Genomic DNA, 120,695 nt, shown 5'->3' with positions numbered 1-120,695 from the left:
GGGGTGTTGTGTCTCTGAGATGGCGGCTGCTGTGCCCCCAAAAGAACAAGAACACTTTGTTCAAACATTGACGAGATAATCGTGAATTAACATTGGAAGTGATGTCACTCGTACTGCTCCGATCGGTGATACAACAATCGGAATAATGCTGCTTATCATTGTCTACACTGACTGCTAATGACTATTCACTGGCTCTAATCTAAGTAATGTAGCTGTACATTGAGTCCAGGTTTGTCCCCTCCCAAGCTGCAGGATGACAGAGACTTCTCTGTTTAAGTTCACAACATTCCTAAATGGAAGGGTGAATAGCCAGTGATTATGATCCACATCAGAACCAATGCCATTGGCAGGAAAAGTGACGTGAACCCGGCACCCAAGAGGACATAGGGTGCTTTCTAGTTTGTTTTTCGCTCAGGTAAGTCAGCTGATGACACCACGGCCTCTGCCCTTCACTTCGTCTTGCACCGCCTGGAAAATGGTATCTCATATGACAGGATGTTATTTATCGACTTTCTCTCAGCATTCTCTCACAATAATCTCTGAGGCTGATATCCTCGTTGGTTCCTAACACTTCTCCCTGTAACTGCATTTTGGAGTTTTAAAAACAAAGACCACAGTCATCACTTGTGACAAAAAACATCCCTAACTCCATCAGGGTGAGCGTTGGCTTTCCCAGGGTTGTGTGCTCAGCCCGCGGCTGGTGCATGACTCTACTGCTGGATCCAGTTCAAACCAAATCACCAGGCTCCCCGATGACACAACAGTGGTTTGACTCATCAGCAATGATAACGCGATGATGTACAGAGAGGAGAGAGAGCGGATGGTAGAATAGTGCGATCACAACTCCTTGAGCCACAATGTGAACCAGACTAAAAATACTGTGAACTTCAGCAAGGTTCAAACTGACTGTTCCTTGCAGCACATGAGCAGCTCATCAGCCAAGACAGGAGACTACGTTTCTGAGTGTGAAGGTAACAGACAATTTCTCCTGGTCTCTCAATCCCACCTCTTTTATCAAGATATCATAACTTCTCCTAACTCTCCTAATTCTCATAACTTATAAAACGTATAATCTTCCGTAACTTCCGCCACCTCCTACGTGATCCCACCACCAACCACATCTTCCCCTCCCCCCCACTCTCGGCTTTCCGCAGAGATCGCTCCCTACGCGACTCCGTTGTCCATCCCCCCCATCCCTCCCCACCGACCTCCCTTCGGGCACTCATCCCTGCAAACCGAAGAAGTGCTACACCGGCACCCACACTTCTTCCCTCGCCACCATCCTAGGCTCCAGACAGTCCTTTCAGGTGAGGCACCACTTCAACTGCGTCAACTGGGGTGATATACTGTATCCGGTGCTCCCGATGTGGCCATTTATACATTGGGGAGGCCCGCCGCTGACTGGGAGACCGTTTTGCTGAACACCGGCACTCAGTCCTCCAGCAGTGGCGGAATCTCCCTGTGGCCACACACTTCAATTCCACAGACCACTCCCACTCCGACATGTCTGTCCATGGCCTCCTCTACCGTCAAGATGAGGCCACACGCAGATCGATGGACCTTATCTCCCGCCTAGGTAGCCTCCTACCTGCCGGCATGAACATTCAACTCACAGACCTCCGTTGATACCCCTGCCCCCCCCTTACCCCATCCCTATCCCTTTTAGTCTGGTTCTCTTTCTCTCTCTTCCCCCCCCCCATAATCTTCCCCAGCCCTACATTTCTTAATCCTTTATTTCCCATAATTTTCCACCTTCCCCCTAGCCCATTTCCCTCCAGCCTATCACTTCCTAGCTCTCTACTTTATCCCTCCCCCCATTTCTTATCCCCCCTCGACCATCCCATGTCCCTGATGAAGGGTTTCGGCCCAAAACGTCGTCACTACCTCCTCCCATAGATGCTGTCTGGCCTGCTGAGTTCTGCCAGCATTTTGTGTTTTTAATCATAACTTCTCCATTTGCAGAGTAGAGACAAGCAGGTAGGGCTCTCTTCCCCACCCCTCTCCACCCCACACCACCATTCTAAATATTTTTACTTGAGTACCATCAAGAGTGGCCTGACAAGGTGCATCACCAGGAATTGCAAGGTGTCCGACTACAAGACCTAATGAAGGATTGACGTGATCAGCTAGCTCTCCCTTCCACTTGTCTGAGATCTTTATTAGGTGTGGAGGGAATGCAGGCCCTTTGCATCGTCAATGATCCTTCCTGTCTGTCCAACAATCACTATGACCCCATAACATTAGAGAGGATGTACCGTAGCATTGAGAAAAACCGTGAGGATGGGAAACAGCTTCTTCCCCAGACAATGAGAATATTGCACCCCATGCCACCAGTCGCTTACCCTTTAACTTGTGTTGTAAGTTAGAAAGATTATACCGAAAGACCATAAAATATCGAATCAGAATAGATCATTTTGTCCATTGATTCTGTGCTGCAATTCATCATGTTTGATCCATCCTTCCTCTCAACCTGCCTTCTCCCCGTATCTCTTCATGTTCTGACCACTCAAGAATTAATCAACCGCTGCTTTAGATATACAGAAAGACTTGGCCTCCAAAGCTGCTTGTGACAAGAATTGCACGGAATTATTCCTCTCTGGATAGAGAAATTCCTCCTCATTTCTGTCCAAAAATGGTGCCGCTGTATTCTGAAGCTATGACCTCTGGTCCGAGACTCTGCCCAACAGCGAATATCCCCTCTGTGTCCGCTCTATCAAGACCTTTCATCATTTGATAGGTATAAATGAGGTCAACCCTCATTCTTCTGAATTCTAGTGAATACAGTCCTAGTGCCAGCAGGCGCTCTTCATGTAACAAGCCATTCAATAATGTTTTCGTGAACCTACTTTGAACCTTCTCCAGTTTCAGCACATCCTCTCAAGATTAACGGCCCAAACCTACTCGCAATACTCCACGTGAGTCCACTTCAGTGCCTTATAGAGTCTCAGCTTTACATCATTGCTTTTATATCCCAGTTGTCTTGAAATGAATGCTAGCGTTGTATTTGCGTCCCGCGGCATAGATTAAAGCAGCAAATTAACCTTTAGAGAATCCTGCACAAGAACTTCCATCCAGTTTTACCACAGTTTTTTTTGTATTTTCTTTCCATTTTGAGAAGAGTCGACTCTTTCATTTGTTACGTATTCAGGCAACAATAATTACAGATGAGTTAGACGAAGGGTTTTTTATAACAAACAACACGTCTATCAAACACTGACAACAAACCCCCTTCAAATGTAAACAAACCCAAACAATGGTCCGAGCTCAGCTGCTGGCAGCTGCTCAAACAGTCCTTAATAGCGTTGCAGTCCCAAACAGTCTTTAAAGCGGTATTGAAAAGAATTTAGGTCTTTAAAGCGATATGCCGAAAGAAAGCAGTATTTTAAAACGATATGCCGACAGTTCAAAAGCTCACGGTACTTTTAAAAGGAGAGACTTTCCAAAGCGATGTAAATTCTCTTCCACGTCGATGTCCTTCGATTCCCAGCGTCGAACTCCCACGTCGAATTTTATTAAATATAACAGCTTAAAGTGACTGACCTTCCTTCCACAATATTCTCAATCTCCCGCTTTTTCCAGCGGAGACTATCGTGAGAATAGTAAACGAAATCCTTCCGAATGAGGATCACACAAGGTCGAAGTCAATCCATCGAAAATCGATTTTTCTTGATCTCCATTTTCCAAACTTCTCTTCACTCTCCATCAGCAAAGAAACCGTTGGCTCTGACCTTTTAAACTTTAGGCATTAACAAAACCTCATTTTTAACTAAACTGCGTCATCACATTAAATCACACAGTAACATGAAGTCATTTTGGCAAATCCAGCCACGAACTGCCCCACCTGACAGGGTGGGTCTCCCTTTTATACCCTGTAGAAAAAACCTGTCACATGACCTCTACTGGCGGGAAAATGACATCACTCCACCATTACCTCATGTCCAGTATAACTTCAACCCCAGTCACGTGACAAGGGTACCACTGTCACGTCACGGGTACGTAACACCTCCCTCCAAAAAAAAACATTTTTGGTCTGACAAGAACAAAAATTTTAACAATTACTTACAAAAAAAACCCCCCCAAAAAAAGGTATAAATTATATAACATACACAATATACAATACAGTAGGAGTGTTACAATAAAAAAAAACCACTCCAAAAAAAAATTACATTGTACATTCAACATCGAGATAGACAATCAGCAACCACATTATCTTTACCTTTAATATGAGTTATCACAATATTGTACTCTTGTAACATCAAACTCCAATTTAACAATCTTCTGTTTTTGTTTTTCATCTTACTCAGAAAAACTAACGGATTATGATCAGTGTAAACAATAAGTGGTTTTTGAGTTGTACCAACATATACCTCAAAATATTCCAAAGCTAAAACAAGAGATAACAATTCTTTCTCTATTGTTGAATAGTTTCTTTGATGCTTATTAAATTTCTTAGAAAAGTATGCTACCGGATGATCAACCTCATCACCCTCATTCCTTTGCATCAATACTGCTCCCGCAGCTTCATCACTAGCATCCACAGCTAATGAAAAAGGTTTTTCAAAGTCAGGTGCCTTAAGCACAGGTTGTTCACATATCATTGTTTTCAATTTTTCAAATGCTTCCTGACAAAACACTGTCCACACAAACTTCACATTCTTCTGCAGAAGATTAGTTAATGGAAGGGCAACATTAGCAAAATTCTTACAAAATTTTCGATAATATCCTACCATTCCCAAAAACCTTCTGAGAGTTTTTTTCCCCGTCGGAGTGGGAATTTCTAAAATTGCCTGAACTTTTGCCTGAACAGGAGCTACCTTACCTTGACCTACAACATAACCAAGGTAAGTCACAGTAGCATGTCCAAATTCACTCTTGGCTAAATTAATAGTCAAGTTAGCTTTTGAAAGCTTTTCAAACAATTTCTCCACCGCAATAATGTGTGCTTCCCAAGTATCATTTCCTGTCACTAAATCATCAATATAAGCATCAGTATCTTTCAAACCCTGAATCACAGAATTAATCATCCTCTGAAAAGTACCTGGGGCATTCTTCATCCCAAATGGAAGAACATTATACTCATATAACCCAGATGGAGTTACAAATGCAGAAATCTCTCTACCTCTGTCCGTTAATGGAACACACCAATACCCTTTTAATAAATCAATCTTTGTAAGGAACTTTGCTTTTCCAACTTTATCTACACAATCATCTACTCTAGGAATTGGATATGCATCTGTTTTCGTTACAGCATTCACCTTTCTATAGTCCGTACAAAACCTAATACTACCATCAGGTTTTGGCACCATTACACATGGCGAACTCCAATTCGAGTTAGAATGTCTAATAATATCATTCTCTAACATGTATTCAATTTCTTTCTCAGCAAGTTCACATTTTTCCATGTTCATTCTATATGGATGTTGTTTAATAGGTTTGGCATCTCCAACATCTACATCATGTGAAGCTATAGTAGTCCTTCTCGGAACATCTGGAAACAAATCCTTATACTTAAAAATCAATTCCTTCATCTGTTGTTTCTGCTCTAGCTGTAAATGTGCTAATTTCTCATCCATATTTTCCAAAATAGTCGAATTAGGTAACCTAACAGAAACAATGTTAGATTTAGAATGAAAGTCAGATGAATCATCTATCATGTTCCCAGTTAAATCCAACTCATTCTCACTAACCACAACAGTCACAGTATCAGATTGTTTCTCAAAATATGGTTTAATCATATTTATGTGGCAAAGTTGTGTTGACCTTCTACGATCTGGAGTTTTTATTACATAATCCACATCATTAACTCTAGACACAATTTCATAAGGTCCATGAAATCTAGCTTGTAAAGGATTTGTCTGCACTGGGAAAAGAACCAACACCTTATCTCCAGGCTTAAACATCCTCATCCTAGCTTCCTTATCATACCAAGTCTTCATTTTCTCCTGAGCCAACTTCAAATTTTCCTTGGCTAAGCTACAAGCTTTATGTAACCTGTCCTTAAATTTCAAAACATAGTCCAACAAATTAGTATGCACTTCTTTACTAATCCATTGTTCCTTCAATAAAGCTAAAGGTCCTCTAACTCTATGCCCAAACACAAGTTCAAATGGACTAAAACCTAAAGATTCCTGTACCGATTCCCTTACTGCAAATAAAAGTAAGTTTATACTCTCATCCCAGTCACCTTCATTCTCCACACAATATGTCCTAATCATATTCTTGAGAGTAGAATGAAACCTCTCCAAGGCACCTTGCGATTCTGGATGGTATGCAGACGAAGTAATTTGCTTAGCTCCCAATTTATAAACTATCCGTTGAAACAATCCAGACATAAAATTACTACCTTGATCAGTTTGTATTTCCTTAGGCAATCCAAAATAAGTAAAGAATTTTATAAGAGCCTTCGTCACAGTTTTAGCTTTTATATTCCTAAGTGGTACTGCCTCTGGAAACCTAGACGAAGTACACATGATAGTCAACAAATACTGATAACCAGTTTTTGTCTTTGGTAATGGACCAACACAATCTACAATAACTTTAGAAAACGGTTCACCGAATGCTGGAATAGGTTGTAATGGAGCTACTGGTGTAACCTGATTTGGTTTACCCACAATTTGACAAGTATGGCACGTCTTACAAAACATCGCCACATCTTTTCTTAAACCAGGCCAGTAAAAATGTTTTAAAATCTTGTCCACAGTTTTCCTTACCCCTTGATGTCCACCTAAAGGCACACTATGAGCTAAAGTCAAAATCTCATTCCGATAAACTTTAGGAACAACCACCTGGTAAACAACATTCCATTCCTCACTTGCAGGAATTGTAGGCGACCTCCACTTCCTCATCAACACTCCTTTTTCCAAGTAATATCCTACTGACACCTTCTCAATTTCACTACCTAGTAAAGCTTGTTCCCTTAATTTTACAATCTCAGGATCTCTATTCTGCTCTGCTATCATCTCCTTCCGAGACAGAGATAAATCTTCATAGTCAGACTTACTCCCAGAATCTTGTTCAAACAACGAAGGTAAGAAAGTTTCTGACACATCCTCAAAACTCAAATCCTGAGTTGAACAGTCATGAGTAACAACCTCATTCTGCACATCAATTTTTTTAGCCATTGCTCTAGTCACAACACAAGAAAAATCTGTGTTAGAATTCACCTCTGGTTCCTCTGACTCCATTGTCAAATGCACTTCAGGAAAAACTTGTCCACCTGCCAAGTCATTACCTAACAATAAAGAAATACCCTTCACAGGTAAGCTATGCTGTAATCCTACCTTAACAAATCCTGTAACTAACCCTGACTTTAAATTTACTTCATGTAAATGTACAGGCATAAAATCACTTCCAACACCTCTTATGTAATTTACCTCACCAGTATCACTCTTTTCATTAAACTTCAACACACTATCTAACATCAGTGATTGAGAAGCTCCAGTATCCCTAAGAATCTTTATTGGCACCAGAGTAGATCCTTCTTTCAAGGATACAAACCCTTCAGTTATAAAGTGATCATATCCCTTCCTAACTTTGTCAGACTCTAACAAATCCTCATTTGTGTTTACCAAACCCTGTAACTTTACAGGTGCTTCAGTATGTTGCACACAAGCATCTGGAACTGCTTCCTTCTCTTTCTTTTTCAATTTGAAACAGTTAGCTATTACATGGCCAGGCTTCTTACAATAGTTACAAATAAGACCAAACTGTCTTTCCTTCACAGGTTTTCCTTCCTCCTTACCTCTCTCATTAACCTCTAATTTAATTTCTGATTTACCTTGAGTCTCCATATTATTTTTCCTCTTGAAAATTCTACCCTGAGGAAATTTACTCTTATGGATTAAAACATACTCATCAGCTAATCTAGCACAGTCCTGCAATTTATCAGTATCCCTCTCATTTAAGTAGGTCCTTACTTCAACAGGAATGCTTCTTTTAAATTCCTCCATCAAAATCAGCTCTTTCAATGTCTCATAGTCCTCATTTACATTTTTAGAAGAAACCCATCTCTCAAAACACATAGCTTTATCATAGGCAAATTCCACATAAGTCTTTTCCACAGACTTTTTCAAACTCCTGAATCTTTCCCTATAGGCTTCTGGGACCAATTCATACGATTTGAGAATATTTTCTTTCACAATATCATAATCTAATGCTTGCGCAGCAGTTAAAGCTGTGTAAACGTGTCGTGCCTTGCCTTTGATTACACTCTGTAATAACACAGACCATTTATCTTTCGGCCACTCTGACATCCGAGCAATAGTTTCAAAATGTTGAAAATATCTCTCCACTTCTGTTTCACTAAATGGAGGGACCAATTTAATTTCTTGGCTAGCAACAAACGGTTTTTTAGAATCAGCAGACTGTTCTACAGACCTTAATTTCTCCATTGCATATTCAAAATCTCTCTGCTTTTGCTCAGCTTCCAATTTACACCTTTCTAACATCATTTGTTCAATTTGCAACTGCATCTCCAGATTACTTATTGGAAACGATTCTAAAATCGATTCTTCAAAATGACCCGAAGCCACAAAATGTGATGCGATCTTTCTCTGTATTACAGCTTTTGATGTAGTTGGCAAGATCCCTTTAAGATGCAACCGAATAGCAAGTTCAGAGACTTCAGTTTTTTTCGCCTTCGCTAACAAATCCGCGACTGGCGAATCCAGAAACTCATCAATATTCATCGTTGCCGAATACCACTCACAAGCCAATCAAACAAAAAAAAATCGAGCAATCCCCGTTACCAAAACACCGATTCAAAATTCAAAAAACTTTTTAAACTCAAATAATTCAATTCCGAACGTAGCCCCCATAATTATGTTACGTATTCAGGCAACAATAATTACAGATGAGTTAGACGAAGGGTTTTTATAACAAACAACACGTCTATCAAACACTGACAACAAACCCCCTTCAAATGTAAACAAACCCAAACAATGGTCCGAGCTCAGCTGCTGGCAGCTGCTCAAACAGTCCTTAATAGCGTTGCAGTCCCAAACAGTCTTTAAAGCGGTATTGAAAAGAATTTAGGTCTTTAAAGCGATATGCCGAAAGAAAGCAGTATTTTAAAACGATATGCCGACAGTTCAAAAGCTCACGGTACTTTTAAAAGGAGAGACTTTCCAAAGCGATGTAAATTCTCTTCCACGTCGATGTCCTTCGATTCCCAGCGTCGAACTCCCACGTCGAATTTTATTAAATATAACAGCTTAAAGTGACTGACCTTCCTTCCACAATATTCTCAATCTCCCGCTTTTTCCAGCGGAGACTATCGTGAGAATAGTAAACGAAATCCTTCCGAATGAGGATCACACAAGGTCGAAGTCAATCCATCGAAAATCGATTTTTCTTGATCTCCATTTTCCAAACTTCTCTTCACTCTCCATCAGCAAAGAAACCGTTGGCTCTGACCTTTTAAACTTTAGGCATTAACAAAACCTCATTTTTAACTAAACTGCGTCATCACATTAAATCACACAGTAACATGAAGTCATCTTGGCAAATCCAGCCACGAACTGCCCCACCTGACAGGGTGGGTCTCCCTTTTATACCCTGTAGAAAAAACCTGTCACATGACCTCTACTGGCGGGAAAATGACATCACTCCACCATTACCTCATGTCCAGTATAACTTCAACCCCAGTCACGTGACAAGGAGTCACGTGCCTCCTGGCACTGTATTCCCTCTGCCATTTAGTTTTACCATTCTCCTAATCTGTACGACCTTCTGTAGCCACTCTACTTCCTCAAAACAACCTGCTCCTCCTTCAAGTTTTATACCGCCTGCAAACTTTGCAACAAAGCCATCAATTCTGTCATCAAACTCATCGACATAGATCTTTAAAAGAATCGGTCTCAACACAGACTCTGTGGGGTACCACTTGTCACCGGCGGCCAAAAAGAAAATGCTCTCTTTTCGGCACTCTTCAACTCTTGTCAATCAGCCATTGCGTTATCCATGCTGTAATCTTTCCTATAGTACCATGGACTCATAGCTTGTTAAACAGTCTTATTTGGCACCACTTGCCAAATGCCTTCTGAAAAACCAAGTACGCTCATCACTAGATTCTCCTTTGTCTATCCTACTTGTTATTTCTTGAATGATTTCTTCAGTGATTGTCAGGCAAGATTTTCCTTTGCAGAAACCATGCGGAGTATGGCCTGTTTTTTTTTCATGTTCCTCCAAGTGCCATGAGACTTCATCCTTATTAATCGACTCTAACATTTGTTCAATCACTGATACCAAACTATCTGGCCCGTAGTTTCTGGCTCTCTCCCTTCCTGAAGAGTGGAGAGACTTTTGCAATTTTACAATCTTCCAGAACCAGTCCGGAACCTAGTGATAATTAAAATATCATTACTAATGCCTCCACGATCTCCTCAGCCACCTCTTCCAGAACACTGAATGTTCATGATCTAGTCCAGGTCACTTACCTACCTTAGGACATTTCAGTTTCCGAAGAACATTCTCTCACTATGGTACCTTTACACACTTCATGACCCCTGATACCTTTAACTGCCGCTATACAGTTCCTGTCTTCCACAGTGAAGACTGAGGAAAAATATTATTTAGCTTGTCTCCAGTTACTACCTCTTCAGCTTCATTTTCCAGCAGACTGACAGTCACTCTCGCCCTTTTTCACATTTTATGCACCTGAGAGATGTTTGGAATCCTCCTTAATCGCATTGGCTGGCTTAGTTTTGTATTATATCATTACTTTCTTAATGACTTAGTTGCTGTCTGTTGATTTTTTAAAAGCTTCCCAATCCTCTAACCTTCCACTAATATTTGCTCCATTGGATGCCCCCTCTTTGGCTTTTATGGTTGCTTTGACTTCTCTTGTTAGCCACCGTTGTGTCATCTTTCCTTCAGAATTCTTCTTTGCGATGTATATAGTCTGTGCCTTCCAAATTGCTTCCAGAAATTACAGCCATTGATACCCTGCCAGTGATCTTTTCCAATTAATTGTGGCCAACTCCACTCACATGACTCTGTAGTTCCCTTTACTCCACTGAAATTCTGAAACATCCGACTCTAGCTTCTCCGTTTTAAAGTTCTGTGCGAATTCCTTGGTACTGTGATCACTTGCCTCTAAGGGATCTTTTACCTGAAGCTGTCTAATCAATTATGGTCCATTGCTCAACACCCAATCTGGAATATCTGAATCCATAGCGGCTCTAAAAAGCCAGTTCATAGGCACTCTGGAAATTCCCCTTCGTGGAATTCAGCACCAAACTGATTTTTCCAATCTACCTGCATATTGCGATGAGCACTGTAATCTTACCCCTTTGACAAGCATTTTCCATCTCCCATTGAAATTTGGAGGCCAAACCCGTACTGTTTTGGAGTCTGTAAACAACTCCCATCAGTGTCATTTTACCCTTGAAGTTCCTCACCTTTATCCGCAAAGAATCAGCATTTTCCAGCCGCATGTCTCCACTTTCGAATAATTTGATTTAATTTGATTCTACCTTTCTGCCTGGCTTTTCGATACACTGTGTATCCTTGGATACTAAGCTCCAGGCTGTTTATTTTTTCTTTCAGCCTCTATTCAGTTCTGCCCTGAACCCCCCCCCCATCTATATTTTTCAGAACTGCCTATAACATCATTCCGATTTGCAATTGTGCTGCAGGTTCATCTGTCTTAGTCTGAATACTGCCCCATTCAAATATAACTTCTTCAGTTCTGTATGCACCCTTTTCGATATTGTCCACCATTTATATTGCATCTTGTTGACTTTAATTTTGCCCCATCGACAGTCTCTCCTCACTACATTTTGCCTCTGTCTGCCAACCAGCTCCCTCATCTTCAGCTTGTTTATCCAACTTTCCTACCATGTTTCCTGTATTGAAATATATGCAGCTCGGGTCAGTAGTCGCATCATGCTCAACCTAAGATTCCTTGCTACGTCTGTAGTCTTTCCAGCATCTCCTTCCACAACTCAACATTAACTGTTCTGGCATTCTGGTTTCCATGTCCCTGCAAAATAATGCAGTGTATTGTGGCTAAGGATATCTTGGACAACTCGCTCATCTGGGTCTTCCACTGGATACAATTCTGTTGCACCGGCGCTGCATCTAGAAAGGGGGCCCTGTCACAACCATGGATTCGGCAGTGCAGCAGAGACGGCAATCACGCTCATGAAGATGTACGTTGTTATTATTTCCTTGTTATAATATTTAACTCTGTTCTTTCTGTCGTAGACTTGAACCCAGTACAACAATGCCTCGCTGCCTGCTTGGTTTCGGCCTTGCCTGAGAAATTGGACTGTTCGAGAAAACTGACTCTCGGTATACATTTTATATTTAGTTACTCCTTTCAGCCGCAGTGTAGGCTTCATTTTCCATTTGAGAGTTTTATTTAATGGCCCTGTTTGGCCTAGTGTTTATTCTTTTCTTTTCTCTCTATCTCTGTTCGCATTAATGTCTGTGAACTATCGACCCGCTTCAGTGTCTCTCGCTCTGCACTCGGGCCACATCCGAACCTTGTGACAAGTCTCGACCACACAAAGATGGACCCATCAGAGCGAGAGAGAGAGAGAGAGAGAGAGACAGCAGCTGAGCACAGCCTGAGATTCATTGGTCAGGTAAGATACAAACTACAGGCAATGGAATCTGTTCTGAATGAAGTTACTGAGGCGATGGGGCAGATAATCTCCTGCCGACAAGCCCAGTCTCATCTGGAAGAACAGGTATCGACCCCAGCCGCAATGGTTGAACAGCTCACGGCAGTCAGTCGGACTCAGATGTCAACGATTAGGCTCCCACAGCCGCCATCGACGAATTTACTGTGGACAGCCAGCATCAGCTGACAGCCATTAACGTTATCACCAATGCGATTCAGAAACTTCTGGCCGCCTCAGTCCCACTCCTAGCATCTAATAAGCCCTTCTTTTCGGCTGCTCCGACAATCTCTGCTAATAGTACTTCTGCTCCCACGCCCGGACCTGAACTGACTCTGGCCTTCGGACAGAACGTCCGTTCAGGAACCGAGTATTTCACAACCAGGCGGATATTATGCTGATCCCGATTGTCGCAGGATGTTTATTACCAAATGCGAGCTGACATTCCATGCCAAGCCTGGTCGTTTTGGTAACGATGGGCGAAAACTGGCGTACATGGTCTATCTTCTAGATGGACTTCCACTCAGCTTGCTCGACGTTTTACGGGAGCAGTTAAATTCCGCACGTTTGCAATAGAGAGGGGTTGGTATCAGATATCTCTCATCACTGCCTCCCAGTGTGGACGGAATGTAGGGGTTCCACGTGAGATCGCTGTCCAGGACGAGCAGTATAGTCTGGATGAAATGATTAATCTGGCTATTCCAGTTGACGACCGGGTAAACGACTGGCTCCTCCCTCGTCACACAGCATCATGTCCACGGAGGCGCTGATGCAGTTAGGGCGCATGCGCCTGTCTCAAGAGGAACGAGAGCGGTGCAGGTAGACAGGTTCCCGACTCTATTGTGGTGATCCAGGACAATTCCGGGTGGCAAGTTCCAAGCGTTCTGTAAAAGAGAATACCCGTCAGCAGGGAGGGGAATCCTGATGGACTGGTTCTCTCTTCAGTCAGCTTTCTGGTCGTGGAGGTGTCAGACCCACCGACTGTGGTGCAGCTGGGAATCTCATGGACATCTCTCCAGCTCAAAGATGGGAAGTTCCGATTCAGGAATTAAGACAAAAAGATCAACGTCAAGGCGCTGTACGGTTGATCTCTGTACACCGGCCATATCCACCTTTCCCCCAATCCCTCCAACTGAGAGGTAAATCACAAACACGACAAAAAGTCTGCAGATGCTGGAAATCCAGAGCAACACACGTAAAATGCTGGAGGAACTCAGCAGGTCAGGCAGCATCTATTGAAAAGAGTCGACAGTCGACGTTTCCAGTTGAACCCTCCTTCAGGACTGAGATGGAATGGGGGAAATATCTGAATAAAATTGGGGCGGGCGAGGAAATGGCTGGCTGGAAGGTGATAGGTGAAGCCAGGTAGGCGGGAAAGCTCAAGAGCAGAAGAAAATCGAATCTAATAGGAGAGGAGAGTGGCGAATAGGAGCAGTGGACCCAGAGAGAAGTAATAAGCATGTGACAGGGCATGAAAAGTCAGAGAGGAAGAGAGGGAGTGGGAGGGAGGGAGATTTGTTCACCGGAAGGAGAAATCGATATTCATGCCATCAGGTTGGGGGGGGGGGGGGTGCTACCCAGACGGAATATGAGGTGCTGATCCTAGACCCTGAGGGTGGCCTCATCTTGGCACGAGTGAGGGTTAACTCGTCGGAACGAGAATGGGAATTGAAATGAAAATGTTTGGACACCGGGAAGTCCCGCTCGGAGCGGATAGTTGAAAGGTTAATTTATTATCAAAGCAGGTATCCATAAACAACTCTGAGATTTTTTTCTTCTTCAGGGAGCCACGAAACAAAGAAAGAGCATGAAAGTCATTCAGGGAGAAAAACTCAAACTCCCACCCCACCCCCTGCATAAAAATGAACAGCATCCCGATGGTCAACCCCCAAAACCCACCCCTCCCGCACAAAAGGGAACAATAACATCGATCCGCCCCCCCAAAAAAAACAACCCTACCCCGCACAACTGCGGAAGAGCTGGTGTCACCAGTGTAGAGGCGGCCGCATCGGGAGCAGCGGACACAATAGGCGACCCGGGAAGATTCACAGGTGAAGTGTCGCCTCACCTGGAAGGATGTTTGGACAACGGAGAGAGTTTGACCGTCCTGCCCTTTCACTGTGACACCCCGAACTCCACATCAAATCCGTCCAAATGAATCTGGGCGAACTTTAATGACCAATAAATATAATTCCTCTCAGCGATCAGCTGTCTGAATGAATAACTGACTCTTGAGGGGATGGGGTGTCTATGGTCCACATTGTCAGGGTGTTGAGTTTACCAGGAGACAAAGACTGCAGGGACGAGAGGTTTTCTGTTGACTAATACACTGTTCTGGTGTTGTGACCCGAATCGAGACAAACACCACGCTGCCCACTCCAACAACAACACGGCATACCCGGACACATAACAGGGGACTTTACATCTCACAACACTGGATTCAGTGATGAAACCCGTGATTAATGTTGTTGTCCCACTGAAATCATAAGAAACATCCATTAAGGTGTTTTTAAATACGAGCGCTCTCCCACAGGTGATGTCACGCAGACACCCCGCCCCCCCCCCCAAGCTATTAAATCTGATTCTGATATTGATATGGGAGACCCACCACTGGTCACCTGATCCCAGTTAAGGCAGATCCTAATGCGAGATTGAAGCCTTTTCTGTTTATTTGCATTCCTCAGAAATGACAATAGTTCAGTTAAGTTTCCTTATGAGGTTCGAAAACAGAAGCTCAGTCTGTCTAATATTTCCACACAATTAAAATGGGGAATTTGTTTATTCCTATCACATACTGAGCTACAGTGAAAATCTTGCCTGACGTACCATCGACACATGTCAGTACATTACAACAGTACATTGAGCTGTCAAAACAATAACTGTAACAAAGCATTATGGCTGCAGAGAAAGTGCAGTGTAGATAGACATATGGTGCAGGGTCACGTCGAGTTACATTGTGAGGTCGAGTCCGTTTTATCATTCATTTAGCTTATAACCACAGACAGGAAGCCATCCTTGAGCCAGGTGGTACACACTTTAAGGCATTGATTTGCAGCAATAATACCCCAGGTTGTGGCGATCTTTAAGTACATGGCCTGCTTTTCAGATGCAGGGGGAGGGTAGGAAGAGTCCGTGGAGGGCAGGCTTGTTTCTATGAAACCGCCTTTGGTTTCTGGCCCTGTTTCATTGAACATCCGAATGATGGTTTCCCATTCTGCTTTCAGTCTTTAGAGGACAGTGGTGTTTCAACAACCCTTTAGAAGCAGGGAAAATGACCCATAATGTGGAAATGAGTCGTGAATAAGGAGGTTAACTACCAATGTCATTCTTCTTCAGCCCAGAGACTACTGGGGTGAAGAACATAACAGACAGAACTGCAGTCAGCTCGACTTCTTCTCTAGGCACTAGAGAAGCACAGTACAGGCCCTTCGGCCCTCGATGTAGTGCCGACGCATATATTCCTTTAAAAAGGTACTAAACCCACACTACCCCGTAACCCTCTATTTTTCTTTCATCCATGTGTCTGCCCGAGAGGCTCTTAATTGTTTAGCTTCCACCACCATCCCTGGCAAGTCCTTCCAGGCACCCACAACCTTCTGTGTAAAAACTTACCCCTGATGTCTCCCCTAAGCTTCTCTCCCTTAAATTTACACATATGCCCTCTGGTGTTTGCTATTTGTGCTCTGGGAAACAGGTACTGGTTATCCACCCTATCTATGCCTCTCATAATCTTGTAGACCTCTATCAAGTCCCCTCTCATCCTTTTACTCTCCAAAGAGAAAAGTCCCAGTTCTGCTAACCTTGCCTCATTTGACTTGTTTTCCAATACAGACAACGCCCTGGTAAATCTCCTCTGCACCCTCTCTATAGCTTCCAGATCTTTCCTATAATGAGGTGACCAGAATTGAACACAATACTCTGTGTGGTCTCAACAGAGATTTGTAGAGTTGTAACATGACCTCTCTACTCTTGAACTCAATCCCCCTATTAATCCCATAGGCATTCTTAACTATCCTATCAACCTGTGCAGCAACCTTGAAGGATGAATAGATTTGAACCCCAAGGTCCAAGTAACGAACATTAACCCTATACTCAGCCACGAGGAAATCTGCAGTTGCTGGAAATTCAAACAACAACACACACAAAATGCTGGTGGAACACAGCAGGCCGGGCAGCATCTATAGGGAGAAGCTCTGTCGATGTTTCGGGCCGAGACCGTTCGTTAGGACTAACCGAAAGGAAAGATAGTGAGAGATTTGAAAGTAGTGGGGGAAGGGGGAAATGCGAGATGGTAGGAGAAGACCGGAGGGGGTGGGATGGAGATGGAGATGGAGATGGGCTAAGAGATGGAAAGGTGATTGGTGAAAGTGATACAGAGCTGGAGAAGGGAAAGGATCATGGGACGGGAGGCCTCGGGAGAAAGAAAGGAGAGGGGGGACACCAGAGGGAGATGGAGAACAGGCATTCAACTAAATATGTCAGGGATGGGGTAAGAAGGGGAGGAGGGGCATTAACGGAAGTTAGAGAAGTCAATGTTCATGCCATCAGGTTGGAGGCTGCCCAGCCGGTATATAAGGTGTTGTTCCTCCAACCTGAGTTTGGATTCATTTTGACAATAGGGGAGGCCATGGATAGACATATCAGAATGGGAATGGGACATGGAATTAAAATGTGTGGCCACTGAGAGATCCTGCTTTTTCTGACGGTGTTCAGCGAAATGGTCTCCCGGTCTGCATCGGGTCTCACCAATATATAAAAGGCCACATCTGGAGCACCAGACGCAGTATATCACACCAGCCGACTCACAGGTGAAGTGTCGCTTCACCTGGAAGGACTGTCTGGGGCCTTGAATGGTGGTGAGGGAGGAAGTGTAAGTGCAGGTGTAGCATTTGTTCTGTTTACAAGGATAAGTGCCAGGAGGGAGATCGGTGGGAAGGGATGACGAATGGACAAGGGAGTCGCGTAGGGAGCGATCCCTGCGAAAAGCAGAAAGGAGGGGGAGGGAAAAATGTGCTTGGTAGTGGGATCCCGTTGGAGGTGGCAGAAGTTACAGAGAATTATACGTTGGACCTGGAGGCTGGTGGGGTGGTAGGTAAGGACAATGGGAACCCTATCCCGAGTGGGGTGGTGGGTGGATGGGGTGAGGGCAGATGTGTGGGAAATGGGAGAGATGTGTTTGAGAGCAGAGTTGATGGTGGACGAAGGGAAGACCCTTTGTTTAAAAAAGGAAGACATCTCCTTCCACCTGGAGTGAAAAGCCTCATCCTGAGAGCAGATACAGCAGAGAAGGAGGAATTGTGAGAAGGGGATAGTATTTTTGCAAGAGACAGGGTGGGAAGAGGAATAGTCCAGGTAGCTGCATCTGTATCTTTTATGACCCACCCCACTATCAATCTGTTATCTCTGCTTCCAAGCCCCCTTCTGATAAAGATTAACATGGCGGACATTTGTTGACGTTGAAGCTAAAATTGTAGTGGCTGTCTTTACCCTTGCTCCTGCTATATACAACAAACCCTCCGGTAGTTCCAGGTAACAAACACCGATTTCAGAAGTAACTCAATGAGGCAAAATACATCACAATGAAGACAACAGTCGAAGAGAGATTGTTGATATATAATCATTGATGGGATATAGGTTGTACAGAGGTTGTACAAGATGGTTGATATATATTCATTTATGTGGTGAAATACAGACTAGGCAGAGGTTGAACAAGGTGGTTGATATATATCATTGAGGTGGTGGGATACAGACTGGACAGAGGTTGAACAAGGTGGTTGATATATATCATTGAGGTGGTGGGATACAGACTGGACAGAGGTTGAACAAGGTGGTTGATATATATCATTGAGGTGGTGGGATACAGACTGGACAGAGGTTGAACAAGGTGGTTGATATATATCATTGAGGTGGTGGGATACAGACTGGACAGAGGTTGAACAAGGTGGTTGATATATATCATTGAGGTGGTGGGATACAGACTGGACAGAGGTTGAACAAGGTGGTTGATATATATCATTGAGGTGGTGGGATACAGACTGGACAGAGGTTGAACAAGGTGGTTGATATATATCATTGAGGTGGTGGGATACAGACTGGACAGAGGTTGAACAAGGTGGTTGATATATATCATTGAGGTGGTGGGATACAGACTGGACAGAGGTTGAACAAGGTGGTTGATATATATCATTGAGGTGGTGGGATACAGACTGGACAGAGGTTGAACAAGGTGGTTGATATATATCATTGAGGTGGTGGGATACAGACTGGACAGAGGTTGAACAAGGTGGTTGATATATATCATTGAGGTGGTGGGATACAGACTGGACAGAGGTTGAACAAGGTGGTTGATATATATCATTGAGGTGGTGGGATACAGACTGGACAGAGGTTGAACAAGGTGGTTGATATATATCATTGAGCTGGTGGGATACAGACTGGACAGAGGTTGAACAAGGTGGTTGATATATATCATTGAGGTGGTGGGATACAGACTGGACAGAGGTTGAACAAGGTGGTTGATATATATCATTGAGCTGGTGGGATACAGACTGGACAGAGGTTGAACAAGGTGGTTGATATATATCATTGAGGTGGTGGGATACAGACTGGACAGAGGTTGAACAAGGTGGTTGATATATATCATTGAGGTGGTGGGATACAGACTGGACAGAGGTTGAACAAGGTGGTTGATATATATCATTGAGGTGGTGGGATACAGACTGGACAGAGGTTGAACAAGGTGGTTGATATATATCATTGAGGTGGTGGGATACAGACTGGACAGAGGTTGAACAAGGTGGTTGATATATATCATTGAGGTGGTGGGATACAGACTGGACAGAGGTTGAACAAGGTGGTTGATATATATCATTGAGGTGGTGGGATACAGACTGGACAGAGGTTGAACAAGGTGGTTGATATATATCATTGAGGTGGTGGGATACAGACTGGACAGAGGTTGAACAAGGTGGTTGATATATATCATTGAGGTGGTGGGATACAGACTGGACAGAGGTTGAACAAGGTGGTTGATATATATCATTGAGGTGGTGGGATACAGACTGGACAGAGGTTGAACAAGGTGGTTGATATATATCATTGAGGTGGTGGGATACAGACTGGACAGAGGTTGAACAAGGTGGTTGATATATATCATTGAGCTGGTGGGATACAGACTGGACAGAGGTTGAACAAGGTGGTTGATATATATCATTGAGGTGGTGGGATACAGACTGGACAGAGGTTGAACAAGGTGGTTGATGTATATCATTGAGGTGGTGGGATACAGGTTGGACAGTGATTATCCCAGATGGCAGGGAATTGAATTGGCTTTACTACTTACATCCTTCATATACATGAGGAGTACAAATCTTTACGTTTTCGTCTAAATATGCAACGTGCAATTTATAGCAATTTATAATTAATAGAATGTACAAAATATAACATAGAAATGCTATTTTGTCACCATGAATTAATCAGTCTGATGGTCTGGTGGAAGAGGCTGAACCGGAGCCTGTTGGTCCTGGCTTTTATGCTGCAGTACCGTTGGAACAGTTTATGGTTGGGGTGACTCTGGTCCCCAACGGTCTGAGGTGAAAGAGGCTCTGCAGTGCTCTTTTCACCACACACCTGGTACTTGCATACCACGTGTGATCCTCGGTGATGTGCATGATGGGAACTTAAAGCTGTTCACCCTCTCAACCCCAGATCCATTGATATCAATAGTGGCTACCCTGTCTCTATTTCTCCTTAAGTCCACAACCTTTAGTCTTTGCAACATTGAGGGAGAGGTTGTTTTCTTGACGCCACTGTCTCAGGGTGCTGACTTCTCTGGAGGCTGTCTCATTATTATTTGAGATTAGGCTAATCAATGTCGTGTCGTCAGCAAATTTAATTAGCTGCTTGGAGTTGTGGGTGATCATTCGGCAGGCAGAGGCAGTAATAGATCGGAGTTTCAGGGAGACAGTCGCCCCTAAAAATCTGGAGACAGGTAGCTGGGTGACTGTCAGGAGATGGAAGGGGATTAGACAGAATGAGCAGAGCACCCATGTGGCCGTTCCCATCAACAATAAGTATACCGTTTTAGGTACCGTTGGTGGGGATGACCTATCGTGGACAAGTTGTATTGGTCGCGTCTCTGGCACCGAGACTAGTCCCTCAGCTCAGAAAGTAAGGAGTGAAAAGAGGAGAGCAGTAGTGATAGAGGATTTGATAGTTAGGGGGACAGATAAGAGATTCTGTGGGAAAGATCAAGAATCCCGGATGGGCTGTTGCCTCCCTGGAGCCAGGGTCCACGATATTTCAGATCGAGTTCTTGGTATTCTCAAGAGGGAGGGTGAGCAGCTGGATGTCGTGGTCCACCTGGGGACCAATGACATAGATAGGAGTAGGGATGAGGTCCTGAAGAAGGAATATAGGGAGTTATGAAAGAAGTTAAAAAGCAGGACCTCAATGATGGTAATCTCAGGATTGCTGCCTGTGCCACGAGGCAGAGAGGGGAGGAAAAGGAAGTCATGGCAGTTGAATGGGTCAAGATTAGCTGATGTACGTACCAGGGTTTAAATGTTTTAAAAGGAATAGGATGGGAGGTAGAAGGGGGGGGAGAGTAGCATTACTAGTCAGGGATAGTCTCACGGCAATAGAAAGGAAGGACGCTGCAGAGGGAGTGCCCACTGAGTCGGTGTGGGTGGAATTCAGAAATAGGAAGGAATCAATTACTGAACTGGGAGTAGTCTACAGGCCCCCAAATAGCCCCTGGGTCACCGAGGAGCAGATAAGCAGGCAGATTTTAGAATAGTGCAGGAAAGATATGGGTGATTTCAGCTTCCCTCATATTGACTGGCACCTCCTGTCTGCAAGCGGAACAGATGAGGCTGAATTTGTCAGGTGTTTTCAGGAAGGAAAGGACGAGAGGAGAGGCTATACTGGATCTAGATCTATATCAATAGTTTGCAGGTGGTCTGCAAACTATTGGAAAGGATTCTTAAGAATAGGATGTACGAGTATTTGGAGAAGTACAGTTTATTCAAGTATAGTCAACATGGCTTTGTGAAGGGAAGATCATGCCTCACGAGCCTAATTGAGTTTGTGAAAAGTAACAGAAGAAATTGATGAGGGTAGAGCAGTTGATGTGGTCTACATGGATTTTAGCAAGGCATTTGAGGATCTAGTTCTGGGTAATGAACCTGGTCATGTGACAGACCTCTTGGTGGGAAAGCATTTTGGTGAGAGTGACCACAACTCCCTTAGCTGCAGCATAGCTATGGAAGAGGATAAAAACAGACAAAATGGGAACGTGCTTAACTGGGAAGTGTTAATTATGAAAGTATGAGGCAGGAACTAGCGAGAGTAAATTGGAAACAGATGTTCAAGGGTAAAAGCAAAGAGGTAATGTGGAGGAAGTTTAGGTACCACTTATGCTGGGTTCAGGATAGGTTTGTCCCACTGACACAAGGGAAAAAAAATGGCAGGAAAAGTGAACCATGGATGACGAAACACGTGAGGCAACTGGTCAAGAGGAAGAAGGAAACATATGTTAGATATAAGAAGCAGGAAGCAGGAGGGGCTCATGAGAAATATAGGGTAGCCAGAAAGGAGTTTAAGAAAGGATTTTGGAGAACTCGGGGGCTTGAGAAGACCTTGGCATGTAGGATTAAGGAGAACCCCAAGGCGTTCTATGCGTATGTGAAGAACAAGAGGATGATAAGAATGAAGGTGGGACCACTAAAGGATAAAGAAGGCAACATGTGCCTGGAGGCGAAGGAGGTTGGGGATGTCCTAAATGAATACTTTGCTTCAGTATTCACAAGTGAAAAGCACCTTGATCAGGGTTAGGTCGAAATAGAACAGGCCTGTGTGCTGGACAATGTGGAGATTAAGGAAGAAAAAGTGTTGGATATTCTTAAAAACATCAAGGTTGTTAAGTCCCCAGGGCCAGACATTATATACCCCAGGCTGCTGTGGGAACTGAGAGAAAAAAATCGCTGGAGCAGTAGCTATGATCTTTGAATCCTCTTTGGCTACAGGGGATGTGCTGGACTATTGGAGAATGGCAAATGTAGTTCCCTTGTTTAAAAAGGATAATGGGAAGAATCCTGGGAACAATAGACTGGTGAGTCTTAAGTCGGTGGTCTGCAAACTATTGGAAAGGATTCTTAAGAATAGGATGTACGAGTATTTGGAGAAGTACAGTTTATTCAAGTATAGTCAACATGGCTTTGTGAAGGGAAGATCATGCCTCACGAGCCTAATTGAGTTTGTGAAAAGTAACAGAAGAAATTGATGAGGGTAGAGCAGTTGATGTGGTCTACATGGATTTTAGCAAGGCATTTGACAAGGTCCCCCACGAGAGACTCATCCAGAAAGTTATGAGTCATGGGATCAGTGGAACCTTGGCTGATTGGATTTTTAAAAAATGGCTTACAGGAAGAAAGCAGAGGGTAGTAGTGGAAGGCAAGTATTCTGCCTGGAGGTCGGTGACTAGTGGAGTGCCAGAAGGATCTGTCCTGGGACCCCTGCTCTTTGTGATTTTTATAAATGACCTGGATGAAGGAGCGGAAGGATAGGTGAGTTCGTTTGCCGATGACATGAAGATTGGAGGTGTTGTTCATGTTGTCGACGTTTACAAAAGGTTATAGACAGGATGCAGAGTTGGGCAGAAAAGTGGCAGATGGAGTTCAATCCGGATAAGTGTGAGGTGATGCATTTTGGAAGGATAAACCAGAAGGCTGAATACAGGCAACAACCACACAAAATGCTGGTGAAACAGATGGTGGTTGAGGCTGTCATTTAGCGTATTTATGGCAGAGGTTAATATATTATTGGTCGCTAGTGTAGGAATCATTTTTTTTAGCCAGAACTACTGGACGATTAATTAAATACATGGCTAAAAGCAACCTTTACAATTTTAGATACATCAGTTCAAAATGGCTGCAGTGCTAACCTTTGTCACAATGTATGATGTTGAGTTTGTTATTTCCTTTTTCGGTTACCGTTGTTGAGCCACTTCCTCCGTTTCCATGGTAACAAACCACCAGATCTGCGATACGTATTGCACAATTTTATCGTTTTGTGATCACTTCCTCTCAGCGTAGAGACAGTAACCTCGGGGCAAGTGCAACAGAATGATAGTGGGAGGAAAGGATGCTGTGAGTATTGACTGTATGGAATGAACTGAGAACATAGAAATATAGAAAACCCACAACATATATTTATTTATTTTCGAAATTTCCTATAGCCCTCTATATTTTTAAGCTCTATGTATGTATCCGAGTTTCTTAAAATACCCTACTCTATCTGCCATCACCAGCAGCGATCCCACTGACATCGCCTCTTTACCTACTTAAAACTGTGCCCTCTTGTATTAGCCATTTCAAACCTGAGAAAAAACCTCTGCCTCTCCACACTGCCTCTCATCATCTTATACACCTCTATCAGGTCACCTCTCATCCTCCAAATCTCCAAGGAGAAAAGGCCAAGTTCACTCAACCTGTTCTGAGACGGCATGCTCCCTAGTCCATGAACCATCCTTGTAAATCTCTTCTGCACACTTTCTATAGTTTTTACATCCTTCGGGTAGTGAGGTGATGAGAACTGGGCACAGTACTCCAAGATGGGTCTGACCAGGGTACTATACAGCTGCAACATTTGCTCTTGTCTCTTGAACTCATCCCACGGTTGATGAAGGCCAGTGCACCGTACGTCTTCTTAATCACTGAGTCAATCTGCGCAGTTGCTTTGAGCGTCATATGGACTCGGAACCCAAGATCCCTCTGCTCATCCACACTGCCAAGAGTCTTACCTTTAATACTATATTCTGTCATCATATTTGATCTACCAAAATTAACCTCTTCACATCTATCTGTGTTGAACTCCATCTGCCACTTCTCAGCCCAGTTTTGCATTCTATCAATGTCCTGCTATAACCTCTGACATCCCTCCACACTATCCACAACACCTCCAACCTTTATGTCATCAGCCATCCCTCCACTTCCTCTTCCAGGTCATTTATAAAGATCACAAAGAGTAGGGGTCCCAGAACAGATCCCTGAGGCACTCCACTGATGACTGACTTCCATGCAGAATATGACCCGTCTGCAACCACAAGCCAGTTCTGGATCCACAAAGCAATTTGGATCCCATTCCTCCTTACTTTCTCAATAAGCTTTGCATGGGGTACCTTATCAAATGCTTTGCTGGAATCCATATACACTACATCTAATGCTCTACCATCATCAATGTGTTTCGTCACATCCTTAAAAATTCAATCAGGCTCGTAAGGCACGACCTGCCCTTGACGAAACCATGCCGACTATTCCTAATCATATCATGCCTTTCCAAATGCTCATAAATCCTGCTCCTGTCGTGGTTTCTCGTGCCCCACAAACGACCAGGAGACACAGAAGATTCTTCAAGAAGTATTAAACTTTAATTTGCAAATCAAAGCTGAGACAGTCATTGAGCTAGTTGCTGATTGCCCACCGATCCTTGTACATAGCATTTTTTATAGCAATCTCCTGGTTCAGTTGCATTAGCATATGCAATCGGTCTATAGTTGCGTATCACACATACATCCTGCCACTATTGTTTCTACCCATTGACTTAATCATGTTCTAATCTACATCTCTTAGCTACCTCTCATTAACACACCATTGTCTTCTACATTCAATTGGATACATGCATAGCAAATAGCAAGTTCAAAGCTGACTGCATAGTTTTGGTTACAGCAAACTAAATTGGATACATGCATAGCAAATAGCAAACTCAGACTACATAATCTACATCTCTTAGCTTCCTCTTATTAACACACCATTGTCTTCTACATTCTTAGGATTTCGTGACTTAATCATGTTCTAATCTACATCTCTTAGCTACCTCTCATTAACACACCATTGTCTTCTACATTCTTAAGATTTCATTCTCTAGCAAATAGTAAATTCAAAGCTGACTATATAGTTTTGGTTACAGAGCAAACAATGCAACTTTTATAGGAAACTGATACAGGACTTTGTGATATGGTGCAACTCAAACTACCTGCGTCTCAATATCACCAAGACCAAGGAGATGGTGGTTGACTTTAGGAGATCTAGGCCTCATATGGAGCCAGAGATCATTAATGGAGAATGTGTGGAGCAGGTTAAGACCTACAAGTATCTGGGAGTACAGTTAGACGAGAAGCTAGACTGGACTGCCAACACAGATGCCTTGTGCAGGAAGGCACAGAGTCGACTGTACTTCCTTAGAAGGTTGGCATCATTCAATGTCTGTAGTGAGATGCTGAAGATGTTCTATAGGTCAGTTGTGGAGAGCGCCCTCTTCTTTGTGGTGGCGTGTTGGGGAGGAAGCATTAAGAAGAGGGACGCCTCACGTCTTAATAAGCTGGTAAGGAAGGCGGGCTCCGTCTGGCGGGCAAAGTACTGGAGAGTTTAACATCGGTAGCTGAGCGAAGGGCGCTGAGTAGGCTACGGTCAATTGTGGAAAACTCTGAACATCCTCTACATAGCACCATCCAGAGACAGAGAAGCAGTTTCAGCGACAGGTTACTGTCGATGCAATGCTCCTCAGACAGGATGAAGAGGTCAATACTCCCCAATGCCATTAGGCTTTACAATTCAACCACCAGGACTTAAGAACTTTTTAAAAGCTATTATTAATACTTTTTGAGATAGTGATTTAGATGCATATCATATTTTTTACTGAGTTAAGTATTGTATGTAATTAGTTTTGCTACAACAAGTGTATGGGACATTGGAAAAAAGTTGAATTTCCCCATGGGGATGAAAAAAGTATCTATCTATCTATCTATCTATCAATACTCCTCAGCATCTTCTCCATTAATTTACTAATCACTGAATTAAGTCTCTCTGGTGTATAATTTCCTGGGCTATCTCTACTCCCTTTCCTGAATAAGGGAACAACATCCACAACCCTCCAATTAGTTTATATATGTGCATTAAAAATAAACAAAAACAGCTGTTGCAGGAAAATTTACGTAGAAAAGAGAGAATGCTGGAAACATTCAGCAGATCGACTGCATCTTGGACAGTCCCAGTTCTGATACTGGGTCTTTCACTGAGGTAGCCTGATTTGCTGAGTTCAAGCATTTTCTATTTTATAATTTTACACTCCGTTTCTGCTACCCTGACGGAACCATCGCAGCTAACTGTGCTGGGCAAGTTCACGCACAGCAAGAAGACAGTGACGATAGATAGTTTAGCTGCTGGAGACAATTTGAGGTGCATCCTCATCCTCTAACAATCTACAGCACGCAAACCAGCCTGAGCATCAGTGCAGACAGAAGATAGGTTCTCGTCCCACCTTAGTTTGTGACTCGAAAATGGTAGGAACACAACGGCAAATCGACAGCAGCAAATCGTCTGTGTGTGGCTTATAATATAGATGGAATCTCTCAGAATATAGAACTGACAGTACAGGGCTTCAATCTAGGTTGGTAGTTCTACAGTTGGGATTGGAATTTCTTCTGACTGCAGTGAGGCTGTAGTTAAATATTTGTTATAGCGAAATCGCCATCTGCACCACCCAGTGGGACATCATACCTCTCAAGTATTCCGGAGATTTTTGAAGAGGTAACTATGGAGATAGATGAAGTTGGGCAGTGATTTGTCTAAATGGACTTTGGTAAAGCCTCTAACAAGATCCTGCATTATAGCTGATCTGGAAGGTTAGGTCACGTGGAATTCACGAGGAGTTTGTGAGGTGGATTCACTGCGGGTTCAATGACAGGAAGTAAAGGGTGATGACTGAAGATGGAGTTACGAATTGAGGCCTGTGATGAGTGGGATGTGCGTGTCATTTTCGATACCTCTGTAAATCATTATTCATGCAATTTTTTATATGACACGGTTAGCGAGTTTGATACTAAATTCGGGAGTCTGGTTGATATTGCAACATGTTACAATGAATTTCAAAGGGATCTTGGCCAGTTGACGAATGGCAAATGGTCTTATCTTGGACAAGTGAGAGATTGTGCATTTTGGATAGTCAAAACAGGCTGGGACTGGTGTAGTGAATGGGAGGGCACGGAATATTGAGGAACAAAGAGACCTTGGAGTACCAGCGTACAGTTCACTGAAGGTTAACGGGCAACTATAGAGGGTCGAAAAGTAGGTTTTAATCATTCTGGCCTTCATCAGTTAGGGCATTGAGTTCTGGAGAATGGACATACCGTTAATATTGTAGTTATATAAATTGCTGGTGAGGCTACACCGAGTATTATATACAGTTTTGTTCATGCTACTGTAGGAAAGACATTATCAAGCTCACAGTGTACAAGAAGAGTTTGATGACGATGTTGCCTGGTCTATAGGGCCGAATTTTAGGGACAGGTTGGTGGAGCTGGATCTTTATTCCAAGGAGCACAGGGGAATGAGAGTGACATTGTAAGAGTTTATAAAATGAAGATGATCGGGAGTGAGGAGTGGTTGTACATTTTGACTTTTTGAAGTCTGTTGGTTAGGAGCTCCAACACCCACTTGCACAGGGGTGTATTTAGGTGGAAGAGTTGGAATTTGTCATACAGCGGTCCTGTAGGTAAATATATTCGTGTGCCCAGTGTGGAAGGATTGGAGTTTTTGATATGTACCATTATCAGCCGTTTAATATTCTTTGTGCTGATTGGTGGCAGTTCCACCGGGCAGTAGAAATTTGGTTCTGAAGGTGTAGAGTTCTTTGGTCCAGGGATGATGCTGGCCGATTTGAAGCCTTCATGACTGAAGTGTTGACGATGGCCGTGAAGTCATCAGTGAGCTGGTGTCCACATTGCCGGAGCACTCGGCCAGGTATGTTGTCTGGCCCGGCAGCTTCACAGGGTTGGATCTCTGCAGAGTCCTCTCATCTGCTGTTGTTACCAAGTGCAGCTGTTCTCCTCGGCGAGGATAGCTTTCATGGCTGACATTTGGATGCTTTGAAACATTATTTAGAATACCAGGGAAAGTGACGTCACAGAAAAAAATACGTAGTCTGCAATGCCTTTGATGCCCAGCCACATTTGACAAGATTTGTTCCCCAGGGTTGGGGAGTCCAAAGCCAAAGGGCAAAGATACAAAAGAGCAGAGAGATCGAATAGACCTGCGAGATAATTTCATTACACAGAGCTAGTGAGTACCTGGAATGAGCTGTTATGTGTTTGCATGGTTGGTTATCTAGTGTTTGGAAATACCCACTCACTGTCACCTGCCTGCGAGCAGCTGGAAATTAAAGAAACACACAAGATGTTTCTTTATTCAACGATTCAAAACGAAATCAAAACAAAAATTGTTTGAAGTCATTCTGATGCAGGGTGTTGGAGCTGAAGGATCAACTTTGTTTCTCTCCACAGATATTCCTTATCTGTTGAGTGTTTCCTGTATTTGCAGATCTTTTGAAAATTACGTTGGAACGATTTGAGTCTCCTGGGAAATGGATTTGTGTAGAATGCACAATGTAATTCATTCTCTTACAGGACAGAAACAGGGCTTTCGGCCCATCTAGTCTGTGTCATTTTTTGCCTGGATCCATTCACATGCACCCAGATCATAACCCTCAATACCTCCTTAATCTATGTACCCATATGAACTTCTCTTAAATGCTGCAATTGATCCTGATGCTGCATTCATGCACCGTCTGAGTGAAGTAGTTCAAAGATACAATTTAATGTCAGAGAAATGTATGCAAAATCCTGACATGATTTTTCTTAGCAACCATCCACGAAAACAGAGGGGTGCCCCAAAGAATGACGACAGTTAAATGTTATTTATATCATCATAGGTTTGTACACAACTTGCAGGGGTTCTCCACCTGAGGTCCTAATTTCTTGAGTTTAAGTATGGTAATTATAATAACAATTATCTGGGCTTTGTTGAGATTACATCTGGAATACGGTGTAAAATCCTGCTCCCTTACTAGCATGGGTTATGTAGATCAAAGAACTAAGCGTCGAAGGAACTCAGTGGGTAAGTCAGAATCTGTGGAGGAAATAGATTGTGAGCATTTCGGGCCGAGACCCTCCCTCTGGACTGAGAGTAGACGGGAAGTAGTCAGAGAAAAGCAGTGAGGGCTGTGGATGGGGCAAGAGCTGGGGAGTGAGAGGTGGATACAGATGATGGGGAATGTGGGGAGTTGGAAATAGTGACTGTCTGTGAGGTGAGTAGTTAGGGCAACAGAGGGCTGCGGAAGATGGAATTTAATTCCAGGGAGTATCATCTAAGAAGTTAGAGAGTATTTGTTTTAGAGATTCACCAGACTGATTTCTGGAGGACGATAACGATCAGTGATTGTTTTGACGTAAAACAGAGATCTGCAGATGTGTGGAGACCGAAGGAATCGAGGAAATGAGCATCAGGCAGAAACGTGGCTGAGATGCGAGAGCAGCCGCCATCTTGTTGATGGTTAGAGCGGCTGAATGACCACCTCCTGCTGTTTCTCATTTGATGTTTCAGTGTTCCTGTCCAGTGAACCTGGGGGAATGTGAGTAGAAATTAGTGTTTATAAACATAGGCTGATTGTAAAGAAACCAGTGCAATACCTATTCGAGTCTGACTTGTTTATCGGATTGGAATAGGAATCGAACCCTAATTCTGAGAACCGAGAGGTGAAGCGATGGGGGCGGGGAAGATACAGAAGGAAAAATTAAAAATGTAGCTGGTGTAAAATGTGGCAGGTAGGTCGGACAGCGTGTGAGGGGCGAGGACTAGAGTCACAGGTTCAGGTGGGAGATCCTCCACCCGTCACGTGATCCAGTTTCTCGCTTCAAACGCAGATCTGCAGCATCTGTGGGTTTTCGCTTCTGAGCCCCGCCCCCGCTCTCACAGTCTCTGGATGGGCGGTGGATTTCTTTCCATTCTCTGTTGAAGCACATTGTCGGTGGGGCGGTGGGGTGCCGGGGGACGGATCGCTGTCTACGGGACAAATAGATCAAGTTCCTATCGGTGAGTCCTGAGGCCGATCGCAAGGGGGAAACCTGATGTTGGGCAGTGTGTTCCGTTAACTTTCCCGAACTGGCGGCTTCGTCCCGCTTCCTAGACACAACCTGCCCAGGTCGGTCCCGGTTGTGGGACCTTCACACCGAACCGGCTGAGATGTGCCGCCGCTCAGCCTCTGGTGTTTTGGTCACAGGAGCGGGATGAGGTGCTGATGCCAGGACTAAACCCATCCGTTAAGTTGTGCCTGGGGAACATTACCTACATCATCTGGCCCGGTAGTGGATCCAAACTTCACCTGGACCGATAATTGTTCTACATATTTCCAGCCAACTGGAAGCGGCCATACGGCCTGTTACGTTCTTGCAGACACAAGGTTAAAACAGAGAAATCTCACCCTCGGGACACTGCTCAACATGTATGAGAAGTTTCATCTTTCCCCGCATCAGACAGGACAGTGTAATTCAGATCTCTCATGTCTTCTCGGAGGACTGGGAAGTTTATTTCCATCTTATTGCCATTGCTACGACTTGCCGAAATGCAACCAATGTTTCCCGATATATGTGCATATTAATGCGAGAATTAAGTCTTTTTCATTTATCTGGGTTTCTCGGAAGCATGTACACTCCCTCCAGAATTTCCAAAAGAGCAACCCAGTCTGTTCCTGGGAACCACCATCTCTCAGGATCTGAAGTGGGAGCAGAACATCAGCTCCATCCTGAAGAAGGCCCAGCAGCGAATGTATTTCCTGCGGCTCTTGAGGAAATACGGTCTGCCTCAGGAATGTCTGCTGCAGTTCTACACTGCAGTCATTGAGTCTGTCCTGTGCACCTCCATCATTGTGTGGTTTGGAGCCGCCACCAAGCAGGATAGAACCAGACTACAGTGCACAGTGAGGACTGCCGAGCGCATCATTGGAGCCTCCCTGCCCTCTATTGTGGACCTGTACTCTTCCAGGTTGAAGAAGAGGGCGGGGAACATCATAAAGGACTCCTCCCATCCTACGCACAGACTGTTTGATCTGCTTCCGTCTGGTAGGCACTTCAGATCCCTCCAGACTAAGACTAATAGGCACTGGAAAGTTTTTTCCCTACTGCGGTCACTTTGCTGAACAGTTAACTGCCGGTTAACTGTCGGCTAACTATTACTTGGATTGCACTACCTGTATGTATAATTTATATTTTCATTTATATTTATCATTATTATTGTTATGAGCAGAGAGACAACATCTGCCGGAAGTAAATTCCTTGTATGTGCACAGGTACTTGGCGATTAAAGTCTGATTCTGATTCTGATAATAATTCCACAGGATTAAAATGGGGCATCTTTATATTATTTTTACATGTACCGAGGTAGAGTGTAAATCTTGTCTTCGGTATCATCCGCACAGATTAATACAATGCAACAGTATATTGAGGTAAAACAATAACAGAATGTAACAAATCATTATGGTTACAGAGAGAGTGTGGTGCAGGTACAGTTGAAGTCAGAAGCTTACATGCACATAGGTTGAAGTCATTGAAACTCATTGTTTAACAACTCCACATATCTCATATTAGCAAACTATAGTTTTGGCATACGTTGAGGACATCTACTTTGTGCATGACACGAGTAATTTTTCCAACAATTGTTTACAGACAGAATCTCACTTTTATTGGACTATATCACAATTCCAGTGGGTTTGAAGTTTAAGAACAAAATCAAAAGAGATCAGCCAAGACCTCAGAAAAAATTTGTGGACCTCCACAAGTCTGGTTCATCCTTGGAAGCAATTTCCAAACGTCTGTAGTTACCACGTTCATCTGCACGAGCAATATTACACAAGTATAAACACCATGGGACCACGCAGCCGTCATACCGCTCAGGAAGGAGACGCATTCGGTCTCCCAGAGATGAACGTACTTTGGTGCGAGAAGTGTAAATCAATCTCAGAACAACAGCAAAGGACCCTGTGAAGATGCTGGAGGAAATAGGTAGACAAGTATCTACATCCACAGTAAAACGAGTCCTATATCGACATAACCTGAAAGGCTGCTCAGCAAAGAAAAACACCACTGCTCCAGAACCGACATAAAAAAAATTACAGACTACAGTTTGCAAGTGCACATGGGGACAAAGGTCTTACTTTTTGGAGAAATGTCCTCTGGTCTAATGAAACATAAAATTGAACTGTTTGGCCATAATAACCATCGTTATGTTTAGAGGAAAAAGGGTGAGGCTTGCAAGCCGAAAAACACCATACCACCCGTGAAATATGGGGGTGGCAGCATCATGTTCTGGGGGTGCTTTGCTGCAGGAGGGACTGGTGCACTTCACAAAATAGATGGCATCATGAGGAAGGACAATTATGTGGATATATTGAAGCAACATCTCAAGATATCAGCCAGGAAGTTAAAGCTCAGTCGCAAATGTGTCTTCCAAATGAACAATGACCCCAAGCGTACCTCAAAAGTTGTATAGTTGGATCAATCTGGATATGGTGTTTCCCTGGTAAACATCCTTATCCAGAAAACAAGTCAGCAAAGTCTTTGAGAATGTCATTTTCTTTTTCAACACCATAGATTCACTTCACCGGGTCTAGCTTTGCGCATGTTGCTTTGCCCAGTATTGCTAGAACATGTTGTTGTACTATCTCAATCTCTATCTTGTGTTTTTGCCCTTTGTACACACAGGTGAGTGCTTTCTTTCCCAATGGCGCCGTCTTGTGGCCAAAATATGCAACGAGCTTGCAGGTGGATTTTCTCAGTCTTCCTCTGATGTCCAGTGAGTTGAATGTTTCTGCTGGCATTACATTGCACTTTGCCCCAATGTCACGCTTAAATGTCACATTCCTCCTGTTTATCATCAGATCTTGAGTCCAATCATCTTCATCCTCCATCTCTGCATTGTCAATATTCTTGATGCATACCTCCTGTTCCACTTCAACTGTGCCAATGAACATGTTACTGTTGCCCTCACTCTGTTCCACGGCATGCATTTTCCTTGCGTGCTCCTGCGATTTGCACATTGCTGCAAAGTGATATTTTTTTCTGCATAATTTGCATGTCTGACCAAAGGCTGGACATTTTCTGTATCCATGTTTATAACCACATCTGTTGCAGTTAACTTCCTTTTGATCATCCTGTGGAGCTGGCTTTGTCCTACTCTCATCAGTTTTCACAGTTTTTATTTTGTGCACTTCAATCTCTTCATAAGCACTTTAACCTGACCTGACGTGATCTCGCTTGCACGGCAAACATCAATTGCCTTTTCTAATGTAAGCTCCGCCTCTCTCAACAGCCTGCCTCTCACTTGATCATCTAGTATGCCGCATACAATCCTGTCACGTATTAAAGAATCATGCAGTTGTCCGAACTCACAGTCTTTTGCCTTGTTCTTCAAATCTATTACATAGGCGTCTCTGGTCTCTGTTGGTCCTTGAGCCCTCGTAAAAAAACGTGTCGGATGTAGTTTTTTTTTCCCGTTCGCAGTAATCTTGAAACTTTTTCTTCAACACTTCAATTTTATCTTGCTCATCATCTTGGAAGACAAACGTGTTGCAAACCTTTATTGCCTCTTCCCCCGCCACATGCAGAAACGTAGCACATTGCACTTCCTCCGTTTTTTTTTCAGCTACGCCGCTAGTGGTGCAAACCAGCTCAAATTTCTGGATCCATATTCTCCAGTTCTCAGCAAGATTACCTTGTAGGCTTAAACTTGACGGTGGCTGTAACTGTGACATATTTTACGTGTCTTCTCTTCCTTTTTTCCGCGCTTTCTTCTGACACCATGTAGTATTGATGTGACTCGGACACCGCTGTAGATTGAACAACCACGTTTATTCAACAGACTTCCATTTTTCTTAACTCCCGTCCTGATGTCATCTGCACTCTGACCTTCAAATACGCACACAATACTCTACAGTACGGTCATGGAACTGGTGCTTGCAGACTCCTTTAATGGAACCGTCATTACCCATAAATCTTTGCATTTAAAAATGTCACCATCGCCGCAGCACTGATCAAATGCGCAGGCGTCAGGGTCTAATATCACGCATGCGCGCAGTCCACAAAAGGCCTCGGGAAAAAGGATTGCAGGTAGGAGAACGGCTTTCAGGCGAGAGATTTTGGCACCGACTGAGGGACAATACAGCCATCGTGACCCGAAATCCCGGGCAGTTTAACTCTTGTCCCTCTCTGTCAGCCCCACGATCCGTACACGGGCCCCGGGAGCTTCCGGCTGATGAGGGAATGGGAACCGATAGATCTCTCAGACAGGGCTGAGCTCCAGCTATCTGAATGCAAGGATTGGGAACTCGGAGAAAGGGAACAAAATCGTTTCCATCACCAGCTGAGAAAATCACTGGGGATTTTCACAAACGAGAAAATCTACAGATGCTGGAAATCCAGGCAATACACACAAATTGCTGGAGGATCTCAATATTAGTTTTTTTTTTAACATAAATGCTGCCTGGCCTGCTGAGTTCTTCCAGCATTTTGTGTGTGTTGCTTGTTCTACCTACTCTTATTCTGGACTTTGCTACCCGTGCGAACATGTTTTGACCCATTCTCTCTGGGTACATAATGATATCAAACACCTTGGTCCTGGGCAACAAGTAGCTTTCACATCACAAATGTGCCAGACTCCAGTGAGACAGACTACTGCCCTTCCCTTCACATTCATTGGCATTGAGTTCACCACTGTCAGTCACCTGGGGGAGGGTTCAGGGGAAATATTTATGTACAGTGCAAAAGCTGGTGTTACCTGTGTGTATTGTGTGTAAAGTTGCTGGAGAATTTGCAAGTGGGAAGAACTGGAGGGATATTTGGAAATCTGACCTTTTTTAAGTGTCATTTAGCAAGCAAACCACATATGGACAATGGGCAAGTTACCTATGGATGGTGTGCAAAAGCTCTGGTGAGAAAATCCTTCCTTACCCGTTAAAGGCCTGTTACATAGGTTGTGTCAAAGTGCAGATGAACTCGATCGAACTGAGAGGAGATAAAAGTTCCTATCGACAGTGATTTGCTAGCTGTTAAAATGAATACCTCTCTATATAAAATTCACTGTACACATGTTGTCACTGGGTAAAAAATGCACAGTACAAGATTTATTTGCACACTGGTTATTACAAATTAGAGGGGACATTGGTGGGAAGGTGGGGAGACCTCCAGTGTCCCTGATGCCCTCACCTACAAGATGTGCATCCAACTGCAGCTTGTAACCCTGCACTTCAAAGAGTTGGAACTTGAAATGGATGAATTCTGGATCATCCGGGAGTTGGAAGGGGTGATAGATATAACATGAAGAAAGGTGAGTTATACCCAAGGTGCAGGACACAGGAAACTGTGAGAGTCAGGAAGATGATAGAGGTCAAATAGCCATCGCAGAGTACTCCAGTGGCCACCTTACACAACAGCAGTTGGACCACGATATAAACTGTTGGGGGGAATTACCTGGCTGAGGAAAGTCAAAGGGGTGATAGGGGATTTGTTAGTTACGAGAACAGAACAAGAGGGGACTAATATCCTAGTGTTAAGGCTTGCTCGAGCTAGTGCGGGGGGAGGGTGATGTGGTTAAAATAAGTTGTATGGGGAATGGGAGCCAGAATGACAGAACAGACAGTGGAGAGGGTGATTTGAATTGAATTGACTTTATTACATACATCCTTCATATACATGAGGAGTAGAAATCTTTGTGTTATGTCCCCATCTAAATATGCAATATATAATTTATAGTCATTTATAATAGATAGTTTGTACATAGGACAGTCAATATAACATTGAAATGCAATTATATCAGCATGAATTAATCAGTCTGATGGCCTGGTAGAAGATGATGTCCCGGAGTCTGTTGCTCCTTTTGCTGTGGTACCGTTTCCTGGATGGTAGCAGCAGGAACAGTTTGTGGTTGTGGTGAATTCGGTCCCCAAAATCCTTTGGGCCCCTTTTACACACCTGTCTCTGTAAATGTGCTGAATAGTGGCAAGTTCACATCTACAGATGCGCTGGGCTATCCGCACCACTCTCTGCAGGTTCCTGTGATTAAGGGAAGTACAGTTCCCATGCCAGGCAGTGGGGTGCTCTCAACTTCTTCAACCATCTGAGGTGAAAATGGTGCTGTTGTGCTTTTTTCACAACACAGCCCGTATGTACAGACCATGTGAGATGCTTGGTGATGTTTATGCCGAGGAACTTAAAGCTGCTCACCCTCTCAACCCCAGATATATTGATGCCAATAGGGGTTAGCCTGTCTGCATTCCTCCTGTAGTCCACAATCCTTTGCTTTTGTGACAGTGAGGGAGAATTTGCTTTTTTGACACCAGTCAGATGTTGTTCAGACCTCAGACAAAGTCAACAATCAAATGGTTGAGCATGGTGCGATGAATGTGCTGAGCTGTGTATATCATAATGCAAGAAGCATCGTAGGAAAGCCAGATGAGCTCAGGACAGGGAATTATGATATTCTATTCATCATTGGGACTTTGTTGCACTTTGTTGAGTCTGAGGGATTTAGAGGAACAAATTTGTAGACAGATCGCAGACCATGCCAAGAAACAAAGGTTGATTCAGTAAGCGATTTTTAACTTTCCATATATTGACTGGGAATCCCATACTGTAAAATAGTGGTCACCAACCTTTTTAAGCACAAGATCCCCTAACTCGGCCTTAGCGCAAGGCGAGATCGACTCCAGATTGATTAGTTACATGCATGTGCACTGGGGCAGAAAAGACCGGAATTAAAACCCCAAACCCAGAAATATAAATAATGCATAAACACCAGGGGTACCCACCCTTTTTTGCACAGTGGAACAGTTTAATATTGACAATATTCTTACGGACCGGCCGACGGGTGAAGGGGGGGAGATGTTAAACACGACGGGAATACAGCGATACTTGAAGGAATTTAGTTTAAGCGGCTCTCGGCACTTAGCTGATGTCCCGCGCTGCTCACGTTTTTTCCGCTGAGAAAACTCAGTGAGTTTGTCTTTAAGTGCGGGGTGCTTGGACTCAGGGTACCGAAGCAGTTTTGAGGGCTTCATTGCCTCATTAGACAGCCTCCGGGTCCGAACTCCAGCCTCTGCTCGCCAGACGCCTTGGCCAGGTGCGGCTGGTCGTGGGTGGGGTGAGAGGTTGTCGTGGTTACTTGAAATGACTTGGAGACACAGACAATTCTTCAAGAAAATTAAACTTTTATTTGCAAACAAAGGCTGAGCAATCAATGAACTTGTCACCGAAAGCCCACCGAGCTCCGGTGTACAGCATTCTTTATAGTAATTTCTTATCTCAGTTACATTTCGGTTTCATCAACATACCCAATCAAGTTTTAATTGCATATCATCTATATATTAATTAATTAATCGCTCTTGCCTAGCCCTCGGTGCGCCACCATTATATTTCACCTGTTCGCATTGGGGCCTTATTCCTGGCCAAGGTTATTTTTTCCAGACAACCTCCCTCACATTACATTCCTGCTCACAGCATCCTGTCCGCCACTGTTATCTCGTACTAAACAAAGGCTGAGTGTAATACATGGGATACATTGCAGCTAATAGTGCTGCTAATCAAACAGGTGACCTGTAAGTATGCAGCTAAGAGAGTACAAAGTATCTAGTGAAAACAACACATAGCAAAATGTGTCTAGTAAAATAATACATATTATTATTCAGTACCTAGAAGTGATTACATAGTATAGTAAATAGCTAATACATAGTGATTATATTTCAGGTATATATAATGATTATGTCAGGTATATTTCTCAATAAGGTCAAGGTCAGGGCCGGAGGTCTCCATACCAGGGCCACGGTGGTGGCAGTCTGGAGAAAGCGACCGAGCGAGGAGAGCGACAGGCTCGCGCCCGCCCCCTTATAGGATCTATCGGCTGAGAAAAGTTTGTTTCAGTAGATCGCAGCGAGGTAGCTGCTCTGATACTTACGAAACCTTGAGCCCGAATTAGGTCGTCTGCAAATAGTTTAGCACCGGGCTCCCCACGAACATTCGGTGTTGTAAACAGGTCCATCTCTCTGTGCTCCAGGCCAGTAGCAACGGCGGTTCTCGCCGGCCGCACGAGGGTATCACTGCGTTTAGGCGACTGATGACCTTGCGTGCGTACAAGTTCAACGGTGGCCGTGACGGAACGAGGAAAGGTGCAGCTGACTCGTATTGTTTCCTCGCAGCCCGGTGACCACTGAAGTACACGGTTTAGTGCGGGGGAGCTATGCGCATGCACACTGGGCAGAAAGAATGGAACGAAAACCCCGCAACCCAGAAACAATGTCTCAACAGTATTTGTGTATTTATATTACATTTTTTTTCGGGATCTACTGGGAAAGTCTCAAAGATCAACCAGTCAATCGTGATCGACGGGTTGGCAACCCCTACTGTAAAAGGACTAGATGGGGTAGAGTTTGTCAAATCAGTACATAGATTTCCCGATGTAGAAGTGTGCAATAAGCTGTTAGGAAATGATCCAGGGTTAGTGACAGAAATTAGTGATCATAATGCCGTGAGATTCAAAGTAAATATGGGAAAAGAGAGGTCTGGACTATGGGTTGAAATTCCAAATTGGAGAAAGGTCAATTTTAATGGTATCAGAAAGGATCTGACAAGCGTGGTTTGGGACAGGCTGTTTTCTGGCAAAGGAGTACTTTTAAGTGGGAGGCCTTCAGAAGTGAAATTTTGAGGGTGTTGAGTTTGTATGTGCCTGTCAAAATAAAAGTTGAAAGCTAACTGGTGCAGGGAAGCTTGGTTTTCAAGAGATATTGAGGCCCCAGATGTTTTGTTCCTCTGAATGCCTCAGACTGTTGGGTGCTAGCAAGACTGATTAATGACTACAATACCATAATTCCACACCCTGAGCTCATCAGACTTTTTTTTAGTCATCTTCTGTTGGTTTCAAAAAGTTTCCCAATAGCTTTTGCTCTTTTGTTTGCCCTCTCTTTGGCTTTTATGTTGGCTTTGGCTTCTCTTTTCATCCACGGTTGTGTCCTCCTGCCTTTCCAATGCTTCCACTTCTTTGGGATGTATCGATCACTCAGCTCCCGAATTGCTCCCAGAAATTCCAGCCATTGCTGCTCCGTTGTCCCTCCTACCTTTTCCCTTCCAAAGAGGGTGCTTGTCCACCTTCTCTGTCACAGAAACATGGAGAAGTTCAGTACAGAAACAGGCTATTTGGCCCATCTAGTCAATGCCAGAAAACCATTTAAGCTGTCGAATGCAACTACCTGCACTGGGACTATCGCTCTCCATACCCCTACCATCCAGGCTCCCATCCAAACTTCTTTTAAATCGTGAAACCGAGCTCATATTCACCACTTGCGCTGGCATCTCATTCCACACTCACACGACCATTTCCACAAGTTCCCAATAAATTTTCACTTTCACCACTTACCCATGACCTCTGGTTATCATCCCACACAACCTCAGTGAAATAAGCTGCTTGCATTTACCCCATCTATACCCTCATAATTTTGTATACTTCTAACAAATCTTCAAAGCAATTTCCATGTTTATGCTTAGAGCCTTTTTTAGGTGTATAAGATGATGAGGGGCATTGATCGTGTGGGATCCAGGGTTGAAATAGCTAACACGAGGGGCCATAGTTTTAAGGTGCTTGGAAATAGATTCAGAGATAAGTTTTTTACACAGAGTGGTGGGTGCGTGGAATGCACTGCCAGCTATTTGTGTGAGAGTGTTTCAGTTACTGTGGGGCCAGAAACCCAGGGCAGCTCAGTGGGAACAGGGAATAATACCAATGGAGAGAGTCAAACTGAGCCAGGTCACAGATTGGAGATGGCAGAAATGCCCCATTCTTATAGAGAGCATCAGAGAATTTGATGGTCATTCCAGATTCTAGTACTGTGCCCAGTTAGAAGACGATTTATCTCTCCAACTTGGGTTGAATTTCACTGAAACAGTGTGAAGCCATATCACACCTTGACAACTCAAGTGATCTCATCTGAAATGTTGTCCTACACCCATTGATGGATTTTGTAAATCTTTTTACAGGTTAAAAATGACAAGGAATTTGTCTCCGGGAATCTCGCACACAACACGCCAGTTTTGCTGTCTCTGTCCAGATACTTAAGAAGAGAAGCAAGGGATTCACTCGGTCATCTGACCAACTGGCATGCCTGTCATCTGCTCGGACAGTGGGAATGGATTTAGTCAGTCATTTCAACTGAACGTACATTAGAAAGTTCACACTGGGACGTGGCTATTCACCTGTTCTGTGGGTGAGAAGAGATTCAGTTGGTCTTCCCACCTGTGGACACACCAGTCAGTTCACACTGGGCAGGGGCTGGTCATCTGCTGAATTTGTTGGGAAGGATTCACTCGGTCATCTGACCTAATGGCTCACCAGCGAGTTCACACTGGGGAGCGGCCGTTCACCTGCTCAGATTGCGGGAAGGGATTCACTTGCTCATCTAACCTGAAGGTACATCAGCGAGTTCATACAGGAGAGAGGCCGTTCACCTGCTCAGACTGTGGGAAGGGATTCACTAAATCATCTCACCTAGTGAGACACCAGTCAGTTCACACTGGGGATCGGCCGTTCACCTGCTCAGACTGTGGGAAGGCATTCACTCGGTCATCTCACCTAGTGAGACACCAGTCAGTTCACACTGGGAATCGGCTGTTCACCTGCTCAGACTGTGGGAAGGCATTCACTCGGTCATCTCACCTAGTGAGACACCAGTCAGTTCACTCTGGGGATCGGCTGTTCATCTGTTCAGACTGTGGGAAGGGATTCACTCGGTCATCCCAACTGCTGAGACACCAGTCAATTCACACCGGGGAGTGGCCATACAACTGCTCAGTCTGTGGGAAGGGATTCAGTTGCTCATCCCAACTGGAGGTACATCAGCGAGTTCACACTGGGGAGAGGCCGTTCATCTGCTCAGACTGTGGGAAGGGATTCAGTTGCTCATCCCAACTGGAGATACATCAGCGAGTTCACACTGGGGAGAGGCCGTTCATCTGCTCAGACTGTGGGAAGGGATTCATTTTGTCATCTCACCTGCTGAGACACCAGTCAACCCACACAGGGAAATGGCCATTCACCTGCTCAGTCTGTGGGAAGGGATTCAGTTACTCATCCCAACTGGAGGTACATCAGCGAGGTCACACTGGGGAGAGGCCGTTCACCTGCTCAGACTGTGGGAAGGGATACACTTCATTATCTCATCTACAGAGACACCAGCAAGTTCACACTGGGGTGAAGCCGATCACCTGCTCAGACTTTGGGAATTGATTCTCTCAGCAAAATCAACCAAATGTACATCATTGAGTTCACACTGGGGAGAGGCCGTTCACCTGCTGTGAATGGGGGAAGCAATTCACTTAGTCATCTAGGCTTATGTAACTCTCGCTTCAGCTAGCAGCTTAATATATGGGGTGATAGACCCCCCCCCCCCCAGCCCGGCCAAACTTAAGAGATCTCGTTTGGGTGGATGCTGTGTGATGTGTTCCCTGTTACAAATCAGTACCCCGAAATAACAAACAGTGCACAATATGCGATTAAACGATTGAGCTTTAGAATTCTTACTTTGACTATAAGGTTAGTAAAGTAAACAAAAAAAAGAAATGGGCCCACTGTCTCCATTCGTGTCTTCTCATCTCTCCCTGGCAAAAGATCGTGGAAATCTGTCTTCCAGACTGACAAGAATGAACACCATTTATCTCATTGGATAGCCACGCACTCCAAAACCCTGTTATCTCTAGTCATAACCTAACCATTGATGTTACAGGGAAACCATTACCTCAGCAGTGAAACATAGCAGAGAGGCCATTACATGAGCAGTGAAATCTCACAGCTTGTTACACTTGTGACACACTACCGGGTTGACACTGGGGAGAAAGTTTCAATAAGCTGCATACTGGATATTTGTCCATCACTGTTGCTGAATGCAATTTCGAGAGTGACTGTCGGTGCTGAACTCTGCAGTTATTGCTGCTGCTCACCACACCCAGTTCTGCACCCTGGTCACTGGGCATGGGAGGAGTTTCTTCTGCTGCATATTCACCTTTAATGGGACTCGAGTTTAATATGGACTGAAATGGAGAGTGGCCAGTGAAGGAGTGGAGCTATGAGGCTTTGGCTCGACAGGTTTCGGCGAGCAGAGGGGGAGGATGAGTTTGCTCCCAGTAAGGTAAGGCCGAGTAAGTTTCTTTAATTAATTTAACTTAGGAGTTGGTAATGGAGGCAGTAGATCGGGCAGTTCAATGCTCCGATTGTAGGATGTGGGAAGTCAGGGACAGCACAATTGTCTCTGATGACTACACCTGCAAGAGGTGCATCCAGCTGCGGCTCATGTCAAACCAAGTTAGGGAACTGGAGCTGGATGAACTTCAGACCATTCGGGAGACAGAGGCATTAGTAGATCAGAATTTCAAGGAGGCAATCATCCCTAAAAGCCAGGAGGCAGGTAACTGGTTAACGGTCAGGAGAGGAGAGGGAAATAGACAGAAAGAGCAGAGCACCCCTGTGGCCGTTCCCATCAATAATAAGTATACCATTTTGGATACTGTGGGTGGGGATGACCTACCAGGGACAAGTTGCAGTGGTTACATCTCTGGCACCACAAATGGACTATCAGCTCAGAAGGGAAGGAGTGAAAAGAGGAGAGCAGTAGTGATAGGGAATTCGATAGTTTGCAGGACAGATAAGAGGTTCTGTGGGAGAGATGGAGAATCCCAGATGGCTGTTACCTCCCTGGTGACAGGGTCCACGATATCTCGAATCGAGTTCTCGGTATTCTCAGGAAAGAGGGTGAACAGCCAGATGTCATGGTCCACGTGGGGACCAATGACATAGATAGGAGTTGGGATGAGGTCCTGAAGAATGAATATAAGAGTTAAGAAAAAAGTTGAAAAGCAGGACCTCAAGGGTGGTAATCTCAGGGTTGCTGCCTGCGCCATGAGGCAGAGAGGGTAGGAACAGGAAGTCATGGCAGATGAATGCGTGACTGAAGAGTTGGTGCAGGGGGCAGGAGTTCAGATTTCTGGAACATTGAGATCTCTTCTGGGGAAGGTCTGACCTGTACAAAAAGGACGGGCTGCACCTGAACTGGGAAGGAACCAATATCCTGGTGGGCCGGTTTCTTAGAGCTGTTGGGGAGGGTTTAAACTAGTTTGGCGGGGGGGGGGGGGGGGAATCAGAATGTGTGTAGAGTTTAGGGTAGGACAAGGGCATGATGCTATGTATTCTGAGTTGTTGAGGAAGGACAGGCAGGGGATAAAACATAAATGTAGCCAGTTGGAGGGGTTGAAATGTGTCTATTTCAACGCTAAGAGTATTAGGAATAAACGGTATGAACTTACAGCATGGATCAGAACGTGGAACTATGATGTTGTGGCTATTGCTGAAACTTGGCTGATGCAGGTACTGGGGTTTAGGTGTTTTAAAAGGAATAAGATGGGAGGTAGAAAAGGGGTGGGGGGTGAGTAGCATTGCTGGTATCATGGCTACTATCAGAGGTCAAGGATAGTATCATGGCTATAGAAAGAGAGGATGCTGCAGAGGGATTATCCACTGTGTCAAACTGGGTGGAAGTCAGAAATAGGAAGGGATCAATCACTGTGCTGGGAGTAGTCTATAGGCCCCCAAATAGCCCTTGGGACAGCAAGGAGCAGATAAGGAGGCAGATTTTACAATGGCGCAGGAACTACAGGGTGGTAGTTATGGGTGATTTCAACTTCCCTCATATTGACTGGCACATCCTGAATGCAAGGGGGATTGATGGGGCTGAATTTGTCAGGTGTGTTCAAGAACGATTCCTAATGCAATATGTGGACTGGTCGACGAGAGGAGAGGCTATAGGTGGATCTTGTTCTAGGTAATGAACCTGGTCCGGTGGCAGACCTCTTAGTGGGGGAGTATTTTGGTGAGAGTGACTACAACTCCCTTAGCTTCAGCATAGCTATGGAAAAGGATAAAAATGGACAAAATGGGAAAGTGCTCAACTGGGGAAGGGCTAACTTTGAAGGGATGAGGCAGGAACAAGTGAGAGTAAATTGGAAACAGATGTTCAAAGTGCAAAAAATGCACAGAAGTAATGTGGAGGAAGTTTGGGGACTACGTGCTGGGTCAGGATAGGTATGTCCCACTGAGGCAAGGAAAATGGTAGGAAAAGGGAACCGTGGCTGCTGAAACACGTGAGGCAACTCGTCAAGAGGAAGAAGGAAGCATATGTTAGATATACGGAGCAGGAAGCAGGAGGGTGTCATGAGAAATATAGGGTAGCCAGGAAGGAGCTTAAGAAAGGACTTAGGAGAGCTCAAAGGGGGCATGAGTAGGCCTTGGCAAGTAGGATTAAGGAGAACCCCAAGGTGTTCTATGCATATGTCAAGAACAGAAGGATGACAAGACTGAAGGTGGGGCCAATAAAGGATAAAAATTCAACATGTGCCTGGAGGTTGGGGAGGTCCTTAATGATTACTTTGCTTCAGTATTCACAAGTGAAAAGGATGTTGATCAGGGTGAGGTTGAAATAGAACAGGCCTGTGTGCTGGACAATGTGGAGATTAAGGAATAAGTGTTGGATCTTCTTAAAAACATCAAGGCTGATAAATCCCCAGGGCCGTACATGATATACCCCAGGTTGTTGTGGGAAGTGAGAGAAGAGATCGCTGGAGCAGTAGCTATGATCTTTGAATCCACTTTGGCTGCAGGAGAGGTGCTGGAGGATTGGAGAATGGCAAATGTAGTTCCCTTGTTTGAAAAAGGTAATAGGGAAAAACCTGGAACTATAGACTATAGTCTTATGTTGGTGATCTGCAAACTATTGGAAAGGATCCTTAAGGATAGGATCTACAAGTATTTGGGGAAGTACAGTCTACTCAAGGATAGTCAACGTGGCTTTGTGAAGGACAGATCATGCCTCATAAGTCTAATTGAGTTTTTTGAAGAGGTAACAAAAGAAATGGATGAGGGTAGGGTGGTAGATGTGCTCTACATGGATTTTAGCAAGGCATTTGACAAGACCCCTCGTGAGTTACTCATCCAGAAACTCAAGAGGCATGGGATCAATGGAACCTTGGTTGTTTGGATAAAAAAATGGCTTAAAGGAAGAAAGCAGAGGGTAGTTGTGGAAGGAAAGTATTCTGCCTGGAGGTCGGTGACTAGTGGAGGGCCACAGGTATCTGTCCTGGGACCCTTTCTTTTGTGATTTTTATAAATGACCTGGATGAAGAGGTGGAAGGATGGGTGAGCAAGTTTGCGGATGACATGAAGATTGGAGGAGTTGTGGATGGAGCTGTAGGTTGTTGAAGGTTACATGAGGATATAGACAGGATGCAGAGGTGGGCAGAAAAATGGCAGATAGAGTTCCATCCGGATCAGTGTGAGGTGATGCATTTTGGAAGGACAAACCAAAAGGCTGAATACAGGGTTAATGGTTGGTTACTTTAGAGTGTGGATGAAAAAAGGGGCCTTGAGTTTCAAATCCATACATCCCTCAAGGTCACTGCCCAGGTTGATATGGTAGTTAAGAAGGCCTATGGGATGCTAGGCTTCATTAATAAGAGGATTGAGTTCAAAAGTAGAGAGGTCATGTTGCAACTCTACAAATCTCTGATGACACCACACTTTGAGTGTTGGGTAAGCACAAAATATGCTGCAGATGCTGTGGTCAAATCAATCAGCCGATGCTGCCCGACCTGCTGAGTTTATCCAGCTTGTTTGTATGTGTACAGCATATATGTCAAACTCAAAGCCCACGGGCCAAATCCGGCCCACGGTGGAATTATCTTTGGCCCGCGAGATAATATCTAATTACTATTAAAGCTGGCCCCAGTAATCGAAGCGCCTATGGCGTATGATATGGCTAATGCTGAGTTTATTCAGGTACCAGGTTTTCAGGGTTTTTAGTGTTTATTCGGCAGTCTTGCTCGGCAGTCTTCTTCATAAGAAACGGAATTTGTAAAGTGAAACACTTTGTAGTTATAGCAGAGACTGAGACACATGAGAGCAGGCTGAAAAAACGGAGGCAACGAAAGCTGCGTTCGCACGCGTCCGACTGATCCGGCCCGCATGAAGCTGCATTTTGCTCAATCCGGCCCGTGACCTAAAATGAGTTTGACAGCCCTGGTGTAGAGTGTTGTGTTCAGTTCTGGTCACCTTATTATAGGAAGGATGTGGAAGCTATGGAGAGGGTGCAGAGGAGGTTTACCAGGATGTTGCCTGGATTGGAAAACAAGTCCTATGAGGCGAGATTATAAGAGGTTTACAAGATTATGAGAGGCATATATAGAGTGGATAGCCAATACCTGTTTCCCAGGGCATGAATAGCAAACACCAGAGGGCATATGTACAAAGTTAAGGGAGGGAAGCTTAGGGGAGACATCAGGGGTAAGTTTTTTTACACAGAGGGTTGTGGGTGCCTGGAATGACTCGCCAGGGATGGTGGTAGAGGCTAAAACATTAGGGGTATTTAAGAGCCTCTTGGACAGGCACATGGATGAAAGAAAAATAGAGGGTTTAGTACTTTTTTTGGGATTATATGGGTGGGCACAACATCCAGGGCTGAAGGGCCTGTACTGTGTTGTAGTGTTCTATGGTTCTGTATCTATGACAAATAAATCAGTTCTATTTTAAACTCTGTCTCTGGTACTTAGTGAATTTATAACACAACTAGTGCACTCAGGCCTGCTGGACCCGGCCAGTGATTCTGTTCCACGACAGTCCTTTTAAATCCTCCCCTGTTGTTCCCCTCTCGCTCTCCCTGCGGTGATGGGTTCCAAACAGTCACCACTCTGTGGGTGAAGAGGTTCCCCTTGAATTTTCTGCAGACTGAAGAAGTCCAGCTGACTGCAGTTCTGTCTGAGATGTCCTTCGGCCCTCTAATCTCTGGGCTGAGGAGGAATGACATTAGGAGTTAAACTCCTTAATCATGACTCATTTCCCCATTATGGGTTATTTTCCCTGGTTCTAAAGGGTTGTTAGAAAGCACCACTGTCCTCTAAACACTGAAAGCAGAATGGGAAACCATTAGTTGGATGTTCAGCGGAGCAGGGTCGGACACCAGAGGGGGGTCTGCACAGGGCAGAGTTTGGGGCTCTGGACGATGGTCAAGGTAAGAACGTATGATGAGGAGGAGGGAATCAGCAGCAGGGTGTGGCAACAAATGATAGAGTAGCAACATTTGGAAGCTGATTGACAGGGAAAATAATTCGGTTGTCAGACTGATGACACGGACAATGTCTGTGGTGAGATGCCCCATTGGTCGAGGCAGATGTATGTGTTCAGAATGGTTATATCCATTGAGGGAGTTCCTGTTTGTTTATCCTGCAATATTATATCAGGGTGGTTATTTTAGATGATCCTACCTGTAATAATTTATTGATGATCATATAAATTGTGAGATTCTGTCCCTAACTGGATCAGGCTTGAATTTGTGGTGCCTTAATGAAGTTATGGCTGTCATTCATGAGTTTGTATTTTAAAGCAAGATTTTGGGAAATGATATTTGCCTCTTGATTGTACCTGCATAAGAAATCAGATTGAGTTAAACTGCTGCAGGATCCTGGAATGTGTTGGATTGTGTCTGGTTTCTCTTGGCATTTTCTGCATTGATTCCCTTGTTTGTTTGTATTGTATGTATTTCTGATTTTTTATTCTTTTTGTTAACCACCTTGTCCTGTATTTCTGCAAGGAACCCCTCTTTTTCTGGGAAGTGGTCTCCAACACTCAGTCAGGTGCTCAATGCTTCCTCATCACCATCTCATCTGCTCAGATCGTTGTATGTCTCCCATGGAGGGTCATACTCATTCCACTGGTTAATGTTTTCTTACATATTGATAATTTATTTTTTTTGAGTTAGCCTCTCATTTAAGTTTTCTGGTCTGTATTTCTTATTGCAATTGCATATACACACATGGAGCGTTGAATCCTGTTCATTTCTGATGAAAATATATACTTAGAAGTGTAATGGCTTTCTTTTTCATGTTTACTGCTATGGCTAATAAAATGGCTTCTTTGTAATATTAAGTGCTGATGTAAGGGGTTCTCTATAGCAACATATTTGGGTTAAAATCATAGATAACTTGACTTTGGAATGCTGTTGCTAAGCAACTGAATAGATGTTATTCTTTTTTGTGTGTGAAAGCTATTGTTCTTCGCGGGCTTTGGTCAGAAGGCGCGATGGGGACAGAGAGAGGAGACGCAATCTGAGAGATGCTGTAAGCTGGGTGACTGAACCCACCCCAAGCGGCAGTCCGAGGCCCAGGGTTTTCAGCAAGGAGAGGACACAAGGACAGACTTGTGTGGAGCATTTTGGTCGACAACCGAGGGTGGTCCCATTCGAGGGTCGGTGGAGTTTGGAGGACATCGTCTGGAGGAAAAGATACCTGATTCGTGAGCTCCAACGAATTATTTGTGCACAGAACTGATAGAGTTACTGTCTTGGTGCCTTTATTGCATTTATTTTTACTAACCTATCACCAAGAAGTACTTATAAAGTGTAATCATTTAATTGCATATGGTGTACTGTCTGTTATTTTGCGGTGTGGGGTACATCACACAGCATCCACACAAACTTGATTACGCAGGGCAAGTTAGGTACGGGACAGGTAGTTTAGAGCAAAGCGGGAGTCTGCAAAAGGACTTTGATATTATTTGGAGAACAGGCAACGAAGTAGCAGATGAAATACAGTGTATGTTAGTGTACGGTCATGTACTTCTAGTAGAAGGAATAAGGGCGTAGAAAAAAAATGGAGAAAATTCAAAAATCAGAGGTGCGTAGGGACTTGGGAGTCCTTGAGCAGGAGTCCCTGAAGATTTGCTTGAAGATTGAGTCAATTAAGAATGACAACTGTAATATTAGCATGTAAGAGCAAGGGTGTGATACTGTAGCTTTATAACGCATTGGTCAGATCGCTGTTGGTGTAGTGTGAGCAGTTTCTGAACTCCTATCTGAGAAAAAGATGTGCTCATATTGGAGCGGGTCTGGAGAAGGTTCACGAGAATGATTCCAGAAATGAAAGGGCTAACGTATGAGGAGCATTAGACAGCTTTGATCCTGTACTCGCTGGTCTGGAAGAAAGAGGGGGGATCTAATTGAAACCTATTAAATATTCAAAGGCCTCAACAGAGTGGCTATGAAGAAGATGTTTCCCATACTGTGAGTCTGGGACCAGAGGCCACGGCCTCCATATACAGCTCTTCCACTGAGAGCAGAGATGAGGAGGAATTTCTGTAGTCAGGGAGTGGTAAATCTTTGGAATTCATTGCCACGGATGGAGTACAGGCCAAGTCATTGAGTGTATTTTAAATGGATGTGCAAAGATTATGGGGCGAAGAAGAGAGATTGGGATTGAGAGAGATGATCAATTGGACACAAAGGAATGGCTGAGCAGCCTCTGTCTCATATCTCATGGTCTGAAGAAGAGGCTAGTGAGGTTGCATTAGGGTTAGTGTATTGTTAGGATATCCATATTATTGCATTACGTTTTGGTCGTGCTGCTTTCAGAGAGAGGACATCAGGCAGTGAGTACAGTGGTGATTTACGAGAATGGTTCTGGTACTTGAGGGACTGAGTTCTGGAGAGAGGTTGGGCAGGTTGGGATTTCACACCTTGAAGTGCAGGAGATTGAGGCTGACATTATTCAGGTGTTCCAAACTATGAGTGTACAGAAATGGGGAATGTGCACAGTCCTTCTCCCCACTTTTGTGGAATCAGCAACCAGACGGCACCGATTTAAGGTGAGAGAGTGTTGATTTAATAGGGATCCCAGGGGAAAATTATTAATCCCCTCTCTCTTACAGTTAGTCGTTTAACTAACTCGATGTGTGCACCCTCAGTTTGGAGGAGCAACACCTCATATTACATCCAGGTAGTACACAACCTGTTGGCATGAACATCTATAACTTTAACTTCTACCTCCACCTTTTCTTTTCATCAACCCACACGCCCGTCTCCTCAGTTCTGTCTCCCCACTTCTCTCTTCTCCACTGCGGATCGTCACCCTCTGGTTCCTCTTTTACTTCCATTTTTTCCCATGGTCCGCTCTCCTATCCCATCAGATTCCTTCTTTTCAGTCCATTGCATTTTCTACCTACCACCTCACAGCGTCTCACTTCATCTCCCACCCACTCAGCTTCAGTCATATCTGTCTTCACCTACCATCTACCAGCTTGGACTCTTTCCACAACCCGCACCATCTTATTCCGGCTTCTCCCCACTTCCAGTCCCGATGAAGAGTCTCGGCAGGAAATCTCTGTTTTGCTTTATCCCCCTCTATAGAAGCTACCTGACCTCCTGACTTCCTCCAACATTTTGTGTATGTTACTCTGCATCTCCAACACCTGCAGAATCTCATCGGGACAGAGTGCAGAATTGAGAGATTACATCGGCTCTCAGTAATGTCGAGGAGGCCACACCTGGAAAACTGGAAACAGTGGATGACCCCAACAGGCGCGATGTTGAAGAGTTGCCTCATATGGAAGGACCGTTCGGGACGGTGACTAATGATGAGGGGAATTGTTTGGGGCAGATCTACCACTTCATCCACTTGCAGAGTTGGCTTCCAGCCCCTACACCCCTCCTTATCGCTGTTAACCTCTCCCTTTTGAGGACAGCACTTCCACCTGGTGGTGATTTGCCGCTGTAACAGGACCCCCGATTTGTGGACTTCATTGTCACCAGGTGGCGCTCTGCCGCAATAACGCTGAGAGACGGAAATGTGACTCTGCAGCCTGCTGAAATGATTATTCAAGATGCTAGGTTGTTTAATTCCATTTCCAGCAGACAAGCCTAAATGAGATCAAAATTATTCTTACTCTGTCTCCAATGCAGTACAAAAACATGATAGTGAAAACATATATCGACAGCTTATATAATGTGCATGGATTGATTATATGGCCATAAAGTGCCGCTCGGCATAGGATGCCTGCAAATAAGATGACAGACAGAAAATTATAAAATAGAGGTGTTTGGTGATGTGGAAGGATGGGTTAGTGGTTAGGGGTATTTAACAGCCATAACTGCTTGGGAAAAGTAGCTGTCCCAGAGTCTGGGTGTTCTGGTGAGGAAGCTGCGTAGTCTACCCACATCCCCCCCCCCCACCCGATGGGAGTGGGACAAACAGTCCATGAGCGAGATGGGCGGAGGTTGATTATGAAAATCAGGATGATCTCAAGAGAGGGAGTTTGGAAATACCTGTGAGATGCTTTTAGAATAGCTTGCAATTGTGCACATTAGAGTAAAAATAATTCTGGATTGGGTTTTGTGCAAAGAAGTAAATTTGATTAGGGAGCTTCTGGTAAAGGAAACATGTGGACGCAGTGATCACAACAGGTTAGAATTCACCCTGCACTTCGAGAGGGGAAAGGTACAAAATACATCATTATTAGTGGAGTGAGGGGAACTATGGAGACACGGGAGAAGAGCTCACCAATGTTGATTGGAAGGGGACACTAGCAGGGATGATGGCAGAATAGAAATGGCTGGAGTTGATGAACTTGACAGTCTCCCGGTTGAAAAGAAATATTCCACTGCGTAGCTCCAACCTGAAGGCATGAATAGCGATTTATTCTTCCAGTAAAAAAATCACTGCTCACGTGCATTAAGATGTTTTTAAATACGACCGGTCCCGCAGGTGACGTCATACAGCTCCCCCCCACGCGCCTGACGTCACACATGTGTTCCCCACACCTGCCCTCACGTGCGCGGTGTCTTACGTCACCAACGCGCTGCTGTTCTCGAGCCTGGTCGGTTCAACGACTGGTCTGCTCATGGCATGAACACACCCTTCCCCACTGCTGACAACAAACGCTTCAGGAGCTGCGCAGGACTGTCAATCACTGGTTACACCCAATAGAGGAGGCGGACCAGCGCAATGGGCGTTACCCCCGCTGACCTCGTCTCCCACTCCGGTTCGATCTCCCCGTTTTCTGATTTATTTGATGTACCGCTGAGAGGTAGGAAGGGACCACTCGGTCCGTCGGTTTGATGCCGGTTCCCCGAGGAGGGAGAAGGGGTATTTTATTGAAAGGATGAAGATGGTGTGAGAGGGGGCGGACAGGATGTTTGTCCCAGTGGGACAGGAGGGGCTCCTCTGTGGAAATGTCTGAGCCCATGGTGGTGGCAAGCACAGGGCGGTGGGGGCAAACACCGGCAGACTGTTGACCTGCATGAATGGTCCGGGAAAAGTGACAATTTGTGTTTTGTTGAGACTGTCCCTGGAATATGGTGTAAAATCCCGCTCCCCATACTAACACGGGTTATACAGACCAAAGAACAAACTGCCGGAGGAACTCAGTCGGACAGCATCACTGGAGGGAAATGGACCGTCAACATTTCAGGACGAGACCCTCCCTCTGGACTGAGAGTGGACGGGAAATAGTCAGAGAAAAGAGGTGAGGGGTGGGGATGGGGCAAGAGTTGGGGAGTGAGAGGTGGATCCAGGTGAGGGGGAGGTGAGAAGGTGGAAATAGTGACGGGGGGGGGAGGTGAGTCATTGGGGCAACACAGGGCTGCAGAAGATTGAAAATAATCCCATAGAGGATTAACAAAGAGGTTAGAGAGTATTTGTTATAGACAGTGCAATGAAGATTCACCAGACTGATCCCTGGAGAGGTGGGGTCATCATATGAAGAAAGATCAAATGTGATAACCCTTTCATTTAGAGAATCGAGGACTGAGAGGTGAACACATTGAAATGCACAACATCATTACCGGTTGAACCAGGGATCCCAGTCTCTGAAAACGGGGGTGGAATGTCCAGGACTGAGATGAGGGGAAATGTCTCCACTCCGAGGGTGGAGAATGTTTGTAAATCCCCACCTCAGAGGGCGTTGAAGACCCAGTGATCGTCCTCACATAAAACCAAGGCCAGCAAATGTGTGGAGACTGAAGGGATCGAGGAAATGAAGATTGGGCAGAAACATGTGTCTGTGATGGGTGAACAGCCGCCATCCTGTTGATGGTTAAAGGGGCTGAATGGTCACCTCCTGCTGTCTCTCACTTGATGTTTCAGTGTTCCTGTCCAGTAGGGCCAAAGGAACGTGAATAGAAATTAGTCTTTGTAAACATAGACTGATTTAAATGAAACCAGCACATTTCCTGTGTGGTGTGAATTGTGTGTCTGGCCGAGATGGGAATCGAAACTCTAACTATTAAGAACTCTGTGACCTGGGGGTGGAGGGAAAGGGACCGGAGAAGATATGGATGGAAAAACTAAATACGTATCTGGTGTAAATATGGAAATTATATAGGGAAATAATGAAATAATGTGGGAAATGCGGCGGTGGGTCCGGCAGCGTGTGAGGGGAGAGGAGCGAAGTCTCCGGGTCACGTGGGAGACCCTCCACCGTCACCTGATCCCGTTTACCGCAGATCCGCGGCATCTGCAGGTTTGGTTGAGAGGCCCGCCCACCGCCTGATGACGCATATTTCACATCGCGCATGATCAGTCCGGGTTGGGCCCTGTTGTTTTTTGTCCTTTGCGGAAGCGGGTTGGCGGTGAGATTGGGATCGGGATCGGGATCGGGAGGGATCCTCCCCCCCTGAGGCGAGGAGCCAGGAACGGATTATTCTCTGCGGGGCAACACCAACAATTTCCCTTCGGTGAGTATTGAAGCCGGTCCTGAGCGGAGAGGTCTGACGGTGGGTAGTGAGTTAACTTTCCCGAACTCAAACAAGAGAAAATCTGCAGATTCTGGAAATGCGAGCAACGCGCACAAAATGCTGGGGGAACTCAGCAGGCCGGGCAGCAGCTAGGAAAAGAGTACAGTCGACATAACGGGCCAAAACCCTTCGGCAGGACTGGAGAATAAAAGGTGGGGGTGGGGAAGGGAGAGAGAAACACAAGGTGATCGGTGAACCCTGAAGGAGGAGGGGATGGACTGGCGGCCTCGCCTCGCTTCCTTTACTGAATCTGCCGGGGTCGGTCCGGGTTGTGAGTCCTTCACACTGAGTCGCCACTCAGCCCCTGTTGTTCTGGTCCTATTAGCAGGATGACGTAAAACATATTTCTATATTGACACTGACAGAGAATTGTATAACTTGTGTTCCGTGTGTTATCTGAATGTACTTGCCTGTGATGCTGCTACAAGTCAGTGTTTGTCTGTACCTGTAGCTTCCCGTACTTGTGCACTTCACAACAAATTCAGCAGGATCTGAGAGAACTCTGAGATTTGATTAGTGATTATCATCTTGGCAGCTCGGTAGATCGAATGTATGAGACAGTACACAGTTAAATGCAAAACCCTGAACAGTGTTGATGCCAGAGGGATCTCAGACTCCAAGTTCATCGCTCCCTGAGAGAGACTGCACAGATAGTTTGGGTGGTTAAGAAGGCAAATGGCATGGTTCCCTTTATCCGTTGATACATTGTGTTCAAAAGTCGGGAAGTTGTGTTGTAGCTTTATAAAACTAGTTAGACCACATCTGGAGTGTTTCTGACAGTTCTGGTCGCCCTCATTCTCGGAAGGATGTCGGGCCTTTGGAGAGGGTGTGGAAGAGGTTTACCAGGATATTGCCTGGATTAGAGGGCATGAGCTATAACGAGAGGTTGGACAAACTTGTGTTGTTTTCTCTGGAGCCGTGCCGACTGGGGTGAGACTGGATAAATGTTTATAAGATTACCAGAGGATTAGAGGCAGTGTCTCAGAAAGGCAGCGTCCATTATTAAGAACCTCCAGCACCCAGGGAATGCCCTTTTCTCAATGTTACCATCTGATAGAGGAGTACAGAAGCCTGAAGGTACACACTCAGTGATTCAGGAACAGTTTCTTCTCCTCTGCCATCCAATTGCTAAATGGACATTGAACCCCTAAACACTAACTCAGTTTTAAAATATATAGTATTTCTGTTTCTTGCAGAATTTTTACTCTATTCATAGGATCATAGAAAACCTACAGCACAATACAAGCCCTTTGGCCCACAAAGTTGTGCCAACATGTCCCGACCGTAGAAATTACTCAGCTTACCCATAGCCCTCTATTTTTCCAAGCTAGTTTGTTTTCTATTTTTCTCTGATGTCTCCAGGTACCTATCCAAAAGTCTCTTAAAAGACCCTATCGTATCTGCCTCCACCACAGTTGCTGGCAGCCCATTCCACACACTCTCCACTCTCTGAGTAAAAAAAATTGCCCCTGTCATCTCCTCTGTACCTACTCCCCAGCACCTTAAACCTGTGTCCTCTTGTGGCAACTATTTCAGCCCTAGGAAAAAACCTCTGACTATTCACATGATCAATACCACTCATTATCTATGCACCTCTGTCAGGTCACCTCTCATCCTCTTGTCGCTCCAAGGAGAAAAGGCTGGGTTCACTAAATCTATTCCCATAAGGCATGCTCCCCAATCCAGGCAACATCCTTGTAAGTCTCCTCTGCACACTTTCTAAGGTTTCCACATCATTCCTGTAGTGAGGCGACCAGAACTGAACACAGTGGGGTGTGAGCAGGGTCCTATATAGCTGCAACTTCACCTCTCAGCTCCTAAATTCAATCCCACGATTGATGAAAGTCAATGCAGTGTACGCCACCTTAACTACAGTGTCAACCTGTGTAGTAGCTTTGAGTGTCCTATGGATTCAGACCCCAAGATCTCTCTGATCCTCCGCACTGCCAAGTCTTACCGTTAATGCTATATTCTGCCATCATGTTTGACTTAACAAAATGAATCACTTTACACTTAACTGGGCTGAATTCCATTTGCCAATTCTCAGCCCAGCTGTAACCTCTGACAACCCTCAACACTATCCACAACACCCCAACCTTTGTGTCATCAGCAGATTTACTAACCATCCCTCACTTCCTTATCCAGGTCATTTATAAACATCACGATGAGCAAGTGTCCCAGATATACGTATACTGTAACTGATTTAGCTATTTATTTTTATTGTTTTATTTTGTGTTTTATTTTCTGCTGCAAAGTTAACAAATTTCATGACACACGCCGGTGATAATAAACCTGATTCTGAGAGGCACATTCAGACAGTTCAGTAAAAAAATTTTTTTACAGTACTGTAAACAGAGTACAACTTCTCTCACTGAATCACCTACTGCAGGTTCTAATCTGTGATTAAGTCGGTGCCAAATTGTCACATCACGGTAATGTTCCTTGAGAATTGTAGCAACACCAGATTTGACACTATGCATTACACTCACTCCGTCACTAGCAAATGCTACAAGGTTCTGTTTCAGGTAAGAGTCATCAAACCCATGGTTATTGAGACAGTTCAATAGATGCTTAGCAATAGTTGCAGCTTTCTGATGAGGCAGTTCAATTAGATCTGAAAACATAAAATGGGGATCACCTGCCTTATCACTTTCACATTTCAGATAATCTATTAATGCTTGTTGATTCATCCATTAAAACAGAAAATTTGCCATTTATCTGCTTGATATACCGGCAAATTTTCTTTTTCATATTAATGACAATTTAATATGTAATATTAATATGCAGCAGCCTCTCCGGACTGGATTGGGGATTGCCAAACGTTATGTGGATTTTCTAGTGTAGTCTGTTTTGTCATGTGTTTTTGTGATAACATTCTGGAGGAATGTTGTCTCATTTTTTTAACTGCATTGCATTTGTGGTTTCTAAATGACAATAAACTGAATCTGAATGTCTACAGTTGAAGTCAGAAGTTTACATACACCATAGCCAAATACAGTTAAACTCAGTTTTTCACAATTCTTGACATTTAATCCTAGAAAACATTCCCTGTTGTAGCTCAGTTGGGATCACTACTTTATTTTAAGAATGTGAAATGTCAGAATAATAGAGGAGGGTGTAAAAGACGTTTACCAGGATATTGTCAAGATTAGAGGGCATGAGGTATAATGAGAGGTTGGACAAATTTGTTCTTTTTTTCTCCAGAGCGGCGCAGGCTGTGGTGAGACTGGATGGACATTTACAAGATTACGAGAGGAATAGATAGAGTAGACAGACGTTATGTTTTTCCTGGGGGTTGAAATGTCTGATACAGTTAGCGTGAGAGGAGATGTGAGGGACAAGTTTGTTTCTTTCCACAGAGTGGTGGGTAGCTGGAGTGCTCTGTCAGGAGTGATGGTAGACTCTACTGGTCACGTAACACCATTTGCCCCTCCCATTCAACCACAGATGTAACAATCTCTTTGCGCATGCTGTAAGTCTCCGGATGGTTGTTTTTTTTCCTATTCGCTCAGTGTTGAAGTGTATTTTCTTCGGCATTGGGAAAGTGTCCACGCCTCTGGGGTGGGGGAGCCGGGGTCGGGATCACTGTCTGTGGGCCGATGATATCACTTTCCCCTCGGTGAGTATTGAGACCGATCCGGAGCAGGGAGATCTGGTGTCAGCCATGAGCCCCAAACTGAGGGCCAATTGCTCATTTAGTACCCAGTTACCTGGCCTCATCAAAAATGTGTAGACTTCTCTTCATCTGTATTGAATGATCCAAGCCAAGAGTCAAGACTGTCTATTTCTGCAGAATTGAAATTGAAGACCCGCCAAAAGGTCACGTGAGGCGGTTTACTGCAGATCTGGCCTGCCCTCCGCTTTGTGACATGGTGTGTGTGCATAGTCACTGGATGGGTGGTGATGCTTCCTCCATGTTGTGTTGGGGAATCTGATGTTGGCCACTGAGTCCCTTTAACTTCCCTCAAACCGCCTCACTTCCTGAGGCTCCTCGCTTTTGTCCTTGAGCTTTATGGCTGTTGTGTCTTCTCCTGGATTGGGGTGGGTGAGAAAGGAAAATGTCCCAGGTTGTGCGATCTTTGATTTCACTGCCTGCTTTACCGAGGGACTGGGAATTCTAGGGGGGGAGAATGGTTTCTGTGATGTGCTGATCTGTATCCAAATGTCTCTGCAGTCCACGGGCAGAGCAATTACCATGCAGAGTGTGAAGTATCCGGATGGGAAACTTTCTATGGTGTGTTGATAAAAATTTGGTGAGGGTCAAAGTGTAAATGCCAAAGTTCTTGTTGTTTGTTCTAACTTTGTCATTTTAGAATATTTTTATACAGTAGTATGTACTATTCATTCACTATCTGTGTATTACTGGAGGATCATCAGCGATTGTCCTTGTTCCCTACTCCCACCTGGTTCCATCTGGTCATTTCCTGCCCATCTTGTTCAGCCTCTGTCCAGTCTCCTAACTCCACCAACCAACCCCCTCCCCCCGGCTTCAGTGATATACATCAACCATCTGGGTCAACCTCGGTCCACCCTGTATCCCACCACCTCAATGTTATATATCAGCAATCTTTCTTCTAAACTTTGTCTTCATTGTAAAGTGTTCTTTTGCACCTTTGGCCTTGCTGAGTTATTTCCAGAATCGGTTTTGTTAGCTGGAATGCCAGAGGGTCATCAGGTACCAGTTCTGTTGTGCATTGGTGTGGGAGTGCTAGTTTATGAACTGTGACTGGCTGACACACTACAGCATTTTACTGGCAGCAAAGAGTACTGAGAGAGTTGGTGCTTGGACTATAATCCTGTGATCTACATTCCAGGCATATAGAACTGTTGGTGTTTTGGCTTTGACTTTGGTTACTGCTTCTACAGATGGGGCTGGATGGTCGTCCTTCTGCAATGATGCAGAAATTTCGAGCTGCTGGACTTCGGTTGTGGTGAAATCCCGGATTGCACTACCCAGTCTGAGATGTGGGGATGATGTGTGAGACTCTTAGGGTGGGTAAGTAGCAGGTTCAGCTGTGTGACTCTGTGAGTTTGGATATCACAGTTTTAGATCCAAGTAAAATGCCTCTGGGGATCAGGCTGTCAGGCAGAGGGAATCAAACAGAAACTCAAGTTGCTGGACATCTGCACTAAAAACTGAAAATGTTTGAAGTCCTTCTGACAAAATGTTATTAACCTGAATCATAAAGACTGTTCCTCTCCCCACAGCTGTTCCTTACCAGCTGAGTGTTTCTGGTAATTCCAGCTTCTTTTTATTACATTCACCCTGGAATGGTTTATATTTCCTGAAATGGACCTGTTTTAACCTGGAAATGGAAATGGCTTGTTCTGTGATAGTAGAACAGTGAAGAAACCAGAACTTTTCCCTGTAAATTATCCTGGTACCAATTTATCTCTTATTCCTGGAAATGTATTCAGTATGCAGTTGTTGCTAACAAGGTTTACATGAATAATCTCAGGAATAATCGGCTTTGTGTATGAGAAGCATTTGATGGTTGTGGACCTGTACTCAATGGAGTTCAGAGGGACGGTGGGGGTGGTGGAGGGATGGATGGTTAAGTAAACCTACAAAATGCTGAAAAGCCTGGATACAGTGTACATGGAGGGGATGTTTCCATCTTAGTTTTGTTCGTAGTAACATTAAGCAGAAATGTGTGGTTCTTTTTACTGTTAATGAGCTTCATTGTCTTTCATGTTAAAGTTAGAACTGCGGTGAGAGATTTATTGGAAGAAAAACCCCAACTGGAAGCAAACCACGACTGAAGACGAAGTAACAGCAGCAAGTGAACCAGCCCGAGGACTGAGAGCATCAACTGGAGAGAACCCATCTGACTCAGAGATTCCAGTGATTCAGTCAGGAGAAAGTTTGGTGAGTCTCATTTACTCAAACACAGTCCTTTAGACGTTACATGCCTGTGCAAAGGAAGGTGAGAAATAGTTGGAGTGAGACTGAATGTGCCCAGAGGAACCAGTTATGCGTCTGTCAGATCCAGTTGCAATCATTCCAGGTCTGGTAATGCGCTTCCAGCAACCCAGCCCTTTAAAACCACTCTCATTGTGTGGAAGTCGAATCCGGATAAAGTCACTCAGAGACCGTATAAGTACAAACTCTGTATTCCAAGCACCCGGGGCTTACTCAGTTAGTCGCTCAAACAGGGACAGTTTTTCACTGTTCCTACCCATCCACAAACTGACTAACAATTCCCCTTACACCACAGATATATCCACCCAGATAACCCCCACACAAGACAGTCTGGAGCCAAAGTTATTTACTACATGACAGCCCCTAAAGACAATTTACAAAATAGCCATAATGGCTTACACACACAGAACAGACTGAAGCTGTCCTATCTCTACATGTTAATGCACAAGTAGATAAGCATCTGGAAACCGTAGACAGCTACCTTCAAGAAGAAATATGGCTCAGCATGGCTTAGCACATCTGTTGATCACTAGCAGTCTCTTTCAGAAAAACAGGCTGCTATTTTTTAACAAAGTGTTAATCCTTTTACATACTTTATCATTCCCTCCTTTTGATCATTACATGATCAACAAAGCTGTAATTTTTTTACTGAGAAAGCAACCAAGTATAGCATTGACTTCTCAGTGTGTAAAAACAGCGTACAACAGTAATTATAACAATGATATGTACAACTATTAGGCCATAATGCAATCTCATGCCCCACATATTACTGAACAGGCCTTCAAATCCCACCATTTCGACCCTTCAGTGAACCCATGTAAATCCTGCCCTACTTTCTTGATGCAGTCAATCTCCTTGGCAGTGTGCTCGGAGAGGGATGTAATGTTAGTAGACTCATCACGGATGTAGGTGCAGCATTCTGTGTCAATAATTACACAGGTTCCCTCTTTCTCAGCAAGTATAAAATCTAAAGACATACGATTCTGTACAACTGTTTGCCGGATTGCAATCATTTCAGTGGATATTTCTGTTACTTGGGCCTGTGTTTCTGTCAGGGCCCCTGCAGTATTGTGGCCAGCTCCTCAAGTGCTGTAGCCAAATTGATTATCTCTCATGAATTCCTGGCTGCTCCATAGCAGAGAAAAGTGATCATCCAAAATCGCTCAGTCTCAGTTATTCCTCTCCGCTGTTGGGCACCTGCAAGTATGGCCAGCATGCATGTTTCGCAGTAAAGGAAGTTCCATTAGTGGGAGCCTGAGATACCATCGCAAAACACTGACAGTCACAGTCATCTCTGACTGGACCACAGTTCCTCACCTCTCTTCCTCGGGTGTTATTTGAGAAAGCCCAGGCTGAGAGTTCCTCACTCTGGTTGAGCGGGATTACTGACATTGGAATCATAGTTTTACCATGCTGCGGAATTTTGACACCAACCCAGCCAGCCCCTAGTTCTACCTGTTTGGCACAGGTGTGACAGAGAGACAGAAAGGTGTTAACATGGGGGCCCCTCTCAAAGAGCCCTCTCAAAGAGATAAACACGAACAACACTGTTACGTACCCATAACGGTTTAAATGAACCAGCAGCAATAGACCACACATGGAGTCTGGTTTTGATGTTAACACCACTATCTTTATTTGTATCTACTTATAATATAACAACTTAAGCAAAATAACCAAAAGTTAATGGTGTTATGAGTATACATATATGTAAATATAACTCCCAAACCATTGAGCTCAGGGAATACCAAGCTTAAAGTCTTGAGATGGTAAAGTATGAAAGTCAGCTCATCCACGGAATCAATGATGAGAGAGAGATATTTGTAATCCAAGGTGAATGTTGAGACAAGGCAATTACATCAAATTCCACAGTAGTAAAACAGGATAAGAGTCGCCATAGGTCATATCTGTCGTCGTTCCAAATCCGCATACGAATTATCACCAAAAGGAGCTTATCACAGGGGTACTGTCTTCAAAGGGAACTACCACCCAGGCAAGGGTTAACATACATGTAGATTCCACAAGGTACTCCCAATCCAGATCCAACACACAAAGTATTACCGACAGTGATTTCCATAGAATATCCCCTCTCACAAGTGGTTACCACATAACACACCCGAATCCAGTTAAGGGTTAACAAAAGTGGTAGCCACGCGATACTCCAACAAAATCCACATATGGATTATAGGAATTATCACCAACAGTGATTTGTCACGGGGTACCCTGTACAAGTGAATTACCACCCCCAGGCAAGGGTTAACACAAGTGGTCTTCACAGGATGCTCCCAAACCAAAAGATCCACTCCAGTGGATCAAACAAAGTGACAATCACACATTCGGTATACGCCAGATCAATAATCAACCCACCCTTGTGAGCATAGGAGAGTCTAAACATGACCTTTGGCCACTAGCTCCTCTATTTCGAACCTTCCATCTTCTTTCTTTCTCTACGTCTGACTGTGTGTCTGTGATTGTCCTTGCGGGAAGAAAAACTGACTGCAAGCTATGTAAACACAAGCTGCAAGCAAGTTTAAACACTCTGCATAATCAAATAGTTCTGCCCCACTCTCCCTCAGTAAGAATCAAACAGGAGCCAAGAAAATCGGCAGCTGACATCACTCAGGCACTCTCTCTTAAAATGACAGTCCATGGCAAGAAACCTAAGGGTTCATCACTCTCCACTATCAACCAATACATTTTATTTTAGTCCGAGATAGTCCAACTACTCAGTTCCTACAGTAACACGTTTGTATTCTGTTTGCTGTATCGACCGAGATTGCCCCTTCAATTTCACAGCTGTGGGAGTGGTCCGTAACACCTGATATGGTCCTCTCCACTGAGAGCTGAGTTTCCCTCAATCCCAGTTCTTGATCAAGTCAAAATACCCAGGTTCTATGGTGGGATAGTCACTCCTCTCTGTAGAATAGTTCTCTTCCTTGTATGCCTATTATAGCTGTGAATGGAATGTTTGGAAAATGTTGGTTAATTGGCATATATCTTTCCTCACCTCTTCCCCTAGGGTATGCCTATCCATTTTTGCTGGTATACTTTCTAGGAGCAATGGTAGACAAGGCCTTGGTCCCCAGGGTCCATTATGGACCGTCCATAAATGGTTTCAGCTGGTGACAACCCTGTTTTCCCCTGAGGGGTAACCCTCATGTGGAATAGGGCTAACGGTAGGACCTCCAACCAAGAGAATCCAGTCTCCATCATTAGTTTGGCCAATTTACTCTTCAGAGTGCCATTGGCTCTTTCCATATATCTTATATCCCATAATAATACTTTCACAACAGTAATAGCAGTATTATTGGTAGTTGGAAAAGCTTCAATCCATCTACTAAACACATCTATAATAACTAAGCAGTATCTATAGCAATGTACTCTAGGCAACTCAATAAAATCAAATTGTAGACAGGAAAAAGGTCCACCTGTCAAGGGAGTCGTACCCGGTGTGCAGGGTACAGGTTACCAACCATTCCCTCCTTTCCCAGGTGTGTACAGTCATGTACTTAATCGACCAATATAGGTAAAAACTATGCAGGAACACAAACCTGTCCTGCTGGGATGATCCAAAGACCTCGGTCGGGGTCTTTCTGGCACCCCATCTGGGACCACAGTTTGTGCTCCTCCTCAGAGGCGTCCCCCTGAAAAGCATGTTTGGCAAACCCATTCTGCATAAGTCATGGAAGTTTGCTTGACGAGAACCTGAGAGGAACAGATTGTGCTTCACTTTTTGCTGTCTTATTCGCTGAAGCATTGCCTTCAGTGACCTGGTCGGACATGCGGGTGTGTGCCGCACATTAATAAAAGCCAAAACTCGAGGTAGCTGTAGAGCGGTGAGAAATCCTCATGTTCCCAGAGAGCCCCGTAGTCATGTACAACTCCAAATGCATAACGGGAGTCCGTGTAAACGTGTGCACTTTTGTTTGTTGCTAGGATACAGGCACGAATCAGAGCAAACAACTCAGCCTTCTGGGCGAAGACAGCTGCTTCAAAAGAGGCCTACTCAATTACTTAACTGTCTGTCACTATCGCATAGCCAGAATATAATTTTCCTGCTGGATCCACAAAAGAGCTTCCATTCTCATAAAACGTTGCCTCGGGCTTGAGGATGTATCGCAGAATGGATGGGAGAGTCTGTCCTTCTTTCACGGTGATCTAGACGGTGGGGGGGGCGCAGTTGGTGTGGCCGACTTCATAGCCTTAAATTGCCCAGAGATGGGATACAACATCTTGGGTTCGGTCAATATTAAAAGAGCATTTTCTTTCCAATATTTCCATTAATCTACATATAAGAATACAGAGTACAGGAAAAAAAAATATCAATACATTATACTAAATAATACTACTTACCCTATATTCATACATATATAACCATATAACAAATACAGCACAGAAACAGGCCATCTCGGCCCTTCTAGTCTGTGCCGAGCGCATTACACTCACCTAGTCCGACCGACCTGCACTCAGCCCATAACCCTCAATTCCTCTACATATACCTAACCAATTTTTCTTTAACTGACAATATCAAACCTGCCTCCACCAGTTCTACAGAAAGCTCGTTCCACACAGCCACCACTCTCTGAGTAAAGAAGTACCCTCTCATGTTACCCCTAAACTTTTGCCCCCTAACTCTCAAATCATGTCCTCTTGTTTGGATCTCCCCTACTCACAATGGAAAAAGCCAATCTATGTCAACTCTATCTATCCCCCTCATAATTTTAAACACCTCTATCAAATTCACCCTCGACCTTCTACGCTCCAAAGAATAAAGACATAACTTGTTCAATCTTTCTCTGTAACTTAGGTGCTGAAACCCAGTTAACATTCTAGTAAATCTTCTCTGTACTCTCTATTTTGTTGACATCTTTCCTATAATTCCGTGAACAGAACTGTACACAATACTCCAAATTTGGCCTTACCAATGCCTTGTACAATTTTAACATTACATCCCAACTCCTATACTCAATGCTCTGATTTATAAAGGCCAGCATACCAAAAGCTTTCTTCACCACCCTATCCACATAAGATTCCACCTTCAGGGAACTATGCACCATTATTCCTAGACCTCTCTATTCTACTGCATTCTTCAGTGTCTTACCATTTACTATGTATGTCTTATTTTGATGAGTCCTACCAAAATGTAGTACCTCACATTTATCAGCATTAAACTCCATCTGCCATATTTCAGCCCACTCTTCTAACTGGCCTAAATCTCTCTGCAAGGTTTGAAAACCTACTTTATTATCTACAATTCCACCTATCTTAGTATCATCTGCGTACTTACTAACCCAATTTACCACCCTCTCATCCAGATCATTAATGTATATGACAAACAACAATGGACCCAATACAGATCCCTGAGGCACACCACTAGTTACCAGCCTCCAACCTGACAAACAGTTATCCACCACTACTCTCTGGCATCTCCCATCTAGCCACTGTTGAATCCATTTTACTACTTCAATATTAATACCTAATGATTGAAACTTCCTAACTAACCTAACGTGTGGAAGCTTGTCAAAGGCCTTACTGAAGTCCATATAGACAACATCCACTCCTTTTCCCTCGTCGACTTTCCTAGTAACCTCTTCAAAAAATTCAATGTTTGTCAAAACATGATCTTCCACGCACAAATCTATGTTGACTGTTCCAAATCAGACCCTGTCTATCCAGATAATCATATATACCATCTCTAAGAATATTTTCCTTTAATTTACCCACCACTGACATCAAACTTACAGGCCGATAATTGCTAGGTTTAATCTTAGAACCCTTTTTAAACAATGAAACAACATGAGGAATATGTCAATCCTCCAGCACCATCCCCGTTTCTAATGACATTTGAAATATTTCTATCAGAGCCCCTGCTATTTCTACACTAACTTCCCTCAAGGTCCTAGGGAATTTCCTGTCAGGATCCAAAGGCTTATCCAGTTTTATATTCCTTAAAAGTGCCAGTACTTCCTCTTCTTTAATCATCATAGTTTCCATAACTACCCTACTTGTTTCCCTTACCTTACACAATTCAATATCCTTCTCCTTAGTGAATACTGAAGAAAAGAAATTGTTCAAAATCTCCCCCATCTCTTTTAGCTCCACACATAGCTGTCCACTCTCTCTAAGGGACCAATTTTATCCCTCACTATCCTTTTGCTATTAATATTAAAATTAAGGTGATTTATTTTCACCTTACTTGCCAAAGCAACCTCGTATCTTTTAGCTTTTCTAATTTCTTTCTTAAGATTCTTTTTACATTATTTATATCCCTTGAGCACCTCATTTACTCCATGCTGCCTGTATTTATTGTAGTTCTCTTTGTTTTTCCAAACCAAGTTTCCAATATCCCTTGAAAACCATGGCTCTCTCAAACTTTTAACCTTTCCTTTCAACCTAACAGGAACATAAAAATCTGTACCCTCAAAATATCACCTTTAAATGACCTCCATTTCTCTATTACATCCTTCACATAAAACAAATTGTCCCAAATCTATTACTCTTCGCATCTCTTCAAAGTTAGCCTTTCTCTGATCAAAAATCTCAACCCTGGGTCCAGACCTATCCTTCTCCATAATCATATTGAAGTTAATGGCATTGTGATCACTGGACCTGAAGTGCTCCCCAACACATACCTCTGTCACCTGACCTAACTCATTCCCTAACAGGATATCCAATACTGCCCCTTCTCTAGTTGGTACCTCTATGTATTGCTGCAAAAAACTATCCTGCACACATTTTACAAACTCCAAACCATCCAGCCCTTTTACAGAATGGGCTTCCCAGTCTATGTGTGGAAAATTAAAATCTCCCACAATCACAACATAGTACTTACTACAAATATCTGCTATCTGCTTATAAATTTGCTCCTCCATTTCTCGCTCACCTTTGGGTGGTCTATAATACACCCCTATAAGTGTTACTACACCTTTCCCATTCCTCAATTCCACCCGAATAGCCTCCCTAGACGAGCCCTCTAATTGATCCTCCCAGGGCACCGCTGTAATATTTTCTCTGATAACAAACACAACACCTCCCCCTCTTGTCCCTCCGATTCTATCACACCTGAAGCAACAAAATCCAGGAATATTTAGCTGCCAATCACACCCCTCCTGCAACCATGTTTCACTAATGGCTACAACATCATATTTCCAGGTATCAATCCATGCTCTAAGCTCATCCACCATTAAAATAAAAGCATTTAAGAAATTCTCCACCTCTTACTCTCTGTTTATCACTAACGGTGCAAATAGCTTTACTACCTTTTTTCTTCTTCCTTCTCCCCTACATCTTCATTCTGAGCGTTCCCCTTCTCTATCACCTGCCTATCCTCCCTCACACACTGTCTACAAACTTTCTCTATTTGTGAGCCAACCTTCTCTCTCCTCGTCACTTCAATTTGATTCCCACCTGCCAACCATTCTAGTTTAATGTTGCCCCAGTAGCCTCAGCAAATCTCCCCGCCAGGATATTGGTCCGCCTAGGATTCAAGTGCAACCTGTCATTTGTGTACAGGTCACACCTGCCCCAAAAGAGGTCACAGTGATCCATAAATTTGAATCCCTGCCCCTTGATCCAATCTCTCAGCCATGTATTTATCAGCCACCACATTCCATTTGTACTCTCACTGTTGCTTGGCACAGGCAGTAATCCTAAGATTACTACCCTTGCGATCCTTCTTCTCAACTCCCTTCCTAACTCTCTATATTCTCCTATCAGGACCACTTCCTTTTCCTACCTATGTCATTGGTACCAATATGTACCACGACCTTTGGCTCTTCGCCCTCCCACTTCCGGATATCTTGGACGTGAACAGAAACATCCCGGACCCTGGCACCAGGGAGGCAAACTACCATCCGGGTCTCCTGACTGCGTCCACAGAATCACCTATCTGACCCCCTAGCTATCGAGTCCCCTATTACTACTGCCTTCTTCTTCCTTTCCCTACCCTTCTGAGCTACAGGGCCGGACTCTGTGCCAGAGGCACGGCCACGTTTGCTTCCCCCAGGTAGGCTGTTCCCCCCCCCCAACAGTACTCAAACAGGAATACTGTTTGTCAAGGGGTACAGCCACAGGGGTACTCTTTAATACCTGACTCTTTCCCTTCCCTCTTGTAACTGTGACCCACCTATCTTCCTCCTGCGGCTCTGGTGTGACCACCTGCCTGTAACTCCTCTCTATCACCTCCTCACTCTCCCTGGCCAGACAAAGGTCATCGAGCTGCCTCTTCAGTTCCCTAACACGGCCCCTTAGGAGTTTCCTCTCGATGCACCGGGTGCAGATGTGGCCGTTCAGGATGCTGGGAGACTCCAGGACCTGCCACATCTGACACCGACCACAGAAAACCGGCCTCACACACATACTACGCAATCAACAACTGCCTCGTCTCGTCACATTACCGCCGAAGCCCGTTGAGCCCAAAGCCCTTTCACTCTGCTGCCCGCTGGATATGGCTGCCTTCTTTTTAAACTGTTCACACTCAACTGGCTGATGTCATGCGCCTGCGCAGTCTGGCCTCACTCTTCCCCGAGAACTCAAAATGTTTCCCGCTGGAAATCCTTAGGTGCTGTGCCGCCTCCTTGTTCCGAATCAAAAACTTATGCAAATTTCTTGCCCTTTTTAAACTGTTCATGCTCAACTGGCTGACGTCACATGCCTGCACAGTCTGGCCTCTATCTTCCCCTGAAAACTCAAAATGTCTTCCCACTGGAAATCCTTAGGTGCTCTGCTGCTGCCTTCTTGTTCCGATCAATCAATTCATAACATTGAAATATAGTAATTTTATTATATAAAAAAATCTAACCCACTACCAAGATGAAAGCTGATTAGTAAAGAAAAAAAGGAAAAAGGAATTATTAGTCATCATCTGTGCTTTAACAGCAAATCAAAGATTTTGAAAATAATTCAGAAAAAGTCCCCATAATATTTGATAGATAATATTTGAAAGTCCCCATAATATAAGATTCAGAGATTGAACAGCGAATCTTCTCTAAATTTAAACATAACATCACATCATGTAACCATTGGGCGTGAATAGGAGGGGCCGCATCTTTCCATTTAAGCAACAGCGTCCTTCTCATAATATCCTCCAAAATAATATCCTTTCCTCCAACAAGGCCAAATAATGTGGTCAAAGGATTAGGCTTAAAGTTTACTTTGAAAAGTAGCGAAAAAGTTTGAAATACTTCTTTCCAATATTTTCCAAGACTCGGACATGTCCAAAACAAGAAGTGAAGCTTCTCCGTTATTACATTTATCACAATACGGAGATATATCTAAATAAAAATGAGACAACTTATCCTTGGTCATATGTGGTTTAAGGACCACTTTAAATTGTTGGAGAGAGTGGTGGGCACTTAACAATGAAGTGTTAACCAATTGAAAAATTTGATTCCAAGCTCCCTCAGAAATTGAAGTCTGTTCCCAAAGATTTTTAATTTTATCTAAACAAACACTTCTCATTCTCAACAGCATATTATAAATATTAGATATTGATCAATTATATCAAGGTTTCAAATTAAAAATTACATCAAGTAGATTCTTATCAGGACTTCTAGGAAATGTATTTATTTGAGTCCATAAAAAAATCTCTTATTTGTAGGTATCAAAAAAGAAAAATGAGTTTTGGGTGAACAATATTGACAGTTGTTCAAATGAAAAGAGACTTCCATCTACAAAGAGATCTGGAAATCATTTAATACCGAATCTACCCCATTCTTTAAAAGCCACATCAATCATAGAGGGTTTAAAAAAATAATTAGAAAAAATGGGACTCGAAAGAGAAAATCTCAATAAAGCAAAGTATTTTCAGAATTGTATCCAAATTCTCATACTGTGTGTGTTGCCTTTATGGCATTTGTTTAGTTTATAATATTTTCACTTTAGTAATTCATTTGTTAGCAGTTTTTAGTTAAAGTTAGGATTGTTTAAAGTAAATTCGTTGTCTGTGATATATTGCGGCATGCGATGATGTCACATCCGGTTTCGCCGCTTCTTGTGGGAAAATACCGGTTTGAAGAAATGGGAAGGAGGGGGCTCACATGTGCAGGATCAGCGCAAGAAAAGTTTCTTTCTACGCATTAGAAACATAGTGAAGCAACGCCATAAGTTCATGAGATAATCGATATGTTGAATTAAAATGTTAACGCTGATTCTGTTAAAAGTAATGACGGTTGATAAGGTTTATGTTTTCGTTAGTTAAAGAGTTGCGGATAGTTTGTGTTGAAGTGTATTTAAAGCAGTCAATAGCGTAGGTAGATTCTGACTGTATGCTGCACTTTAATGTAATGTAGTTGTTGTAGTTTACTTTTGCAAGTATTTACGATGTAAATGTGATATCAAGAAGGAAACAAATACTGTACAAATTTTGTATTGTTTTATCAACAGTTTTCACCATACGTTAATGTGGAAGAGTGAACAGTAAACGGTTAATCTTACTGCGATCCTGTTTTGGTTTACCTCGGTGTTTAGTTCAGCGTTCTCTTACACCTGAGCGAGAACACTACACTGTGTTTAACTACCAGATTATCAGTTAACTTACTCAGAGACAAAGTGAGTGAGGATACAAGAAGATAAATAATAGAAAATTTATTAACAGAGTTAGCTTCTAAAAAAGCACACATCAGGCAATCCCCATGATTTATGCAATATAACCAAAATGTAAGATTTCTTTTTTAACTGCCCAATAATAAAATCTGAAGTTGGTAAGGCTAATCCTCCATTCTTTTTATCTTTCTGAAGATGAATTTTGTTTAATCTAGAGCGCTTATTCTTCCATATATAAGAAGATATAATAGAGTCAAGAGAATCAAAAAAAAAAGATTTAGGGATTAAAAACAGGCAATGCCAGAAAAAGATATATATATTTAGGTAATATATTCATTTTGATAGAGTTAATTCGGCCAATCAGCGATAATGAAAGAGGCAACCAATTTGTTAGTATCCTTTTTACATAATTCAATAGGGTAAGAATTTTTTCTTTAAATAGACACTTATAGTTTTTAGTGATTGTTACACCTAAGTAGGTAAATTGGTTTCCTACAATTTTAAAAGGAAGGGTAGAATTTGTTGGTATCAAATGATTCAAAGGAAAAAGTTCACTTTTATGTAGGTTTAATTTATAACCTGAGAACTGGTTAAAACAGGAGAGTAAAGAAAGTGCATGGGGTAATGGAGTCTCAACATTAGAAATAAGTAACAGCAGATCATCAGCGTATAGCGAGACTTTATGAATAGTGTCTCTTCTAAAAATACCAGTGATATCATTAGATTCTCAAAAGGCAATGGCTGAGGGTTCTAAGGTCAGTCTAGTGCCTTGTTGAAGCTTAAATGGTTTGGAATTAAGAGAATTAGTGATAACCCTAGTGGAAGGAGCTAAATAAAGTAATTTAATCCATTGAATGAAAACAGGTCCAAAATTGAATTTTTCTAAAGTTTTAAATAAATAATTCCATTCAACTCTGTCAAAAGCTTTCTCAGCATCTAGGGAAACCACAAATTCCGATACCATGTTAGAAGGAAAATAAATAACATTTAATAACCAACAAGTATTAAAGTGAGAGTATTGATTTTTGATAAATCCAGTCTGGTTATCAAAAAAGACCGTTGGTAAAATATTTTCAATCCTATGGGCCAAAACTTTAGATAGGATCTTGGTATCAACATTTAGTAAAGAAATTGGCCTATAAGAAGATCAGTCAGTTTGATCCTTATTCTGTTAAGAATAAGCAAACTGGAAGCCTCATAAAAAGATTGAGGGAGTCTGCCCGACTTAACTGAATCCGAAAAAAAACTAAACATAAATGAGGTATAAGCAGTGAGGAAAATATCTTGTAAAATTCTCCAGAAAATCCATCTGGACCCAGAGCTTTCCTCAAACCTAACAAGTGCACAGCCTCAACAATTTCCTCAAAAGAAATAGGTTGTTCCAACAACTTTGTTGGCGGCAGAAATTGTAGGAATATATAGTTGGACTAAAAAATTGTTCATTACAGTGTTCATAGGAGGTTCAGAACTATAGAGTTTAGAATAAAATTCTCTAAAAGTATCATTTATTTCTAAATAATCAGTTGTCCTATCACCATTAACTTTGCATATTTCTTTAATATGCTGTTTAGCTATAATAGTTTTAATTTGGTCAGCCTGTTTGATCTCCATGGATATAAAATTGACTTTTTTCTTTTAGGAGTTGGGTTTCAATTGGGTAAGTTAAAAGAAGTTCATATTTAGTTTTAGTTTCATCACGTCTTTTATATAAGGCAGATATAACTCTTGGTCTAACTGTTTCAGCTGATTAGCTAAATCACATATCTCCTTTTTAGCTTTTTTTCTTAATACTTGCAGTATAAGAAATAATTTGTTCTCTAATATAAGACGAGAAGTCTCCTCTAATGTATTCCCTTCAAAAATTTCTGTCTCCATAAATTTTCAAAAATCTTTATCAGATAACAAAGCTAGATTAAGTTGCCAAAATCTATTTGTTTGAAGAAGACCAGGAAGATTTAAAGATAGGAACACAGGAGCATGATCTGAGAGAGCAATCTCTTTATATTCACAGGATCGAACTGATGGAATCATTTGGCTATCAATAAAAAAATAATCAATCCTGGAATATGTATGCTGGACATGAGGGGAAAAAAAACAAATATTCCTTGTCTGCTGGATGAAAAAATGCCAAGCATCAGCAATACCACATTTCATTAATAAAGATTTAATAAACACAGTTAATTTATTTGGTACCATTGGTTTAGAAGATGAACAATCTAAAACTGGATCTAAGTAACAATTAAAGTCTCCACCCATCACCAATGAGTACCGACTTAGATCTGGCAAAAATAAAAAAAAACACTCAAAGAAACCTGGGTCACCTATATTCGGAACATACACATTGGTAAATACCATTAATTTGTTATTTTGTTTCCCTGATACTATAACAAAATGCCTATCAGTATCAGAAATTAATTTATGTTAAACAAAGGGAACTATATTATCTATAAGGATCGAAACCCCTCTAGTTTTGGCCTGAAACGAGGAATGGAAATTCGATCCTCTCTATTGATTAAAAAGGCATGAATTGTCACACAATTGGTACCTTAAGTTTTTTAATATAGGCAAAAATCTTATTTCTTGTCACGGGGTGATTTAGCCCTTTCACGATTAAACTAAGTAAATTAATACTTTGATCCATTTTAGAACTGTTTATAAGAAAGGTTAAAGTAGCAATCAGAGATAATAAACTTTGAGATATATTAGCTAAGCAACAGAATTGACTAGATTCCAAAATTAGCTTCAAGAAAAAAGAACTCCCCATCCACCCCCCCACTCCCAAAGAGAGAAAATCGGTCAAAGAACAACCGCTATTTACCCCCACTGAAAACATCCCCTTAGAAAGCCTGTTGGAACCGCTCCAAAGAATTCAAGGTTATTTGCTGTTCCAACCAAGACTAAATAATATACAGTGAAAAACAAGCTTACTGGTTTATCAAACAGAAAGAGCAATTATACATACTGAAAAATATTAAACAGTCATTTTTTTAAATATATAGTTCTGTTTTGCAAGATTTTTAATCTATTCAATATATGTATACAGTCATTTTTAGAGTCTAAAAATTCTTGCGCTTGCTCCTTCGTAAAAAACCATTTAAATGATCCATCTTGCATTGTAATTCTCAGTTGAGCTGGAGAACGAAGAGAAGGCTTAAAACTTTGGCTGTATACTCCACCATAACATTTTTAAACTTAGCACATTCTCCCATAACTTCTGATGAAATATTTTCAACAATACAAATTTTTGATCTTTGTAGTCAATCATACCTTTTCCGTGGACAGCATGAATCAGACAATCCTTTATTTGAAATTCATGGAAACATATAATGACCGATCTTGGTTTTGATTTGAAGTCGATCTGTAGGTAGGTGATCTGTGAGCATGATCAATCAATTGATATTTATAGTATCAGGGAATAACTCCCTGATATTGTAAATAATATTATTTATAATTAATAAATATTTATAAATAATATTTATAATATCAGGGAGTAATTCCATCAAGAGGTTTGCAAAGAATTCTTTAAGATTATCTTCTTCCATTTGCTTTTTAAGTCCCAGGATTCGTAAGTTGTTTCTCCTACTTCTGTCTCCCAAATCAATAATCTGTCTCAGTGTTTCATTGGACTTTTGGATTGTTTTTCATATAACTTTTGCAAATCATCCATTCTCTTGTCCAGTAAAGTAATCACGTCTTCATGTTCCTTTATCTTCTTATAATTCTTGGTTAGAATTGCTTGAATATCTTCTAATTTTGTACCTATTTAATTTCAGCACTGATTTCTTCTCTGACAGTTGAAACTCCTCAGTAAGCTTTTGAATTGAGCTTCCAGAACTGCTTTGGTAGTCAGAGTAATATAATAACCCATCTAACAGTAGTACTTTGGAAGGTTGGAGACAAAAGTAAGTAAATTAGGAGCACCAGCAGAGAGCTGTTACTCCATCAGCGGCCACCAGGCAAATCCCAAAAGAGTGTTTTACCAGATGTCCCGTCTTCACCTCAGACTCCTTCCAGTCTGAGATTTGGCCCGCGGGCAAATCTTGCCAGTCTCCCTCGGCGCTGGTTCCTTCAAAGTGTAGGCAAGGAACCCTAGGCTCTTTGCTTGAACCAAGGGCAAACCCTAATGGTGGTATGGGGAACTACCAGTCCTGTCTGTCAAAGGAAATCTGGAAATTCAGCCAGTAATGCACTGCCCTCTCTTCCTTTAACCTCTCCAATCAACATGACTGGGAACTTCTGTCCCTCGAGGGGTGCATAATACTGGCTTTCCTCAGTTGAGCACCCCATAGGGTCATAGCACAGGGTCACATGGGGGTTGACCGCTGGCAGAAGGGGTTCGAACGCAGTGGAGTCCAGATTAAGTGCCCACCACTGGGGCGGGTGTCAGTAACTGGGGAAGATGTCCGTTGTTCACTAGTCCCAGGGTGATACATTTGTCTGTGCATAGAATCTCGATTTCCGATGGACTGAGCGAGTCTCTCCCTGCTAGATTACACCCCCAACTGGTGGTGATTGTAAATGAAACCTCACACTGGTTCCCCTGGAATTCCACCTGCAGTGGCTGGGTATGTGAATGCATACGTTCCATGCCTTCGAACCCAGACAGAGTGATTGTAGCGTCTGATAGCTGGAATCCCTTTTCCGATACTATTTCCTGATCAAGAGTGGTTGTGGTTGCCCCCATATCAATCATAAACGGAACAGGAATTCCAGCAACCTGCAATATTACATTGGGCTCTTCCTGAAGGGTGGTACTCACGGTAGGAAGCATCCTTGCTTGTCAATTTCTAAATGGGTTGTTGTCCCCATCTGTCCCTTCGGAGGTTTTGTTCCCATTTCTGATACCCAGATATATCCTGCTAATGTCCTTCTTCCCGCTGAACATGTTCACCTTAATTATTAGTTCCCTTCGGGTTAATCAGGATTCGAAAGTCGGGTCCCAATAATATGTCAAAGCTTGTTGCATTCGATTTCGGTCATTGTCAGGCCAATCCATATTATTTGTTTTAATCGTGTTGGCTAACTTAGTAGTTAAGCATTGTAACAATAAGGCATTAAACTTGGGGGGGGTGTGTCAGATTCCCATCATTAAAGCCTTGGCCTCCTGCGAAAGTGCCTTAGCAGGCTACAACACTCCCAATAGTCTGGTCCCGATTCCCCAGGCTTAGGTTTGCATTCAAGTACTTTAGTGATGTTTACAGGTTGCTGGAGAGCTCTTTCCAAGGCTTGAATAATCTGGTCTGTCTGTTCATTCTCATTATGGTTTTCCGCCTGTAACTCCAGACAGGTTTGGTATCTCAGTTCTGCCTCCATTTCTGTCCCTCATCAGCTGAGAGAATCATGCAGCAGAGTTCAAATAAATCTTGCGGGGTCACATTAAATACTCCCCATCATGGTCATTGTCCTCAAATACGCTCGGTATGCCAGACATGGGTTCGGGATTCCTTGTTTCCTGATTAGTTCGAACTTCAGACTGATGTTCCTGCCCTTCTCCTTATCTACGCCGGCCTTGGTTTGCTTATGTTGTTATTCCTGCTCTCGTTTTCAGTGCCCACCACCCATTCATGCTCCGCTTTTAGCATTTCCCAACCTTTGGCGTTCCTTCTGCAGTGCATACCTCTATTGCTTTGTCACATACATTATTCCTCCAACTTACAAATAATATACTGTTCCACCTTACGTTTGCCTTTTCCTTCCATTTCAACAATTTCCACTTCTTTCCACAGTTCTTTTTCCATATCAAATTTAATGCTTGCTCTCATGAGGTAATATCCCAGGTTCCCCCCCACCACCAAGTGGCCACATTTTGTTCCCCAATTTCTTAGTCAGCACTGTACTCAACATTCGCAGATCTTTTTCCTTGTCTGGGAAATTCTCACACATATTGTGTCGGGCTGCTCCTGGCCCACCTGTACCAATCGACTGTAATTGACCCATGTTCTCTAAGTAATTTACACGGCTTGCACCTCCTGCCCACTTAATAAATTTACCTGGCTGACACCTCCTGCTCGATTGATAAATTTACCCAATACTGCCTCCTGCCCACTTAGTAAAATTTTGCCTGCCCTATATGAGTCTCCCGATGGATTCTTTCCCGATCCTGTCAAGGTATGTAATCAGCCTTGGGTGAGAGACCATACCTCCAAATGAACAAACAGAGAGCAACAAAAGGTGTAATACCTATTGGGTGTCTGGTCGGTCTCCACAGTCCCTCGAGTGGTCCAGCCGCTTATTCAGCCTGCCTGCTTGGCATTCCCTATATTGGGATCCTGTTTGTGACGCCAAATGTTGAAGTTGAATCTGAATAAAACCCAGGAGAACAGCTTCTTATCATCACCACAGTTTATTGCGCATTCTCCTGTAGGAGTTTGAGACCCAGTTGTCAAAGGGAAGGCACGTAAGCACTGCCACCACCTGACAAGTGGATTGACTTAGTCTGGTTACAGCCGTGTATTTATACATAGTGACCCCATACATTACTCTTGCAAGATGTTGTTTCAACTGGCACGCCCACCAAGTCTGTTAGTGCAAAACTTAATTACTTGGATAAGGGGGTTCGCTAAATGAAATTTTTAATTACAGATTGATGTACTGTCCAGTCCTTATCAGTTTGCAATGCCCTGACTTAATTACAGACAGATGTTCATTCCTGTACTTATCGGTGAGTCCTCCTCCCTTTACTCAAACAAGGGTACAATGTATAATGTTACCAGCTCTCAATGTGTCTCTCTGCAAGCCACACAGAACATGTAATGAACCTGTCTTAGCTAACCACTGAAGACAGAGTTTACTTCAGTTCAAAAATTCCTATTCAATCCCAATTATTCTTTTAGCCAGAGGTTACATAGGTTCAAAGTGATTTTTTATATATATATCCTCAATTTGTCTGGAGGGTTCAGGGGAAATATTTATGTCCAATATAGAAACTGGTGTTACCTGTTTGTACTGTGGTGATGCAAAATTTGCTGGAGAATTTACAAGTGGGAAGAAGTGGAATGATATTTGGAAATCTGACTTTTTATAGCCTAATTTAGCAAGCAAACCGCATATGGAGAACGTGCAAAAGCTCTGTTGAGAAAATCCTTCATTACCCTTTACAGTCCTGCTACATGGTTTATGTGAGAACGCAGATGAACTCTGTCAAACCCAGAGGAGATCAAAGTTCTCATAGACAGTGTTTTGCTAGCTGTTAAAATGAATACCTCTCTATATAAAATTCACTGTGCACATGTTGTCACTGGGTAAACTACATGCACAGTACAAGATTTATGTACACATTGGTCATTACAAATTAGAGGGGACATTGGTGGGAAGGTGGGGAGATCTTGTGTCCTTGATGCCCTCACCTACAGCTGTAGCTTGTAACCGTGCACTTCAAGGAGTTGGAACTTGAAATGGACGATTCCTGATCATCCAGGAGCTGGAGAGGGTGTTATGACATGAAGAGAGGTGAGTTACACGCATGGTGCAGGACACAGGAAACTGGGTGAGAGTCAGGAAGAGGAATGAGGTTAAATAGCGATCACAGAGTACTCTTGTTGCTGTCCCGCACAACAACAGATGGACTACTATAGAAACTGTTGGGGGGGGGGGGGTGGGAATTACCTGGCAGAGCTGGCAGAGGAAAGTCAAATGGGTGATAGGGGCTTTGTTAAAGAAGTAAGAAGTAAGAACAAGAAGTAAGGCTTGCCGGTACTAGTGTGGGGGGAGGAGGTGATGTGGTTAAAATAAGTTGTAGGGGGAATGGGAGCCAGAATGACAGAACAGACAGTGGAGAGGGTGAATTGAATTGAATTGACTTTATTACATACATCCTTCATGTACATGAGGAGTAGAAATCTTTACGTTACGTCTCCATCTAAATGTGCAATCTGTAATTTATAATAAATAGTTTGTACATAGGACAGACAATAAAACACAGAAATGCAATTGTATCAGCATGAATTAATCAGTCTGATTGGCCTAGTAGAAGATGATATCCTGGAGGCTATTGCTCCTTTTGCTGTGGGACCGTTTCCTGGATGGCAGCAGCAGGAACAGAGTGTGGTTGTGGTGAACTGGGTCCCCAATATTGTTTGGGCCCTTTCTACACACCGATCTCTGTAAATGCCCTGAATAGTGGGAAGTTCACATCTGCAGATGTGTTGGGATTTCCACACCACTCTCTGCAGGATCCTATGTTTAAGGGAAGTACAGTTCCCATACCAGGCAGTGATGCAGCCTGTCAGGATGCTCTCAATTGTGTCCCTGTAGAAGGTTCTTAGGATTTCAAACCTCAGATAGAGTCAGCAATGAAATGGCTGAGCATGCTGCGATGAATGTGCTGAGCTGTGTATATCACAATGCAAGAAGCATCGTAGGAAAGCCAGATGAGCTCAGGATGGAAATAGGATATTGTAGCCATTATTGGGACTTCATTGCACCCAACAGTCTGAGGTACTTAGAGGAACAAATTTGTAGAAAGATCGCAGACCATGCCAAGAAACAAAAGGTTGATTCAGTAAGTGATTTTAACTTTCCATATATTGACTGCGACTCCCAAACTGTAAAAGGGCTAGATGGGGTAGAGTTTGTCAAATGTGCCCTTAATCAGTACATAGAATTCCTGATGTAGAAGTGTGCAATAAACTGTTAGCAAATAATCCAGGGCTGGTGATATTGGAGTATAAAAGTATAAATTTTGCTGTGTAACCAAAACTATGTAGTCAGTTTTGAAACTTGCTATTTGCTATGCATGTACCCAATTTAGTAGGAGAATGAAATCTTAAGAATGTAGAAGACAATGGTGTGTTAATGAGAGGTAGCTAAGAGATGTAGATTAGAACATGATTAAGTCAATGGGTAGAAACAATAATGGCAGGATGTACATGTGATACGCAACTATAGACCGATTACATATACTAATACAACTGGACCAGGAGATTGCTATAAAAAATGCTATGTACAAGGATCGGTGGGCAATCAGCAACTAGCTCAATGACTGTCTCAGCTTTGATTTGCAAATTAAAGTTTAACCCTTCTTGAAGAATCTTCTGCATCTCCTGGTCATTTGTGGGGCACGAGAAACCACGACAAAATTGGCGACCGCGGCAGGACCGGAAAGAGACCCGCGGAAAGGAAACGGCAGATTGGGGACGCTTCCCAATCCTCTAGGGACCCCCACAAGGCTAACAGAATTAAGGGTGCACCCAAACAAAAGGTAAGCACTTTTTGCGACAATTTGGACTAAGAATTCTGTTGGTTTTGGGGAGGTCTTGGAGTCTCAGAAGTGTGGAACCACTGCTGAAGTGTCTGTCCAGTCCAAAGAATCTGGCAGAATTGGGGGTTAAGAGGAGGCTCAGAGGATTGATCAAGAACACTGCAGTGAGGGTAAGTACAAATAAGTTAATAAGAAGTTAAGTTAAGAAAAAGTCCACGTGGTGTTGGTAAATCCCTGTGGGTACCACTTCGTATGAAACGAAGGGCTGAACGGGCAGGGAAAGGAAAATAGAGAAAATCCTCGTGGATACCACTTCGTATGAAACGAAGGGCTGAACGGGCAGGGAAAGGAAAATAGAGAAAATCCCTGTGGGTACCACTTCGTATGAAACGAAGGGCTGAACGGGCAGGGAAAGGAAAATAGAGAAAATCCTTGTGGGTACCACTTCGTATGAAACGAAGGGCTGAACGGGCAGGGAAAGGAAAATAGAGAAAATCCTCGTGGATACTGCCTTAAGAGATAAGGGTCTGAATAGCCGAGGTGCAAAGAGCAAGTTCTGTGGGTACCGCTCTGAATAGAGGTCTGTACGGGCAGAACAGAATAGACTAGGCATAGAATTAGAGTAAATAATATTATCCAGTAAACGAACTGTGAATCTCTGAAATACCTTAAAAAGAGAGAATAACATGACAGGTAAAGGAACGGCAGTAGAGATTCTGAGAAAAAAATTCCCGTTAAATAAATATGAGATCAGAAAAATTTCAGAAAAATGGGAAAAAAGAACCAAAAACCTGGTCACAAAGTGGCCAAGAGAAGGAACGTTTGATGTAAGTTTGTGCGAAGAAGTGGAGGGACTCATTAAAAATTACAAACCAAAAGATGAATCTAAGAAAAGAGGGCAAAAAAGAGAACGAGAAATGGAAGTGCTAAAACTCTTCAGAACGGAGGGAGAAAGGCTGAGGAGGACAGGTAGAATATTGATTACAAGCGAGGAAGACACCAAGGTGCTGGGGAAACAGCCTGTTAGAGTGAGAGGAGGGTATGGTGAGAAGCTGGCTTCGGCTCCGTACCCGGATGCGAAAGAAACAGAAAACCCCCCTCCCTATAATGAGGAAGGAACCCCTAAGCAGTGCCCCTGCTGACGGGAACAGTAAACATGCAGGGAGAAGTACAAGTTTGGGATAATGAGGAGGAAAAAAAACAATACGAGAAGGAAAAAGCGGCGATATGGAAGGAGATACAGGCAGAAAGGATAAAGGTGGAACAGGCACAGAGAGAAATGGAAGAAGGGATTGAACGGATGAAATACTTGAGAGAGGAAAAGGAGTATGAGGAGTATCGGTTGTACCATAGAAATGAACAGACTAGAAAAGAAAGTGGCTCATCAGGGCAGGAAGAGATGAGGCATTGAAGAGGAAGTGGAAAAAAGATAGGAGATGAGAGTCTTGGAGAAACACAAGAGAGAAGGGAATCAAGCACAAGTAAGGATCATGAGGAGTCCCTGCCACAGGTGTACAGACACCGACAGGAAGAAAGAGAAGGTGACTCATTGGAGGAGCAAGAGTTAAGTGGAGAGAGAGAGAGAGGATGTGAGAATTTGTGGATAAGAGGTAGGAGGCAGAAGCCTAGAAGAGCAGAAGGAGGTGGTAGGGGAGCGACTTGCGGAAGTAGAGAGAGAGCCAGATAAGTTACTGAGAGGGGATTGCCAGAGGAGATGCGAAAAATACTCCAGGGGCCAACTAAGTATTGAATCAAGACAGAAAGGAAGGACTCCACAGGGAGACCGAGGGAAGAAGAGGACCCCGGAGATATTTGTATGGGAGGCAGTAATGACATACCCTGAGACAGATGGGGAGTCAGGTGAGGAGGAGAGCCAGGGCAGGTGGGAAGAAGGAGGAAGAATGATGCCGTTGTTAGTAAAAGGATCAGGACAAGTGCAGTATATCCCTTGGGGATCCCAGGACGTAGAAGGGCTGAAAAACACTCTGCCCAATCTACATGAAGGAGCAGGGAAATGGATTAGAGCCGTTGAAGAAGAAACGGCGGGACGATTATTGGCTATGGGAGATTTGAAGGCACTATTGATAAAGTTGATGGGAACCTCGAAATTTAACAAACTAATGGCACCTGGAGGCATGTACCCAACAGCACCTGGAAGGGGAGGCTATGATAATTGGAAAGCAAGGGGCAGCTTTACAAGTTAAGTGGAACACCTTTTTTAGAGAAATGGTACAGGATACCGGAGGCTGCGCCCCACGTAACGTTGTTATCGTTGATATCAAGGGATATCAGTCTAAAGACTTAGGACCTTTAGTTAAGAGTGCTGAAACCGTAACAGTGTGGAGGAAAATCACGCCAGAGGTGTGGATATCAGAAGACAACAATTGCATTAAAATAATGGTAAGTGTAGATATGGTAGGGACAGTGAGAGAGGTCGAAATAACTCCCCAACCACACCTGTCCTTGCTGGGAAAAGAAAGAGGCCAGCAGAAAGATAAAAGGTTAAATGAGTTGCCGTCTATTCTGTGGTCACAGCATGACACGGACGTAGGGAAAATAAAAACAGCTAGTCCGGTGGAAATAAGGCTAAAAAGGGGAGCAATTCCACCAAGGAGACCACAATACCCTCTAAGACCAGAAGCAGAAGAGGGAATAGCATCGACAGTGCGGGGGTTGCTTGAAATAGGAGTGCTTAAAAGAACAAACAGTCCATGCAATACCCTGTTGCTGCCGGTCTTAAAAGCAGATAAATCTAAGTGGAGATTGGTGCATGATTTGTGAGCGGTAAATGATGTGGTAGAGGACTGGCCAGCGGTAGTCCCCAACCCACACACGCTTTTGACTAATGTTCCACCTGAAGCAAGTTACTTTCAGTGATTGATTTGTGTTTGGCTTTCTTCAGCATTCCTCTAGCCAACCAGTGTCAGTATCTGTTTGCATTTACTTATAGAGGTGCTCAGTATACCTATACCAGAATGCCGCAAGGATTTAAACATTCACCATACGTTTTTAATCAGGTGTTGAAGGCAGACCTAGAGGGCATGCCATTGGAAAGTACATTGTTACAGTATGTGGATGACCTGTTGATTTGCTCCCACAGCGAGGAACAGTGTGAGCAGGACACTATAACTATGTTAGAGAAGCTGGTGCATGGAGGACATAAAGTATCCAAAAAGAAACTGCAATTTTGCACGCAGCAAGTGGAGTACTTAGGCAGGGTAATATCCAAGGAGTGAAGGCAATAGCACCAGATCAGATTGAGGCAATAACTAAGGCCCCAAAACCCCAGACTGTAGGGCAGATGATGACGTTTTTGGGAATGGCAGGGTACAGCTCAGATTGGATAACCATATAACCATATAACAATCACAGCACGGAAACAGGCCATTCCGGCCCTCCTAGTCCGTGCCGAACTCTTAATCTCACCTAGTCCCACCTACCCGCACTCAGCCCATAACCCTCCACTCCTTTCCTATCCATATACCTATCCAATTTTACCTTAAATGACACAACTGATCTGGCCTCTACTACTTCTACAGGAAGCTCATTCCACACAGCTATCACTCTCTGAGTAAAGAAATACCCCCTCGTGTTTCCCTTAAACTTTTGCCCCCTAACTCTCAAATCATGTCCTCTCGTTTGAATCTCCCCTACTCTCAATGGAAACAGCCTATTCACGTCAACTCTATCTATCCCTCTCAACATTTTAAATACCTCGATCAAATCCCCCCTCAACCTTCTACGCTCCAATGAATAGAGACCTAACTTGTTCAACCTTTCTCTGTAACTTAAGTGCTGAAACCCTGGTAACATCCTAGTAAATCGTCTCTGCACTCTCTCTAATTTATTGATAGGAGAATATGCTGAGATTGTGGCACCTTTGAGAAAGATAATGAAAGAAGCAGGACATACAAATTTGAAGAACGGCTTACAGTGGAATGGAGAGGCGGAGATAGCTTTCAATACTATTAAGCAGGAATTGCAGTCAGCACCAGCATTAGCTTTGCCTGACTATGAGAAGGTTTTTCATTTGTATGTATCCAACCGACAGGAGGGTTATGTCACAGCGGTTCTAACACAAGAGACAGGCACAGGAAAAGCAAAGCAGCCGATAACATACTACAGTATGAGACTAGATGAGGTGGCTCAGGGGTATCCACCCTGTTACCAGGGATTGGCGGCGCTGTACTATGCATATGGAAAGGCATCATCTGTAACCCTGGGCTATCCTGTGACTCTGTACACATACCACAAAGTAGCAGAATTGCTGGAAAGAGGGAAATTTGTGCTGACGCCAGCCAGGATAGCAGCGTATCAGATGCTAGTGACATTTCCTGACATAACTATACAGAGATGCACTACCAGTAATATAGCCAATTTTGTCCCTTTGGGCAATGAAGGAGAACCCCATGATTGTGTAGGGAAGACGATGACATTTGCCAAATTGAGAGCAGATTTATGGTCAGAACCACTAGAGGATGCAGATAAAAAGGTTCTGTTCATAGATGGCTCTTGTTATAGGGACTATGATGGAAATCTTGCAGGGTTCTCAGTAGTGTAGCAGGATCAGTCGAGCTATAAGATTATTAGGATGGAGTCCTGTCCCCAACCGTGTTCCGCCCAACTAGCGGAAATCAAAGCCCTGACAGCTGCGTGTGAAATGATGGAAGGTGAGAAAGTAGACATCTATACTGATTTGGCATATGCTCATGGAGTATGCCATTTGTTCGGGGCAGTGTGGAAGCAGAGAGGTTTTAAAAAAAGTAGTGGAGATCCCATACAAAATTGTCAGCGAATTCTAGACTTAATAAAAGCCATGATGAAACCTAAAGCATTGGCTATAGTAAAATGCCAGGCACATAAAAAGGGAAAGGATGTAATAACAAAGGGAAATCAAGCTGCGGACGAGGCAGCCAGAAAAGCGTCTGGATGTACATCAGCTGTCATTGCCCCCCGGGTAAGCCTAACTCTAGAACCTGTGGTAGAGGACCTAATTGAAATACAAGGTAAGGCAACTTTGGCAGAACAGACAATGTGGAGACGAAGGGGGGCCAAGCAGAACCCAGAAGGCTTGTGGAGCATGGAAGATGGTTTGTTGGTAGCGCCCACCCCTCTACTGACGATTCTGATTTCAGAAGCGCATGGGATTGACCATTATGCAAGGGGGGAACTGATAAAGCAAATAAAGAAGGATGGTTTTTGGTCACCTTATTTACAGGCTTCAGTGGACTTTGTCTTGTCACAGTGCGAGGTATGCGCACAGAATGCAGGGTTCGGACAGGGTTAGAAAGTAAACTCGGAGGATGGGGAGCATGGCTGACTAAAATGGCAATAATTGTCAGTATTATATTGTTGAGCTGTGCGCTTGTGCTGTGCTGTTTTCTTCCTTGTCTCAAATCTCTTGTAGTGCGTGCTGCAACCAAACAATTTCCAATGCTCGTGGCAATTACTGAAGCAAGCTTAGTGGAGAAAGAAACACCGAAAATGTATCGTTACAGCCTACAACACCTACAGGATGAACAAGAGCAAAACGACAGTGTGGGAGTAGATTGTAAGGGCTTCTGAGTCTTTTTCCCTGTCTCAGGTACAGAGGGACAGGTTTTTGGTTCAGCAGCCCAGGGTAACAGGGAGAGAATATTTTGAGGTCTTGGCGCAGAAAATTATAGTTTAACCCGAGATTTGGGAATAAGTGCTTGAGTTTATTGGGGCTTTTGTGCGCAGACTCTTAGTCTTCGTTCTCTGTGTCAGACCCTCTGGGTCTCAAAGGGGGGATATATTGGAGTATAAAAGTATAAATTTTGCTGTGTAACCAAAACTATGTAGTCAGTTTTGAAACTTGCTATTTGCTATGCATGTACCCAATTTAGTAGGAGAATGAAATCTTAATAATGTAGAAGACAATGGTGTGTTAATGAGAGGTAGCTAAGAGATGTAGATTAGAACATGATTAAGTCAATGGGTAGAAACAATAGTGGCAGGATGTACGTGTGATACGCAACTATAGACCGATTGCATATGCTAATACAACTGGACCAGGAGATTGCTATAAAAAATGCTATGTCCAAGGATCGGTGGGCAATCAGCGACTAGCTCAATGACTGTCTCAGCTTTGATTTGCAAATTAGAGTTTAACCCTTCTTGAAGAATCTTCTGCATCTCCTGGTCATTTGTGTGGCACGAGAAACCACAACAGTGACAGACATTAGTGATCATAATGCCAAAGTAAATTCAAAGTAAAATTTGGAAAAAGAGCTCTGGACCATGGGTTGCGATTCTAAATTGGAGAAAGGTCAATTTTGATGGTATCAGAAAGGATCTGACAAGTGTGGTTTGGGACAAGCTGTTCTCTGGCAAAGGAGTACTTGGTAAGTGGGAGGCCTTCAGAAGTGAAATTTTGAGGGTGTTGAGTTTGTATGTGCCTGTCAAAATAAAAGTTGAAAGCTAACTGGTGCAGGGAACATCGGTTTTCAAGAGATATTGCGGCCCCAGATGTTTTGTTCCTCTAAATGCCTCAGACTGTTGGGTGCTAGCAAGACTGATTAATGACTACAGTATCATGATTCCACACCCTGAGCTCATCAGACTTTTTTTTAGTCATCTTCTGTTGGTGTCGAAAAGTTTCCCAATAGCTTTTGCTCTTTTGTTTGCCCTCTCTTTGGCTTTTATGTTGGCTTTGGCTTCTCTTTTCATCCACGGTTGTGTCCTCCTGCCTTTCCAATGCTTCCACTTCTTTGGGATGTATCGATCACTCAGCTCCCGAATTGCTCCCAGAAATTCCAGCCATTGCTGCTCCGTTGTCACTCCTACTTTTTCCCTTCCAAAGAGGGTGCTTGTCCACCTTCTCTGTCACAGAAACATGGAGAAGTTCAGTACAGAAACAGGCTATTTGGCCCATCTAGTCAATGCCAGAAAACCATTTAAGCTGTCGAATGCAACTACCTGCACTGGGACTATCGCTCTTCATACCCCTACCATCCAGGCTCCCATCCAAACTTCTTTTAAATCGTGAAGCCGAGCTCATATTCACCATTTGTGCTGACATCTCATTCCACACTCTCATGACCATTTCAGTAAACAGCTTTTCCAAATGTTTCCATTAAATTTTAACCTTCTCCACTTAACCATGACCTCTGGTTGTCATCCCACCCAACCTCAGTGGAAAATGTTCCTTGCATTTACCCTATGTATACCCTCATAATTTTGTATACTGCTAACAAATCCTCAAAACAATGTATAATCTCCTTGTTTTTGTTTGGAGTCTGTTTTTGGTGTATAAGATGATGAGGGGCATTGATGGTGTGGATAGCCGAAGTTTTTTTTTCCCCAAAGGTGAAATGGCTGACATGAGGGGGCATAGTTTTAAGGTGCTTGGAAATAGATACAGAGGGGATGTCAGGGGTAAGGTTTTTACACGGAGCGTTGGGTGTGTGGAATGCACTGCTGGCTATTTGTGTGAGAGTGTTTCAGTTATTGTGGGGCCAGGCACACAGGCAGCTCGGTGGGAACAGGGAATAATACAAATGGAGAAAGTCAAACTGAGCCAGGTCACAGATTGGAGATGGCAGATATGCCCCATTCTTATAGAGACAGGAAGAGCTTCAGAGAATTTGGTCATTTCAGATACCAGCACTGTGCCCAGTTAGAAGATAATTTCTCTCTCCAACTTGGGTGGAACTTCACTGTAACAGTGTTATGCCAGATCACACCTTGACAACTCAAGGGATCTCATCTGAAATGTTGTCCTGCAACCACTGATGGATTTTGTAAATCTTTTTACAGGTTAAACATGACAACGAATTCGTCTACGGAAATCTCGAACAGAACACGCCAGTTTTGCTGTCTCTGTCCAGGTATTTAAGAAGTGGAGCAAGGGATTCACTCGATCATCTGACCGACAGGCACGCCTGTCATTTTACCCAGGGGGATCCCATTCATCTGCTCAGGCAGTGGAAATAGATTCACTTCGTCATCTCAACTGAAGGTACATTAGAAAGTTCACACTGGGCAAGGCCATTCACCTGTTCTGTGGGTGAGAAGGGATTCAGTCAGTCATCCCACCTGTGGACACACCAGTCAGTTCACACTGGGCAGAGGCTGGTCACCTGCTGACTTTGTGGGGAAGGGATTCACTCGGTCATTTGACCTAATGGCTCACCAGCGAGTTCACACCAGAGAGAGGTCGTTCACCTGCTTGGACTGTGGGAAGGGATTCAGTTGGTCATCCCAACTGAAGGTACATCAGCGAGTTCACACTGGAGAGAGGCCGTTCACATGCTCAGAGTGTGGGAAGGGATTCAAACAGTTAGCCAACCTACAGGCACACCAGTCAGTTCACTCTGGGGACAGGCCATTCACCTGCTCAGTTTGTGGGAAGGGATTCAGTCAATCATCTAATCTGAAGGTACATGAGCAAGTTCACACTGGGGAGAGGCCGTTCACCTGTTCAGACTGTGGGAAGGGATTCACTTTCTTATCTCACCTGAAGATACATCAGCGAGTTCACACTGGGGAGAGGCCGTTTACCTGCTCATACTGTGGGAAGGGATTCACACAGTTAGCTAGCCTCGAAGCACACCAGTCTGTTCACACTGGAGAGAGGCCGTTCACCTGCTCGGACTGTGGGAAGGGATTCAATTCGACATCCCAACTGAAGGTTCATCAGCGAGTTCACACTGGAGAGAGGCCGTTCACCTGCTCAGAGTGTGGGAAGGGATTCAAACAGTTAGCCAGCCTAAAAGCACACCAGTCAGTTCATACTGGAGAGAGGCCATTCACCTGCTCAGATTGTGGGAAGGGATTCACTCAGTCATCTAATCTGAAGGTACATCAGCGAGTTCACACTGGGGAGCGGCCGTTCACCTGCTCAGACTGTGGGAAGGGATTCACTTTCTTAAATCACCTGAAGGTGCATCGGCGAGTTCACACTGGAGAGAGGCCATTCACCTGCTCAGAGTGTGGGAAGGGATTCACACAGTTAGCTAGCCTAGAAGCACACCAGTCAGTTCACACTGGAGAGAGGCTGTTCACCTGCTCGGACTGTGGGAAGGGATTCACTTGCTCATCTAACCTGAAGGTACATCAGCGAGTTCACACTGGAGAGAGGCCATTCACCTGCTCAGACTGTGGGGAAGGATTCACTCAGTCATCAGACCTAATGGCTCACCAGCGAATTCACACCGGGGAGCGGCCATTCACCTGCTCAGATTGTGGGAAGGGATTCACTCGTTCATCTGAACTGAAGGTACATCAGCGAGTTCACACTGGGGAGAAGCCATTCACCTGCTCAGTCTGTGGGAAGGGATTCACTCGGTCATCCCAACTGAAGGTACATCAGCGAGTTCACACTGGGGAGAGGCCATTCACCTGCTCAGAGTGTGGGAAGGGATTCACACAGTTAGCTAGCCTACAAGCACACCAGTCAGTTCATACTGGGGAGAGGCCATTCACCTGCTCAGACTGTGGGAAGGGATTCACTCAGTCATCCCAACTGAAAATACATCAGCGAGTTCACACTGGAGAAAGGCCATTTACCTGCTCAGTCTGTGGGAAGGGATTCAAACAGTTAGGTAGCCTGCATGCACACCAGCGAGTTCACACTGGGGAGAGGCCATTCTCCTGCTCAGACTGTGGGATGGGTTTCACTCGGTCATTCCAACTGAAAGTACATCAGCGAGTTCACACTGGGGAGAGGCCATTCACCTGCTCAAACTGTGGGAAGGGATTCACACGGTTAGGTAACCTACAAGCACACCAGCCAGTTCACACTGGGGAGAGGCCATTCACCTGCTCAGTCTGCGGGAAGGGATTCGCTCAGTCATCCCAACTGAAAGTACATCTGCGAGTTCACACTGGGGAGAGGCCATTCACCTGCTCAGTCTGTGGGAAGGGATTCATTCTGTCATTCAACCTACTGAGACACCAGTTAGTTCACACTGGGGAGAAGCCATTCACCTGCTCAGACTGTGGGAAGGGATTCACTTGCTCATCTAAACTGAAGGTACATCAGCGAGGTCACACTGCGTAGAGGCTATTCCTCAGTGTGTGGGAAGAGATTCACTCGGTCGTCCGACCTACAGAGATGCCAGCGAGTTCACACTGGGAAGAGACCATTCACCAGCTCAGACTGTGGGGAAGGATTCACTCGGTCATCAGACCTTATGTTACTCTCGCTTCAGCAAGCAGCTTAATATTGGGCATTATTACCCTACCCCCAAGCCTGGCCAGACAAGAAACAGTTAAATGGTTGAGCTTTATAAATCTTACTTTGACTATAGGTTTAGTATAGAAAAAAAGAAAAAGGGCCCACTCTCTACATTCGCGTCTTCTCATCTCTCCCTGGCAAATGTCTACGAAAATCTCAACAACATTTCTGTCATTGGATAGCCCCGCACTCCAAAACCCTGTCATCTCTTGTCATAACTTAACCTTTGCTGCTACAGAGAAACCATTACCTCAGCAGTGAAACATTACAGAGAGGCCATTACACTAGCAGTGAAACCTGACAGCATGTTACACTTGTGACAAACTACCAGGTTCTCACAGGGGAAAAAAGTTTCAATAAGCTGCATGCTGGATATTTGTCCATCACCGTTGCTGAATGCTATTTTGAGAGTGACTGTCGGTGCTGAACTCTGCAATTATTGCTGTTGCTCACCACACCCAGTTCTGCACCCTGGTCACTGGGCATGGGAGGAGTTTCTTCTGCTGCATATTCATCTTTAATGGGACTGGAGTTTAATAGACTGGATCTGAGACAAATAAATCAGTTCTATTTTAAACTCTATCTCCGGTACTTGGTGAATTTAGAACACACCTAATGTATAGTAGAGAGGCAACTGAGGCCAACTGGACCCTGCCAGTGATTCTGTTCCATGACAGTCCATTTAAATCCTCCCCTGTTGTTTCCTTCGCTCTGTGTGTGGTGATGGGTTCCAAACAGTCACCACTCTGTGGCTGAAGAGGTTTGCCTTGAATTTTTTGCAGACTGAAGAAGTTGAGCTGATTGCAGTTCTGTCAAAGATGTTCTTCACCCCTCTAATCTCTGGGCTGAGGAAGAATGACATTGGTTGTTAACCTCCTTATGCACAGCTCATTTCCACATTATGGGTCATTTTCCCTGCTTCTAAAGGGTTGTTAGAAAGCACCACTGTCCTCTAAAGACTGAAAGCAGAATGGGAAACCGTTAGTTTGATGTTCAACGGAGCAGGGTCAGAAGCTAGAGGCGGGTCTGCACAGGGCAGAGTTTGGGATCTGGGCAATGGTCGGGGTAAGAATGGAGAAGAGAATCAGCAGCGGGTCGTGGCAACGAATGACAGAGTAGCAACATTTGGAAGCTAATTGGCAGTGAAAATAATTCGGTTGTCTGACTGATGACACAAACCATGCCGGTTGTGATGTGCCCCATTGGTCGATGCACATGTGTGTGTTGTGAATGGTTTTATTTATTGAGGGATTTGTTCCTGCTTTTTAATCCTGTAATATATCCGGATGGTTATTATGGATTGTCCTATCTGAAATAATGTATTGATTATCATATAATTTGTAAGATTTTGACTCTAAAAGTGGATACGGCTTGAATTCATGGTGCCTTTATGAAGTGATTTATGAGTTTTTAATTTTAAGCAAGATTTTGGTGAATGAAATTTGCCACTTGATTGTACCTTTGTAAGTAATCAGATTGAGTTCAACTGCAGCAGGATCCTGGAATGTGTTGGATTGTGTCTGGTTTCTCTTGGCATTTTCTGCATTTATTGCCTTGCTTGATTGCATTGTATGTATTTTTTTTCCTTTTTGTTAACCACCTTGTCCTGTAGTTCTGCAAGGAACCGTGTTTCTGGGAAGAGGTCTCCAACTCTCAGTCAGGTGCTCGTTGCTTCCTTGTCAACATCTTGTCTGCTCAGATCGTTGGATGTCTCCCATGGAGGGTCATACTCATTCCACTGGTTAATGTTTGCTTCTATATTGATGATTTATTTTTCTGAGTAAGCTTCTGATTTATGTTTCCTGGTCTGTATTTCTTATCACAATTGCATATACACACATGGAGCATTAAATTCTGTTCATTTTTGATGGGAATATATACTTAGAAGATTTATCTGAAAGAGGTGGCATAGGGTTGGAATGTGTAGAATCTGTGGGTAGAATTAACGAGCAGTAAATGCACAACAAAAAATTCCTGATGGGAATCGTATAGAGACCACCCCCCAAACAGTAGTAAGCATGTGGTCCAGAAATTACAGTGGGAAATACAAAAGGCGTACCAAAAGGGCAATGTTACAGTCGTCATGGGGGGTTGTCATGCAGGTGATTAGGAAAATTAGGATGGTATTGGTCTCAAGAGGAGGAATTCCCAGAATGCCTACAAGATGCTTTTTTAGAGCAGCTCATGGCTGAGACAACTTGGGGATCAGCTATTCAGGATTCGGTGTTGTAATGAACTGGAATTAATTAGGTCACTTAAGTTCAAGGAACCCTTAGTGGCAAGTGATCTTAATATGATCAAATTCAACCTGACATTAGCGAACGAGAAGCTAAAGTCAGCTGTGGAATACAGAGAATTAGAGAAGCATGAGAGAAAAATTGGTCAAAACTGACTTGAAAGGAACACGGGCAGGGTTGAAAACAGAGCAGTTGGAGACAATTCAGAAGGCACAGGATATACACATTACAAAGAGGAACTAGTACTCTAAAGGTAAGGTGACAAAACCGTGGGTGATAAAGAGAACATAAAGATAAACACAACATAAAAACCAAAGCGAGAGCAAAGAACATGAATTACTTTTAAGAGGATTGGGATGCTTTTAAAAACAAACAGAATGCAACTAAAATAATTAAGAAGGAAAAGATGGAATACATAGTTGAGCTAGCCAGTGATATTAAAGAGGATACCTAATTTTTCTTAAGGTGCATATAGTGTAAAAGAGGTGGAAGTGGATATCAGACCTCTCAGAAAATGATGTTGGAGAGGCAGTAATAGGGTGGGGGTGCAAGGTGATGGCAGATGAACTGAATAAGTATTGTACAATACCCTTATCTGTCAAAGACACTTGCAGGTCTATGAAAGTCCCAAATGTTAGTGGTCAGAATGTGTGAAGTTACGTTACGCGGGAGAAGGTTCTTGGGAAACAGAGATGGTCTGAAGGTAAATAGGTCACCTGAACCAGATGGTGTACACCCCAGAGATCTAAAAGAGGTGGATGAAGTGATGTGGAGGCATTAGCATTGATCTTTCAAGAATCGTTAAGGAAATTATATCCTAAGAAGTTTTTTCCTTCACTACTCCCCCTCTCCCAGTTTCACATATCAACTACCATTTCTTTCACCCCCACACCTCTTTCCCTGACGTCTCATCTTCCCCCCCCCCCCCCCCCCCCAGTCCTGATGAAGTGTCTCGGCCCGAAACGTCCCTTTACTATTTCCTTTATATGCTGCCTGGCCTCCTAGGTTCCTCCAACATTTTGTGTCTGTGTTGCTTGGATTGCCAGCATCCACAGATTTTCTCCTGTTTTTGATAACAACAAAAGCGGTGTCATATAATACAGCAAGAAAATAGTGGAAAGTTGGAGGATAGGAAAACTTTTACCGGTACATGATCAACAGGAGACAACTAAAAAAACATACAAGAAAGACAAGATGAAAAATTAAGGTGAGCCAATAATATCAAGTATCAAAAGTTGTTCAGATATATAAAGAGTAAAAGAGAGGCAAGAGTTGATATTGTACCCCTGGAAGATGATGCTGGTGAGTTAGTAATAGAGCAAGAAATAGTGACTGAACGTAACGGGTATCTTGTGTCAATCTTCACTGTGTAAGACACTAGCAGTATAAGACCATAAGACATAGGAACAGAATTAGGCCATTCAGCCCCATCAAGTCTGCTCCACCATTCTATCATGGCTGATCCTGGTTCTCACTCAACCCCATGCACCTGCCTCCTCGGGATATTCCGTAATTCCCTGACTGATCAACAAACTATTAGCTTCTGCCTTATATGTAACCACAGACTTGGCCCCCACCGCCGTCTGTGTCAGAGAATTCCACAGATCCACTGCTCGCTGACTAAATGAAATCCTCCTTAACTGCTCTAAAACGTCGCTCCTCAGTTTTGAGGCTGTGCCCTCTGGTATGCCTACCCCCACCATATGAAAAGTCCTCTCCTCATCCAGCCTATCTCGACCTTTCCACATTCGGTGGTTTTCAGTGAGATTTAGCACCCCCACCCGCATTTATTAAACATCGGTCAGTGCAAGAGTACAGGCCCAAGGCCGGCAAACGCTCCTCATATCTTAACCCCTTCATTCCCAGAAACATCCTCTGGAGTCTCTCCGTGTCAGCACACTTTTTCTGAGATACAGGTCCCAAATACTCTAAGTGCGGCCTAAGTAGTGTCTTACACAGTCCCAGCATTATCTCCTTGCTTATATATTCAACTTCACTTTAAATAAATGCCAGCATTGCATTTGCCTTCTTTACCACAGACTCAACCTGTAAGTTAACCTTCTGGAAGTCTTGCCCGAGGACTCATATTTCCTTCTGTTTTTCTGTTGTTTGAACATTGTCCCTAACTAGATAATAGTTCACTATTGTTCCTTTTGCCAAAATGCATTGTCGTACATTTCCCAATATTGTATTCCCTCTGGAACTTTTTTGCCCATTCTTCAAATTTGTCTGTGTCCTGCTGCAATCGCATCGCTTCCCCAGCACTAACAACGCCTCCACCTATCTTTGAATCATCCGTAAACCTTGCCACAAGCCTTCGTTTCCATTATCCAATTCATTGACAAATAATGTGAAAAGTAGCGGACCGAATACTGACCCCTGAAGACCACTGGTCACTGCTAGCCAACCAGAAAAGGCTCCTTTTATTCCCACTTGCTGTCTCTTGGCTGTCAGCCATTCCTCCCTGACGATTAATGCTATATTCTGCCATCATATTTGACCTCCCAAAATGAAGTGCCTCACACTTTTCTGGGTTAAACTCCATTTGCCACTTCTCAGCCTAGTTTTGCATCCTATCAATATCCCGCTGTAACCTCTGACAACCCTCTACACTATCCACAACACACCCAACATTTGTGTTACCAGCAAATTTACTAACCCATCCCTCCACTACCTCATCCATGTCATTTTTAAAAATCACGAAGAGTTTGGGTCCCAGAGCAGATCCCTGAGGCGCTCCACTGGTGACCGACCTCCATGCAGAATATGACCCAACTACAACCACACTTTACCTTCTGTGGGCAAGCCACTTCTGGATCCACAAAGCACTGTTTTCTTGGATCCCATGCCTCCTTACTTTCTCAATAAGCCTTGCAAAGGGGGCACCTTGTTAAAGATCATATAACCGTATAACAATTACAGCTCGATAGCAGGCCATCTCCGCCCTCTAGTCCGTGCCGAACGCTTACTCTCACCTAGTCCCACCGACCTGCACTCAGCCCATAACCCTCCATTCCCTTCCTGTCTATATACCTATCCTATTTTTTAATGACAATATTGAACCTGCCTCTACCTCTTCTACTGGAAGCTCGTTCCACACAGCTACCACTCTCTGAGTAAAGAAGTTCCCCCTCGTGTTACTCCTAAATTTCTGCCCCTTAACTCTCAACTTATGAATCTGAAAATTAACTCATGAACTCATCATCTGAAAATCCAAGCAAAATACATCCACTGCTTCTGCTTTATCTATCTTGCCTGTTGCTTTCTCAAAGTATTGCAAGTGATTTGTCAGACACAATTTCCTTTAAAGGTATCCTGCTGACTTTGGCCTACTTCATCATGCGTCCCCAATTACAGTACCCCAAAACACACACCCTTAATACACTCCAACATCTTCCTGACCACTGAGGTCAGACTAACTGTCCTATAATTTTCTTTCTTCTGCCCTCCCTCACTTCTTAAAGAGTGGAATGATATTTGCAACTTTCCAGTCTGCCAGAACCGTTCCAAAATCTAGTTATTTGTGATAGATTATTGCTCATTACTTTAAGAGAAAACTTAGGGGGAGCTTCTTCATTCAGAGTCGGGGAGAGTGTGCAACGAGCTGCCAGAGCAAGTGGCAGGGACGATTTCAACCTTTAAGAGAAGTTTGCTTATGTCCATGAATGAGAAGTATATGGAGGGCTATGGTCCAGGTGGAAGTTGTTGGAACTCGGCAGATTAATGCTTTAGGACGGACAAGATTTTCCTGTGCTGTAGTATTCTATGACTCTAATGCCTTCACAATCTCTTCAGCTGCCACTTTCTGAACCCTGGTGTGTTCACCTTCAGGCTTTTCAGCTTCCAAAACACGTTCTCTCCTTTGTAAAAGCAATGGGTGGCTTCAATCTGCAGGAGAATTGGGAAAGTCAGATTGGTGTGAGGTCACAAGAGAGGGAATGTATTGAATGCTTACGAAATAGATTTGTAGAGCAGCTGATTGATGAGCCTACTCGGGAAACCGCTATCTTAGATTGGGTGTTGTGTAATAACTCAGATCTTATTAGGGAGGTTAATGTAAAGGAACCATCAGAAGGCAGTAATCATAATGATTGAATTCCTACTGCAATCTGTGAGGGAGAAGCATAGCTCACATGCATAGTATCACAATGGAATAAAGGGAATTACAGAGGCATGAGAGAGGCGATTCCCCAGGTGGATTTGAGAAGGATACTGGTGGGGATGACGTCAAAGCAGAAGTGGCTGACGTTTCTGGGAATAGTTCATAATGTATAGAATAGGTCATAATGTCCCGTAGTAGTAGTTCGCAAACAGCGGATCTAGGCTACTGTGGCTGACAAAGGAAGTTATGGACTTCAGGTAGTTGTGTCATTTAAGGTAAAATTGGATAGGTATATGGACAGGAAAGGAGTGGAGGGTTATGGGCTGAGTGCGGGTAGGTGGGACTAGGTGAGATTAAGAGTTCGGCACGGACTAGGAGGGCTGGAATGGCCTGTTTCCGTGCTGTGATTGTTATATGGTTATATGGTATATAAAAGAGAGTAGGAAGTTAGATAATTGGGTAGCTTTGAAAATCCAACAACAGGCAACTGAAAAAAGCTATATGAATGGGAAAGGTGAAATATCAGAGCAAATTAGACAATAATACGCACCATTATAAAAATGCAAAAGGGAGGCGATAGTTTATTTCGGATCTCTAGAAAATTATGCTCATGGGATAGAAATTGGGAAGAGATGGTAGATGAACTTGATAGGTACTTCGCATCCATCTTCTCTGTGGAAGACACAGCAGTGTGCCAGAGATCCGTGAGTGTCAGGGAGCAGGAGTGAATGCCATTGCTATTACAAAGGAAAACGTGCGAGGCAAACTCAGGTTTTTAAAGTGGATAAGTCACCTGGACCAGATGGAGTATATCCCAGAGTTCTGTGTAACGTTTTAGAAACAAACCAGCAGCAATACAGTTCACACCGGAGTCTGGTTTTGTTGTTAAAACTATTATCTTTATTAGTAACTACTTATAATATTGTAAGTTAAACAAATAGGAGTTATGTTTACACATATTTATACGCATAACACCTAAACTATCGAGCCTGGGGGAGCAAGCCTTAGAGTCTTGAGATGGTAACGTAGGAAAGTTCTGTAATCCGAGGAATAAATGATCGAGAGAGATATATGTAGTCCAGGGTAAATGTAAATATCAAAATCCACTTTGATATCTCACCAGTGACCTGTCAGACGAATGTCGTCTTCAAGTGACTACCACATAACATATCCAGGTAAGGGTTAACTTCAAGTGGTCCCACATTACATTCCTAAATCTACATCTACTGCTTTGGATTATACGAAGTGACAGACACACATTCTGCAGCAAACCTTGTTAAATAAAAGTCTTACTCAGACTACGAGAGTAGCTGTTCTGTCTCCCTCGTTCCGAGTGAGTGTGTGTGTCTCATATCTATCTATCTATATAGATAGATAGATAGATACTTTATTCATCCCCATGGGGAAATTCAACTTTTTTCCAATGTCCCATACACTTGTTGTAGCAAAACTAATTACATACAATACTTAACTCAGTAAAAAATATGATATGCATCTAAATCACTATCTCAAAAAGCATTAATAGCTTTTAAAAAAAGTTCTTAAGTCCTGGCAGTAGAATTGTAAAGCCTAATGGCATTGGGGATTATTGACCGCTTCATCCTGTCTGAGGAGCATTGCATCGATAGTAACCTGTCGCTGAAACTGCTTCTCTGTCTCTGGATGGTGCTATGTAGAGGATGTTCAGAGTTATCCATAATTGACCGTAAATCTCTATCTCACTCTCTCTGAGCTGAGAAAGCTGCCTGCTGACGTCACTGTTAGTCCCGCCTCACTCAGGAACTTTCTTAAAGTGACAGTCCACAGCAAACGAAACCGAGGGATTCGTAATACCTGAGAGAGGCTGCTGAAGAGATAACAGATGCAATGGTCATGACCTGTCAAAAATCACTTGACAAGGGGTCCCTTGCAGAAATACACATCAATGCGGTTAACAAAAGGAAAGAAAAATCGAAGGTACATGAAATACAAACAATATGGCAGTAATTTCTACACTATTCTTGGTTGGTGTGACAGTAACGAAACCCAATTTCCCTCGGGATCAATAAAGTATGTCTGTCTGTACAGAAAATGCCGGTCTTATGGATTCATTTCTCCGTGCGTCTCCATGCATCTGAAATTTTCAAAAAAATATGTACATTTCTGCTGCCACTACAGCCGCTGGCGCACTGGCATCAGCGCTGGACTTCGAGACGAGAGGTCCTGAGTTCGAATCCAGCCTGATGCTAGATTCCAGATGCGACATACATGAAAATAATCTTCATTTCAATATGTTAAACACGTGGATTTCAGCAGATCTAAATTAACACACACAAAATGCTGAAGGAACTCAGCAGGTCGGGTAGCATTTATGAAGATGAATCAACAGTCGACGTATCGGGCCGAGACCTTTCTTCAGTTCTGGAAAGTTACGAATAAAATGTCATGGGGAGGTGAAAAGCGACAGATGAAGCCAGGTGAGTATGAAGGGTAAGGGGCTGGAGAGGAAGCAATCTGGTAAGGGGACAGTGGAGCAATAGCGACAGAGTTCTTCTTGTCCTGACCTACCACACAATGACATTCCGTAATCAGCATATTGTGCTCATGCAAGCGGGCAGTTCGCTCCACATTGTCTACGGAGTTTCACAGCATCGATGTGTGTGATAAGGTTGACGATGTCCATGCCGGCTTTTCTGCCCACGCCGATCTCTTTAATTCTCTCATGTTACAACAATGAATTTTACTGTGATGGGGAAACATCTCTCTCTATCTGTGCTTCTGTCCATCTAATTTTTTCGGTCTTTTTCATATATTCTGCTCTTATATTTTCACTGTTCACTGTACTTAAGGTATTCGGGAGTATTTATTGAAATTCATGCAGAAGCGCCAAATGAATTTTAGTAAGAATTTTGATAATGTTCCCCAAATTAGGCCGGATCAGGGTGGCAGGAAGCATAGATCCAGGGGAACTTGGCTTTGTGGATACCGAAATGACTTGACCACAGAAGGCAGAGGGTGCTGGTAGAGTGAGAAGGGTATTCTCTCTGGAAGTCGTTACCCAGGAGTGTTCGGAAGCAATCTGTCCCGACAACACTGTTCGTTGTGATTTTTACTGCAATGCTGCAGGTTCAATTGCAGCACTGAAGAGAAGTTTCCCTGGGTACATGGTTGAGGGAGGTATTGACATCTTGAGTCTGGGTGCACGTAGATGGGTCCAGGCAGAGAATGGCACAGACTAGATGGGCTGAAAACCCTGTTTCTGTGCTGTAAGAGAATGAATGCGTCGTATATGTCCATTTCCAAGGAGACTTAAATCATTCCAACGAAATGTTCTAAAAAACTGCAAATTCAAGTAACACTCAACAGATAAAGAATATCTGCGGTGAGGAACAAAGTTAGTGTTTTAGCTCCAAACTCTGTGTCAGAACGGCTTCAAACAATTTCTGATGTGATTTCAGGTCTCCAGCAACTTGGGTGTTTCTTTAATTTCCATCTGCTCACAGACAGATGACAGTGAGTGGAAATTCCCAAACACGGTGAGGATACTGAACCCGAAGTAGATAACCAACGATGCAAACACTGAACAGCTCATTCCAGGTACTCACTGTCTCTGTGTATTGAGATTACCTCGCAGGTCTATTCGATCTGTCTGCTCTTTTCTATCTGTGGCCATTCAGCCCCTTTAACCATCAACAAGATGATGGCTGCTCTCCCATCTCAGCCACATGTCTCTAACCTCTTTGTTAATCCTCTATGAAATTAATTTCCATCTTCTGCAGCCCCGTGTTGTCCCAATCACTCACCTCCCACTCCCATCACTATTTCCACCTTCCCACCTCCCCCCTCACCTGGATCCACCTCTCACTCCTCAGCTCTTGCCCCATCCCCACCCTTCACCTCTATTCTCTATTATTTCCCATCCACTCTCAGTCCAGAGGGAGGATCTCGGCCCGAAATGTTGACGGTCATTTTCCCTCCACAGATGCTGCCCAACCCACTGAGTTCCTCCGGCAGTTTGTTCTTTGGTTTGTATAACCGGTGTTAGTATGGGGAGCGGGATTTTACACCGTATTCCAGGTACAATCTCAACAAATCCCAAATAATTGTCACTTTGCCCGGACCATTGGCCCCGCTTGCAGGGCAACAGTCTGCCGGTGTTGGTCGCAATGTGGTGAATCCCTCTGCTCGCCACCACTGTGGGCTCAGACATTTCCACAGATGAGCCTCTGCTGTCCCCACCGGGACAAACATCCTGTCCGCCTCTCTCACACCATCAATAAAATCCCCCTCTTCCTCCTTCTCCTGGCGGGATCCCTTTCCTGCGAAGCGGCATCAAGCGATAGGTCTCCTCCTACCTCTCAGCGATACATCAGACTCTGGCCGCAGGAGACGCTTCACAAACGCCCCCAACTTCCCTCGGAGGTAAGTGGAAATAAATCAAAAAGCGGGACAGTTTCTTTGGAATTTGTTCCGCTTTAACGGGCAGTTTGAGCTGCAGCAGGAACCGGCCTCAGTGACGACAACGCCCTCTCGGCTGGTCCGCTTCCAGTATTAGGTGTAAGTAATGACTTCTCACTAATGGGAGTAGCGCAGCCCGGCAATCAATTCAATTCCTCTGTGGAAAAGCTGGGCGAGGGGGCGTTGGCTCGTGCTTGGTAGCTCAGCCGCTAGCTCGAACACAGCAGCGCGTGTGTGACGTAAGGCACCGTGCTCGTGACAGCAGGTGCAGATACGAGGCGACCATGGGTGACGTCAGGCGCGTGAGGGCTGCTGTGTGAAGTCACGTGAGGGGAGCGTTTCTATTTTAAAACACCTTTTGTTTCGTACGATGTGGAACAACAACATTAAATTAAATTAGGGTTTCATGACTGAATCCCCTGTTGTGTGATGTAAAGTCCCTTCTATGTGTCCGGCTGTTGTTTGTATTTATTTTGTTTCGTACGATTTGCAACAACAGAATTAAATTAGGGTTTTATGGCTGAATCCCGTGTTGTCCTGTGCCCTGCTGTGCCGTGTTGTTGGTGGAGTGGGCAGCGTTGTGCTTGCCTCGAGTTGGGTTACAAAACCACAAATGTTTCTGGGAAACACACGAAAAATGCTGGAGGAACTCAGCGGTCCGGGCAGCATCCTGCCGAAGGGTCTCCACCCGAAACGTCCACTGTACTATCTTCCGTGGATGCTGCCCAGCCTGCTGAGTTGCTCCGGTATTTTGTGGGTGTCCCTTGGATTACCAGCATCTGCAAATTTTCTCGTGTGTGAAGTGTTTCAGGGGAGGACTTTCCAGACTGATCACATTAGTGTGTTACAATAGACAGTAGATGCAGGAGTTGGCCATTCGGCCCTTCTAGCCAGCACCGCCATTCACTGTGATCATGGCTGATCATACACAATCAGTACCCCGTTCCTGCCCTCTCTCCATATCCCTTGACCCCGCTATCTATAAGAGCTCTATCTAACTCTCTCTTGAATGCATCCAGAGACTTGGCCTCCACTGCACTCTGGGGCAGAGCATTCCACATATCCTCCACTCTTTGGGTGAAAAAGTTTTTCCGCTTCTCTGTTCTAAATGGCCTACCCCTTATTCTTAAACTGTGGCCTCTAGTTCTGGACTCACCCATCAGCGGGAACATGCTTTCTGCCTCCAGCGTGTCCAATCCCTTAAGAATCTTCTATGGTTCAATCAGATCCCCTCTCATCCTTCTAAATTCCAGTGTATACAAGCCCAGTCGCTCCAATCTTTCAACATATGACAGTCTCGCCATTCCAGGAATTAACCTTGTGAACCTACGCTGCACTCCCTCAACAGCAAGAATGCCCTTCCTCAAATTTGGAGACCAAAACTGCACACAATGCTCCAGGTGGGGTCTCACCAGGGCCCTGTACAGCTGCAGAAGGACCTCTTTACTCCTATACTCAATTCCTCTTGTTATAAAGGCCAGCAAGCTTTCTTTACTGCTTGCTGTACCTGCATGCTTGCTTTCATTGACTGATGTACAAGAACACCTAGATCTCGTTGTACTTCCCCTTTTCCTAACTTGACTCCATTTAGATAGTAATCTGCCTTCCTGTTCTTGCCACCAAAGTTATCCCTATTAAACTGCATCTGCCATACATTTGCCCATTCACCCAACCTGTCCAAGTCACCCTGCATTCTCTTAACATCCTCCTGACATTTCACACTGCCACCCAGCTTTGTGTCATCGGCAAATTTGCTAATGTTACTTTTAATCCCTTCATGTAAATTATTAATGTATATTCTAAACAGCTGATGTCCCAGCACCAAACCTTACGGTACCCCACTGGTCACAGCCTGCCATTCTGACAGGGACCCGTTAATCGCTACTCTTTGTTTCCGATCAGCCAGCCAATTTTCAATCTATGTCAGTACTCTGCCCCCAATACCATGTGCCCTAATTTTGCCCACTAATATCCTATGTGGGACTTTATCAAAAGCTTTCTGGAAGTCCAGGTACACTACATCCACTGGCTCTCCCTTGTCAATTTTCATAGTTACATCCTCAGAAAACTCCAGAAGATTAGTCAAGCATGATTTTCCCTTCATAAATCCATGCTGACTCGGACTGATCCTTCTACTGCTATCCAAATGTGTCGTATTTTCCTCTTTTATAATTGACTCCAGCATCTTTCCCACCACTGACGTCAGGCTAACCGGTCTATAATTCCCTGTTTTCTCTCTCCCTCCTTTCTTGAAAAGTGGAACATTAGCCACCCTCCAATCAGCAGGAACTGTTCTTGAATCTATAGAACATTGGAAAATGATTACCAATGCGCCCACGATTTCTACAGCCACCTCTTTAAGTACCCTGGGATGCAGACCATCAGGTCCCGGGGACTTATCAGCCTTCAGACTCAATTGTCTATCCACCACCGTTTCTTGCCTAATATAAATTACCTTCAGTTCATCCTTTACCCTAGTTCCTTTGGCCGCTATTACATCTGGGAGATTGTTTGTGTCTTCCCTAGCGAAGACAGATCCAAAGTACCTGTTCAAGTCATCTGCCATTTCCTTGATCCCCATAATAAATTCACCAGTTTCTGTCGTCAATGGCCCAATTTTGGTCTTAATTATTTTTTTTGCTATTCACATACCTAAAGAAGCTTTTACTATCCTTTACGGCAAATGCAGATACGAGGAGACCATGGGTGACGTCAGGCGCGTGGGGGCTGCTGTGTGAAGTCACGTGAGGGGGAGCGTTTCTATTTTAAAACACCTTTTGTTTCGTACGATTTGCAACAACAGAATTAAATTAGGGTTTTAAGGCTGAATCCCCTGTTGTTCTGTGTCCGGCTGTGCCGTGTTGTTGGTGGAGTGAGCAGTGTTGTGCTTGTCTCGAGTTGGGTCACAAAACCACAAATGTTTCTGGGCAACACACGAAAAATGCTGGAGGAACTCAGCGGTCCGGGCAGCATCCTGCCAGGGTCTCCGCCCAAAACGTCCACTGTACTATCTTCCGTGGATGCTGCCCAGCCTGCTGAGTTGCTCCAGTATTTTGTGGGTGTCCCTTGGATTTCCAGCATCTGCATATTTTCTCTTGTGTGTGAAATGTTTCAGGGCAGGACTTTCCAGACTGATCTGGTTTGGGATGGCTTCAGTCAGTGCAGAATTTTGTTTTTTTTCATAAAACAACTTTTTTTTAAATTAATGCGAACCAGGGTTACACAGTGTAATAGCTAACAGGAGACCTCCAGTCCCTGCAGTCTGTCTCCTTGTAAATCACCCTGACAATGTGGACCGTAGGTACTCCTTCCTCTCAGTCATCGAATCACTCAGACAGCTGATCGTTGACAGGAATTATATTTGTCGGTCATTACATTTCGCCCGGAGCCGGCTAGATGGAGTCTCTCCGGCCTCCGGCCAGTGGCGGCGCTGTAGGGACCTCTGGCCAGCGACTGGACCATCGGGAGACGTGCAGGCGCGCTCTCGACAATAAGTGTTGCAACAGTGGGACAGTCCGGGCGGCGGTGAGGAGGGGTTCATCTCGAGTTTATGTAAATCGGGGGCTGGGTGCAGTGAGGAATGGCCGGGCACAAGCTCTGCCTGGTGGATGGAGGCTCCGGCCTCTCCTCAGCCCCGGTTTTAACTTTTGCGACCGAGCCCAAGCTGTGGGATCAATTCCTTGTGGTTCTGCAAGGGGTTTGGGGTGAAGGGGATCTGTCTGTGTGTGTGGGTAGAGTTTATGAGTGGAGTGTGGGTGTCCTGTTGTAGGCGGGTTGGGTTCTGTCGGGAGAAAGTGGGATGACTGGACATTCCGTGAACCGGGGAGGATGGTCCCGAGACAAATTTAGTTGTAAACAAGGGATGATCTGGTGAATTGGATCAGACAGGTTAGCTCGAGTGTCCTTTCAGGAAACAACAATTCTCTCTTCATATTAATGACCATCTAAGCTTGCTGTTCACAAGATTGTGTGTTACAGAGCCCCAGAGTCTAGGACATCTGTCACCGTCATGGGCTGTGAATGCAGATTGGGTAGGGGGAGTGTGTGTCCCTTCCCGATTCCCTTTCGCTTTCAGACTCCCGATATGTCAGCATGGTTTGTCAGGTCTGACGACAAGTTGAATGTACTACAACCTTCAGACTGGATCAGAAAACCATTCTGCGGGTATCTGAAATGTCAGAAGCAGAGGAGATATGATCACATGTGCAGAGGGCAGGGGTTGTGTCTCCATCTCACTTGAACCCTCAGTGAGATGGTTCAAGTTACAATGTAAAGGGATGAAAACACAGTGTTTGGGGCTGGATTTAGTCACCGATTCTGACACAGTGAGAGGGTTAGTTTTGCTGTAAGGAAGCAATATTAACAGAAGAAAACACAGGAACTTCATCAATTGCCAGTTGTTTATCAGAGGTGACTAATTTGAATGTTACCTTGACAGAAACAGATATTCCCAGTGGTGACAAGTCAAGATTTGAGCTACACTCTGTGAAAAATCTCTCTAAACCTCTTCATCCTCTGAGTAAATCTATGCTCTCTTATCTGTGACACCTCTGTCCCAGGATCATGGCCTATATGGGCATCAGTAGGCCTTTGATAAGGTTCAGCATGGTAAGTTACTGTGGAAAGTTAGATCACACGGGATCCAGGGAAGCTGCACAGTTGTCTTGATGGTAGGAAGCAGAGAGTGATGGTGGGAGGCTGTTTATTGGACTCGAGGCCCGGGCCTAGTGAAGTTCCCCAGGGTTACGCCCCATTGCTCTCATTATTCATTGATATTTAATTATATTTGCATTTGCACAGTTCGTTGAATTCTGTGCTCTACTTGATCTTTCATTGATCATGTTACTATTCTATAGATTTGCTAAGTGTTCCTGTAGGAAAAACAATCTCAGGGTTGTACAGTATGTGGTGACATATATGTATTCTGATAATAAAATTTACTTTGAACATCAAACATTGCTACTTGTCATCTAGGTCAATAATTTGGTTAAGAATGTACAGTGCATGGATAGTAGGTTTGCAGCAAGTTCAAACAATTACTTTTTCTGAAAGATACTAAGTATAAACCCTCCACTCTGTTTCCCTCTCCACATTCGACCACCCCCTCCCCTTACTGTCTTCCCTCTCTGCCCCGGCCTCCCTCTCACCCTGACATTGGACACAAGTTCAGGGTGAAAGCAAATTATTTTAGGGGAATCTGAAGGGGAATTCTTCACTCAGAGGTTGGTGAGAGTATTGAATTAGCTGCCAGCAGAATTGGAGGATGTGGGTTTGATTTAGATACTAAAGATAAATTTTGTTGATGACATGGATGGGAGGTGCATGGAGGCTCTGGTGCAGATAGTTGGAACTAGGCAGTAACAACAAAAACAGGTTGGCATTGACTGGAAGGGCATGTGACTCTAATAATATTCTGATTTGTAATTTCCAGAGTCAGTACTTTGCTATTTATAACTGAACCCAGCAATTTACCCAAATGAAAGATTCTAGGCTGGCTGCAGAAAGCATTTAACAAGAGGGTATTAATAAGCACTGACAATGCAGGGCACCAAGCTTTTGCTTTGGGCCCTTTTTTTTTTGTTATTTTGAAACTGTAAAAGATGGAAATAAAAATGTAATCTTGCTTAAAATATTTTTTAAAAATGTGTCATCTTTAACTTTATGCCTTTTGGAAATCAGGTCATCTTTTACTTGCTTAGCTGTTCACAGTAACAGAAATTTTGACCGGGGGTGCCCAAACTTTTATTACTGGGCTGTGCGTAAATGTAGGACGGGACTACATTGAAAAATAACTGTGCTAGGTTTTCTAAAATTGACTCCTTCTACCTGAGCCAACGAACATATCAATCACCCCTCATATATATTTTCATCAAAAATGAATAGGATTCAGCACTCCGTGTGTGTATATGCAATCGTGATAAGAAATACAGACAAGAAAATTTAAATGAGAGGCAACTCAGAAAAATGAATAGTCACTATGGAAGAAAACAGTAACCAGTGGAATGAGTATGACCCTTCATGGGAGACATCCCAACAATCAGAACCGACAAGATGTTGACAAGGAAGCATCAAGCACCTTACTGAGAGTTGGAGACCTCTTTGCAAAAACAGAGGGGTTCCTTGCAGAAATACAGGACAAGGTGGTTAACAAAAGGAAATAAACAAAAATCAAAAATACATGAAATACAAACAAACAAGGCAATACGCAGAAAATGCCAAGAGAAACCAGACACAATTCAACACATTCCAGGATCCTGCAGCAGTTAAACTCAATCTGATTACTTACACAGGTACAATCAAGTGGCGAATATCATTCACCAAAATCTTGCTTTAAAATACAAACTCATGAATGCCCTCCATCACTTATAGAGGCACCGTAAATTCAAGCCTGATCCACTTTCAGAGTCAAAATCTGACAAATTTTATGACAATCAACAGATTATTTCAGATAGCACAATCCATAATAACCATCCAGATATAATATTACAGGATAAACAAGCAGGAACAACTCCACCAATAGATAAAACCATTCCCAACACATTCGTGTTCCTCGACCAGTGGAGCACCTCACCACAGGTATTGTTTGTGTCACCAGTTGGACAACCAAATTATTTTCACTGTCAATCTGCTTCCAAATGTTGCTACTCTGTCATTCGCTGCCCCGCCCCACTGCTGATTCCCTCCTCATCATCATCATACGTTTTCACCCTGATCATTGTCTAGAGCCCCAAACTCTGCCCTGTGCAGACGTGCCTCTGGTTTCTGACCCTGCTCCGTTGAACAGCCGACTAATGGTTTCCCATTCTGCTTTCAGTCTTCAGAGGACAGTCGTGTTTTCTATCAACCCTTTAGAAGCAGGGAAAATTACCCATAATGGGGAAATGAGCCCTGAATGGGGAGGTTAACTACCTATGTCATTCTTCCTCAGCCCAGAGATTTGAGGGGCAAAGAACATCTCAGACAGAACTGCAGTCAGCTCAACTTCTTCAGTCTGCGAACAATTCAAGGGAAATCTCTTCACCCACAGAGTGGTGACAGGAACCACTCCCACAGGGAGAGTGATAGGGGAAAAACAGGGGAGGAGTTAAAAGCACTGTTGTGGAATAGAATCACTGGCAGGGTCCAGCGGCCAGAGTTGACTCATTACTGTACACTAGATGTGTTATAAATTCACTAAGTACCAGAGAGAGAGTTTAAAATAGAACTGATCTAATTTTCTCAGATACAGAATATTAAACTCCAGTCCCATTAAAGGTGAATATACAGCAGAAGAAACTCCACCCATGCCCAGTGACCAGGGTGAAGAACTGGGTGTGGTGAGCAGCAGCAATAATTGCAGAGTTCTGCACCAACGGTCAGTCTCAAAATAGCATTCAACAATGGTGATGGACAAATATCCAGTATGCAGCTTATTGAAACTTTCTCCCCAGTGTGAACCCGGTAGTGTGTCATAAGTGTAACATGCTGTCAGGTTTCACTGCTCATGTAATGGCCTCTCTGCAATGTTTCACTGGTGAGCTAATGGTTTCTCTGTAGCAGCAATGTTTAGGTTATGACTAGAGATAACAGGATTTTGGAGTGCGGGGCTATCCAATGAGAGAAATGTTGTGAGTCTGGAAGAGGGATTTCATGGTCTTTTGCTGGGGAGAGATGAGAAGACGCGATTGGAGAGAGTGGGTCCTTTTTCTTTTTTTTTGTATGTTTTCTTTACTAACCTTTTAGTTAAAGTAAGAATTATGAAGCTTAATCATTTAATCAGATATTGTGTAGTTTGGTATCTCAGGGTACTAATTTATAACAGGGAACACATCACACAGGATCCACCCAAACGAGAATTCTTAAGTTTGGCCGGGCTGGGGGGCTATCACCCCCAAGAGTTACATAAGGTTAGATTACTGAGTTAATCGCTGACCACATTCACAGCAGGTGAACGGCCTCTCCCCTCTGTGAACTCAATGATGCACACTTGGTTGATTTGGCTGAGAGAATCTCTTCCCAAAGGTGATAGGCCTCTACCCAGTGTGAACTCGCTGGTGTCGCTGTAGTTGAGATAATCGTGTGAATCCTTTCCCACAGACTGAGCAGGAGAATGGCCTCTCCCCAGTGTGAACTGACTGGTGTGTCAGTAGGCGAGATGACCGAGTGAATCCCTTCCCACAGTCTGGGCAGATGAACGGCCTCTCCCCAGTGTGAACTGACTGGTGTGCTTGTAGGCTAGCTAACTGAGTGAATCCCTTCCCACACTCTGAGCAGGTGAATGGCCTCTCCCCAGTGTGCACTCGCTGATGTACCTTCAGATGAGATGATGAAATGAATCCCTTCCCACAGACAGTGCAGGTGAACGGCCTCTCCCCAGTATGAACCCGCTGATGCACTTTCAGTTTAGATGAGCAAGTGAATCCCTTCCCACAGTCCAAGCAGGTGAATGGCCACTCCCCAGTGTGAACTCGCTGATGTACCTTCAGTTGACATGATTCAGTGAAACCCTTCCCACAGTCCAAGCAGGTGAATGGCCTCTCTCCAGTGTGAACACGCTGATGTACCTTCAGTTGAGATGACCGAGTGAATCCCTTCCCACAGTCTGAGCAGGTGAACGGCCTCTCTCCAGTGTGAACTCGCTGATGTACCTTCAGTTGAGATGATTCAGTGAAACCCTTCTCACAGACTGAGCAGGTGAAGGGCCTCTCTCCAGTGTGATCTCGCTGATGTACCTTCAGTTGAGATGACCGAGTGAATCCCTTCCCACAGTCTGAGCAGGTGAATGGCTTCTCCCCAGTATGAACTGACTGGTGTGTTTGTAGGCTAGCTAACTGTGTGAATCCCTTACCACAGTCTGAGCAGGTGAACGGCCTCTCCCCAGTGTGAACTCTCTGATGTACCTTCAGTTTAGATGAGCAAGTGAATCCCTTCCCACACTCTGAGCAGGTGAATGGCCTCTCTCCAGTGTGAACTTGCTGATGTACCTTCAGTTGAGATGATGAAGTGAATCCCTTCCCACAGTCTGAGCAGGTGAACGGCCTCTCCCCAGTGTGAACTGACTGATGCCTCAGTAGGTGAGAAGATTTACTGAATCCCTTCCCACAGTCTGAGCAGGTGAATGGCCACTCTCCAGTATGAACTGACTGGTGTCTCAGTAACTGAGATGACAAAGAGAATCCCTTTCCGCAGTCTGAGCAGATGAAAGGCTTCTCTCCAGTGTGAACTTGCTGATGTACCTTCAGTTGAGATGACGAAGTGAACCTCTTCCCACAGTCTGTGCAGCTGAACGGCCTCTCCCCAGTGTGAACTGACTGGTGTCTCAGTAGGTGAGAAGATTTAGTGAATCCCTTCCCACAGTCCGAGCAGGTGAACAGCCGTTCCATGGTGTGAACTCGCTGGTGAGCCATTAGGTCACATGACCGAGTGAATCGTTCCCCACAAATTCAGCAGATGACCATCTTCTGCCCAGTGTGAACTGACTGGTGTGTCCACAGGTGGGAAGACCAAATGAATCCCTTCTCACACACAGAACAGGTGAATGGATTCTCCCCAGTGTGAACTCGCTGATGTATCTTCAGTTGAGATGACCGAGTGAATCCATTCCCACTGTCTGAGCAGATGAATGCGTTCCCCCCGTGTAAAATGACGGGCACGCCAGTTGGTCTGATGATCGAGTGAATCCCTTGCTCCTCTTCTTTAATATCGGGCAGAGACAGCAAAACTGACGTGTTGTGTTCTAGATTCCCGTAGACAAATTCCTTGTCATTTTTAAGCTGTAAAAAGATTTACATAATCCATCAATGGGTGAAGGACAACATTTCAGTTGAGATCACTTGAGTTGCCAAGGTGTGATCTGACATCACACTGTTACAGTGAAGTTCAACCCAAGTTGGAGAGGGAAATCATCTCCTAACTGGGCACAGTGCTGGTATCTGGAATGACCATCAAATTTTCTGATGCTCCCCCTGTCTCTATAAGAATGGGGCATTTCTGTCATCTCCAATCTGTGACCTGGCTCACTTTGACTCTCTCCATTGGTATTATTTCCTGTTCCCACTGAGCTGCATGGGTGCCTGGCCCAACAGTAACTGAAATACTCTCACACAAATAGCTGGCAGTGCATTCCACACACCTACCACTCTCTGTGTAAAAAAATTTACTCCGACATCCCCTCGGTATCTATTTCCAAATACCTTAAAACTATGCTCCCTTGTGTTAGCCATTTCAGCCCTGGGGAAAAAAAAACTTTGGCTATCCACACGATCTCAACATCTTATACACCTAAAAAAGGCTCTAAGCATAAACAAGGGAATTAAACATTGCTTTGAGGATTTGTTTGTTAGATGTATACAAAATTATGAGGGTATAGATAGGATAAATGCAAGCAGTTCTTTCCACTGAGGTTGGGCGCGATAATAACCATGGGTTAGTGGGGAAGGTGAAAATTAAATGGAAACATTTGGAAAAAACTCTTTACTGAAATGGTTGTGAGTGAGTGGAATGAGATGGCAGCATAAGTGATGAATATGAGTTCAGTTTCACCATTTAAAACAAGTTTGGATGGAAGCCTGGATGGTAGGGTTATAGAGGGTCCCGGTGCAGGTAGTTGCATTCGACAGGTTAAATGTTTTTTCAGCATTGACTAGACGGGCCAAATACCCTGTTTTCAAACTGAACTTCTCCGTGTTTCTATGACGAAGGAGCTGGCCAAACTTGTTTGGAAGTGAAAAATTAGGAGTGACAACTAAGCTTCAATGGGTGAAGTTTCTGGGAACAATTTGGTAGCTGAGTGACAGATACATCCCAAAGAAGTGGAAGCATTGGAAAGGCAGGAGGACACAACTGTGGATGAAATGAGAAGCCAAAGCCAACATAAAAGCCAAAGAGAGGGCAAACAAAAGAGCAAAAATTATTGGGAAGCTTTTAGAAACTAACAGAAGACGACCAAAAAAAATTCAGATGAGCTCAGTGCGTGCAATTATGATATTGTAGTCATTAATGAGTCTTGGTAGCACCCAACAGTCTGAGGCATTTAGAGGAACAAATTATCCCGGGCCTCGGTATCTCTTGAAAACTAAGGTACCCTGCACCAGGTACCTTTCAACTTTTATTTTGGCAGGCACATACAAACTCCTCAAAATTTCATTTCTGAAGGCCTCCCACTTACCAAGTACTCCTTTGCCAGGAAACAGCCTGTCCCAAACCACACTTGTCAGATCCTTTTCATACCATCAAAACTGACCTTTCTCCAATTTAGAATCTCAACCCATGGTCCAGACCTCTCTTTTTCCATAGTTACTTTGAATCTCATGGCAATATGACCACTCATTTCTGTCACCAGCCCTGGATAAGTTCCTAACAGCTTATTGCACATTTCTACGTCAGGAATTCTATGAAGTGTTTAAGGGCACATTTAATAAACTCTACCCTGTCTAGTCCTTTTGCACTATGGGAGTCCCAGTCAATATATGGAAAGTTAAAATCACTTACTAAATCAACCTTTGTTTCTTGGCATGGTCTGCGATCTCTCTACAAATTTGTTCCTCTAATCCCTCAGACTGTTGGGTGTAAGCAAGTCCCAGTTATGGCTACAATATCATAATTCCCTGTCCTGAGCTCATCTGGCTTTCCTACGATGCTTCTTGCATTGTGATATACACAGCTCAGCACATTCATCGCACCATGCTCAGCCACTGGATTGCTGACTCTATTTGAGGTCTGGTGTCAAGAAAACAAACTCTCCCTCATTGTCACAAAAACAAAGGAGCTGATTGTGGACTACAGGAGGAATGGTAACCCCTATTGACATCAATGGATCTGTGGTTGAGAGGTTGAACAGCTTTATGCTCTTTGGCATAAACATCACCGAGGATCTCACATGGTGTCCTGATGAAAGGTCTCGGTCCGAAACGTCGACAGTGCTTCTTCCTATAGATGCTGCCTGGCCTGCTGTATTTGACCAGCATTTTGTGTGTGTTGCTTGAATTTCCAGCATTTGCAAATTTTCTCGTGTGTACATACCGACAGTGTTTTGAAAAAAGCTCAACAGCACCTCTTTCACCTCAGACGGCTGAAGAAACTTGGGATGGGGCCCCAAATACTTTCTACAGGGACACAAATGAGAGCATCCTGACTGGCTGCATCACTGCCTGGTATGGGAACTGTACTTCCCTCAATCGCAGGAACCTGCAGAGAGTGGTGCGGATAGCCCTGTGTATCTGTAGATGTGAACCTCCCACTATTCAGCACATTTACAAAGACAGGTATGTAAAAGGGGCCCAAAGGATATTGGGGACCCGAGTCACCCCAACCACAAACTGTTCCTGCTGCTACTATCCAGGAAACGGCACCACAGCAAAAGGAGCCACAGGCTCCGGGACATCATCTTCTACCAGGCCATCAGACTGATTAATTCATGCTGATACAATTGCATTTTGATGTTATATTGACTGTCCTATGTACAAACTATCATTTTAACCACATCAACCCCCCACAAAAAGGCTCTAGCAAGCCTTACCACGAGGATATTCGTCCCCTCTTGTTCTGTTCCCCTAACAATGAATCCCCTATCACCCCTTTGACTTTCCTCTGTCAGGTAATTCCCCCCCCCAACAGTTTCTAAAGTGGTCTACCTGTTGTTGTGTGGGATGGCCACAGGAGTACTCTGTGATGGTTATTTAACCTCATTCCCCTTCCTGACTCTCACCCAGTTTCCTGTGTCCTGCACCTTGGGTATAACCCACCTCTCTTCATGTCATATCTATCACCTGCTCCAGCTCCTGGATGATCCAGAATTCATCCATTTCAAGTTCCAGCTCCTTAAAGTGCAGGGTTACAAACTGCAGCTAGATGCACATCCTGTAGCTGAGGGTAACAGGGACACTGGAAATCTCCCCTCCTTCCCTCCAATATCCCCTCTAATTTGTAATGACCAGTGTGGACATAAATATTGTACTGTGCTTATTTTAGCCAGTGACAACATGTGCACAGTGAATTTTATATAGAGAGGTATTCATTTTAACAGCTAGCAAATCACTGTCATTAGGAACTTTGATCTCCTCTGGGTTCAGTCCAGTTCATCTGCACTCTCACACAACCTGTGTAACAGGCTTGTAACGGGTAATGAAGGATTTTCTCACCAGAGCGTTTGCACTTTGTCCATATGTGGTTTGCTTGCTAAATTACATTTTAAAAGGTCAGATTTCCAAATATCTGACCTTTCCACTTCTTGCCACTTGCAAATTCTCCAGCAACTTTTGCATCACGACAATACACACAGGTAACACCAGTTCCTATATTCTACATAAATATTTCCCCTGAAGCCTCTCCCAAACGACTGACAGTGGTGAACTCAGTGATGGTAATGCCAATGAATATAAAGGGACGGGCAGTAGTCTGTCTCATTTGTGATGTGAAAGCTATTTGTTGCCCAGAGCAAAGGTGTTTGATATCATTATGTACCCAGAGAGAATGAAAAGCCCAGAACAAGAAGTGGAACAAGCAACACACACAAAATGCTGGAGAAACTCAGCGGGCCAGGCAGCATCTATGGAAAAGAGTACTAATGCTGAATTCCTCCAGCAAATTGTGTGTGTTCTTGGATTTCCAGCAACTGTAGATTTCCTCTTCATTGTGATTGGAGGTAGAACAAAGGTGATTTTCTCAAATGCTGATGTAAAAGATTCTGTTCCCTTTCTCCGAGTTCTTAATCCTTGCATTTAGATAGCTGGAGCTCAGCTCTGTCTGCGGCTCCCATTCCCTCATCAGACGGAAGCTCCCCGGGGCCCGTGTACGGATCGTGGGGCTGAGAGAGAGGGAAGAGAGCAGGACTGCGCTGGGAATTCACAGCAATTGTCCCTTAGTCGGTGTTTAAAATAGACAAACGGAGAATCGCTCTTACCTGAATCAGACATTTCCGAGGCCTGCTGTGTACTGCGCGCATGCGTGATATTCGGAGACGTCAGCAGCCTTGACTCCTGCGCATTTCATCGGTGCTTCAGCGCCGGCGAAATTTTTAACGCAGGGCGTTACGGGAATCATAGTGCCATTAAACATTTCTGCAAGCACCGGTTCAATGTCCATACCTCTTTTTTTTCGTGTGTATAGAAGAAGCAGCAGTTGTTTTAACGCAGAAAGCGGCTCCCAGAAACAATATACTCAGTATCAACGTGTATCTAATGCCAACGTAAAATGCAGTTATAATACAGGAGATTCTGCAATTGCTGGTAATACAGAGACGTACACACACAAAATGCTAGAGGAACTTTGCAGTTCAGGCAGCAACTAAGCAGAGGAGTACACAGTCTAGGCATCTTGAAAGGGCTCGGTCTAAACGTTGTCTATTTATTCATCTCCACAATTGCTGCCTGATCTGTTGACATCCACCAGTAGTTTGCTAAAATTAACCCCTTTTTTCGGTCAACAAGTTGCCAAATACTTCTAATCTTTCACTTCTAGCCGCATTCTGCTGGTGTGTGTGTGTGTGTGTGTGTGTGTGTGTGTGTGTGTGTGTGTGTGTGTGTGTGTGTGTGTGTGTGTGTGTGTGTGTGTGTGTGTGTGTGTGTGTGTGTGTGTGTGTGTGTGTGTGTGTGTGTGTGTGTGTGTGTGAGATCTCATGTATGGATTTGTTGGAGTATCCTGTGGTATCACTTTTGTTGGCCATTACCTGGAATCGGGGTGTTCTGTGGTAATCACTTGAAGACGATATTCCTGTCACTGTCACCTGGTGATATTTCTAAGTGGATTTTGGAACTAATCGATGGATAAGATCTTCGGCGACTGTTATTTCGTTGACCCAGCGTGGAATGTGTGCGGAATTCTTCGTAATTGCCTTCTCTCTACATGTTCGTGTGGATTTACAAATATCTCTTCTCACTCACTTATTCCGTGGATTACTGAACTTTTCCACTTTACCATCTTAAGACTTTAAGCGTTGTTTCCCAAGCTTGATAGTTGGGGAGCTATATATACACATATATACGATAACACTGTTAACTTCTGTTTATTTCGTTTAATTGTTTTATATTTGGAGTAGATACTAATGAAGATAGCGGTTTTCACATCGAAACCAGACTCCATTAGTGATCTATCGCTACTGGTACGTAACAATTGCAACAACCCAGCTGTCTGAGTCACAGTCCTTTAAAATTGGTGAAAATGACCCAAAACGTTGAAAAGAGCGGGGAAGAAGGAGTTTAACCAACTTCGTCTAGAGCCCGGAAGAACGTCAAAACCTCGTCGTCTTATTCAGCCTGGAGAAAATCAAGCAGGAAGTTCATGTAGGTGTATAAGATGATGAGAGGCAATGGTCGTGTGGATAGCCAGAGGCTTTTTCCCAGGGCTGAAACGGCTAACACGAGGGGGCATAGGTTTAACCTGCTTGGAAGTAGGCACAGAGGAGATGTCAGAGCTAAGTTTTTTAAGCAAAGAGTGGTGGGTGTGGAATGCACTTCCAGCGACGCTGGTAGATGCGGATACAATACGGTCTTTTAAGAGACTGTTAGATAAGTACATGGAGTTTAGGAAAGTACAGTCGGCCCTCCTTATCCGCTGGGGATTGGTTTCGGGACACCTCGCGGATACCAAAATTCGCTGATGCTCAAGTTCCTTATTCAACCTGTCTCAATCAGGTGGATCTTAGGACCGAGCGGAACCCCAGACCTTATTTAACCTGTCTCAGAGCGGTTGAGATTAGTGCCCGGCGCCAGAGCTCTGAATGCGCATTGTTTCTGTTCACGAAAATAATCACGAACACGATTTGAAAATAAAGTGGAAATAATAAAGCGACCGGAAAGAAGTGAAACGGCATCGGTCATTGGAAAAGCGTTAGGTTGGGTCGGTCAACGAACGGAATAATTTTAAAGGATAAAGTGAGAAAGACTCTGCCCCGATAAAAGCTACAATTATTACTAAGCAACGCAGTAGTTTAATTATTAGGTTGTCTGGTTTTGGGTTTTTGATCCTCCACATCAATCCGGCACGGTGGAGAGCGCACTAGGGAGCGATCTGTCCCTAGTCCCGAGAACTTCCGTTCCCGAGCCCGACGCTGAAACATACGTTCTTAAGTGTTTTATATGCATTGAAAGGTAAAATATATACTATATACTAAGACAAACGTTTTAATAACTGACGCTAAATAATACCGGATGTACCTGTTCCGACATACTTAGTAAGAGAACTTCCGATTTTTTTGGATTCCGATGCACGATAACCCACGCACATCCTCCCGCATACTTTAAATCATCTCTAGGTTACTTATAATACCTAATACAATGTAAATGCTATGTAAAATGGTTGTTATACTGCATTGTTTAGGGAATAATGGCAAGAAAAAAGTCTGTACATGCTCGAACAACAAGTGCTGGAAGAGCACTTCCGGGTTTCGCGATTCGCGGTTGGTTGAAATCGCGCAAGCGGAATCCGCAGATAAGGAGGACCGACTGTAGGTGGTTATGCGGTCTGGTAATTCTAAGCAGTTTCTAGAGTAAGTTACATGGTCGGCACAACATTGTGGGTCAAAGGGTCTGTAATGTGTTGTAGATTTCTATGATTCTATGAAATTCAAGGGAATTCTCCTATCCCACGGAGTGGTGACTAGTTGCAACCTGTCATCTCAGGGAGCGTGAGAGGGGAACGGAAGGGGTAGATTTTGATATACTGATATGGAACAGAAACATGGGCAGGAACCAGATGGGCCGAGTGGCCTTTGTGAGTGTGGTAGAGACAGTAAGTACCGGAGACACGGGATTTGATACAGAACTGATTTATCTTTCACAGATCCGCAATATTAAACACCAGTCAGTTTAAGGCAACATCAGCAGAACGGACTCCTCCAATGCTCAGTGACCAGGGTTCAGTCCTGGGTGCGATGAGCAGCTGCAAGAACTGCAGAATCTGACAGTAACAGTCCCTCATGAACCTGCAGCTGCCTTCAGTCACCGTGATGGTTAAACATTTAACACGGAGCTGATTTGAACATCCTCCCTGATGTGAAGTTGCTGCTGTTGCAGCAGCTGGGATGATTGAGTAAAACTCTTTGCTCACTCCGGACAGAAATGTGGCCTCCATTTATTGTGAATTCACCGGAGCATCACCAGGTGGGTTAACTGAATGAGTATCTTCACACACACGGAGCAGGTGAACGGCCGCTTCCCAGTGCGAAGCTGCTGGTGTATCTGAGATGACCGACTAAATCCCGTCCAAAATGAGAGCCAGTGAATGATATCACAATGTTATCAACGTCATGGAGATGTATCCAATCAAATGACGAACAGACACGTGCTCGGGCTCTCCTTGTAGCGAGTGGGGCGCTGTCTTCTCCAGCATCTCCGCCTCCACATTCAAGGATCGGTGGCACTCAAGCGCTGGTGAACTGACCGATACAGCGGAACTAACGTGCTGTTGTGTTTGAGATTCCCATACACAAATCCCTTGATCTTTCTACACTGTTGTAAGTTTACAAAGCACGTCAGTGGGAGAAGGGCAACATTTCAACTCAGATAATTTTAGTCCCCATTGTTCCTTCTAATAAAAACACTGTCACAGCTCAAAACAATTTGGAGGAACAACACTTCATCTTCTAACAGGTCACAGTTCCGGCATCAGGCGCAATATCAAACACTCTGCTTTCCTCTCTGTATCAAAATGGATCATTGCTCCCCTTCATCAGTCTGTGACAGTTTAAACAGTTTGCTCAGTTTGTCTGTCTCCTTCGCATTCTGAGTATGCGCCACACACCGACTGAGATCACATTTTATTTACACGGCTGTGACTAGAGACTTTCTGATTATTATGTCCCTCCTGGCATCTGTCGGTGGTAAACAGAGTCAGCAATGGTATTGACCCTCAGGAGTAGGTGATTAGGCTTTTTCGTTGGAGATCGATAAACTGCCGGTAGTGTGCAGCTGGATGAGTGGGTCGTTTTCAGACTGGAAGGAGGTAGCGTTTGGAGTACCCCAGAGATCAGTCCCTGACCACAGTTGTTCACAGTTTAATGTCCTGGCGGAGGCAGCGAGATGTGAAATGTCCCAGTCTGCTGGTGACGCAGAAAGAGTGGAGTTGGGGGACGGGAGGCTGTTCACATGAAATTTCGTAGCTTTGCAATCAGTACATAGTGCACTGTGGGGCTGCAGTGGCGGGTTCCATTGCTGGGATCAGTGCACAGTCACTGTGGTCTATGAGGATTTTGTGAATAAAGCAACATTCTCCAATCAAGAATCTCAAGCCGCGGAGCAAGCCTATCGTTTGTATATTTAAGTTGTATTAATGGCACTGTGATAACCAGGTACTATAGCCCTCAACGACTTCTATCCAGTCCTTTCAATATCGACGTCATTCGTAAATTTGGCCACAGGCCCATCAATACTGTCATCCGATGCATTGACATAGAACGTAAACAGAAACGTTGCCAACTCAGGCCCTGTGGGCCTCTGGGGTAGTAATCTCAGGATTGCTGCCTGCGCCACGTGCTAGCGATGAAAGAATAGCATGATCAGGCATATTAATGTGTGGCTGAGAGACTTGTGTAGGGGGGCAGGGCTTCAAATTCCTGGATCACTGGGGCCTCTTCCGGGGGAGGTACGACCAGTACAAAAGGGACGGGTTACACCTGAACCCAAAGGGGTCCAATATCCTAGAGTTTAATACAGTTGTTAGTGAGGGTTTAAACGAATTTGGCAGGGAGATGGGAACCGGAGCTGAGGAAGGGGAAAACAGCAATAAATCAAAGATGGCGTGCAACAGAGATTATAGAAAGAACAGGCAGGAGATGAAGTTTAATCAAAGCCAGTGGCATGAGTTACAGGGCAATAGAGTTGTGGTGCAATTAAATCAGAAAGCAACAAATGCTGGACTGAGAGTGTTGTATTTGAATGCACGCAGCATAAGGAATAAAATGGGCACTCTTGAAATCCAGCTAAAGATTGGCAAACATGACGCTGTAGCTATCTGTGAAACTTGGCTAAAAAATGGCTGCCATTGGGAGCTGAAAGTCCAACGATGTACGGTGTATCTGAAAAAGAGGTGAGTAGGCACAGGAAGTGGTGTGGCCCTGTGTACAATATTAAATCATTGGAAGGAGATGACATATGATTGGAAGGTGTAGAGTCTCTATGGGTTGAATTAAGAGCAGGGATGCGATGGTGCGGCTCTGTAAGGCACTTGTGAGATCACACAGACCATTGAGTGCAGTTTTGGGATCCTTATTTTAGAAGTGATATACTGGCATTGCAGAGGGTTTAGAGAAGATTCACTAGAGTTATTCCAGCAATGAAAGGTTTACCATATGAGGAAGGTCTGACGGTTCATGGGCTGTGTCCCCTGGAGTTCAGGAGAATGATGGGAATCTCATAGAAACATTCTGAATGTTAAAAGCCCTTTACAGATCAGATAAGGCAACGTTAATTTCCCATGGTAGGGGATTCTAGGACAAGAGGGCATGACTTCAGAATTGAAGGACGTCCATTTAGAACAGAGATGTGGATACATTACTTAATTCAATGGGTGGTAAATCTGTGGAATTTGTTGTCATGAGCGGCTGTGGAGCCAAGTCAGTGGGTGTATTTAAGGTAGAGATAGATAGGTTCTTGATTAGCCAGCACATCAAAGGGTATGGGGTGAAGGCAGAGGTGTGGGGATGACTGGAAGAATTGGATCAGCCTATGATTTAATGGCGGAGCAGACTCGATGGGCCGAATGCCCAACTTCTGCTCCAATATTTTATGGTCTTATGGTCTATTCCACTGTTTCCACCTGCCAACATGAGCCAATATTTCTGGGTATATGAACCATTCATATGAGAATTTGACCTTTTCTGTTTTACTGACCTCCTCATAAATGTGTACAGTTTAGTTAAGCTTTGCTCCAGAATTTCCATACAATTAAAAGAGTTTATTCCATTCTTTATTTTTATTTTTTCACTACTTATATAATTTA

General features: G+C 43.9%; 2 protein-coding genes and 1 long non-coding RNA gene across 5 annotated transcripts; 2 read left to right on the top strand and 1 right to left on the bottom strand.

The window, feature by feature from the left end:
- Nucleotides 1–34,584: 34,584 nt before the first annotated feature.
- On the top strand, nucleotides 34,585–91,886 carry LOC140721893 (uncharacterized). Its single transcript, XM_073036727.1, has 3 exons — nucleotides 34,585–34,617; nucleotides 40,528–41,770; nucleotides 87,804–91,886. Exons 2-3 carry the CDS (start codon nucleotides 40,871–40,873, stop codon nucleotides 89,829–89,831), a joined length of 2,928 nt encoding a protein of 975 aa, XP_072892828.1. The 5' UTR covers nucleotides 34,585–34,617; nucleotides 40,528–40,870; the 3' UTR covers nucleotides 89,832–91,886.
- Nucleotides 53,933–73,364, top strand: LOC140721866 (uncharacterized). Of its 3 annotated transcripts, none has more exons than XR_012097486.1 (4): nucleotides 53,933–54,086; nucleotides 59,013–59,142; nucleotides 59,848–60,015; nucleotides 72,620–73,364. It is a non-coding gene; the product is annotated as an uncharacterized lncRNA (long non-coding RNA). The 3 variants fall into 3 exon arrangements; XR_012097488.1 differs by lacking the exon at nucleotides 72,620–73,364 and adding an exon at nucleotides 70,450–70,499; XR_012097487.1 differs by lacking the exon at nucleotides 72,620–73,364 and adding an exon at nucleotides 64,003–70,499.
- Nucleotides 91,887–104,954: 13,068 nt separating the features above from the next.
- Nucleotides 104,955–114,712, bottom strand: LOC140721862 (uncharacterized). Its single transcript, XM_073036690.1, has 2 exons — nucleotides 114,664–114,712; nucleotides 104,955–110,536 (listed from the first exon to the last, which is right to left on the bottom strand). The coding sequence occupies exon 2, from the start codon at nucleotides 110,168–110,170 to the stop codon at nucleotides 108,797–108,799; it is 1,374 nt and encodes a 457-aa protein (XP_072892791.1). The 5' UTR covers nucleotides 110,171–110,536; nucleotides 114,664–114,712; the 3' UTR covers nucleotides 104,955–108,796.
- Between the last annotated feature and the right edge of the window lie 5,983 nt (nucleotides 114,713–120,695).

The sequence above is a fragment of the Hemitrygon akajei genome, unplaced genomic scaffold (genome assembly GCF_048418815.1).
Source record: "Hemitrygon akajei unplaced genomic scaffold, sHemAka1.3 Scf000063, whole genome shotgun sequence".
Taxonomy (NCBI): domain Eukaryota; kingdom Metazoa; phylum Chordata; class Chondrichthyes; order Myliobatiformes; family Dasyatidae; genus Hemitrygon; species Hemitrygon akajei.
This window is presented reverse-complemented; position numbering and strand designations above follow the sequence as displayed.

Excerpts from the sequence above, each read along its gene's own strand:
- LOC140721893 (XM_073036727.1), top strand. The coding sequence starts at position 40,871 with ATGGCTCACCAGCGAGTTCACACTGGGGAGCGGCCGTTCACCTGCTCA. Across the intron at positions 41,771-87,803 it reads CCTGCTCAGACTTTGGGAAT|CACACTGGGCAAGGCCATTC; the intron begins TGATTCTCTCAG and ends CATTAGAAAGTT.
- LOC140721862 (XM_073036690.1), bottom strand. The coding sequence starts at position 110,170 with ATGGCTCACCAGCGAGTTCACACCATGGAACGGCTGTTCACCTGCTCG.